The 143438-nt window shown below is 51.8% G+C and overlaps 2 protein-coding genes across 5 annotated transcripts; both read left to right on the forward strand.

The window, feature by feature from the left end:
* Window positions 1-2619: 2619 nt before the first annotated feature.
* LOC147666173 (uncharacterized) lies at window positions 2620-73093 on the forward strand. Of its 4 annotated transcripts, none has more exons than XM_086949236.1 (4): window positions 2620-2770; window positions 6393-6496; window positions 59906-60062; window positions 72755-73093. In XM_086949236.1, exons 2-4 carry the CDS (start codon window positions 6448-6450, stop codon window positions 72918-72920), a joined length of 372 nt encoding a protein of 123 aa, XP_086805362.1. In that variant the 5' UTR covers window positions 2620-2770; window positions 6393-6447; the 3' UTR covers window positions 72921-73093. The 4 variants fall into 4 exon arrangements, with proteins under 4 accessions (XP_086805362.1, XP_086805364.1, XP_086805363.1 ...); XM_086949238.1 differs by lacking the exons at window positions 59906-60062; window positions 72755-73093 and adding exons at window positions 13472-13625; window positions 17737-18082 and having other exon boundaries at window positions 2621-2770; XM_086949237.1 differs by having other exon boundaries at window positions 2645-2803.
* A 15949-nt stretch (window positions 73094-89042) lies between these two features.
* APOC2 (apolipoprotein C2) lies at window positions 89043-136564 on the forward strand. The gene is made up of 4 exons (XM_086949240.1): window positions 89043-89200; window positions 90283-90360; window positions 113917-114070; window positions 136350-136564. The coding sequence occupies exons 2-4, from the start codon at window positions 90309-90311 to the stop codon at window positions 136435-136437; spliced, it is 294 nt and encodes a 97-aa protein (XP_086805366.1). The 5' UTR covers window positions 89043-89200; window positions 90283-90308; the 3' UTR covers window positions 136438-136564.
* The last annotated feature ends 6874 nt before the right edge of the window (window positions 136565-143438 follow it).

Genomic DNA, 143438 nt, shown 5'->3' on the forward strand with positions numbered 1-143438 from the left:
ACCCCACCTCCAGGGGTGATCATGGTTGGTACACCCCACCTTCAGGCGCGATTAAGGTGGCAAACTCCATCCCTATGAGTCACTAGGATGGAAAAAGCCATCTCCAGGTCTGGTCAGGTGGGCATGCCTATGGTACATTCAGAGGCTTGAGGTTGAATGTGACTGTGTCACTGCTACATCATGGTGGAATGTTATCTCATGGGAATGTTATCATTCAATTTACAATCAGAACCTGAACCGAAAAGGACAGATGGGTGATTCTCTTGCAACCTGAATTGTAATAAACCTTCTTTTAACTAGTTCTCTCATCAACCCATTTTTTTCTCTCCTCCATTTTCTTCAACTTCCTCTCCTGTACTATCTCCTACTCATTCTTTTCCACACAGTAGACATTCGCCCATAAGACAACATCGAACTGTTAGGTTAACTCCTTCCGAACGGTTTGAATGGAGTTTTCCCAGTAACTGAAAGCGGAGTCAAGTAATACACTGCACATTTTCTGTGCACTTCTCTCTCCACTCCACTTTATTGCCTCTGGCTAAACTGATAGTCTCCTTCAGGTTCCTGTTGATGCGTTCGACTATACCGCTAGCCTCTGGGTGATATAATGCACATTTTTTGTGTTTGATCCCTTTCGCCAACAAAAACTCCTCCATTTCTCTTGATACCAATTTACCACATTTTGTGTAAGTAACACATTGGGAATTCCCTCCCTAAAGATCATTTCTTTGAGAAGTGCTACCATAGGTATGGTTTCCAATCCCTGGGTAAAACTTGAGTCACTTCCGGCCAGCTCGAGAATGTGACCATCGGGACCCTACCTTCGAGGGAATTGGCCCTATTATGTCGAGGGCAACTTCATCTCATGGTCCCCTCTGTAACTTCCTCACAACCACGGGTTGAACTCTGGGTTTAAGTACTTTGTCACTCGTCATGCATTGTATGCACTCTCTCCCTAACCTCTCTGCCTCCATGTCCATTCCTGGCCACCCATACACTGTCCTCAATTTCTCCTTTGGTTTTGAGACCCCTGGGTGCCCTTCATGTGCCAACTTCAATAATGAATTCTGCAAGACCACAGGCGGCACCATTCTCGTTGTTCGGAACAAAAGTCCCTGCTTTACTGATAGCTCTTCCCTTGCATTAAAAATATTTTGGCATTTTCACCTGTCGAAGTAATTCTTGCACAAATAACACCTTAACAGTTTAATCACAGCTGTATTATTTCATCCTCAACAGTCGCTTTTCTCCGCTCTTCTTCAGAAATGTCGTACCCTCCACGGCGCATACATTCGCCTCTTTGTCCAGTTTGCCGCCATCTCCACTCGACATTTCATCCTCACGTGCCACCAACCTACACAAACCATCCACCACAACATTCTTTGCTCCAGGGATGTATTCCACGTTGAAGTTACCCTCCCGTGACGCCACTATGCATCGAGTGATCCTCCTGAGACAGCATTGATGCCTTTCGTATGGAAACCCCCCTCAGAGGCTTCTGATCCGTCTTCACCTTGAACTCTCAGACCCACAGAAAGCCCTCATCTCCTCGCCGCCCAGGACATAGCTAGGGCTTCCCTCTCAATCACAGAATATCTTCTTTCTGGTTCCTTCACGTCCGCGACGCAAACATAATGGTCGTGTCATGATGCCCTCTCCTTGTATCAATACTATTCCCATCCCTGTCACTCTTGCATCCGTGATTAAGGTGGACGTCATGTTAGGGCCAAGACTTCTCTGGTTGGGGCTGCAGCTGGTTCATGTTTTTCAACTCAAACTTCCTCGCACACTCCTGGTCCCAATCCAAGTCTGACCCTTCTCACCGCCCCCTCACCTCCACACTCCTGAGTGAACACTTGGGTTTGAAGTTGCAATAATATTCAGCCGACCCTCAAAGTTTGAGTCGTCTCTCTGTTCTGCGGTTATACTAACCCACTGATCGCTCCAACCAAGCTAGACTTTGGTTAGTTTACGCTTCCAAGCTCCCGAGGACGGCTCTCGCGCTCTCATCATGTCCAAGGACGTCAGAGCCACAGATACATACATCATCCTGTATATCTTGACTCCCTCTGATCCTTTCAGAGCCCTCTCCCTCGCCTCTGAAACACCGAAGCTGCTGACGCCAGCCCGAAGGGCATTCTCTTATACCTCAAAGTGCCGAAACGTGCCACACAGCAGGAGGCCGGGCCCTGGGGTGGAGGAGGCCGGGTCCTGGGGTGGAGGAGGCCGGGCCCTGGGGGTGGATGAGGCCGGGCCCTGTGGGTGCAGGAGGCCGGGCCCTGGGGGTGGATGAGGCCGGGCCCTGGGGGTGGATGAGGCCGGGCCCTGTGGGTGCAGGAGGCCGGGCCCTGTGGGTGCAGGAGGCCGGGGCCCTGGGGGTGCAGGAGGCCGGGCCCTGAGGGTGGAGGAGGCCGGGGCCCTGTGGGTGCAGGAGGCCGGGGCCCTGGGGGTGGAGGAGGCCGGGGCCCTGTGGGTGCAGGAGGCCGGGGCCCTGGGGGTGCAGGAGGCAGGGGCCCTGGGGGTGGAGGAGGCCGGGGCCCTGGGGGTGCAGGAGGCAGGGGCCCTGTGGGTGGATGAGGCCGGGCCCTGAGGGTGAAGGAGGCCGGGCCCTGAGGGTGAAGGAGGGTGGGAGGGTGGAGGGATGACCGCACATGAATGCTCTGTTTGCTGAGTTGGGTCACAGAGGTGATTGACTCAAGGGCGGCCTCTAAGGCCCGGTCAGCCGGCTGGAGCCAGTGAGTCTGCCTTTAACCTCGACACAACACTGAAGGTGAGAGGGGTCTGTGCAGGGAGGTGTCTGCAGGTCTTGGGGTCTGTGCAGGGAGGTGTCTGCAGGTAAGAAGGGGGTCTGTACAAGGAGGTGTCTGCCGGTAAGGGGAGTCTGTGCAGGGACGTGTCTGCAGGTAAGAAGGGGGTCTGCGCAGGGAAGTGTCTGCAGGTAAGAGGGTGTCTGTGTAGGGAAGTGTCCGCAGGTAAGAGGGGGTCTGTGCAGGGAGGCGTCTGCAGGTAAGAGGGCGGTCTGTGCAGGGAGGTGTCTATAGGGAAGGGGGGCTGTGCAGGGAGGTGTCTGCAGGTAAGAAGGGGGTCTGTGCAGGGACTTGTCTGCAGGTAAGGCGGGGTCTGTGCAGGGATGTGTCTGCAGGTAAGGGGGGTCTGTGCATGGAGGTGTCTGCAGGTAAGAGGGGTCTGTGCAGGGACGTGTCTGCAGGTAAGAAGGGGGTCTGTGCAGGGACTTGTCTGCAGGTAAGGCGGGGTCTGTGCATGGAGGTGTCTGCAGGTAAGGGGGGTCTGTGCAGGGAGGTGTCTGCAGGTAAGAAGGGGGTCTGTGCAGGGATGTGTCTGCAAGTAAAGGGGGTCCGTGCAGGGACGTGTCTGCAGGTAAGAACGGAGTCTGTACAGGGAGGTGTCTGCACGGAAGGGGGGGTCTGTGCAGGGAGGTGTCTGCAAGTGAGAGGGGGTCTGTGCAGGGAGGTGTCTGCAGGTGAGAGGGGTCTGTGCAGGGACGTTTCTGCAGGTAAGGGGGGGGTTTGTGCAGGGACGTGTCTGCAGGTAAGGGGGGTCTGTGCAGGGAGGTATCTGCAGGTAAGGGGGTCTGTGCGGGGACGTGTCTGCAGGTGAGAGGGGGTCTGTGCAGGGCGGTGTCTGCAGGTAAGGGAAGGGGGTCTGTGCAGGTAAGGGGGGTCTGTGCAAGGACGTGTCTGCAGGTAAGGGGGGGGGGTCTGTGCAAGGACATGTCTGCAGGTAAGAGGGGGGTCTGTGCAGGGAGGTGTCTACAGGTAAGAGGGGGTCTGTGCAGGGACGTGTCTGTAAGTAAAAGGGGGGTCTGTGCACGGACTTGTCTGCAGGTAAGGGGGGGTCTGTGCAGGGAGGTTTCTGTAGGTAAGGGTGTCTGTGCAGGGACGTGTCTGCCGGTAAGGGGGGGTCTGTGCAGGGAGGTGTCTGCAGGTATGGGGGTCTGTGCAGGGAGGTGTCTGCAGGTAAGGGGGGTCTGTGCAGGGAGGTGTCTGCAGGTAAGAAGGGTCTGTGCAGGGACGTTTCTGCAGGTAAGGGGAGTCTGTGCAGGGAGGTGTCTGCAGGTAAGGGGGGGTTTGTGCAGGGACGTGTCTGCAGGTAAGGGGGGGTTTGTGCAGGGATGTATCTGCAGGTAAGGGGGTCTGTGCAGGGACGTGTCTGCAGGTAAGGGGTCGGTGCAGGGAGTCGTCTGCAGGTAGGAGGAGGGTCTGGACAGGGACTTCACTGCAGGTAAGAGTGGGGTCTGTGCAGGGACGTGTCTGCAGGTAAGAGGGGTGTCTGTGCAGGGACGTGTCTGCAGGTAAGAGGGGGTCTGTGCACGGAGGTGTCTACAGGTAAGAGGGGGGTCTGTGCAGGGAGGTGTCTGCAGGTGACAGGGGTCTGTGTAGGGACGTGTCTGCAGGTGAGAAGCGGGTCTGTGCAGGGACATCTCTGCAGGTATGGTGGGTCTGTGCAGGGAGGTGTCTGCAGGTGAGGGGGGTCTGTGCAGGGACATGTCAGCAGGTAAGGGGGGTCTGTGCATGGAGGTGTCTGCAGGTAAGAGGCGGTCTGTGCAGGGACGTGTCTGTAGGTAAAAGGGGGGTCTGTGCAGGGACGTGTCTGCAGGTAAGGGGGTCTGTGCAGGGAGGTTTCGGCAGGTAAGGGGGTCTGTGCAGGGACGTGTCTGCAGGTAAGGGGGGTCTGTGCAGGGAGGTGTCTGCAGGTAAGGGGGGTCAGTGATGGGAGGTGTCTGCAGGTGAGAGGGGTCTGTGCAGGGATGTGTCTGCAGGTAAGGGGATCTGTGCAGGGAGGAATCTGCAGGTAAGGGGTCTGTGCAGGAAGGTGTCTGCAGGTAAGAGGGGTCTGTGCAGGGAGGTGTCTGCAGGTAAGCGGGGGGTATTTGCAGGGAGGTGTCTGCAAGTAAGGGGGGCCTATGCAGGGAGCTGTCTGCAGGTAAGACGGGGGTCTGTGTAGGGCCGTGTTTGCAAGTAGGAGGGGGTCTGTGCAGGGAGGTGTCTGCAGGTAAGAGGGGGCTGTGCCGGGAGGTTTCTGCAGGTAAGGGGGTCTGTGTAGGGATGTGTCGGTAGGTAAGGGGATCTGTGCAGGGAGGTGTCTGCAGGTAAGGGGGTCTGTGCAGGGAGGTGTCTGAAGGTAAGGGGGTCTGTGCAGGGACGTATCTGCAGGTGAGAGGGGGGTCGGTGCAGGGAAGTGTCTGCAGGTAGGAGGGGGTCTGTGCGGGGACGTGTCTGCAGGTAAGAGGGGTCTGTGCAGGGAGGTGTCTGCAGGGAAAGGGGTCTGTGGAGGGAGGTGTCTGCAGGTGAGAGGGGGGTCTGCACAGGGACTTCACTGCAGGTAAGAGTGGGGTCTGTGGAGGGACGTGTCTGCAGGTAGGAGGGGGTCTTTGCAGGTAAGGAGGGGTATGTTCTCTTCTAGCCCTGGGCTGCAGGAACAGGTAAGTAAGGAGGGGTCTGCACTCCTCTAGCCCTGGGCTGCAGGAACAGGTAAGGAGGGGTCTGCACTCCTCTAGCCTTGGGCTGCAGGAACAGGTAAGGAGGGGTCTGCACTCCTATAACCATGGCTGCAGGAACAGGTAAGGAGGGGTCTGCACTCCTCTAGTCCTGGGCTGCAGGAACAGGTAAGGAGGGGTCTGCACTCCTCTAGCCTTGGGCTGCAGGAACAGGTAAGGAGGGGTCTGCTCTGCTCTAGCCCTGGCTGCAGGAACAGGTAAGGAGGGGTCTGCACTCCTCTAGCCCTGGGCTGCAGGAACAGGTAAGGAGGGGTCTGCACTCCTCTAGCCCTGGGCTGCAGGAACAGGTAAGGAGGGGTCTGCACTCCTATAACCATGGCTGCAGGAACAGGTAAGGAGAGGTCTGCACTCCTATAGCCCTGGGCTGCAGGAACAGGTAAGGAGGGGTCTGCACTCCTATAGCCCTGGGCTGCAGGAACAGGTAAGGAGGGGTCTGCACTCCTATAGCCCTGGGCTGCAGGAACAGGTAAGGAGGGGTCTGCACTCCTATAGCCCTGGGCTGCAGGAACAGGTAAGGAGGGGTCTGCACTCCTCTAGCCCTGGGCTGCAGGAACAGGTAAGGAGGGGTCTGCACTCCTCTAGCCCTGGGCTGCAGGAACAGGTAAGGAGGGGTCTGCACTCCTATAACCATGGCTGCAGGAACAGGTAAGGAGGGGTCTGCACTCCTATAACCATGGCTGCAGGAACAGGTAAGGAGGGGTCTGCACTCCTCTAGCCCTGGGCTGCAGGAACAGGTAAGGAGGGGTCTGCACTCCTCTAGCCTTGGGCTGCAGGAACAGGTAAGGAGGGGTCTGCACTCCTATAGCCCTCGCTGCAGGAACAAGAACAGCAAAGATAGGATAAGTGTCTGAACAAAGGTTCTGTTTCTCCGCAGGCTGAGTGGACACTTCTGCTGCTGAAGCTCCCCCCCCTTCACCTTTGACCCTGCAATGGAAGCCTGGAAACATCTGTGGGCCCTGATACTCACCATCTTCCTGGGTGAGGGCAACTGGAAAGTGTAGCATTATGCTATATTTATATATATTTGCACTTACGAGGAGTTTATATATCTGTGTATGTACATATCAGTGTGTGTATCTATGTATGTGCTTACTAGAAGTTTATGTATCTGTAAGAAATTGGATAACTGTGTGGGGTAGATCACTACCCAATGATCAATAATCACAACCCATGTCAGGGGGAACACACAGAGTCACTACACTAACCTCAGCTCAACCTCCTGCTAACTACGGCACTGAGCAGACAGGCTTAACCTTGGGCAATGGGTAAAGCACGTACCCAGTACCAAAACTGTCATAAAGTTGAAATGAAACGCAATAAAAATTCTAAACCGACTTAAAAACTAGAGTGTGTTTAATAAACAAGATGACAGGAACAATTATACCACTCCAGTAAAGGGAACTGGAGATTTGAATGTTAAAACTTTTAATTTGGAATAGTGCCGATGACACACAGTGCCAATGACTGGCAAGGGTTGCGGTAGAAGGCGACCTAGGTGCACATTTTCGCTTCTGGCTCGAATGGTCAGTCAAAATCCACAAGTGGAGTGCACTTCTAAAGGCCCCAGGACCTCAACGAATGCATTTAAAGACTCATGGGGTGTTGGACAGAGGCCAACAGCAGGGACCAGTCGAGATCCAGTTGTCACTAGTGAACTGGGCAGGTGCAGGAAAGGCCTCTTGCAGCTTGTTGTATCCCTGTGGGTTGAACATAAGATTGGCCTTACGACCCTTGAAGTTAACGTCTTTGCCCTGAGTACAAGCGAGTGGGGCCAGTGCTTTAGCACCCCTCTCAGGCCACAATAGCTGGTCTAGCCCTCTTCAGTTCTTCCCCAGGTCCAGGACTGTTCTGAAGGGAGTTCCTTCCGTTGCCACATTCATGCTTGGCACTTGCTAGTGGGTGGGAATGACACCTGTGCATGACCTAACTGAAGGGGTAAAAGATTCCAGGGCCACCCTACCCACTTTCAGGATTTCCTAGACGGTGAAGGTTTTTGGCCATACTCAACTCATGGGCGTATGTGTGGGGGTAGTATACTATGGTAATCCTAATGCCCTTTCACATCTAGCATTAAAATACAGTTTTAAAAGACAACCACTCTACTCACAATAAACCCAGAGACAGATGTCTGGTAGGACAATGCAGAGTTCATCAGCAACAGTGGATAGAAAAAAGAATTGTTGTGGCAAACTGTTCTTTTCCTTTCAAGTATCCCCCAAAGTGTTAGATGTGAAGCTGAGCAGACCGGTCAAGTGGGATATAACACTCTAACAAAGTTTGACATTGGAATGTAAAACAAAGAGGTCAACTGTGATTGGAGCCTGCCTGGCTGGGAGACAAAAGAATGACCCTGCCCAGGTTTCAGTTAACATTTGTCTGTGACAGGGAAAGCCTGTTTCAAGTTAATGCAATTGCTGGACCCAACCTCAATAGTCACCAAAGTCTTTGGTCTCTGCTTAGTGAACAGTTTTCATATGTTATCAAAGCGGAACTACTTGGGGCTGAAGCTAAAGGCTGATTAGCCTCCAGAGGTTTCAGGCAGTGACATGACTTGAACAGCAAAATGCATACTATTGGGGAAAGTATGTGTGTACACCCACCTACGGTCAACGGGTATAAATCACATTTATAGGGTGGAGATTTAGAAGAAAGAAATTGGTGAATAAAAATGATGAAAAGTGGATTTGTGTATCAAGAATAGTGCATTACTCATGAAACTCTCTGCAGAGGTGGGAAGAGCCTTTGCAGTGTTGGAGAAAGGAAAACAAGGTATAGTAGAGAATAAGGGCCACATGCATCAAAAGAAAAAACAGTTGCAAACCGGCAGATTCTCAGAATCTACCCCTTTGCGACCGGTATTTTTGCACTTGGGATGCATCAGCCCATATGCAAAAATCGAAATCTAATGAATCGCAACCCTTGCGATTGCATTTAAGGAATCACAAATTTCGATGCCACAAATGCAATGCATCATGCCATTGAAAATAGAGATTTCACTACTGGGGGACGCAAATTACCGTCAAATGAAACTTGACCGTAATTTGCAAAAACTTTGAAAAATGCACTAAAGTGCATTTTTCAAATTTCCTGGTTACACACACACATGCCCTTAGGGCATGTGTGTGTGCCACATGTGTTCACATTCCAATTTCAGGGGTGCAACAGGGTGTTCTTTTGACACCCTTGCACCTTTGAAATTACATTCACAATTTGCGAGTACCCATGAGTACTCGCAAATTGCGCATGCAATGCAAAGTCATTCCTGTGGGCCTATATGCCCATACCAATGAATCGGAAGCAATTCCTCAATTGCGACTCGCAATTAAGTAATTTGCAGGAATAGCAATCTTATTTGCGATTCCTACATGCCTATGCAATAGCGATTCTTCAATTGTTGCGAGTCCTTAAAAATCGCAATTAAAGAATCGCAATTGACTTCTTTGAAGCATGAGCACCTTAGTTCTTAAAAGGAGACCTATGCTACCTTGAGGCTGTGGGAATGTACCCAGTAAAGGTAACTTTTATAAGTAGTGGGATATATAGCTGTTGAATAAAATAGGACGAGAGTTTGATTACACACAGCTCTGAAGTGATTTAAGAATTCCCTCTACTTGAACCCCAGTTTTACCCATTGCCACGTATTGAGGGACTCGCCTACCTTGTACAAGTCTTGAGGCAGAAAGATTGTGAGCTTCTTTGTCCAAAAAATGAGAAAAGCAGAACTTGCGGATGAGCTCTTGGTAGATGAGAGAATTCCGCCCCACAGCCCGGCTTTCAGGCCAAGACTTCGGAAACCTTTGTTCCAGCAATCCTGACTCCTGTGGAGGTTGAGAATGACCTGAGGCTTAGTGTGTACTCTTTGGGACTAGCTAATCATGAGGTCATGACTGGGCTAGGACACATTCCTGAAGCCATGAAGGGGCCAGACAACACTCCTGAAGCCATGAAGGGACCAGCAACATTCCTGAAGCCTTGAAGGGACCAGGCAACATTCCTGAAGCCATGAAGGGATCAGGCAACATCCCCGAAGCCTTGAAGGGACCAGGCAACATCCCTGAAGCCATGAAGGGACCAGGCAACATTCCTGAAACCATGAAGGGACCAGGCAACATTCCTGAAGCCTTGAAGAGACCAGGTAACATTCCTGAAGCCATGAAGGGACCAGGTAACATTCCTGAAGCCATGAAGGGACCAGCAACATTCCTGAAGCCATGAAGGGACCAGGAAACATTCCTGAAGCCATGAAGGGACCAGGCAACATTCCTGAAGCCATGAAGGAACCAGGCAACATTCCTGAAGCCATGAAGGGATCAGGCAACATTCCTGAAGCCTTGAAGGGACCAGACAACATCCCTGAAGCCATGAAGGGACCAAGCAACATTCCTGAAACCATGAAGGGACCAGGCAACATTCCTGAAGCCATGAAGGGACCAGGCAACATCCCTGAAACCATGAAGGGACCAGGCAACATCCCTGAAGCCATGAAGGGACCAGGCAACATTCCTGAAACCATGAAGGGACCAGGCAACATTCCTGAAGCCTTGAAGGGATCAGGCAACATTCCTGAAGCCTTGAAGGGACCAGGCAACATCCCTGAAGCCATGAATGGACCAGGCAACATCCCTGAAGCCATGAAGGGACCAGGCAACATCCCTGAAGCCATGAAGGGACCAGGCAACATTCCTGAAACCATGAAGGGACCAGGCAACATTCCTGAAGCCATGAAGGGACCAAAAGATCATTTGGTACGGGCAGCACTACCTGCACCTGCAGAGATGACCACAATTGACACACTATGGGGTTTGCCGAAGCTCACTGGGCATGTAAAATGTGGTAACTGTTCAATGTGCGAGAGTACTATAGAAGGCAAAGAGTTTGTTTACAGTGATTTGAAATACGAACGTAGAGAATTCTCAAACTGTAATAGCTCCAATGCAATCTATGCTTTGTTTTGCCCATGCTCCATGATCTATATCGGACAAACTACACAAAAGGCACGAACAAGGATGTGCCAGCATCGAAGTAGGATACGATGCCGAACTGCGAATGCACCCCTGGTACAGCATTTCACAGAACAATCCCATACAGAAATGGATTTCAAATGGACTATCATCTGCCTGGTAAAACTCCCGAGCCGCGGGGGCAACCTGCAACAACTCATGAACAAAGAGGAATTGAGATGGATTCTGAAGACTAAAAGTCTTCACACAGGGCTGAATCGGACTGAGGATTGGACTTCCCTGATCTAACATTATCTGGTTTCTCCTCGCCACGGATTCGTCCGCAAGCCTGCAATACTATTGTAAAATATGGTTCTGAATAATTTCTTCACCTTTTCAATGTATACGTAAATGTAAAATATGTGAAATGTGCTGCAAATGCATTTAATATGGAACACTAGCTTTAGGGTATGTTCTGAATGTCTGTGACTCACGGCATGCCACTCTACATTCTCCACTCATATGTATTAACATCGGTGGGCACTCACCTAGCTATTATTCTATATACTACTTAATGGGCCGGGCACCACTCTAAGATGGCCGACACCCGTCCTGCACATCACAGCTCAGTCTCCCCTTGACTACCGTCGTCGCCACACCATGCTATAGTATTATTCACCCGACCTAAAATGGCCGCCAAGTTTGGGCGCAATCTGATTGGTCCGTCTTCTCATGTGACCTTCTGTATCCCTTCATCGCGTCCCGCACTGCACGGAGACGCCGCGCTGATTACCGGTGTTAGCAAGAACCCCCATTGTGGCCTTGCTCCCAGCTTTTCCAGGTAAGATCGGCCCCGGTCAATTTGCACCCGTGGTAGGATTTGAGCTCATGACACCATTGTCACTTATGCTGCCCTTGTCCTTTCTTTCCCATACTCTGGTACCGTGACTATCCCTTTCGGGTAAGATCTGACTTCCCGCAATTTTTGTTTACCAGGTTCATTTCGATCTGATTGCCATAGCCATTTACATGTTACCCTTCCCTCCACAGACCACAGTACTGAGGGCACTCATTTATGGTATGATTATTTTCTCAACACCACTTTAAATAGGGAAGCAATTTTGGCTATTATATTTTCAATAATTTTCTCCCCATTAGATTCACTATATAATTAAGCTACACTATCTAGCTTAAGGAATTTTCCTATCTGAGTGCGACACTATTGGTAAGCGCAATTTCGCATACGTGCACCCTCACTCTACACGGATTAGGTTTGAGTGCACTGAATGTTTAGCACGTCGGCCCGCCGCCACTTTACTACATCTGTGCCTGATTTTTGCACTAGCCATAGTTGATTTGACACTCGGCACCACCAGTCCTGTTCCTCGTTATTGTTCTCCACTGCCCATATCCTGCATGATTCACATCTCGTTACCGGCTGCACCTTGGCATGGTATGAGTCATGCAATCTATGTACGCAGTTGTGGCAATGTTTTAATGACATGTCTCTATCTTTTTTATGTCTCCTCTTCTTTTTACATGGTATTTATCCTACTACCAGTGAAACATTCGCAAATGTGTAACTTTAAGGCAATTACCCTCTGTCCTGAGGATGAACCTCTATTAAGTATGGTTCGAAACGTCGTCGACATATTACACTAAATGCAACGAATGCAGATACAATTTTTTCTTGCATATGTGTATATTTTAGATTGTCTGGTGTATGTCTTACTCTAATCAGATGTCTAGCTATTGCCTGTTATTTTGTATGTTGTATGTTCTTCCAGTGTGTTAGTCGGACACCGGACGGTGCCCCGTTTCTATCACACCCAGTGTTACATTTGTTATAGTACTTTTGTATTAGGGAATTAAACTGTCCTGCTGGACACTTCCCCAGAATATATTACCATTTGGTTTATATTTATTCTTTTTTGTATTGGTTTGTTGTTCTAAGGACCACTGTTCTTGATAATATATGAAGGGACCAGGCAACATCCCTGAAGCCATGAAGGGACCAGGCAACATTCCTGAAACCACGAAGGGACCAGGCAACATTCCTGAAGCCTTGAAGGGACCAGGTAACATTCCTGAAGCCATGAAGGTACCAGACAACATTCCTGAAGCCTTGAAGGGACCAGGCAACATTCCTGAAGCCTTGAAGGGACCAGGCTACATTACTTAAGTCTTGAAGTGACCGGGCTACATTCCTGAAGCCACAAAGGGACCAGGCAACAGGCCAAAGTCATGAAGAAGTCTCAGAAAGTATCTAGCCTAAGCTGCTCCTGCAATGCTAAGACCTCTAACCAGGAATGTAACTGCTGGAGAAATGTTAACATTTCCCCAGCAGTTACATTCCTGGTTAGAGGTCCTTAGAGGTTGTTGGTGAACCATTAAAGGCTAATGGGTACCCAAGGACATCAGGAAGGGGTGACCTGGCAACAAGGGATACCCTTTGAGTAGATGTTTGGTTTTCTGTCTCACAACAAATGGACCATCCTTCTCGTGGTCTCACTCTATGTTCTCTTAACTCTCATTCTCACCCATGCTGTCTTTAACATGCTGTGGTTGTCTTCACCTCTCTTCTTATAGTCTTGCATTTTTTGCTTTCCCCTCCCAATCTAGTGGCCTCTTGCTTACTGTCTCTCCCTCTCAAATGATATCCTCCCTTCTTTTTTCATTGCCATCTATATTTTCTGTCTCTTCTGCTTGCTGACTGTCTCTCACATTTTCTTGCTGTCTCTTTCTCTTTGTTGTATTCCTGTTTCTGCTTGTCTCTCTAACACACTCTATCTCTCCCTCAATCCCTTCTTTATTGTCAATAACCAGTTTTATGTCTCTTTCCCACTATTTCCCATCTCATCTGTCCTTATCTCAGTCACTCCCTGCCTCCCTCTGTGCACCTTTACTGTTCCCTCTCATAATCCCTCCCGCTACCCCTCTGTAATCTATACCTCTCTAGTGCTCTTTCACTCCCTTTCCCTCTCTCACCGTGTGCTTACCTCTTGTGCTCCAGTGTGCCCCACTTCTTCGATGCATCGTCAGGAGTACCAAGCAGACGACTGGAGCGCGTCCCATATACTGGAGGAGACACTGGACCAGTATGTGAAGCCGTACACAGCTGGCTTGGTGGACACCCTCACATCCTCGTGGATCTGGGGAGCCATGGGGTGAGTGTGTCAGAGATTCATCGAAAAAATGGACTCCCTACTATAAATAATGGTTTCTAGGACAAGGAAAATATCAGCATTGTTTTGCGCATGTCAAGGAGATGGGTTTATTTTGTCTGTAACCACACAGAGAGGAGGAGTGTGTAGGGTTTTCTTGAGAGGTGGCACGTACTCTGTGAAAAAATACTGCCCTCACTCACAAAATGGTGAAAACACACAAAGACTGAGGGCAGACTTGAAATAGTGTCCTAGAGTGGTGCACAGACATAATATCGAGTCCAAAATATCGATTGGACATAATATCGAGTTTTTAATATAGACTGGACAAACTATCGACAGGACAGAATATAGACAACAAAAATATCGTTTTTAAGGTAAGTGAAGTAATATCGACTGTTAAAAATATAGATAGTTAAAATATCGAAGTATATAATATAGATAGTTAAAAATATCGATTTTGTAATAATATATAATTTTTTATAGTGTATTTTTATGTTATAATATGTGTGAAAAGTGTGTATTTATGTTATAAATAAATTTATTTAATGAATTTTGTTTTTATAATTATTGCGTAATGTAATTCTGTAGCGGGTTGTGGGTTTATAGGGGAATAGGGTGGGAAGTAATTTAATTATAATTAATTAAATATGTACATTTATTTATTGATAGTAATTAGTAATTAATTGTTAATTATTTTATATTTGTTAATTATTTTAACTATAATTGTTAATTAATGTATATTAATTGATTAATTGGTAATTATGTAAATCTTACATTTTTAATTCTGTAGCGGCTTGTGGGTTTATAGGGGAATAGGGTGGGAAGTAATTTAATAATATTTAATTAAATATGTAAAATTATTTATTGATAGCACGTAGTAATTAATCGTTAATTAATTTATATTTGTTAAATAATTTAATTATAATTGTGAATTAATTTATATTAATTGATTAATTGGTAATTATGTAAATTTAACTAATTTAATTTCTGTAGCGGGTTGTGGGTTTATAGGGGCATAGGGTGGTAAATAATTTAGTAATAATTATTAAAATAATAAAATTAATTAAAAGTAATTTTTTGGGAAATAATTGTGAAATCATTTTAAATTATTAAATATTTAATTGTTAATGTTTAATTAATTTGTATTAATAGGTGATTAATTGAAATTATTATTGTTAATTAGTACATTTAAATTATTAATTATTATATTACATCACCATTTTTTTTAAATTATTATTTATTATTAGATATTCTTTTTTAGATTTTTGATTAATATATGAAATATTTAATTTCCCTACAGTTGCACCCACAGGAGTGGGAATAGTAATTTTAACCCCTACGCTATCCAACGCTTTCCCTACTGTTACATTCTTTGGAGTGGGAACAGTAATTTTAACCCCTACGCTATCCAACGCTTTGCCTACTGTTGCACTCACTGGAGTGGGAATAGTAATTTTAACCCCTACGCTATCCAACGCTTTCCCTACTGTTACACTCTTTGGAGTGGGAATAGTAATTTTAACCCCTACGCTATCCAACGCTTTCCCTACTTTTGCACCCACTGGAGTGCGAATAGTAATTTTAACCCCTACGCTGTCCAACGCTCTCCCTACTGTTGCACTCACTGGAGTTGGAATAGTAATTTTAACCCCTACGCTATCCAACGCTTTCTCTACTGTTGCACTCTTTGGAGTGGGAACAGTAATTCTAACCCCTACGCTATCCAACGCTTTCCCTACTTTTGCACCCACTGGAGTTGAAATAGTAATTTTAACCCATACGCTATTCAACGCTTTCCCTACTGTTGCACCCACTGGAGTGGGAATAGTAATTTTAACCCCTACGCTATCCAACGCTTTCCCTACTGTTGCACTCACTGGAGTGGGAATAGTAATTTTAACCCCTACGCTATCCAACGCTTTCCCTACTGTTGCACCCACTGGAGTGGGAATAGTAATTTTAACCCCTACGCTATCCAACGCTTTCCCTACTGTTGCACCCACTGGAGTGGGAATAGTAATTTTAACCCCTACTATGCTATCCAACGCTTTCCCTACTGTTGCACCCACTGGAGTGGGAATAGTAATTTTTACCCCTACGCTATCCAACGCTTTCCCTACTGTTGCACTCACTGGAGTGGGAATAGTAATTTTTACACTTTTGTTATTGTACGTTAATAATATTGGCTATTATTTAATTATATTTTGTTACTATATATATATGTTTTAAGAAATATGAATAAAAAAATGTATTTTTTAACTTTCATTAATTATTTAATTATTATAAGTTAATTTAAGTATTTTCAAGTATATTTTAGTAAATAATTGTTAATATTAATTTAATTTAACATTTTTTTAGTAAACTCGATATTTTTTAATACTATATAATTGTAAACGATATTTTAAACTCGATATTTTGGTACTTACCTGTTTGTAGATAGAAACTCGATATTTTGTCAGTCGATATTTTGTCCACAATATTCTTGCAGGTCGATATTTTGGTTCTCGATATTATTTCAGTAATCCTCCTAGAGTAGCAGTAGGTGCACAAAACCAGGGAGTACTCCCCCCTATACTCCCCACAAAGTAGGACTGACTCCCACAACAAATTGCAATACAAAGAGGTTTCAGCACTCTATACAATGATATTAATACATCATATCACAGTCCAAAAGTAAGTAGTACATTAAGAACAAATGTCCAAATCTGGGGTATGTATTTCCTGATGCAGTGTTCACTTTAATTTTCATAAATAAATTCTCTTTTCACAATTCTATTGATCTTAGCCATAGCCAACATGTTTCGTCTCCTGAGAGACTTCTTCAGGGATTCAACATATGGCACAAAGTTTGTCCCTCAAATAGTCGCAGTATTTCTAGTCCAGTAGCGATAAAGTGCTTGTAAGATTCAAAAGCTCGAGAACGGCCTGATAACCGGACGTGGCAAAGGTCAGTGTATCTTATTCACTCACAAAATGGTGACATGCTTCTTAGTTGAGCTTGCTTCAAAACACCCCTGTGCGGAACAACGCTTGGGGTGGAGCAAAAGGGAGGGACAGACAATACAATGCTTAAACTGATGAGGAAAACTAGGAAACCCTACATGGCGGGTACGGGACAAGAGGTCCGGCGGAGCACCACCCTTGAAGTAAGTGTGACTACAGGGGGTCTCCTCCTTTTACTCACCAGTTTAACCATGGGCACATGGAAACTCGATTAACTGAAATCTGTTACTGAGGGTATCCATCTCTCTGGGAACAACTGTTCCGGGTATTCCTAACTCAGGGTACGGAGGGAGCACAAGATACTGGGGTCTGAAAGGTCCTGATGAATGCTGTTGTGACCTAAAATTGTTGGCACGTGACACGCAGCAGAAACATGCCAACAATCTGGCAGTAAGGAGGGGTGAAGGAATACTTTCCTGTCACCACCATCCTTCATGTTTTTAATCCTAGTCAGTGGGTCTAGGAATACATTGTGTACAGAGAAACCACTGAACTGGCATGGCCAGACACTACATTATAACCCAGAAAAATGGCTCCTTTGTATCATGGTTCCATTTGCGCTCCCTTCAGTGTTGGCTGTAGTGTTGACACCGCAGTCAACACTGAGAGGAGCGGAAATTGTGCACTGCATGCACCATGATGCAAAGGAGCAAACTTTTCTGGGTTATGATGTAGTGTCCGACCACACCCTTTTCCCTGCCCACACTATTTTTCATGACCTCCTCTACCATTTATCACACATTCCTAATGTTTCTTTTTGTAAAAGTTGCATTCCAGCTCATTGATTACACTTTATCCAGCCTGAGGCGTAGATTACGGCTCGAGACGGAGAGTACGTCCCTAGCCGGAGAGCACGATCCGGGTGCAGAGATTTCGGCCTGATTGCAGACGTAAAGTTAGGAGTCGTAACTGATTTCTGTGAATACCAAAAACTCGTTAGTACCTTCTGTGAATACCGGAGTAGTAAGTTTAGGATTTTGTCTCAGATTAGTTCTGTGAATCAGCCCCACATTCTTTTGGGAAAGCACATCTATCAGGGGTCACAGCAATCTAGGAAGTGCTTGTCACAGTTAGGGTTAATAACGAAATTCTATTTCTTTCCTCTCAGGAAGACCTTGAATGGTGTCCAGGGAGCTGTAAATTATAGCACAGAGTATCTTTGGACCTACTACGAGGACCACCTTAGTGCTCCAGTCAAAGAAATCAAGGAACGGATTACAGCAAAAAACAGCACCGGTGGCCTCAAGGACTTTTTCAGGAAATTTTATTCTTAGAAAAGAAAAGACGGCAGTTGAAGTGACATCTATGAGAAGAGAATGTAACTGTCCATTCCACAACTCATTTCAGCTTCACTAGATCCTTTCCTGGCTCAATCGTTGAATCTCAGCCAGATTATGGACTGCTTCAATCTCCCTCCCCTCTGATAACCCAAATATAATGACCTTTTGGTAACACATCTGTGTCTTGCAATGGTCATTTATGCAAATATTGTGTGTTGGAGGGTGAATGGATGGTAGATTGACCTGATTGTATGATTGTGCGCTCTACAAATACGCTTAACATAACAGAGGTGTACAGGGCCTTGTGTGTCTGCCACACGTGGACAACGGTTCGGATCATTACTGAACAATGCCTGAAGGTTACAGACCACAGGTGGTCAGTAACTCAAGAATGGACTGGAGGGGCGTGGATTGCAACCGTAGGAAATGGCCACGGCTTAGAGGAGCTCCGGAGCGCGCCAGCACAGTCCTGGTAATCCTGGCACTAATCCTGAAGTTGAAGAGCAGAGGTGCAGGGTAATGACCACCGCGTCACCTCCGACACCCGCTTACAGAACCGCTGTGGCAAGACGCCCCCCGATATTGAGATAGACCGAGGGACGGGGATCAGGCCTAGACCCGAAAGAGCAGCTGGGAGCCACAGTAGACGCCGCGGCCGCACGTAGCTGTGACGCAGGCGGCACACTATCGGGAGAGCGCCCGGGCTGGAAAATCGTCCCGACTTGGACGACGAAGCAACGTGGACACAGCGTGAAACCCCGAAAGACAACGGCAGGAGGAACGGAGACCGGTCGGGAGACACTTCATGCCCTGCGGATGCCAGAATTGCACGATCGCCTGAGGTACAACTAGGTGGGCGGGGCGCGCAGGACTGGGCTCCCGATGTCCCACGCAGCCTAGAGGGAGAGCAGAGACATAAAGGGCGCCAGTGGGAGAGGTTCAGGCTCCCATACAGTAAGGCCCTGATGATCCGCAGAGACAGTCAATAGGGACAAGCAGAGTGGTGTATATTCCGGGGCCATGGTCCCATAGATAGGGCGTGATTGCTCAACAGAGGCCCAGGCCCTAGGTGAAGGAAGAGGGCCACGGCCAGTAGCAGATTATAGGATGCTTTGGGCACAAGAATAACGGGTCATGCTCTGGTCAGCTCGGGCACTTGACGGTTAAAATGCCGCGGATTGGTTGGGGTGGACACTGGGGCCCAGCCGCCTGGCCAGCAATAGACATGCAAAGCGATCCATGGAGTCATGAGTACCAGGGTGTTAGACCTCTCAGCCCTTTGGGTGGTCCCTCCTTTTATTTATTTATTTTTGTCCGCTTTTCTGCCCCTCAATCCTTTCATTTTTAATGTCCACTGGAATTTTTAGGTGTTGACCTGGGGGTTAGGTGCTCCTTGACCCCATGGTTCCTCACAGGCCCAGAATTCCCTCCTTTTCTGAGGGCCAGCTTAGTCACCTAAAATGGTGGCAAGCAACTGCCATAACGGTCACTTAAGAAAAGGGGCCCATAGGTTAATATAGAGATGCTCTAGAACCTTCTAGCTGGTTCTGGTAGACTGAGGCCAGCCTATAAAAAGGCCAGGTTAGGGCGGCCATTTTAGAACGATCTTTGAGGGCTAGCTGGAGTGCAGGCTAGGACATCAGGGAGGTGGAACACTGAGAGGATTGACTTCACCCTAGGGGATGCTCTCTCTCTCTTCTGTTATCGCCCCTGGCCTTAGATCTGACCCTGCTTAGGTACTCTATACCAGAAAACTGCCCAGTTATCTCCAGAGTAGAGGAACTGACCCTTCCACTGACCCATAATTGGTGACTGCCGGGGCTGGTGTTGAGCCAATAGCACTGCCCTTCTCCAACCCCAGTAGGAAGTGCAGTTTAACATCACTGTGAGACCCCCGTAAGTAAGGAACGGCGAGCCACTGTCCCCCTCTCTTTACCCCCCCTGTCGCCACCACAAGAACTTCATCTGCTAAAGGCTGTCTCCTCACCTGTGCTGCAGAGCATTGTCCAGCAGCTGCTTTGCCCCCATCCAGAGACGTGGTTTCCTGGGTTCTGGTGAGCAGTGGGGACCTCCCCCTAATCTGTGGTGTCGGGCTCGAGAGAAAGTCCTGGCGTGGTGGCGCCGTCGGAACTTCTGCTGAGCGTGTAGTGGCAGGCAGCCACTGACTTCCGCGCAGGCCCAGAAGCGCGGTGGTTCAGGGAAGTGCCTCAGAGAGCGAGAAGCCCGAGGAGAATTGCCTGTTGCGTGAGGCGGCGTCGTCTGTTTCCCGCGCAGGCCCAGAAGCGCGGTTCTTCAAGGAAGCGTCCCAGAGAGTAAGCAGCCTGTGTGGATTCACCTGATAGTGGCGCGGCAGCGTCTGGCTCCCGCGCAGGTCCTGTGGGAGAGTCAGCCCACCGGAAGAGGAAGCAAACAGCAGTAGAGGAGTGGCTGGAGGCGCAGTGGCGTCTCCGGGTGCTTATGTCGGCCGGGGCTGAACAGACATCGGCAATCCAATAAGTAAGCCGGGCACTGGTAGCTGGTGGGAGTGCTTGGGAATTGGGAGTTGACGCCACGGGTGTTGGTGGCTGGCCTTTCTAAATAAGCCTCAGAGGAACTTTTGAACTTACCAAGGGAGCTCGTCTTAACAAAGGCAGTAGAATCTACAAGAGAGGAATTTAGATTTGAAACTAACGATGGTTGGACAGAGAGGAGAAACAGGGGCTAATGTTTAATGAAATCCCAAATTCATCATATGAACCTAACTGAAGTATTTATCTGCTTTATTTGATCAGAGAAGAACAAAACAGGCAGTGCTGGGCAAGCACTTAACTTAACTTTATTGAATGAAATAACTAGACTGCACAATTATCAGGTTTCGCTAACTAAATGAAATGTGACATGTGACATGTGTTCTTTTCCTTGTGAATAACAACCTAAGTAACCAGAAATGCTTGATGTACAACCTCATGTGTTAATTTTACAAAGCAAGAAAACCTAAAGAACATTTATAAAACGAATCATATTTTTCTAAAACTGGTGTGGTGATATTGTTGAATGGATGGACGCTGAATTACTGGAGGGTGTGACGCAAGCTTAACATTATTGCCTCTAGGTTAGACCTTCCTACTCTGTGTCAAGCTACCCTATGTGGTCTGGTGACCCCAGGTCCATCAGGGGATCAAAGGCGGTCCAAAGCCACAGCATTGAAAAATACACTGTCATGAAGGATCAGCAGGGGTCCCACCATGGCGGACGGAGCCCCAAAAAACCAGCAGCAGGACACACCTAAGGAGGTGACCCTTAACCCCTTCGCTGCTGATGACGAGCTCAGCTCGTCATCAGCCACGGGTGGCGTGTGCTGATGACGAGCTGAGCTCGTCATGTAACGCGGTAAAATGAAAAAAAGCCGAACAGCGCAAAAAATCGCCGCAGCAGCGATGCGGTTAAAGATGTAATGGCTACCCGGCAGCAAATGCAGACATCTATCGCCTCAATCTACACTGAAGTAACACTACTCAGGGCGGATTTTTCTAAGTTGGGATCAAGAGTGACGGAAGTAGAGACCACAACTAAGGCCCTCTCGGCAGACACTGCCACACTGCAGAGACAAGTACACCAGCTGGAACTCGCGCACAAACAGCTCACAGAGAAACTTGAGAATCAAGAAGGGCGCTCTCGGCGCAATAACGTGTGCCTAGTTGGAGTTCCGGAAAGCTTCAGAGGTCCAGCTTTAGATCTGTTTGTAGAAGAGCTAGTACAGACACAGCTCTGCCCTCGTGGACTCTCTAAATTCTTCTCGGTGGAGAGGGCACATAGAGTTCCGGGCGGGCAGCCCAAGCCGGGAGCCCCCCCCTTCAACCTATCCTGGCAAGAATATTCAACTTCAGAGACAGGGACACGATCCTACAGGCGGCCAGGACTGGCCCGCCTCTCCGGGTGGACAATAGTGAGGTGACCCGATACCCAGATTACACAGCAGCCGTCTCTGCCCAATGACGCACCTTCACGGAGGTAAAATGAGAGCTCCGCAACAGAGAACTTAAGTGCGCAATGCTCTATTCTGCCAAGCTCATAGTGGAGGCAGAGGGAAAGACATGGGGCCCGATTCACAGAACTAACTTAAGACAAAATCCTAAATTTACTACTTTTGGTATTCACAGAAGTTAGGATTTTGCCTTAAGACAGACTTAAGACAAAATCCTATCTTAAGTCCGTCTTAAGTTTGTCTTAAGACAAACTTAAGACAAAATCCTAACTTATGTGAATACCAAAAGTAGTAAGTTTAGGATTTTGTCTGAAGTTAGTTCTGTGAATCGGGCCCTTGGTTCTTTGCAACACCGGGAGAGGCCGAGGACTGGTTGTAAGGCTGGAGGCCAGTGAGGGGGAGCCAAAGACAGAAAGCACGGCGGCAGAGACGTTCCACGCAAGGGGCCACAGACGAAACGGAGGAAACAGCGCAGGCTCTGCACGAAGAGTCGAGGAACGGTAGGGACGTTGAGTGAGTTTGAGGACAGAACTTTCCTGTACCGTAAGGAGTGACTGAATGCAACAATACCTTATAGAGATGTAACCCCCCCCCCTTTTTTTGCATCGTGGCGGGGGCAGGGATGACCTTCAGGTATGATGATGAAACGTTGGCAGGGCTCTACTCTACCAAACTCCATGGATTAATGGTGGTGGACGACATGTTCGAAGATGGAGAGACGCAACCCTAGAGCAGGGTCCACATTAAAAGGCGCACAGCACCTCTAAAGACGACAACAACAATAGGACAGCTCTCAGGGGCAGTGGTAAGGCGGGGACGGATTCCTCCCCCCATTTTGACGCAAGTACACGGTTATGGGACTAAAGCAATCTGCTAAGTTGGGGTGGCGGGTAGTTTTAAATCTGCTGGGCAGGGAAGCAGGGATGGGGTGTAGGGATGGGATCAGTTTGCAGGGGGCTTTTTAGTTGGGGTAGTACCCCCCTTTTGTGATGTTACAGTACAGTTGACGGCAGAGCTATGCATGACAAGAAACGCCCAGTTAAGTGGGTCCACATTCAACCTGAATGCCAGACATGCGCCAGGGTGACAGGGACACGGGTACACATGCTCACACCGCCCGGGGACAGACGTCTCAGCTGTCAGTAGTTTCCTGAAATGTAAATGGGCGGGGAGACAAAATTAAGCGGAGACTGGTGCTGCAGTACCTGAGACAGAAGAATCTGGCAGTGGCATTGTTCAAAGAGACACACCTGCAGGGAACGACTGTCAAAGCCCTGAACAGGTGGGGATTTCAGATGGCGGTACATTCCGAATTTACGTCAGGGTCTAGGGGAGTTCTCGTAAATAAACCCTTCCCCCTCATAGTCACCAACACTTATCACGATGACAAGGGGCGATTTGCGGCAATTTCAGGTCAATGGGACGGTAGACCCTACAATATAGTGTCGGTATATATACCGCCAACACTACATCAAACTGCTTTTGTAGACCTGGGGAACTTCCTGCTTGCACTCCCTTGTGAAGAACTGAATATTGGAGGCGACTTCAACGCTGTTATGGACTCAACAGTAGATAGACAACCCCCAAGAGACGCTAGTGGGCCGTCCTATAGACTACAAGACTTTGTGGAGGCGCTTGGACTGATAGATACATTGAGGACCAGCCACCCCCTGGACAGGCAATTTACATTTCACTCTGGGGTCCACAATAGTCTATCCAGAATTGACTACATATTCACGTTAGCCACAAGGACACAAAGCATGACAGACATGCGACACCTGCCTAGAGGCATATCCGACCACTCACCGGTCCTTATTACATATGCACCCTTTGCCCCACAGCCCCGTAGGATATTTCCAATCAGACCGGGATACCTCCAGGACCGTAAACTGCGCAGATCACTAATTCAGGTCACAAAGAATTATTTCACAGACAATCAGCACTCAGTCCCATCACAGACGACGGTATGAGAGGCATATAAGACAGTACTTCGTGGCAGTGCCATCTCCCTCATCACAGGCAAAAAAAGGAAACACCAGAAGCACACGGATGACCTAGAGGCGGAGGTGGCTCAGGCAAAACAGGCACATGCAGCTAGTCCCACAGAGGAGACGACCCATGCGTTGCATTTAGCGCAGCAGGCATACAAAGCGTACGCGCAGGCGGATGCCTCCAATAGATTGACCGCTACCCAAGATTTATGATCAGGGGGATAAGGCGGGCCGATTGTTAGCCTGGTTGGGTAAGAAGGGGGGGGGGGGCAAGTAATTAGATAACACAGATACGAACTAAAGATGGAGATTTAGTGACTGCACCACAACAAATCTCCGATGCATTAGCGCAGCACTACAAGACAGTATACACACCAGTAGCCACAGCAACGGTAGACGATAACCATGCATTCATACACGACATACGGTTGACCACACTCGAGACAGATGCAATAGCCGCTTTAGAAGAGGACCTCACGACAGAAGAGTTCACGCAGGCGATCAGGGCGCTGCACACTGGGAAGGCGCGCGGGCCAAACGGGATCCCAGTCGAATTCTACAAACATGGGCCAAACACCTGGTGCCCCACCTCCTGGCCATGTATACCGAAAATTTTACATAAAAAACGAAATGGTGGCAGTGGACTAATCAAAACAGCCAGCACCTCTGCTGTGTTTGCATTAAAGTCTGTTAGTACCTCTTTCTTTTAAAGCGTGCTCTATGTCTTATACCGTGCCACCCACAGTATCACCTAATACATAACGGACCTCTCTGAATATATAATCAACTTAGAAACATAGACAGAGCACAGCACCAAGTAAGTGGACAGCTGATTGTGCCCAACCAGCAAAATTATTTTAATACAAAATTCATTTGCGACAAGAAACGTTTTCTACTATGCCTTTTTTGATTCTTAATTACAAAAAAACTGACGTGTGCACGTGACTTACGCTATCAACCAATTAATTTTCTCATTCTGGACTACCGCATTCGGACCCCTTGCGTTTTGATCCGTCCGAATGGATGTGATATTTTGAACTCTGACTACAATTCAATAAAAGCCTTGAAAAAGTCGCGAATGGCGACGAAACACGTGTCGGCTGTAGCTGTATCAATGTTGTAACCACAGAACAACTGTTATGAAGATCGCTTGCTGAACAGAATCTCATCCATGAATTTTGTATTACAAAAATTTTGCTGGTTGGGCTCACTCAGCTGTCTACTTATTTGGTGCTGTGCTCTGTCTATCGGCCAGATTCATCAAGCCGAAAACAGCTCGCAAAGGGCCAGATTCTGAGAATCTGGCCCTTTGCGAACGCTATTTTTGCTTTTGGGATTTATCATCCCAAATGCAAAAATCGCATTTTTAGAAATCGCATATTTGGGAATAATTGCATTTAAGGAATCTCAATTAGAGATTCCTTAAATGCAATTCAAGAAGCATTTTAAAATTGCAAAATCGCTATTTTTGGCCGCTATTTACCACGAAGTCTGACTTCGTGGTAAATAGCAAAAACTGAGAAAAATGCACTTTTGTGCATTTTTCTCAGTTGTATGTTACACACACACACATGTCCTTTGGACATGTGTGTGCGCAACATCAGTCTACATTTTAATTTCAGGGGTGCTACAGGGTGTCCTTTGGACACCCCTGGCACCCTTGAAATCGCATCCTTATTTGCGATTAGCAATTTGATAATCGCAAATAAGGAATGTGTAGGAAACGCAATTTATTTAGCAATTCCTACATGAATCCCATTTTGCAAGTCCTTAATAGCGATTGCTTAATAATCGCTATTAAGGACTCGCAAAACGGGACAATGATGAATCTAGCTGTAAGTTTCTAAACCGAAAGTTTCACAGAGGGTATCCTGCCACGAGATCAGCGCCTTGCTATATAGTCCCAATCCATAAGGCTGGAAAGCCGGCGGAGAATGCACGTCATACAGACCGATTTCCCTCCTTCATGCAGAGGCAAAAATACTTGTGAAAAACCTGGCCACTAGGCTGCAGCCGCACCTATCTGACGTTATACGCGCAGATCAGTCGGGGTTTATGCCGAACCGCAACACGACTCAACCTGAGGCGGCTGTTCAGTGTACTAGAACGTAGATCAATCATAGCAGAAGACGCGGCCATACTTTCATTAGACGCGCGTATGGCGTTTGACCTGGTGGAGTGGCCTTTCCTCTTTGCGCTTCTGCAGCGCATGGGTTTCTGGCCACGGTTCTGTAAATGGGTCCGTTTACTTTACGCTCGACCAATCGCGCAAGTTGTAGTTAACAGATGTCTGTCACAAGAATTCCCACTGGGGAGGGGGACGAGACAGGGATGCCCACTGTCACCCCTACTTTTTCGCGATAGTACTGGAGCCGCTTGCTGCATGGATCAGGCAGGACCTCACGATATGGGGTATAAGATGAGAAATTGTCTGGGAAGATTGCATCTCGCTATATGCAGATGACATCCTTTTATACCTGACGTCTCCAGCCTGCTCCATTAACTGTTCATTAGATATATGTGCGGCATATGGGCGGATGTCTGGATACACCATTAACTGGGACAAGTCGTTGCTGTATGTTCTAAAGGGTCCCCTACCGCGACTACTGAGGAGATGCGAACTGCAGATAGTCACAACTGGGTTTAAGTACCTTGGGGTATTTATAACGCACGATCATGCGCATTTCATAGAACTAAATTTAACTCAACCCCTGACGCGCTTTAAAAAAGACGTTAAACATTGGCGCACGCTGCCCTTAACACTCCTGGGCCAAGCGGCACTCTTTAAAATGGTAGCGCCCCCAAGATTTCTGTACGCGCTACAAAATACGCCTTTCCCGGTCCCCCCAGCTTACTTTGGAGCGATAAATGCAGAGCTAACAGCACTACTATGGGACGGGAGGACACCGCGTATAGCACTTCAAAAACTCACTAGTAGCTGATACGATGGCGGGATTGCCCTAGCAGATGTTAAAGCATACTATTGGGCTTCCCAGTTAATTGCAATTAATTCCTGGTTACATGTTCCTCAAGAAGACCCGGCGTTTAGGCTTGACAGACATCTCCTGGCACAGGCAGGGATTATGAGCGCCTTATACAATAAAAAGCCGAAACAAACGATCACGGGACCGACACTGCACACAGTTCGTATATGGTTCACGGCACAGCAAGAACTAGGATGGGAGGGGGTGGTCACGAAGGCCATGCCACTGTGGGACACAAAGAAACTGGGGATGCTAGGCAATACGAAAGGGTTCCGTGACTGGGACTCTATAGGTATATTGACTGTCGGGGACCTGTGGCAGAAAGGAAGAGTGCTCACTTTCGCTCACCTGCAGGCAACGTATGATCTAGCAGAGACGGAAAAGTTCTGATATATACAGATTAAACATGCATTACAGTCACTAATACCGCCGGACATGAACCTGGAAGACTCCTTGCCACTGGAGGATAGACTCCTGACTGATCACCTACAGAAAAAAGCTATTTCGCTAACATACAAAAAAATAATAAACAATAGACCAGATCTTACAGAGACCCTGAAAGTTAAGTGCGAGCAAGAGGTAGGAGACATTGACAAGGCGGAATGGAGAGAGGCGCTTGCTTCCCCTAAGTAAGCAGCCATTCCTTCAAGGCTCCGATTAGTGCAGCTTAAAATTTTGCGCCGCGCGTATTATACAAGAGTACTCCTTCACAGGATAGGGAGGGCGGATGCGTCGTACTGTCTCAGAGAATGTGGGGAAAGGGGAACGTTCTACCATACCATATGGAGTTTCTCCAAGATAGTGGGCTACTGGATGGCAGTAATGAGGACGCTCTCCCAGGTGACGAGGATCACTGTGTTGCCAAGTCCGAGATGCTGCCTACTCTATATATGGGACCCAACAGATTTAAACACGACGGCCCAGGACTGGGTGACGTTAGGTATAACAATTGCAAAAAGGAACATCGCGCAGCGCTGGGGTTCTCGGATTGGGCCCAACCTCGCTCAGTGGTGTAGAGACATGGACCTAGCTATGGTTGCAGAGCGGTCAGTCTATATATATCGGAGATGTCCTAAAAAGTGGGAGAGGGTGTGGGGGGGATGAAACACCTACCGAGGAGGCATATGTGAACCCCAGCAACCTGAAGATTCAGATTCTGATATCAGTGTTTGAGCAAACTATGATGTACAGTCTTATGAAATGTGCCCCAGCGGGCGAGGGAGGGTTGGGAAGGGGAAATGTGGCAAAAGTGTGGTTTTCTATACACTATCGGAGGCTAGGCGGGATTCTGGCTATAATGTGTTTACAAGATCAGCAAAGTCTATTGTCATTGAAATGCTCTGACAACTGTTCAATAAAAATTGTAAAAAAAAAAAAAAAGAATGGACTGGAGACCATCGGTGCTGTGAAACCGTTATTACCACACGGTAGTTACCAGAACCCCTTTCACCGGGCACCGGGGCCAGGCTGGTGCTACTGGGCCCAGCACCAACGCTTTAAAAACATAACACAAGCAAGAAAATCACTGGATGATACACAATTTCCACCACTGAGTAATACCTTGTAGTAACAGAGTTTAAGTGAAAAATACCTGCAGATTCCTGAGTACGGCAGATCACAAGTGGCAATACTTATAGATTCTAGAGGAAAACAGATCACAAGTGATAATAGTTTCAGATACTAGAGCACTGTACAGCCCAAGTGAGCAATACCTGCAGATTCTAGAGCACAGCAGATCACAACTGAGCGACAGCTGGAGGACCTCGAAATGCTACTGGTAGTGTCTTTGCTAGGGCACCATATTCTTTCCAGTTGTGTGCAGTGGCGTTTTGCGGTTCTGAGGTCCTCAGTGTACCAGCCGTCCTGCATGGTGGTCCGCCCGTGTTTTTTGTTGCTGATGGGAGTGATGCTGTCCGCGTGGTTCATGAGCCAGGTGTTGAAACTCCTAACGTTCTGGTCCAGGTTGGTGGAGGAGTCGGGGTGGATGATGTTGATGGCTTCGATCCATTGAGTCTCAGAGACTTTCCCCAGCTGCAGGTGGGCTGCGGGGCAGCATGGGTGGGTCCATGGGCTGTGCTTTGAAGTGGACGATGGAGGGATCGGTCCATAGGTGTTCTGTATTTGACACAGTTGTTGGAGGGGAAGATGAGGTCCAATGTCTGTCTGGTGAAGTGCATGAGGTCATGGATGGGTTGGGTGAGACCGATGTTGTCCCTGATGTTGAGGAGGTTGGAGGTGTTGGTGTCATTGAGGTTGTCTCGGAGAAAGTTGAGATCTCTGAGAAATACGTAGTCACTGGAGTCTATAGAGAGAGAGGCGATGAAATCAGCGATTGTGTTGCAGAAGCTGGGGTGAGGTCCCGGGAGGCGGTAGGAAAAGGTAGTCCTGATGGTCGAGTTGCCGTTTATTTGGAGTCTGAAGTTAAGCTGTTCCCTGGACGGGGTGGAGGTGTCCATTGTGGTGGTCCACTTGATGGTCTCCTTATCAAGACAGCGATTCCTTCTCCGCACTTGTTATTGCGATGCCGGTGGATGACCTTGTATCCTTCGGGTGTTTCTGTGCAGCTATGGTGCTGTCAAGGCAGACGCAGGGTTGAGCCAGGTCCCGTGAGAAAGACAACATTGGGTTCAAGGATGACACAAAAGATCAAGACATAACAAATCAAGAGCACCACAGATCACAGATGAGCAATATCTGTACATTCAAGGGCACAACAGATCACAAGGGAGCAACCCTGCAGATTCTATACCACAACAGATCACAAGTGAGCAATGCCTGCAGATTCTATACCACAACAGATCACAAGTGAGCAATGCCTGCAGATTCTATACCACAACAGATCACAAGTGAGCAATACCAGCAGATTCTATACCACAACAGATCCCACGTGAGCAATGTCTGCAGTTTCTATACCACAACAGATCACAAGTGAGCAATGCCTGCAGATTCTATACCACAACAGATCACAAGTGAGCAATGCCTGCAGATTCTATACCACAACAGATCACAAGTGAGCAATACCAGCAGATTCTATACCACAACAGATCCCACGTGAGCAATGTCTGCAGTTTCTATACCACAACAGATCACAAGTAAGCAATGCATGCAGATTCTATACCACAACAGATCACAAGTAAGCAATGCATGCAGATTCTATACCACAACAGATCACAAGTGAGCAATGTCTGCAGTTTCTATACCACAACAGATCACAAGTGAGCAGTACATGCAGATTTTATACCACAACAGATCGCAAGTGAGTATTTAAGGGTGGGCGAAATTGATCCAGCGGTAATTTCACGGTAATTTCTCAATGCAAAAACTCATTTACCTCTATTTTCAAAACTAGTTAATTAGTCAAAGCATAAACTTAGAGTTTTAGCATCTAAATCTAACCTTTCTATCAGCTGTACTCTCTGCCCTGGTCTGTTCAATCTGCGACTCTGTGCTTCACAGAGAGAGAGACAGCCTGCCATTCACAAGACCGCAGAGGAATGTGACCTGCCTTGCCAAAAATATGACGTTCAAGGCCTTCTCTAAAAAATTATGAGCAAGAACCCCCACCTCCTTCTGTCTCTCCTCGGATGCAATCTCCTCCGAGGCTGCACCCGCGAAGTTCACGTACCTAACTCGTATGCTGTCTGGTCTCATCTCCTTCTTCTCCTCTCTTCCCTCTAAGGCTCTAAGGCTGACACACCCCCTATGGGGTCATCTTATATACTCTAATTCTTGGCTGGCTTTACTAATAATGTTGCAGTTTTCAGTAGAAACTCACATTGTGATTGGTTAGCATAGATGACATGAGGGTCTCACCATCCTGTTCTCACTGGCAAATCCAACCCATACCAGTTTTAACAAAGGAAGCGCTAATGCTTAATACAGTCTTATGTATCACCATCAATAATTATACAAATATGCAACATTAAGGCTGGAAAATGTATCAGTCCATTTCCTTCTTCCTTTCACATCACACGCAGGAATGATACTTTCCGCAAACACTGGTACATTGGCACGATACCAAGAGTGTAGAGTTCACTGTGGCCTTGACTCCTTTCTCCACTTGAGGCAAGCTGGTTCTGCGCATGCGTCTCTCATTTCAGCACAATTCTCAGCCACGCTGGATTCCCAGGCAGCCATTTTATGGTAGTCCAAAAATTACGAGCAACAGAGAATAGTTGGTGCTCCCATAAATGCTAGCAGGCAACTGTCAGCAAGATACACAAACACAGAACACTGTCCCAGCCAAGAATCTAAATGGATCATGGCTCTTAAAGTGCAAGAGACAAACTGAGCAATATGCAAATACAACACAAATCAAAGACAAAAGGGTATTATTTTTTAAATAAAACCCATTTATGTTTACCTCCCCAATACTAGTACCCTGTATTAGTTATTACCCAGCAAAAGCTATTAGTAGCAGTTTTTCTATCATTTGTGCACAACATGGAAAAATGTGCAATGTACAACATAGCATAAACATGCACCAGTTAAAATGTTCAAAGCGCAAAGTTAATACATACTCATAGCAACATGCTCTAATGTTTTAGACAGCTTTTCATGCAAAATGTGTTTTGCCCCGCATGTAGTGTAGGTTCATGGTTATTTAATACACATTATAAGAAGATGTGTTATGAACTGAATATTCATTGTCTAAATAGTCAACAAAGCCAAATTCTCAGCAATGACGTTGGATGCAACAAAAGCCTTTGACGGGGTTAATTGGAATTATCTGATGGCCGTACTCGAGAAATTTAATTTTAGGGCAAAATTTTGTCGAACTATCAATCTCATATACAGTGATCCTTCGGCAAGACTCGTGATCAACGGTAAATTGACTAGACCCTTCCAGATTAAGAGAGGAACCAGACAGGGCTGCCCCTTCTCCCCCATCCTTTTCGACCTGTACATAGAGCCATTTGCTCAGTGTGTTAGGGAGGAGTCAGCCATTTTACCATTTAAGAGCGGTATTGGGAGAGGAAGGTAGCCCTGTACGCTGGCGATATTCTTATTCTTTCGTCAGATTTAGAGTCATCCTTCCCTCAAGTCATTAGTTTAGCCAGGGAGTTTGGCCTAGTGTCTGGCTATGAAGTCAATGCTGAAAAAAACGACATCATGACCTGGAACCTGCCCAAGGGTCGACATCAAACCAGAGGAGATGCAGTATTTGGGAGTTAAAATCGTCCCTAATATAGAGAGGATTGCCAAGACGAATCTTTTGAACATTCTGAAAGAGAGCCAAAATCTAATGAAATCCTGGGCCCACCTTCCCCTGACTATCTTGGGTAGAGTCAATTTGATAAAGATGACAATTCTTCCAAAAGCAACATTCCTTTTAATTCCATCCCATTACACTTTGAGAAGCAAATAATTGATAGATTTCAACAATCTATCAATTCATTTGTGTGGGCCTATCAAGCAACTAGAATATCTTGGAAAACAGCTAAGACGGAGAAGAGAAAGAGGTTGTCTTGCACTCCCAGATATTCAGTATTACGCGTGGGCGTTTCAATTAACCCACTCAAGAATGTTGATAAAGTCTCCAGACTCTTCAAGTAGAGGGAAGATGTTATATGGCCATGTTAGAACAGGCGGGGCTTCCACAGGAAGGTTTTCTTTTCAAATATGGAGACAACAAATTAATTAGAAAGAAAGGCTGAAGGTTTTATTGGGTGTAGCTCAAATATGGGCGAGAATAAAAAAAGTAATGTGTCTAAAATACCATTCAAGGTTAGCTCCATTGTGGGATTGCCCGGGGGCACCATGTGAGAAGTTGGCCCGATATGCAACGTTCGCTATTCTAGCGACCGCTATGTATCGTTCCAACGACCCTTATGGTGTTTGGTTGTAAGTCAACCTATAGACCAGCTATCCTAGTAGCGTGGATACGAGCAGTCTAAGGCTAAAGACTCTAGAGGGCGCGTTAAGCCAGCTGTTTACCACACATGTACCCCTTGAACGCCCAGTGAAAGGACACCACACAAGTGTTATGAAAATAAACAGGATATTTATTAAGATTCACAACAGCCCTGGACTCTTTATGAGGACAGGGTACTAAGCACAAACCAAATCTCTTAGGAAAATACTTCAAGTGCACAATTAACAAGTGTCCGAGGACACGGAAAGTTTAAGGTCTCGGGCGGACCCGATAAGGCAAGTCGGAAGCGAGGGACTCGGGACCCTAGAGTAAAGAGGCTATGCAGGCACCGAAATGCCGAGTTACCTAGCCACGAGGGCTGCGGCTGCACAAGTCTTACAGGCGTCGGGGTCTTCGCTGACGAGCCAGGAGCCGGAAGAAAAGGAGTTGCTGGCCGGCGACCAGTGATGAATAGTTCGTAGAGATCCAAGCCTGGATCAGAGATTGTTGATACCTGAAAGCAGAGGGGACCAAGTTCGTACTACTAGCCAGTAGTCAGAGGGTACCAGGAGGGCACCGGTTGGCCGTCACCTCGACCAGGTGAGTGGGCGACGCTAGGCTCTGCAGTCTCACGGACCAGGAGGCGTTGTCGGCGACCACGGTGGAGGTGCGAGCTGTCCCACGAAGGAAGATGCTGTCGGCGTCGCTGGGCCCAGGATTGGGCAACAAGCCTTGGCAGATCTCAGGGCCACGTGGTGGGCCTAAGATGGCGTCTTGAGTGGACCAGGAGGGTCCGGGGTGCTTCTCGCAAAGATGGAAGCAAGGGCCAGTCTGGAGCAACCAGACCAGCAGAGTTGTTTGTCGGTCGTCGTCAAGGAAGGGCACAAGCCAGCGGCTAGTGACCAGACAACGTGCTGAGCAGCGAGCAGAAGGGCCCCACGCAGATCGTGGAGATGCTGGGGGACTGCACTTCGGTGCTGGAGCGGCTCAGGGTCGGGGCTTCTCGGACCCCAGAGCACTCACCAGGGAATTGCTTCGAAGGTCGTGCTGGTTAAGAGCGTGCAGGTTCTGATGATGGCCGATCCCTCGAGGTCTCGTCGCACCCACAGATCACAGCTGAGCTGATGACGTGGGTAGAGGTCAGAGGTGCCAGGGAAGCCGGTTCTCGTCGAGCTGGGCCGTCGGATTCCTTGAGGAAGGACTTACAGCAAACCGCAGAGTTCTTAGATGGTGCCCGCTGATGCAGGGTGACTACTCCTTAGTCACAAGGGAGAAATCTTGAGAAGAGTCTTGAGTGTCCTTTCGTAGAAAGTAGTTCTTGATTCAAAGATGATCTAATTTGGAAGGGTCCCCGCTCCGGCCTTTATTCTAAAGAAAGGGGTGGGTACATGACTAGGTCCTGCCCTAAGGGTGGGACCAGGAAGGGGGGTAGTTACACCCCTCTCCCCTGCCGGACTTTCCCCAGGCCAGGGCTGGTGCCCCTGGAACTGGTTCTAACCGGCAGATGCGTAGTGCGCACCGGGGTGCCACTCCGCAGTCACCTTCTCGCAAAAGCCCTACCTACCCAGAATACACAAACCCTGTCTGGGACGGTGCGAACACCGCCCTCGACAGGAAACCCTTTGTCCAAGCGCTCCTCGCTGGAAGGACTCCCAGCAGCAGGAGGTCAGACTCGTGTCTGTGGTGGCAGCATCCATTTTGTGGAGCTGAGGCTTTAGTTAACTTTAACCGGGGTTCACAGTTACGTACATGTCGTGTCCCTCTAGAAGGGCGGAATGCTAACCTCGTCGCCAGAGTTGGTGAGAGGGCAGCATCCCGATTCGTATGACCCCTTACTCGACATGTCTTGATAACGCGACACCGAAGTTACCGATGTGGTACGCGTTATCATGGAACAGCCATTGGGTCTTGATTCCGCAAGCTGCAACCGGGCTCGGCTCGGGCCAGAACCTAGTTCACATGAGCCCATGCACTCTGCCTTCAGGATTGTCAAGGCCTGCCATAGGAGTGACTGATAGGAACTCGAGTGTCCATTGTATGGTTAGATATAGGGCTACTATATCTAAAGCAAAGTGTGATTACACGACTTCGCCCCAGCTGTCATGCAGCCAGTTGTGTCACATTTAGGAGGCCAGCCAGGGGTGGCATAATACATGCTGCAGCCCCTGGCGGCCCTGGGTACACCTATGCCCTGAGTTACAGGGTCTGATAAGGTGGCCCAGTACCAATTGGTAAATGCACCTAGGGTACATGGAATCCATTTTAAAGAGAGAGCAGTAGGCCTGGGGTCCTGATTGGCAGGGTCCCAGGTCGACTATGTCCAAAACCAGCTAAAACACAGGGCAAAAAAAGTTGGGGGCAACCATAGTCAGGATGTACCTTCCTACACAACCCCCCCCCCCAAACGAAAGGAGATAAGGCTATCCTTGTCCAGGTAAGCCCCTATTACCTAAGTGGCCATATAAGGAAGGACCAGCTCTGGCTTGGTTTCCCCCTGTGTCATGGTCCACTAGGCAACCCCTCACCCTAAGGGTATCTGAGGGTCTCCACCATAGGGAATCTCTGTCTCTGGTGTGTCTTGGGAAAGAAGAAGGCTGATGCTGGGATGGAGTACTGAAGTGAGGCTCCTCTTCCTTTGGGCTCAACTTCCTCCAATCACCATTCATCATGTGTGCCTTCCTTTCTTTAGCTGAGATGCACTGAGCTCTCAGGGTCAGCCTCTGGCTACCTAAAGCGGGAGGCTGAGTCCCTCTGTTTGGCTTACTGGAGGGACAGGTCAGGTCTGGGGTTTTTAGGCCCCATGTTTGGCTGTGCCCAACAGTGTCCAGCTGTGGGAGTTCCCTAACTACTTTTAAGGGGGATCCCTCAGGAGTCTGTTCTATTTTCACTTGGCTAGGTTTACCAGCTTCAGTGATCCTAATCTGCTGATTAAGGGTAGGCGTGGGCGGAAAATCCGTTCCGCTCGCGGATTTTACGGATTTTCGGGAAATCCGCAATCCGCGAGATTTGCGAATTTCCCGCAAAATCCGCAAATCCGCGAGCAGCGGATTTTGCTCGCACTGCTCGCACTGTTCGCGTGAGTTCGCGCCCCGCGAATAAGTGCAAAATTGCAGAAATACGATCTTAGCAAAACTGAAAGTAACTACTTACCAGGTTCAAAAGTTCAGGCTCATCATTAGTAGCCATTTCCTGGAGTGCTTCCTGAGGGGCCCCTCCAGAGTTCAGTTGCCAGTTGAAACTATTATGTGACCCTGCTCTGAACCTCAGAATAGTTACACATATGCCACAAAGGTCCTGAATTACAGCTAAGGGAGACAAGCAGGAGCCAGGCTGGAAGTTAAAATCCATTAATCAGCCCCTAATTCATTATTGTCAGTTGGGGCAGGGCAGGTGTTGTAACTAATTTTGCAACAATGAAAGCACTTAGCAAGTGCAAAAGATCACTAATCAGGGCGCACTAAGGAAGCAGGTGCCAGCTAAAAAAATATTCTGTGACACATGAATCAGCCCCAAATTAATTCAGGTCACTTGAGGCAGGGAAGGTGTGCTTTGCTTTGCCGAAAATAATGTACACTGGACAACCAGAGGGTGTGGTGATGAAACAGAGGGTGGCATGGGTGGGCCAGAGGGTGGCATGAGTAGTCAGAGAGTGGCAGTGGTGACAGAGAGTGGCAGTGATGAAGAAGAGTGTCCCAAACAGGCTGGACACGTAGAAACAACAAGTTCGCGAAACTTGCGACCCGACAGGTAAGTTCGCAATTTGCGAAAGTGTACAAAACCCTCGCGAACTGGCAGAAACACGGGCGAACACAAAAAAAAAAAAATCCGCAAATTCGCGGGAATTCGCGGATTTTGCGGATTGCGAATCCGCAAATCCGCAAAATTCGCGAACGCGAGATCCGCAAAATTCGCTCATGCTTAATTAAGGGGTTCTTTTGGACAGGGGGCCCTTTTGGGTCCACCACTGGCCTCCCTAATCTCTTCAGCCCTGGGCTGACTGAGACAGGGTAGAGAGGTGCAGGTTACCTGCTCCAGACTGGGTCCCACCCGGGAAGGGTCCACTGTCATCAGGGGCTCTGCCAGGCTAGGCCTGACTACCTCTGGGGCAGTTCCTTCAACAGGGGTAGAGTCAGTTCCCTGAGGAGGCTGGCTCTCACCTAGTGTCTGGGAGGGGGAAGACTCTTCTTCCTCCTCAATGCTCTCTGTTTGAGTGGAGTGATCCATTGTTTCAGGCTTCACAACCTCACTATCTGTTTGAGTAGAGGCTGAGACCATTTCAACCTTGCCAACCTTTTCAGGAAGGCACTCAGTCTGTGTTTGGGCTGTGACTGTCACAGCTCTCCTATCCTGCTCTGGAAAGTCTGTCTGAGCCTGGGCAGTGGCTACCACTGCCCTTCCAACCTTTTCAGGGAGGAATGGTGCTTGGACTGGGGCTGTAGCTATTACTGCCCCACTAACCTGTCTGGATAGGCCTATCATTCTGGAGTGAGTCTCTTGCTCCACCTCAGCCCATGCTGAGAGTTCCAGGTCATTCCCCAGTAAGCAATCTACAGGTAGGTTATCTGTCACTGCCACTCTCATGGGCCCTGTGACATTACCCCAGCTGAGCTTGACTACTGCCATGGGATGCCTTCTCTTCATTCCATGAATGTCCGTCACTTGATAAGTAAAACCAGGGGTCAGTTGAGCAGAGGGGACCAGATGGTCACTCACCATGGTGAGGCTGGCCCCTGTGTCTCTGAATGCCTCAACTTTCTGACCATTCACTAAAACTTCTTGTCTATACTTGCCCAAAATGTGGGGTCCAGTAGTGAAGTTGGCAAACCCCATGCCAGTCTCACAGACAAGAGTGTGGTCAGGGAACCTGGCTAGGCCATAGTCCTCCTGATTGCCCAAAGTAATGCCCACCACATTCTTGGGGGCACTCCCACCACCTGGGGGATTACCACTAGTGGTAACAGGAGGTCTGGGAGTATTACTTGGGGGTATGTTTTCCTTATTGCTATTTTTAGGGCACTTGGCATCACTTTTGTAATGGCCCACCTGTTTACAGGTATGGCAATAAGGTTTCTTCTGTTCTGAAGGAGTGTTCTGGGACCCACCACCCTTGTTGGAGTTTTGGGGCCCTTGGGAAGTCTTCTCTGTGGATTTATCCCCACCCTTCTCTTGAGGCTTGGTTGATTCCTTTTTCTGGTCACCACCCTGGTTTTTAGGCCTAACCCTGGTTCTGACCCATTTGTCTGCCCTCTTACCCAATTCCTGTGGAGAGGTCAGATCAGAATCTACCAGGTGCTGGTGTAATAACTGGTTCTGACAATTATTTAAGATTTGCTCCCTTATAATTAGATTATACAATCCTTTAAAATCAGTAACCTTACTACCCAGTAGCCAGCCTTCAAAAGCCTTAGTGGCACAATCAACAAAGTCAGACCAATCTTGAGACTGCGTTTTCTGGGTATCCCTGAACAGCACCCTGTACTGCTCAGTGGTTAGGCCAAACCCTTCAACCAGTGTATTCTTCAAGACTTGGTAATTGTTAGCATCCTCTACCCTTGTGGTGAGGAGCTTGTCTCTACCTTTACCTTCAAAGGAGAGCCACAAGATAGCTGCCCACTGACTCTGGGGAACACCTTGCACAGTGCAGGCCCTCTCCAAAGCAGTAATCCATTTGTGGATGTCGTCCCCTTGTTTAAAGGGGGGCACTATCTTACCAAGGTGTTTCGTATCGAAACTCTTTTCCCTATTGCTAGGTACATTGCTGCCACCAGTGGGGACTACCCCACTTAACTGTTGCTCTCTCGCAAAGGCAAGCCTTTCTTTGGCCAGGGCAAGTTCTTCCCTTTCGATCCTCAGATTAGCTGCCCTTTCCTTAGCTTCGTACACTCTCCGCTGAGGGGACGTCATCCCTCTTTGCGAAGAGTTGCGAGAGCCATTGGTTTGAAGGGATCTGCCAGAGTCTCTTGACAGAGATCGGGCTCGTCCATTCCCAATGTTAAGCGGACCTGACAGTAGCGCCGGGGGTCCCCCAGTACCACTATCATGTTTGCTTAAGTTGGACCTGCTTAGTCTAACGACTTCTACCTGTCCCTTATCTGCCTCATCCCCAGAGGGATCCTCATCCTCATCATCCTCCACATCTTCGTTCTCAGTTGCGAGGTGGATGAGGTCAGGATCGTCTCTGGTTCCCTCGAGGGGAGGCATGTCTCCTTCTGGATTAGAAGAGCTAAGACGGGTCTCAGCTTTTCTGGCATCATAAGTCTCCAAGAGACCAATCAGAAAGGACGTGGTGGGGTTAGACCCCTGCTTGATCTTCCGGGAGTGACACACCTGTCTTAACTCCTTGAAGCTCAGCACAGTATATCTTGAAGGGATGACCTGTGGAGGGTCAACTGACACAAGGGGAGACTCAGAGTTTCCTCCTTTGTCCGACATACTGTTTCTAGTGTGGTGTAAGTGATGCACCTACCTACACTACGTGTTTACCTACTGTTCCCTTGCTAAGAGTTGCAGCCAAGGTGTGCTAAGCCTTGAGGAGCTACAACAGCTGGTTCAGTAGAACTCAGAGTATTCTAAGCTTTAGTTATATGTACTAATAGTACTTATGTGATCTTTCAACAAGATATTCTTAGGATACGTGTGGTAAAACAACAGCAAGCTCAAATCCCAACCGCTGCTCACCAAAGTGAGAAGTTGGCCCGATATGCAACGTTCGCTATTCTAGCGACCGCTATGTATCGTTCCAACGACCCTTATGGTGTTTGGTTGTAAGTCAACCTATAGACCAGCTATCCTAGTAGCGTGGATACGAGCAGTCTAAGGCTAAAGACTCTAGAGGGCGCGTTAAGCCAGCTGTTTACCACACATGTACCCCTTGAACGCCCAGTGAAAGGACACCACACAAGTGTTATGAAAATAAACAGGATATTTATTAAGATTCACAACAGCCCTGGACTCTTTATGAGGACAGGGTACTAAGCACAAACCAAATCTCTTAGGAAAATACTTCAAGTGCACAATTAACAAGTGTCCGAGGACACGGAAAGTTTAAGGTCTCGGGCGGACCCGATAAGGCAAGTCGGAAGCGAGGGACTCGGGACCCTAGAGTAAAGAGGCTATGCAGGCACCGAAATGCCGAGTTACCTATCCACGAGGGCTGCGGCTGCACAAGTCTTACAGGCGTCGGGGTCTTCGCTGACGAGCCAGGAGCCGGAAGAAAAGGAGTTGCTGGCCGGCGACCAGTGATGAATAGTTCGTAGAGATCCAAGCCTGGATCAGAGATTGTTGATACCTGAAAGCAGAGGGGACCAAGTTCGTACTACTAGCCAGTAGTCAGAGGGTACCAGGAGGGCACCGGTTGGCCGTCACCTCGACCAGGTGAGTGGGCGACGCTAGGCTCTGCAGTCTCACGGACCAGGAGGCGTTGACGGCGACCACGGTGGAGGTGCGAGCTGTCCCACGAAGGAAGATTCTGTCGGCGTCGCTGGGCCCAGGATGGGGCAACAAGCCTTGGCAGATCTCAGGGCCACGTGGTGGGCCTAAGATGGCGTCTTGAGTGGACCAGGAGGGTCCGGGGTGCTTCTCGCAAAGATGGAAGCAAGGGCCAGTCTGGAGCAACCAGACCAGCAGAGTTGTTTGTCGGTCGTCGTCAAGGAAGGGCACAAGCCAGCGGCTAGTGACCAGACAACGTGCTGAGCAGCGAGCAGAAGGGCCCCACGCAGATCGTGGAGATGCTGGGGGACTGCACTTCGGTGCTGGAGCGGCTCAGGGTCGGGGCTTCTCGGACCCCAGAGCACTCACCAGGGAATTGCTTCGAAGGTCGTGCTGGTTAAGAGCGTGCAGGTTCTGATGATGGCCGGTCCCTCGAGGTCTCGTCGCACCCACAGATCACAGCTGAGCTGATGACGTGGGTAGAGGTCAGAGGTGCCAGGGAAGCCGGTTCTCGTCGAGCTGGGCCGTCGGATTCCTTGAGGAAGGACTTACAGCAAACCGCAGAGTTCTTAGATGGTGCCCGCTGATGCAGGGTGACTACTCCTTAGTCACAAGGGAGAAATCTTGAGAAGAGTCTTGAGTGTCCTTTCGTAGAAAGTAGTTCTTGATTCAAAGATGATCTAATTTGGAAGGGTCCCCGCTCCGGCCTTTATTCTAAAGAAAGGGGTGGGTACATGACTAGGTCCTGCCCTAAGGGTGGGACCAGGAAGGGGGGTAGTTACACCCCTCTCCCCTGCCGGACTTTCCCCAGGCCAGGGCTGGTGCCCCTGGAACTGGTTCTAACCGGCAGATGCGTAGTGCGCACCGGGGTGCCACTCCGCAGTCACCTTCTCGCAAAAGCCCTACCTACCCAGAATACACAAACCCTGTCTGGGACGGTGCGAACATCGTCCTCGACAGGAAACCCTTTGTCCAAGCGCTCCTCGCTGGAAGGACTCCCAGCAGCAGGAGGTCAGACTCGTGTCTGTGGTGGCAGCATCCATTTTGTGGAGCTGAGGCTTTAGTTAACTTTAACCGGGGTTCACAGTTACGTACATGTCGTGTCCCTCTAGAAGGGCGGAATGCTAACCTCGTCGCCAGAGTTGGTGAGAGGGCAGCATCCCGATTCGTATGACACCTTACTCGACATGTCTTGATAACGCGACACCGAAGTTACCGATGTGGTACGCGTTATCATGGAACAGCCATTGGGTCTTGATTCCGCAAGCTGCAACCGGGCTCGGATCGGGCCAGAACCTAGTTCACATGAGCCCATGCACTCTGCCTTCAGGATTGTCAAGGCCTGCCATAGGAGTGACTGATAGGAACTCGAGTGTCCATTGTATGGTTAGATATAGGGCTACTATATCTAAAGCAAAGTGTGATTACACGACTTCGCCCCAGCTGTCATGCAGCCAGTTGTGTCACATTTAGGAGGCCAGCCAGGGGTGGCATAATACATGCTGCAGCCCCTGGCGGCCCTGGGTACACCTATGCCCTGCGTTACGGGGTCTGATAAGGTGGCCCAGTACCAATTGGTAAATGCACCTAGGGTACATGGAATCCATTTTAAAGAGAGAGCAGTAGGCCTGGGGTCCTGATTGGCAGGGTCCCAGGTCGACTATGTCCAAAACCAGCTAAAACACAGGGCAAAAAAAGTTGGGGGCAACCATAGTCAGGATGTACCTTCCTACACACCAAGTTGCATGAAAGATATGCTGGCTGTACCTTCAAAATCTGCAGGGTTAGCAATATGGGGAGATTTAGCAACTCTCTCCTACCTTGGGTACACTTAATGAAAAATTGAAAGAGGGCATGTCAAGAATTAAATATCTACAATTAAAGAGCTGGTCCCAGAATCTTAACAAACCAATTGGTCTGGGGAATACTTTAGAAGAACATCTGGTAAAAAAGCTATCAGGGAAGAAGGAGGTATCATTCTTCTACGGGGCAATTGAGGAGGCCATCGATGGGGCATTTAGACTAGCTGGTAATTTGGCGGAGGAATCCATTCCAGAGATAGATTGGGTGGAGTTATGGCAAACTTCCTACAACAACTTGTTCTCAGTTGTGAAGCCAGTCTGGCTGTGAAGAAACCATTACTTCATCACACATAGGGCCTTTCTGTTCCTGGCTAGACTTTCCAAGATGTCCAATGGATCCCCCTGCTAGTTGTAAAAAATGTGACATGCAAAACGCCCCCGATACACATATGTTTTGGGTCAGCCCTGCCATTGCGGAGTTCTGGGGAAAAGTTGGGAATACCTTAACGACTATTTTAGGACACACCGTGCACATTTCCCTGACTTTAATAATCTTTGGCATATTTGGTGATATCATAGGCCCCAATAGAGATTTTTTATTTTTGCCATATTGCTGGCCAGACGGGAGATATGCAAGAGATGGGTTGAGTCCTCACCTCCCACGCAGTCGGATTGGCTTTCTTCCTTGTACAGAACATCTAAGACTGAGTTGGCCAGATTAAAAAATAGCAAAAAGAGAGCCATTTGGGATTGCCTGTTAAATTGGTCCCCAGCCTAGACAGCCATTACTATTTTGTTTTTTGTTTCTGATCACATTTTTTTTTCTTCGTACTTTGCTTGTCCAATTATTAAGCCTCATAGGAAGCTCTCAGACTGTGCTGGTCCCCCTTATCACCAATGGGCCCCCAGGGTATTGGGATCTAAGATGGGCCTTCAGTAACAGTCTTCGGTTCTTGGGAATCAGTAGAGAGATCAACCACCCTCTCATTAACAACGAGAGGTCAGTAACAGGAAGAAAGTTGGTTTGATACTGGTAGGCGTATGACAGACAGGTGGGGTTTTACCCCCAAAACACCTATCTCTCATAAATGAGCAACAGTGGCGACCTTTGGATTTCCAGTTAGTTGTGGTTAGAGGCGAATGAGGAAGAAAAATAAAGCCCAAGTCTCTTAAGACAGGAAAAGGAAGTATAGATTACAAGGAAAACGAGCTGGGAAGAGAGAAAACATTCCATGATTATCTTCACAGCTAAAGAGGAAACTGCAATCACGAGTTGCTCTACATTGCAAAAGCACGTAAGTTCAGCACAAATATGTGCTACTTTAAAAGTTCAAAAAAACATTATCTTAATTAAATTGACATTCTATAGTGAGGTTAAATCTAAACGTAACACATTAAACATCCATGATTAATGAATTAAGCATGCTTTTAAATGAAAGCCTTCCAGACTGAAAGCATTTTGACCAGGCCTCATTTTTAGGTTTCATGTGCCATGTGTTTTCACTTGCACCAAAATCTGAGTGTCATTTTAACTGCAGTCTGTCTGAAACACAAAAATAAAGCAATGCCTGAATCCAGATGAAATCTGAGCTACATCAGAATTTGCGTAGTCGCGTTACGCAAATTCCGTGAAACTGTAAAAACTATGTGCAAGCTTCTCAGAATTCAGTGAGAAGGCGGAATTGCTTGTTCTGCCCGTTCGTGATGTGTTTTTCCTGTTCCGGGACGCTGTTTGCCCGCTCGGGGGGAAATATCTCGCAAACTTACCCGTCCTGTCTCCGATTGGCGCTGCCATCTTGTTTCACTTGTCCCGCCTGCTCGCAATGCGTGTTTCCTGTTCGCGAATGCGGATGTCCGCTGGCATGTCCGAATGACGTGTTCGCGGTCGCACACTCTCGCAGCACACGCGAACGGATTGGAAAACTCATTGGAGAATGCAGGGATCCTGGTAATTCGCTACCACGTGTGCAAATACGCATTTTCAAAGCGCGAACAAGGAAAAAAATTCAGCTACGCCGCAGATCGCAGACTTTTCTGCAATTCCATGTTCTCCACGGAACACAGAGTTGCCAAAATTCGGCAAATTCCGCAAGCATAGTGGAATTTACCACCCAGGGTAATTAAGCAGTACCCGCAGATTCTATACCACAACAGATCACAAGGGAGCAATACCTGCAGTTTATAGTGCATGAGTGGTCAGTAACTTTTGAACTAGGCCCTTTTTGCAGGGTCATCCCTGAACTTTTTGCCTTCTTCCTGTATTTTGATTGACCTGTTTTTGTTGGTTTTATGACTTTGGGTACTTTACCACTTCTGATCAGTGCTAAAGTACATATGCTCTATATGATAAATTGATGTATGGATTAGTGACTCCATGATTGGCTGGATTGGTTTTCTTGTCAGACCCTAGTACAGTGCACTGAGTGTGCCCAGGGCGTGTAAGACCATGGCTGCTGGTGGGCTTGCAGCACTGGTTATGCCACCCACAGAAGCAGCCTGTAAAAGTGTGTCTCAGGTCTGCCATTGCAGAGCCTATGTGCGCTCTGGTACTGCCATGTTGTCTGGGCAAGTGCACACACTTGCCAGTCCCTAAACCTTTCCTTTTCTGCATATTAGTCACCCCTATGGTAGGCCCAAGGGGAGGGTGCATTGTAGGTAAAAGGTATGACAGGCTCTGATGTGTGTAGCAGGTCCTGATAGTGAATTACAACCATATTCGTTTTTCACTATTGCAAGGCTACCTGCACCCCATAGGCCAGAATGGGCAATTTGATTATAAGATCTTATAATCGTAACTGACTCAGGGAGCTAGGTGAAAATTCGAGTTTAGTATTCCTGAACTCAGAATGATAAAATACATATTTTACATATTTCAAACTTCCTCACAACCACAGGTTGAACTCTGGGTTTAAGTTCTTTGGGACATTTTATCAATGGCCAGCGATAATTATCGCTGGCTGTACTTAGTGATAATTATATTATCGCAGGCTATTTCTGGTATTTATCGCCCTGGTAGCGTGTAATTAACAACTCGTTACTCCAGAACAATAAAAACTCCAGAGATAGCGAGGTTATCGCAGTTTTGCAGGGAAAATCGCTGGTTTTTCAGCAATGTTCCCTGCAAAACAGCGATAACCTTGCCATTATGACCCACAGGGTTGTATCAGCATAATCCACCCCCTATGTTAGGGATGGCTTAAGTCAGGATTTTAGCAGACGTTAGATTTTGGCGAAAACGTCTGTTTTCACTAAAATCTAATGTGTGCTAAAATGATGTGGGCTGCCTTAGAAATATTGCGATGTAAACATCAGTGATATTTGCAAGATAATCCATCCGGGGTACGCCCAGTGATGCCCACTTTGCATCTCATTAGAGATGCAAAGGGAGGCATTGGGAAAAAGGGTGCTAACATGCGATTATGCATGTTAGCACCCTCTTGTAAATAAGGCAATAGTTTTATCTCCATTTTTTTGGCTTTGTAAGCCAAGAAAGCGGAGATAAAACCCTTGTAAATATGCCCCCACGTCACTCGTCATGCATTGTATGCAGTCTCTCCCTAACCTCCCTGCCTCCATGTCCATTCCTGGCCACCCATACACTGTCCAAATTTCTCCTTTGGTTTTGAGACCCCTGGGTGCCCTTCATGTGCCAACTTCATTCATTAATTCTGCAAGACCACCGGCGGAACAAACCTCGTTCTTCGGAACAAAAGACCCTGCTTCACTGATAGCTCTTCCCTTACATTAAAAGTATTTTGCCATTTCCACCTGTCGAAGTAACACCAATAACACCTCAACAGTTTAATCACCGCTGTATTATTTCATCCTCAACAGTCGCTTTTCTCGGCTCTTCTTCAGAAATGTCGTACCCTCTACGGCTCACACATTCGCGTCTTCGTCCAGTTTGCCGCCATCTCCACTCGACATTTCATCCTCACGTGCCACCAACCTACACAAACCATCCACCACAACATTCCTTGCTCCTGGCATGTATTCCACGTTGAAGTTACCCTCCCGTGACGCCACTATGCATCGAGTGATCCTCCTGACACAGCATTGATGCCTTTCGTATGGAAATCCGCCTCAGAGGCTTCTGATCCGTCTTCACCTTGAGCTCTCAGACCCACAGAAAGCCCTCATCTCCTCGCCGCCCAGGACATAGCTAGGGCTTCCCTCTCAATCACAGAGTATCTTCTTTCTGGTTCCTTCAAGTCCGCGACGCGGTTGGTTGGGGCTGCAGCTGGTTCATGTTTTGTCAACTCAAACTTCTTTTCACAATCTTGGTCCCAATCCAAGTCTGATCCTTCTCACCGCCCCCTCACCTTCACACTCCTGAGTGAGCACTTGGGTTTGAATTTGCAATAATATTCAGCCAACCCTCAATGGTTGAGTTCTTCCTCTTTGTTTTGGGGTGATAATAACCCATTGTTCACTCCAACCTAACCAGCCTTTAGTTTTATAACTTTATCTGAAACTTCATGCCCAGATACTCACCATGTGATTGCCTGAATTAAAAATATTCACACTTTATGGTTACATTCTCGCTTCCAAGCTCCTGAGGATGGCTCATCATGTCCAGTGACGTCAGAGCCACAGATACATACATCATCCTGTATATCTTCACTCCCTCTGACCCTTTCAGAACCCTCTCCATTGCCCCATGAAACACCCAAGCTGCTGACGCCAGCCCGAACGGCATTCTTTGCTACTGCAAAGGTGCTGCACAGCAGGAGGCTGGGCCCTGGGGGTGGAGGAGGCCGGGACCCTGGGGGTGGAGGAAGCCGGGACCCTGGGGGTGGAGGTGGGTGGGAGGGTGGAGGAGGCCGGGGTCCTGGGGGTGGAGGTGGGTGGAATGGTGGAGGAGGCCAGGTCCCTGGGGTTGGAGGAGGCCAGGACCCTGGGGGTGGAGGTGGGTGCGACGGTGGAGAAGGCCGGGACCCGGGGGGTGAGGTGGGTGGGAGGGTGGAGGAGGCCAGGGCATGGGGGTGGAGGAGGCCGGGACCCTGGGGGTGGAGGTGGGTGGGCGGGTGGAGGAGGCCGGGCCCTGGGGGTGGAGGAGGCCGGGACCCTGGGGGGTGAGGTGGGTGGGAGGGTGGAGGAGGCCGGGGCCTGGGGGTGGAGGAGGCCGGGACCCTGGGGGTGGAGGAGGCCGGGACCCTGGGGTGGAGGAGGCAGGACCCTGGTGGTGGAGGTGGGTGGGAGGGTGGAGGAGGCCGGTGCCCTGGGGGCGGAGGAGGGCGGGACCCTAGGGGTGGAGGTGGGTGGGAGGGTGGAGGAGGCCGGTGCCCTGGGGGTGGAGGAGGCTGGGACCATTGGGGTGGAGGTGGGTGAGAGGGTGGAGGAGGCCGGGGCCTGGGGTGGAGGAGATCTGGACCCTGGGGGTGGAGGTGGGATGGGACGGTGGAGGAGGCCGGGGCCCTGAGTCTGGAGGAGGCCGGGACCCTGGGGTGGAGGAGGCAGGACCCTGGTGGTGGAGGTGGGGGGGAGGGTGGAGGAGGCCGGTGCCCTGGGGGCGGAGGAGGCCGGGACCCTAGGGGTGGAGGTGGGTGGGAGGGTGGAGGAGGCCGGTGCCCTGGGGGTGGAGGAGGCCGGGACCCTGGGGGTGGAGGAGGCCGGGACCCTCTTGGTGGAGGTGGGTGCGAGGGTGGAGGAGACCGGGGCCCTGGGGATGGAGGAGGCCAGGACCCTGGGGGTGGAGGTGGGTGGGAGGGTGGAGGAGGCCAGAGCCTGGGGGTGAAGGAGGCTGGGACCCGGGGGGTGAGGTGGGTGGGAGGGTGGAGGAGGCCAGGGCATGGGGGTGGAGGAGGCCGGGACCCTGGGGGTGGAGGTGGGTGGGCGGGTGGAGGAGGCCGGGCCCTGGGGGTGGAGGAGGCCGGGACCCTGGGGGGTGAGGTGGGTGGGAGGGTGGAGGAGGCCGGGGCCTGGGGGTGGAGGAGGCCGGGACCCTGGGGGTGGAGGAGGCCGGGACCCTGGGGTGGAGGAGGCAGGACCCTGGTGGTGGAGGTGGGTGGGAGGGTGGAGGAGGCCGGTGCCCTGGGGGCGGAGGAGGGCGGGACCCTAGGGGTGGAGGTGGGTGGGAGGGTGGAGGAGGCCGGTGCCCTGGGGGTGGAGGAGGCTGGGACCATTGGGGTGGAGGTGGGTGAGAGGGTGGAGGAGGCCGGGGCCTGGGGTGGAGGAGATCTGGACCCTGGGGGTGGAGGTGGGATGGGACGGTGGAGGAGGCCGGGGCCCTGAGTCTGGAGGAGGCCGGGACCCTGGGGTGGAGGAGGCAGGACCCTGGTGGTGGAGGTGGGTGGGAGGGTGGAGGAGGCCGGTGCCCTGGGGGCGGAGGAGGCCGGGACCCTAGGGGTGGAGGTGGGTGGGAGGGTGGAGGAGGCCGGTGCCCTGGGGGTGGAGGAGGCCGGGACCCTGGGGGTGGAGGAGGCCGGGACCCTCTTGGTGGAGGTGGGTGCGAGGGTGGAGGAGACCGGGGCCCTGGGGATGGAGGAGGCCAGGACCCTGGGGGTGGAGGTGGGTGGGAGGGTGGAGGAGGCCAGAGCCTGGGGGTGAAGGAGGCTGGGACCCTGGGGGTGGAGGTGGGTGGGAGGGTGGAGGAGGCCAGAGCCTGGGGGTGAAGGAGGCTGGGACCCTGGGGGTGGAGGTGGTTGGGAAGGTGGAGGAGGCCGGGGCCCTGGGTGTTGGAGGAGGCCGGCACCTGTGTGGTGGAGGTGGGTGGGAGGGTGGAGGAGGCCGGGACCCTGGGGGTGGAGGTTGGTGGGAGGGTGGAGGAGGGTGGAGGAGGCCGGGGCCCTGGGGGTGGAGGTGGGTGGGACAGTGGAGGAGGCCAGGCCCTGGGGGTGGAGGTGGGTTGGAGGGTGGAGGAGGCCAAGGCCCTGGGGGTGGAGGAGGCCGGGCCCTGGGGGTGGAGGTGGGTGGGAGGGTGGAGGAGGCTTGTGCCTGGGAGTGGAGGTGGGTGAGAGGGTGGAGGGGGCCGGGCCTGGGGTGGAGGAGGCAGGTGCCCTGGGGGTGGATGAGGCCGGGACCGTGGGGGTGGAGGTGGGTGGGACCCTGGGGGTGGAGGTGGGTACGAAGGTGGAGGAGGCCGGGGCCCTGTACGAACTAAATTACAAATTTCTTGTAAGTCTGCATCCTTACTCATATCATCTCTCCATTCAGTTTCCGGACAACCCCTTCAACAATTTCACACACCTTAAACTCGTCCACCTCCCATGAATCTTCAGAGAACAAAGAAGTCTGGGCATCATGCTCAGGTATCAACCTGGAAAGGCAGTCAGCCACTTTGTTATTGACGCCAGGTATATTCTTCACTTCAAACTCAAAATCCTGGAGAGCAATAACCCATTTACAAATACGAGAAGAAATGGCATCAAGGCTTTTTTTACAAAAGACATCTTTCAAAGGTTTGTGGTCCGTGTGAACCGTGAAAGGATTTCCCCATAGAATTTTTTTAAGCTTCTTGATGGCCCAAATAATGCACAAGGCCTCCTTCTCGATTACTGAATAAAGCAATTCAGGACCAATCAAAGACCTTGAGAGAAACAAGATGGTAACCTCTTTCCCATCCCTCATTTGTTTGAGAACAGCACCCAGGCCCCGAGAACTTGCATCAGTGACTAGTATTGAGCTAAAGGAAATATCAAAACTCTGTAGAGACGGAGCCAGATTGAGATCCTGCTTCACATGCTCATACTCTTTTGGCACTCTTGTGACCATGTAAATTATACTCCTTTTTTTAAAAGAGATCTCATGTTAACAGTTTTGCATGCAAAACGTGGTATAAATTTATTATAATATTCTGCCATACCTAAGAAGGTGACTAGCTATTCTCTAGACTTTGGTGTGGCAAGATTACATATCGTTTTTACCAACTTATCTTTAGGTTTAACTCCACCAGGTGTCAAACAGTGACCCAGAAAATCATTTTCAGTAAGGTTGAATCTACACTTGTTTTCTATGAGTGTCAAACCTCTGTCAGCAAAATGCTCAAGAACGGACCTAACCCTGAGATCCTGTTCTTTTTTAGACGATCCATACACCAGCACGTCATCTTGGTAAATCTTAACTCCCTCGATCCCCTTTATGACGTCCTCTATGACCCTTTGAAACACGGAGGCCGCAGAAATTAATCCAAAGTGTAAACGTGTGAATTTATATGTGCCAAAGGGAGTTATAAAGGATGTAAAATCCATGGACTTCTGATCAATCTTCACCTGATGATATGCTGCTCTGAGGTCCAGGGTAAAAAACATACAGGCATCACCAAGTTGAGTTAACATGGTGTTGATGTTGGGTAGAGGATACCTATCAGCTACAACCTCCCTGTTGAGAGCCCGAAGGTCCACACAAAAACGAATTTCACCTGAAGGCTTTCGTGCTAAAACAACTGGAGATACCCACTCACTCGCTTCAGTCTCGACAATGATACCCTCCTTCTTGAGTTTTTTCAATTCTAAGCGCATTGGTTCCTGCATGGCTAAAGGCACATTACGTACTTTGCATGCAATGGGTACCGCATCTGCTTTCAAAGTGATGTTGTGGACATAGCCTGAAAGACAACCCAGTTTATCACTAAAGACCTGTTTAAATTCAGCACGCCAATCCTGATGAGAATCTCCAGAAGTAACGGAGTTCAAGACGTTAGGATCAACAACTGAATCTTTGTTTGGTGAAAGGGAAGATGATAAAACTTCACCAGTTCGTACAGGTTGGCCTAATATTAGGAACTTGAATGAGAATGCTAAGAAATATTGGAATGTAAAAGATGAGCTTTCTGTGAGGGAGGATTTATTTTGGAGGGGCACCAGACTTGTTCCTCCTTCTCCTAATAGATTGAAGATTCTCCAGTTAGCTCATCAAGGACATCAGGACATATCGAAGATGAAAGAACGGGTGCGCTTACATTTCTGGTGGCCAGGCATAGATATCCTTGTTGAGCGTATGGTAAGAGATTGTGTTGAATCCAGTACTTCAGACAACGTTTGTAAGACTAGAATACAGCCTATGATTATTAGAGAAGCCCCTGTACAGTGTTGGCAAGATGTAGCGCTAGACAAAAGTGGTCAATTCTACATATTGGTCTTGATTGACATGTTCTCCAGATGGCCCAAGGTTAAAGTCACTCAAAACATCGAAACCAAGGATATTACCAAGTTTCTACAAGACATTTTCTGTAAGGAGGGTTTTCCTGAAACAATCCTTACAGATAATGGAGTCCAATTGGTGTCAAGGGAGATGGAGGACTTCCTAACCAATAAGGGCATCAAACATAAGCGTTGCTCTCTCTATCATCCGGAATGCAACGGAATGGTAGAGAGATTCAACTGGGTACTTAAGGAATCTATTCAAGTATTAAGAGATCAAGGCACTGATTGGAAAGCAAATTTGCTTGAAAGAGTTATGGTTTATAGAATCACACCGCATTCCACTACTGGTGAGATACCTTTTGTCTTATTTAGAGGTCGCACACCGAACACGTACATGTTCCAATCTTGGATGAGGAACCTAGGTGTTGAGACTAAGAACTCTGACAAAGGTTTGGGCTTGGTCAAACAACATTTTAAGTCTACAAATAGGAAAGTGAACTTTGACATCAGACATGCTGTTGCTCACACAAATGTTTCTGTTGGTGAACGGGTGAGGGTTCGTCTCCCTCTTAAGACCTCTGTGACAAAATTCTCCCCTCCTTTTCATGTTACTAAACTCTTTCGTAATGCTGTCAAACTAAATGATGGACGCATATGGAATTTGAATCGTGATGCTCCTGTTTCTGGTTTGACATTAAAAAAAGTCAATCGAAAAACACAAGCAATTCTCCTAATTCTTTCAACAACTGCGGTCAGACTGTAGTTCACACTCCTGTTAGGAAAAGTGCTTGTATGACTAGGGTTACTGCAGCTCTTCGTGATTATGTTTTGAAATAATCTTTTAGTTTCTTACAGTAATTCTGAACAGTTTTATGTTTATGATTTATTTTTATTTTTTTGGGTACCAGGGGAAGGTGTGTGGTATCCTTCTCTTCAATATAATAGTTGTAGTAGAATGTTAAGTGGTAGAATGTTATGATGCATGCTTGTGAATGTTCTAATGTAATCTTTGATGGAGACAGTTGATGCCTATGTTTGCTGTGGATGAGATCTTTCATTACCTGCATCCTAATAAACAACTTATCCTGCTCTACGTGGTCTGCATCATCTTCACAGAGGCCGGGACCCTGGGGGTGGAGGTGGGTGGAAGGGTAGAGGAGGCCGGGACCCTGGGGGTGGAGGAGGCCAGGACCCTGGCAGTGGAGGTGGGTGCGAGGGTGAAGGAGGCCGGGGCCCTTGGGGTGGAGGAGGCCAGAACCCTAGGGGAGGAGGTGGGTGGGAGGTGGAGGAGGCCAGGGTCCTGGGGTTGGAGGAGGCTGGGACCCTGGCGGTGGAGGTGGGTAGGAGGGTGGAGGAGGCCGGGGCCTGGGGTTGGAGGAGGCTGGGACCCTGGCGGTGGAGGTGGGTAGGAGGGTGGAGGAGGCCGGGGCCTCGGGGTAGAGGAGACCGGGACCCTGGGGTTGGAGGTGGGTGGGAGGGTTGAGTAGGCCGGGGCCTGGGATTGGAAGAGGCCGGGACCCTGGGAGTGGAGTAGGCCGGGGCCCTAGGGGGTGGAGGAGGCCGGGATCCTGGGGGTGGAGGAGGTCGGGCCCTAGGGGTGGAGGAGGCCGGGATCCTGAGGGTGGAGGTGGGTGGGAGGGTGGAGGAGGCCGGGGCCTGGGGGTGGAGGAGGCTGGGACCCTAGGGGTGGAGGAGGCCAGGATCCTGGGGTGGGGGAGGCCGGGACCCTGGGGGTTGAGGTGGGTGAGAAGGTGGAGGAGGCCGGGGCCTGGGGATGGAGGAGGCCGGGACCCTGGGGGTGGAGGTGGCTGGGACGGTGGAGAAGGCAGGGCCCTGGGGGTGGGGGAGGCCGGGACCCTGGGGGTGGAGGTAGGTGGGACGGTGGAGGAGGCGGTGGCCTAGAGTGGAGGAGGCCGGGACCCTGGGTGTGGAGGTGGGTGGAAGGGTGGAGGAGGCCGGGACCCTGGGGGTGGAGGTGGGTGAGACGCTGAAGGAGGCCGGGGCCCTGAGGGTGGAGGTGCCGGGACCCTGGGGGGGGGAGGTGGGTGGGAGGGTGAAGGAGGCCGGGCCCTGGGGGTGGAGGAGGCCGGGACCCTGGGGGTGGAGGTGGGTTGAAGGGTGGAGGAGGCCGGGCCCTGAGGGTGGAGGAGGCCGGGACCCTGGGGGTGGAGGTGGGTGCGAGGGTGGAGGAGGCTGGGCCCTGGGGGTGGAGGAGGCCAGGACCCTGGGGGTGGAGGTGGGTGGGAAGGTGGAGGAGGCCGGGGCCCTGGGTCTTGGAGGAAGCCGGGACCCTGGGGGTGGAGGTGGGTGCGAGGGTGGAGGAGGCTGGGCCCTGGTGGTGGAGAAGGTCGGGACCCTGGGGGTGGAGGTGGGTGGGAAGGTGGAGGAGGCCGGGGCCCTGGGTGTTGGAGGAAGCCGGGACCCTGGGGGTGGAGGTTGGTGGGAGGGTGGAGGAGGCCGGGCCCTGGGGTGGAGGAGGCCGGGACCCTGGGGGTGGAGGAGGCCGGGACCCTGGGGGTGGAGGTGGGTGGGAGGGTGGAGGAGGCCAGAGCCTGGGGGTGAAGGAGGCTGGGACCCTGGGGGTGGAGGTGGTTGGGAAGGTGGAGGAGGCCGGAACCCTGTGGGTGGAGGTTGGTGGGAGGGTGGAGGAGGCCGGGGCCCTGGGGGTGGAGGTTGGTGGGAGGGTGGAGGAGGCCAAGGCCCTGGGGGTGGAGGTGGGTTGGAGGGTGGAGGAGGCCAAGGCCCTGGGGGTGGAGGAGGCCGGGCCCTGGGGGTGGAGGTGGGTGGGAGGGTGGAGGAGGCTGGTGCCTGGGAGTGGAGGAGAGTGGGAGGGTGGAGGAGGCCGGGCCTGGGGTGGAGGAGGCCGGTGCCCTGGGGGTGGATGAGGCCGGGGCCCTGGGGGTGGAGGAGGCCGGGACCCTGGGGGTGGAGGTGGGTGGAAGGGTGGAGTAGGCCGGGACCCTCGGGTGGAGGAGGCCAGGACCCTGGTGGAGGAGATGGGTGGGAGGGTGGAGGAGGCCGGGACCCTGGTGGAGGAGGTGGGTGGGAGGGTGGAGGAGGCCGGGGCCTGGGGGTGGAGGTGGGTGGGAGGGTGGAGGAGGCTGGGACCCTGGGGGTGGAGGAGGCCGGGGCCTGGGGGTGGAGGTGGGTGGGAGGGTGTAGGAGGCCGGGCCCTGGGGGTGGAGGAGGCTGGGACCCTGGCGGTGGAGGTGGGTGGGAGGGTGGAGGAGGCCGGGGCCTCGGGGTAGAGGAGGCCGGGACCCTGGGGGTGGAGGTGCGTGGGAGGGTTGAGGAGGCTGGGGCCTTGGGGTGGAGGAGGCGGGACGGTGGAAGAGGCCGGGGCTCTGGATGTGGAGGAGGCCGGGACCCTTGGGGTGGAGTTGGGTGAGAGGGTGGAGGAGGACGGGACCCTGGGAGTGGAGGAGGCTGGGGCCCAGGGGTGGAGGAGGCCCGGATCCTGGGGGTGGAGGAGGCCGGGACCCTGGGGGTGGAGGTGGGTGAGAGGGTGGAGGAGGCCAGGGCCGGGGCCTGGGGGTGGAGGAGGCCGGGACCCTGGGGGAGGAGGAGGCCGGGACCCTGGGGGTGGAGGAGGCCGGAGCCCTAGGGGTGGAGGAGGCCGGGACCCTGGGGGTGGAGGTGGGTGAGAAGGTGGAGGAGGCAGGGCCCTGGGGGTGGGGGAGGTCGGGATCCTGGTAGTGGAGGTGGGTGGGAGGGTGGAGGAGGCAGGGACCCTGGGGGTGGAGGAGGCCGGGACCCTGGGGGTGGAGGAGGCAGGGACCCTGGGGGTGGAGGAGGCCGGGACCTTGGACCTGCTCTGTTTGCTGAGTTGGGTCACAGAAGTGATTGACTCGAGGGCGGCCTCTAAGGCCCGGTCAGGCGGGCTGGAGCCAGGCAGTCTGACTCTAACTTTGGCACAACGCTGAAGGTAAGAGGGGTCTTTGCAGGGAGGTGTCTGCAGGAGAGTGGGGTCTGTGCAGGGAGGTGTCTGCAGGTAAGGGGACCCTGTGCAGGGACATGTCTGCAGGTGAGAGGGGGTCTGTGCAGGGAGGTGTCTGCAGGTAAGGGGGGTCTGTGCAGGGAGGTGTCTGCAGGTAAGGGGGATCTGTGCAAGGAGGTGTCTGCAGGTAAGAAGGGGGTCTGTGGAGGGACTTGTCTGTAGGTAAGAAGGCGGTCTGTGCAGGGACATGTCTGCAGGTAAAGAGGGGTCTGCTCTCCTCTAGCCGTCGCTGCAGGAACAGGTAAGGAGTGGTCTGCACTTCTAGCCCTGGGCTGCAGGAACAGGTAAGGAGTGGTCTGCACTCCTCTAGCCTAGGGCTGCAGGAACAGGTAGGAGGTGTCTGCTCTCCTCTAGCCCTGGGCTGCAGGAACAGGTGAGGGGGGGTCTGCACTCATCTAGCCCTGGGCTGCAGGAACAGGCAGGAGAGGGTCTGCCCTCCTCTAGCCCTGGGCTGCAGGAACAGGTGAGGGGGGGTCTGCACTCAAGTAGCCCTGGGCTGCAGGAACAGGCAGGAGAGGGTCTGCCCTCCTCTAGCCCTGGGCTGCAGGAACTGGTAAGGAGGGGTCTGCACTTCTAGCCCTGGGCTGCAGGAACTGGTAAGGAGGGGTCTGCACTTCTAGCCCTGGGCTGCAGGAACTGGTAAGGAGGGGTCTGCTCTTCTAGCCCTGGGCTGCAGGAACTGGTAATGAGGGGTATGCTCTTCTAGCCCTGGCTGCAAGAACAGGTAAGGAGGGGTCTGCCCTCCTCTAGCCCTGGGCTGCAGGAACTGGTAAGGAGGGGTCTGCTCTCCTCTAGCCATGGCTGCGGGAACAGGTAAGGAGGGGTCTACACTCCTCTAGCCCTGGGCTGCAGGAACTGGTAAGGAGGGGTCTGCACTTCTAGCCCTGGGCTGCATGAACTGGTAAGGAGGGGTCTGCTCTTCTAGCCCTGGCTGCAGGAACTGGTAAGGAGGGGTCTGCTCTTCTAGCCCTGGGCTGCAGGAACTGGTAAGGAGGGGTCTGCTCTTCTAGCCCTGGCTGCAGGAACAGGTAAGGAGGAGTCTGCCCTCCTCTAGCCCTGAGCTGCAGGAACTGGTAAGGAGGGGTCTGCTCTCCTCTAGCCCTGGGCTGCAGGAACAGGTAAGGAGAGGGTCTGCTCTGCTCTATCCCTGGGCTGCAGGAACAGGTAAGAAGGGGTCTGCTCTGCTCTAGCCCTGGGCTGCAGGAACAGGTAAGGAGGGGTCTGCACTCCTCTAGCCCTGGGCTGCAGGAACAGGTAAGGAGGGGTCTGCACTGCTCTAGCCCTGGGCTGCAGGAACAGGTAAGGAGGGGTCTGCTCTCCTCTAGCCCTGGGCTGCAGGAACAGGTAAGGAGGGGTCTGCACTGCTCTAGCCCTGGGCAGCAGGAACAGGTAAGGAGGGGTCTGCACTCCTCTAGCCCTGGGCTGCAGGAACAGGTAAGGAGGTGTCTGCCCTCCTCTAGCCCTGGGCTGCAGGAACAAGAGCTGCACAGATAGGATAAGTGGCTAAACGAAGGTTCTGTTTCTCCGCAGGCTGAGTGGACACTTCTGCTGCTGAAGCTCCCCCCTTCACCTTTGACCCTGCGATAGAAGCCTGGAAAGGTCTAAGCGCCCTGATACTTACCATCTTCCTGGGTGAGGGCAACTGGAAAGTGTAGCATTATGCTATATTTATATATATTTGCACTTACGAGGAGTTTATATATCTGTGCATGTACATATAAGTGTGTGTATCTATGTATGTGCTTACTAGAAGTTATGTATCTGTAAGAAATTGGATAACTGTGTGGGGTAGATCACTACTCAATGAAGCAATAATCACAACCCATGTCAGGGGGAACACACAGAGTCACTGCACTAACCTCAGCTCAACCTCCCGCTAACTATGGCGCTGAGCAGACAGGCTTAACCTAGAGCAATGGGTAAAGTTGCACTTAAATCAGCAGTGATCGTACCGATCCTCAAAAAACCTGGAGCGGACCCTTCCGACCCTGCTAACTTCCGTCCAATTTCCCTCTTGCCTTTCCTGGCAAAGGTATTGGAACGACACGTTGTCAAAATATTGAGTGACTTCGTGGAAAGTCATGGGGTCTTGGCCCCAAGACAGGCTGGCTTCCGCCCAGCCCACTCAACTGAGTCCGTCATAACATCAGTTCTGGATAACCTCCGACAAGGAATGGACACCAATCAACATCAGGCCCTGATCCTCCTAGATCTTTCCGCCGCATTCGACACCGTGGAGCATACCATCTTACTTTCACGGGTCGAGGCGGCGGGAATTCGAGGAACAGCCCTACTATGGTTGTCCTCCTTCTTGAGCGGTCGGACTCAGGCGGTGCGTCTGGGAGAGTTCTCTGCGGAATCTTTACCCATCCAGTGCGGTGTCCCCCAGGGTTCCTCACTATCCCCCCTTTTCTTTAATCTCTACATCGCCCCCCTTATTTTTGCTTTACAGCAGCTGGAGGTCTCTGTGTACAACTATGCAGATGACCTCCAGCTCATCTTCCACCTGTCCTCTGCCCCAGAGTCCATGTCTAAGGTTCAGTCCATCATGACCTTTATCCAGGACTGGATGAATTTCAACCACCTGAAACTCAACCCCGATAAAACGGAGTTGGTGTTGACAGGTGGTTGCTCCAGTCCCTGGTCCCCCTCCTTCTGGCCCCCATCATTAGGTCCCCCACCCACTCCTGTATCCTCTGTCAAAACCCTTGGCTTCAAAATCAATAACCAACTTTCCTTACATTCCCAAGTCTCTGCTGTGGTGTCATCAGCCTTTCTTTCACTCAGGACTATCCGCAGAGTCTCACGATTTTTCGCCCCAGACGCGCTCAAACTAATTCTTCTGGCCATGGTGACATCTCGCCTAGATTATGGCAATGTCCTATACCATGGCATGCCTGACTACCTCATGAGGCGCCTCCAGCTGGTTCAAAACCAGGCCGCCCGGCTGGTTTTTAACCTTTCTAAATCACACCATGTTACTCCTCTTCTTCTTTCCCTCCATTGGCTCCCTGTCCGGCAGCGCGTCTTATTCAAGCTCGGCTGCACTATCTTTAAAGCCAGGACAGGTTCCGCCCCTTCCTTCATCAACTCAGCTATACATTCCTATACTCCGTCACGAGACCTCCGATCCTCCTCCCACCACCTTCTCGTGGTTCCCCGTTTCAAACGGAAGAAATGGGGTGGTTCCAAATTTGCTACCACGGGCCCAGCTTTCTGGAACTCTCTCCCACTGTCCCTCAGATCCTGCACTCAATACCCCCTCTTCCGCAGAGATCTCAAGACTTTCCTCTTTACCCAAGCCTTCCCATCCTGAATCTCTTCACCGTTCCCCTTTTCCGACCGACTGAGTAGCTGTTATCAGTGAGCGCCAAGAAACCGCCAGGTGTACGAGCGCTATACAAATCCCTTCAAATTCAAATTCAAATTCAAGTACGTACCCAGTACCAAAACTGTGATAAAGTTGAAATGAAACACAATAAAAATCCTAAACCGACTTAAAATCCTAGAGTGCGTTTAATAAACAAGATGACAGGAAGAATTATACCACTCCAGTAAAGGGAACTGGAGATTTGAATTTTAAAACTTTTAATTTGGAATAGTGCCAATAACACACAGTGCCAATGACAGGCAGGGCTGCGGTAGAAGACGAACTAGGTGGACATTTTACCTTCTGACTGGGAACGGTCGGTCCCAATCCACCACAGGAGTGCATTTCTAAAGCCTTCAGGACCTCAAGGGAAGCACTGAAAGACTCACAGGGTGTTGGACAGAGGCCAACAGTAGAGTCCAGTCCAGGTCCAGTTATCACTAGTGAACTGGGCAGGTGCAGGAAAGGCCTCTTGCAGCTTGTTGTATCCCTGTGGGTTGAACATATGGTCAGCCTTATGACCCTCGCAGTCAAATTCTTTGCTCTGGGTACAAGAGAGAGTGAGACCAGTGCTTTAGCACCCCTCTCAGGCCACAATAGCTGGTCTAGCCCTCTTCAGTTCTTCCCCAGGTCCGGGACTGTTCTGAAGGGAGTTCCTTCCGTTGCCACTTTCATGCTTGGCACTTACTAGTTGGTGGGAATGACACCTGGGCATGACCTAACTGATGGGGTAAATCTCCCAGGGCCACTCTACCCACTTTCAGGATTTTCTAGACGCGAAGCTCTTTGGCCATACGCAACTCATGCTCTGGGGAATGGGCGTGTGTGTGGGGGTAGTGTACTATGGTAATCCTAACGCCCTTTGACATCTAACATTAAAATACTGTTTCAAAAAAACAACCACTGTACTCACAATAAACCCAGAGACAGATGTCTGGTAGGACAAAGCAGGGTTCATCGAGCAGCAGTGGATAGAAAAAAGAATTGTTGTAGCAAACTGTTCTGTGCCTTTCAAGTGTCCCCCAAAGTGTTAGATGTGAAGCCCAGCAGACCGGTCAAGTGGGATTTAACACTCTAACAAGATTTGACATTGTAATGTAAAAGAAAGAGGTGTGATTCTTACGACCTTGCTTTTCTTGCTATCCCTCCCTCTCTGGGGCCTCTTGCTTCCTGTCTCCCCCTCTCAAATGATACCTTACCTTCTTTTTCATTGCCTTCTATATTTTCTGTCTCTTCTGCTTGCTGACTGTCTCTCACATTCTCTTGCTGTCTCTTTCTCTTTGTAGTATTCCTAATCCTGATTGTCTCTCTAACACACCCCATCTCTCCCTAAATCCCTTTTTCATTTCAATCACCACTTTTATGTCTCTTTCCCATCTCATCTGTCCTTATCTTACTCACTCCCTGCCTCCCTTGTGCACCTCTACTGTTCCCTCTCATGATCCCTCTCGATACATCCCTCTCCAGTGCTCTTTCCCTACCTCTCCCTCTCTCACTCCTGTGTGCTTCTCTCTTGTGCTCCAGTGTTCCCCACTTCTTCGCCCCATCCTTTGGAGCACCAATCAGATGACTGGAGAGAGACCCGCCTACTGGGGATGAAACTGTATGAACAGTATATGGAGCTCGGCCCAGGCCGCTTGGTGATGACCATCGCACTCTTGCCGGTCTATACAGCAGTGGGGTGAGTCTGCCTGAGATGCATCGAGGAAAAGGGACTCCCTGCTATACATATCGGTTCCAAGGCAAGGACAATATCACCATTTTGCGTATGTCAATGAGATAGGTTTATTTTATGTCTGGCTGGTGTTGGGACAGAAATCCCTGCTCCCTAATCCTCACCCTTAAATGTGTGTCCTTCCTTTGTTTCTGAGCTGAGGTGACACTTTTGTACTTCCAAATGTGTGTCCTTTCTTTAATTCTGAGCTGAGGTGACACTTTTGTACTCCTGAATGTGTGTCCTTCCTTTGTTTCTGAGCTGAGGTGACACTTTTGTACTCCTGAATGTATGTCCTTCCTTTGTTTCTGAGCTGAGGTGACACTTTTGTACTCCTGAATGTGTGTCCTTCTTTTGTTTCCGAGCTCAGGTGACAGATAACACTTTTGTACTCCTGAATGTGTGTCCTTCCTTTGTTTCTGAGCTGAGGTGACACTTTTGTACTCCTGAATGTGTGTCCTTACTTTGTTTCTGAGCTGAAGTGACACTATTGTACTTCCAAATGTGTGTCCTTTCTTTAATTCTGAGCTGTGGTGACACTTTTGTACTCCTAAATGTGTGTCCTTCCCTTGTTTCTGAGCTCAGGTGACAGATGACACTTTTGTACTCCTGAATGTGTGTCCTTCCTTTGTTTCTGAGCTGAGGTGACACTTTTGTACTCCTGAATGTGTGTCCTTACTTTGTTTCTGAGCTGAGGGGACACTTTTGTACTTCTAAATGTGTGTCCTTCTGTAGAAAAAGGGTAGGGCTGATGACCTTTTTCAGAGTTGCCCGGCGTTAACCGCCTCTATACCACTCTAGTTACCAAACAAAGAGGCAGGCGCTGGAGACTGGAAAGCAGGAAACAGAAGTTTTTATTCCGACGGAGCAGAACACATCAGATCAGACAACAAGGTATCGTCTCGAGGTGCTCTGCCAGCCTCTCTGAGGCCTGGCCTCTTATACCCTGGTTTATGACATGTGAGCATTCTTTATTGCATAAAAACTCTGTGAACTCATAAAAAACATCCCCGTAATCCTCGTGTCAGACCCACCCCCACATGTATCCACAATAGAGGTCCTCACCCTGATGATAATAAGAGGGGGCTATCGCGCAGCTGAGTGTTCTGCCGATTCTTAGGATGTGTGCGCCTGATCGTATCCCAGGGGGGTGGGGAGGCCAGGATCAATAGTGGGCCCTTTGAAGAGGAGCGACTCCATACAATAGGGGCAGTAAACTGTATCTCCCGGCTAGGCGATGGCCTCGGACCTGTGTGGACAATCGGACTCGGGGGAAGGGGTCATCAAAGGAGAGGTATTCATGCCGAGTGGACAATCAAGCGCGGACGGAGAGTTTACCAACAGAGGGGTATTTATGAAAGGAAAGGAGGTGTTGGTCAGGCGCAAGCGTGACTCCCAAGGACAGAGTCATGCAGAAGAAGAAGGTTTATGACCTGCCCATGTGAGGGAGGGGGGGGATAGCCAGGGTGCGCGGAGGATGCTCGCAGGGTCAAGGGAGCACGCTGGCGATCGATCGTGGACAGGGAGACCATGATACCTAAAATGGCTGTCGTGCATGTTGTACGTGGGTGACAAGCTGGCGCAGATGATGTTCAGCTCGCGTACTAAAATTCCACAGTCCTCCCTTTTAACATGTCTCGCCAACTTGTCAGTTCGGATTTATCCCCATAAGGCCACGTATTTCTACTTCATAGAGGGGACTCATGCGCTCATTTCTGAAGTCCAAAGTCTTTGGGCACATACAGTTAGTAGCGAGTGCACACAAGGATGGCAGGCATTGGATACTTAAGCAACACGCACATAGTATCACAATCGGTATCAATAAAAAGGAAAACAACCTCCAACCCCAGTCCTTCAAAGCGCCCCAAAACCAGCTCCCAAGCGACCATCCTTCTTGTTCTTGGTGAACCTCCGAGGAAAGTCTGTGGAGGTGTTCAATGGCTTTGTAGACTGAGGGCGAGTTATCTGGCACATAGGTGCAACAGCTAGATCCGATGATGCGGCATGCTCCTCCTCGATCGGCTAGAACCACATCTAGAACAAGGCGGTTTTGAAGGGCCACAAGGCGGACCGCCTGAAGCTCAGCCGTGTTGTTAGCGAGGATGCCAGCCGTGATGTTGATCGTTGTTTTTACTGCCTGGGTCAGGTGTCGGATAGCGCGACTGTTCACCGTTGGGCCCCACAGAGGAACAAGTCCCTTTGCTGCATCCAGGAACTGTGCTCCAGTGGAGTCGGCTTGTTCAATGTCATTTGCGCGCCTCTGCCGGTGATGGTTAGCAGGGGCTACATATGTGGGAGGGAGAACGAAGGCGATGTAGCAGGTACCCTTCCAACCTTTCGGGAGCCAGGTGTAAGCCTTGGTGCCACAAACAAAGTACATATTCGGAGAAGCAACAAAGGAAGGGGGATCAACTGAGTCCAATGTTCTGGTGATGCAGCAAGAACTGTGACCCACCAGCTGCGTTCCCCGTCCTTCGAGGCACACAAGACCGGTGACATTGATAACGGACAGGGCCACAGTCAGAGTGGCGGCAGTCCGTTTCTGCAGATTAGAGAAGGTGGGTCTAGCTGGATTGTGGAGCACTTGCACTTCAACACGTTCTTTGGCTGGGATGTTCATAAGGAAGGTGGCACCCGAGGGCACAGGACACAGGGGAGCAGAGGTCCTTCCGGTTTTGTTCAGCCAGAACCCATAGTAGAAGTGGGATACTGTTTGACCGGAAGTGGCGTTGTCCTTGTGGCTCTCTTGCATGAGGATCAGCCAGGCGAGGCAGGAGCCGTGAACTGAGAAAGGAGAAGGGATGAAGGGGATGGAGTGTCCAGTGGCATGCGGGAGCAATCCGCAGATCCAGCAGTTCGTGGCATTTGCAGCAAGGTTGTGTTGGTGCAACAGTTGCACGAAGGAATTGTTCCAGAATTCCCTGCCCTGCGCCTTTCTCGGAGCTGAGGCGACAGGGAGATCAGGTGATGCTCTTTCATGGGGGTCGGTTGTACAGTGGGCAGCAATGCCTGATGAGCGGGGGTGCTTTCCTCCAGAATCCAGAAGGAGGTCATGAGGAGGAGGCAGAAGAGGAAGACAATGAAGAGGGCGATTGTCTTTGGTTTGTGCAAATTGTCAGTCTTTGGGTTCCTGTAGTGGGTATTTCCTGTTGCTTCCATCATCTTCTTATCTGGCGCTTCCATCATCTTCTTATCTGGCGCTTCCATCATCTTCAAGGTGCTCGGTAGCGGGCAGAACCACAGACTCTGTTTAGCTTCTCTCCGGGTAACCCTTAGTTGTGTTTAGGTCACCGTTCTGAGATTTAACTTAATCCGTGGCCTGCTTAGCCGAAGCTCCCTCCTTTCGTCGCAGGAAATACCCTTCTCTGGATGGCACAGTGGGATCAGGGAATTTTGCAAGTTCAAGTGCCTCGGTGTCGGGATAACAGTTCAATGCTGGCCGGTCTTTGTTCAGGAGCTCTTCTTGGGTGTTGACGTTTTCTGTCGTGGCCAGGGTCGGGGAGACCTTCCTGCAGTGGTGTGCGTGCAGCCAGTGCCGTTTCCCCTCCACTCGAAGCGCCGTCCGGGTGGTGATCAGTACTTGCCAGGGGCCCGTCCACCGGGGTTCCAGACTCTTGGCCCGTTGAAAGTTCCGGACTAGTACATAGTCCCCCGTTTGGATGTCGTGACCCGGACCCCTGGAAGCATCGGGGATGGCCTGCTGCACCTGTTGATGAATGACAGACAACGTTTTAGTTAACTTGCCCAAATAATCAGACAGTAGGACGTCCGGGACGTCATGAATGGAGGTCGGTTTGGGGGCAGCCCAGAGGTTCATCGGTCGCCCGAATACAACCTCGTAGGGGGTCAAATGGTGTTTGGTGGGAGTGGAGCGCATCGATAGCAATGCCAGTGGGAGGGCATCTGGCCACTTAAGTCCAGTGGTGGCCACTATTTTTGACAGTTTCAGCTTCAATGTGGCATTATGTCGTTCCACCAAACCGGCGGATTGGGGGTGGAAGACTGCATGAAATCTCTGCTTCACCCCCAACCCTTTCAGGATTAGTTGGATGACCTCAGCTATGAAATGGGGGCCATTGTCGCTCCATAAAATTCGACAAAGGCCATAGCGAGGGAAGAACTCTTTCAGTAGTACTTTGGCAGTAGTCATGGCAGTGTTGTCACGGGTTGGATAGGCCTCTACCCATTTGCTGAAGGCACATACAATGACTAGTACATACTTCAAGCCTCGGCATCTCTCTAGCTGGATGTAATCCATCTGGAGGACCTCAAAGGGGTGATCGGGGATCCCAAACCCTCCCCGGGGCACCACAGTTCCTTTCCCGGGGTTGTGTTGCAAACAGATAAGGCACTGCTGGACCAGGCGTTTGGCTGAGTCGGGGATTTTGTCGTTGTACCAGACTTTGGAAATGAGTTCGATCATGGGTGCAGATCCTATGTGTGTGGGGGAATGTGCCATAGTCAGTATCGGGATCAGGTATGAGTCAGGCAGCAGCCATCTGTTTGCATCTTTTGTCCGCCAGCAGCCCTCATCGTCCTTCAAACCCACCCGTGCCCACTCGGTCAGTTCGTGAGGGGTGCTGGCCGACTGGATGTCTCTAATCATTTCCCTAGGGTCAGTCCATTTCTCTGCTTGTGACCTGGTCACATATATGCGTGTCACCGTCTTATTCTCAGCTGTGGTTCGTGCAGTGATGTCGGCCAGTGCGTTCCCTTGTCCGACTAAGTCTGTCACCTTCTTGTGTGCCTGGCATTTGATCACTGCTAATCGTTTGGGGAGGAGAACTGCTTCAATCAAAGCAGAAACCAGATCTCCGTGAAGGATGGGTATGCCGTGGGACGTCAGGAATCCCCTTTCCCTCCACAGGAGCCCAAAATGGTGAACCACCCCGAAGGCATACTGGCTGTCTGTGTATACGTTCGCGGTGGTTCCTGTTGCTATGATGCATGCTCGTGTGAGGGCTATCAGCTCTGCCGCCTGTGCAGATCGTTGTGTGATACAGGCTGTCTCAACTACTGTTCGGGCTGTCGTTACTGCATAAGCAGCTGAAGTGGTGCCATCTGAGAGTTTGATGCATGAGCCGTCTACCCATAGCTCTCCATCAGGGTTTGTAAAAGCAGTGTCTCGGAGGTCAACTCTACTCCTGGTCTGTTCGTCCGTGAGGGTCACACAGTCGTGTATGGGAGGCACGTTGGGGTCATTTTCAGGCAGGGGCAACAGTGTGGCAGGATTCAAAGTCGTGCATCTCTTTAGTGTGATGTGGGGGCAAGTAACGTCAATTCGTACCCTGTCAGTCGTGCGCTAGTCAGGTGTTGAGTCTTGGTTTGGTTCAAAAGGGTGTCGACTGCATGGGGTACTAACACGGTGAGGGAGTTTGAAAGTACGATTCCCTCGCTCTGACGGATAGAGACAGCAGCGGCAGCTACTGCTCGAAGGCAGGCAGGAAAAGCTCTGGCTACAGGGTCAAGAGTGGCAGAGAAGTAGGCACAAGGGCGCTGCTTAGGACCGATAGACTGTGTCAGGACAGACAATGTACACCCCTCCCTTTCGTGGGTGAAGAGGGAAAAGGGCTTGGAGTAATCCGGTGTTCCCAGGACGGGGGCTGAGCAAAGGGCATCCCGTAACTCCTTAAAGGATGCTTGGCACTCAGGGGTCCAAGGAAGCGGGAAGGGGGCATCTTTGGCCAGCAAAGCAAGTAGAGGTTTTACAATGAGGCTGACATTTGGTAACCATTGTCTGCAAAAAGAGGTAAGGCCAACCAAAGAGCGGACTTGCTTTTGTGTTTTTGGGATGGGGGTGTCTAGGATGGTTTGGATTCGATCGGGCGTAAGTTTCCTCCCTTCTTTGGACAGGAGATGGCCTAGGTATGTCACTTGTGGCTGGCAGAACTGTAATTTCTTTTTGGAGACTTTGTGGCCATTTTCTGCGAGAAAGTGTAGGAGTTGGACAGTGGCTGTGATTGCAAGTGGGGTGGTGTCAGCCGCCAAAAGGATATCATCGACATATTGGATCAACACCACTCCATCTGGTAGCTGGACGGCGTCCAGCTGTCTTTTGAGGGCCTGGCTGTAAATGCTGGGACTTTCAGTGTAGCCCTGGGGAGCTCTACAAAATCGGTACGAGCGGGATTTTAGAGTGAAGCCGAAGAGATAACGGCTGTCTGGATGGATGGGGATAGAGAAAAACGCATTTTTGAGATCAATAACAGTGAAGGTGGTGGCAGTGGACGGGATGAGGGTCAGAATGGTGGTGATGTCTGAGACTACGGGGTATTGGGGTACAACCACTTTGTTAATCTCTCGCAGGTCGATGATGAAGCGGTACGCTTTCTCATCTCCCTCGCCTTGCTTAACAATGGGTAGGATAGGGCTGTTGCAGACATTGCTAACCACTTCTTCGACCACTCCTGCATCTACCAGAGACTGAATGATCGCTACCAGTGCCTTCTCGCCCTCGGGCGATATCCGATACTGTGGGAGTTTCGGGAGCATGGCGTCCTGCCTTACAGTTATATGAATGGGGTCAATCATCATTCGTCCCACATCAGAGTCATTTTTGGCCCATAGGTACGGGGGCAGGGCGTCGAGCAAGGACAGATCACAGTCAGTCAGGGAGCACATGTGTCGTGTTGGGCAAGATTTAGGCACGCTCGGGTTGTTGTACAGGATGACTCGGACTCCATCTGGGGAACACCTGATAGTAGCTCGAAAATGTTTCAGCAAATCAATGCCCATAATGGCGTCAGGGGAGTTGGAGGAGAGCAAAAATGTTGTGGCAGTGGTGTTGTTATCTAGATCAAAGGAGATATGTACGGACAGGGGGTTAGTGGAGGGCGTCCCATCGAAACCTATCGATGTAATGTGTGAGCCAGACAAGGGTGCCCTTGGAATCAGTCGTTTCGATAACACACTACGTGTCGCCCCAGTGTCTACCAAAAATGGAGACTCTGTACCCAGGACCTTAGCAGTGACATAAGGACCTTTCTGGTCAACACAGAGCTCGACTGGATCCCTCCCTTGCCCCTGGCAGTCCTATGCAAAATCGGGGGCATTCTCACCATCGGACAGTTGATACTGGTTCTGTCGGGGACGGTCAAATGTGTTCGATCTCCCTGGTCTGTCATTGTTGGTGTCGTTTGTGTACCCTCGTCCTTGTCCCCTATTTCTCGGCCCACCCGCTACGTCCTTGGGGTCCCTATTTCTGTTCATCTCTAATAGAACCGGACACTGGGATTTCCAATGACCAAATCCTTTGCAGAAAGCACACTGGTCCCCGCTAATGTCTCTACGTCCAATGTGGGGTGTCGGGGTGTGGTCTTTGGGAGGTGGATTTCTAGGGGTGGTCGATTGGTAGTTTCCCCCATGGGGTTCCCGTCCGACCGCTATACCTTGTATCTGGGCTATCATCACCCTTTCTTTCAAATCTTTCTTCTTTTTCTCGGATGCCCTATCACTCTCATTCTTCTGGTGCTCGTAATACTGAGCCATCTGAAGGATAGCTGCGGGTTTGGAGGCCCCCCAACTACTCTCACTCGTCTGCAGCTTTTGGGAAACCTCTTGCGATAGACCCTTTACATAATTTTGCACAAACAGGTGTTGTCCGGTAGCGGTGGTCATGTCTTGGCCACTGTAGTCGGAGAACACTGTCTCGAATCGGGAGAAGTATTCTGATACATCTTCCTGGGGTTTCTGACGACAGGCCGTGACTATCGACCAATCTACCTTTTTCTCTGGGATCAGTGTTTTTAACTTCTGAACTAATTTGTCTGGGAGTTCTAATATGTCCTTTACTGGTTTCTTTCCGGGCTCTCGCTGTCTATCTAGCTCACTGAGTTGCTTCCAGGTATGTCCGAACAGATCCGTGTGGTCAGCCTTCCGGATTTGCTTCCACACGTCAGCTGGCAGGCATAACCCGAAAAACAAGTCAATGTCCGCTAAAGTCATTATCGTCGAACCCAAGGCTGTGCCTAATTCGGTATAGAATGCTGTCGGGTTCTTTCTTAAATCGGGCAGAGTTTGTCTAAAGGTTAAGATGTCTTGTCGGTCCCATGGTTGGTAAACCCAATTGTACACAACCCTCCCCTTTTCATCTTCATGGTTAATATCGTCGTTTGTTCCCTGACCACGCGGCGGAACCCAGTAAGGGTCCGCCTCTCTGATGGGCATCATAGAGTTGGCTACTCCTACTGAGGACTCGGTTGTTTCAGGGACTGTAACCTTGACTTCTGGTTTCTGTTCCGTGAGGTGGCAGAAGACCTCAAGCATTTGCATGAAGAGGTCCGTCGCATCACGTTCAGTCCCATCTCCAACATCAATCTTTCTATATAGCGCTGTCAGTTTAGCGGGGCCCTTACTCTGATATCTATCCTCATATGCGTTCAGGGTGTGGTAGCTGAATCGTAGAATGAAATGCCGTCTGTGGCTGTCGGCATGTGAATTATACATGTTCATTGTGTATTCTTCGCTCTCCTTCCGTTCTACTAGTGTCTTTGCTATTTTGTCAATCCCATCCCGCTCATCTTTACTCAACCTATTTGGTCTGGCTGGTGGTTGCTTGCTAGCCTCGGGGTCATCTGGTGGTGTTACTAATGCGGCTGGTGCGGAGGCCGTGAGGGCTGGTGCACTAGCGCTAAGGTCGCTCTCGTTCGCACTCAGGGCTTGCAGGTGTTGTTGGCAGGGGGCATATGGAGGGGGCATGTAGATGATTGGGGGACCTAGCAGTAACTCATCGTTCGCCCGTTGTTTGGAGGGAAATTCAGGGAAGAGCGTAGAAGGGGTCCTAACAGGACATTGACCTGTCAACTCTGATTCTTGTTTTTGTGTAGCTTCCTTTCTTTCTTTTATTTCTTCTTCTAGTTGCTTAGCGGCTAGGTGAGCTGCCTTTCGTAATTCTTTCCCTATTTTTGCTTCCTCTCTTTTTCTTCGTTGTTCCGTTTCTTTGCGCCACATGCCGATACTATCGAGCATAGTGGGTGTAGTCTTATTTTTCTGGAGCGCTATTTCTAATGTTTTTATTTTATGATCATCAAAGGAACCTATCAGTGGCCACTGACTTTCGGGGTTCTTCTTTGTGTATTTATGCCATAACTTGTTATAAGCTATAGCGACTAGTCCATGCTTGGTGAACATGTCCTTATTAGGGGTGCCCTCCAGCGGAGCTGGATGGTTCATCTCTAATAAGCGGTCCGGGCTAAACAGGCTACCAATCAGTGGGGAGAAGATAGGCATGACGGGTTACAACGGGGACAAAGGTCTGCACTACCTATCTTATCACGGCGTGCAAAGACTACACAGAATATTTCTATTCTCCGTTGTTTGCAGGTGGTGAATACCTCAAAAGAACCAATACCGAACACTTAATGTACGGTCAATCAAACAATCAGTGGGGAGAATAAGTGGGTACGACGGGTTAAAAGTTTGCGTTGCCTACTTTTTCTCTACCTGCAAAGAGAGACCTTGTTCTTCCCTGTTTGCAAACAGAGAATCTCCAGACAACAATCCTCGAACAGTAGTTCGGGAAAACAGTGGGGGAGGAAGATAGGCACGACGGATTACAACGGGGACAAAAGTCTGCGTTACCTATCCTTCACTGCTTGCAAAGGGAGAGCCTGTTGTTTCTCTGTTTGCAGACGGTGAATCTCCAGAGGAACCAACAAAAAAGTAATACTAGTATTATCAAAACCAAACAATCATTTCATATTTTTGTCGCATTTACACGACCTTACCCGGACCGCATGGACAGTTTCCTGTCTTCCGAATCCAGCGCCTGATCGTCCTCTATTCTTCGTCTGTTCGCGGCAATCCTGATGGTTCCCAGTCAGGACCGTAGATCACTCGAGAGAGGTCTGTTCAGAACTAGTGAAGTTCGGATGATCGGCTGTCAGACGAGGGTCTATCGGACAGGAGCTCTCCCGATCGTTGCAGTCGTTCACTCTGTCGTCGGGACCTCTCCCACTGGATCCACGTGTCGCTGATGGGCCCCACGCTTTGGGACGCCAATTGTAGAAAAAGGGTAGGGCTGATGACCTTTTTCAGAGTTGCCCGGCGTTAACCGCCTCTATACCACTCTAGTTTCCAAACAAAGAGGCAGGCGCTGGAGACTGGAAAGCAGGAAACAGAAGTTTTTATTCCGACGGAGCAGAACACATCAGATCAGACAACAAGGTATCGTCTCGAGGTGCTCTGCCAGCCTCTCTGAGGCCTGGCCTCTTATACCCTGGTTTATGACATGTGAGCATTCTTTATTGCATAAAAACTCTGTGAACTCATAAAAAACATCCCCGTAATCCTCGTGTCAGACCCACCCCCACATGTATCCACAATAGAGGTCCTCACCCTGATGATAATAAGAGGGGGCTATCGCGCAGCTGAGTGTTCCGCCGATTCTTAGAATGTGTGCGCCTGATCGTATCCCAGGGGGGTGGGGAGGCCAGGATCAATAGTGGGCCCTTTGAAGAGGAGCGACTCCATACAATAGGGGCAGTAAACTGTATCTCCCGGCTAGGCGATGGCCTCGGACCTGTGTGGACAATCGGACTCGGGGGAAGGGGTCATCAAAGGAGAGGTATTCATGCCGCGTGGACAATCAAGCGCGGACGGAGAGTTTACCAACAGAGGGGTATTCATGAAAGGAAAGGAGGTGTTGGTCAGGCGCGAGCGTGACTCCCAAGGACAGAGTCATGCAGAAGAAGAAGGTTTATGACCTGCCCATGTGAGGGGGGGGGGGGGATAGCCAGGGTGCGCGGAGGATGCTCGCAGGGTCAAGGGAGCACGCTGGCGATCGATCGTGGACAGGGAGACCATGATACCTAAAATGGCTGTCGTGCATGTTGTACGTGGGTGACAAGCTGGCGCAGATGATGTTCAGCTCGCGTACTAAAATTCCACACTTCCTTTGCTTTTGAGCTGAGATGACACCTATGTACTCCTAAATGTGTGTCCTTCCTGTGTTTCTGAGCTAAGGTGACACTTTTGTACCCCTAAATGTGTGGCCTTCCTTTGTTTCTGAGCTAAGGTGACAGATGGCACTTTTGTACTCCTGAGTGTGTGTCCTTCCTTTGTTTCTGAGCTAAGGTGACACTTTTGTACTCCTAAATGTGTGTCCTTCCTGTGTTTCTGAGCTGAGGTGACACTTTTGTACTCCTAAATGTGTGTCCTTCCTTTGTTTCCAAGCTCAGGTGACAGATGGCACTTTTGTACTCCTGAGTGTGTGTCCTTCCTTTGTTTCTGAGCTGAGGTGACACTTTTGTACTCCTGAATGTGTGTCCTTCCTTTGTTTCTGAGCTGAGGTGACACTTTGTACTCCTAAATGCGTGTCCTTCCTTTGTTTCTGAGCTGAGGTGACACTTTTGTACTCCTGAATGTGTGTCCTTCCCTTGTTTCTGAGCTCAGGTGACATATGACACTTTTGTACTCCTGAATGTGTGTCCTTCCTTTGTTTCTGAGCTGAGGTGACACTTTTGTACTCCTGAATGTGTGTCCTTACTATGTTTCTGAGCTGAGGGGACACTTTTGTACTCCTGAATGTGTGTCCTTCCTTTGTTTCCGAGCTCAGGTGACAAACTTTTTTACTCCTAAATGAGGTGACACTTTTGTACTCCTAAATGTTTGTCCTTCCTTTGTTTCCGAGCTCAGGTGACAGATGACACTTTTATATTCCTGAATGCGTGTCCTTCCTTTGTTTCTGAGCTGAGGTGACACTTTTGTACTCCTAAATGTGTGTCCTTCCTTTGTTTCCGAGCTCAGGTGACAGATAACACTTTTATATTCCTGAATGTGTGCCCTTCCTTTGTTTCTGAGCTGAGGTGACACGTGTGTACTTCTAAATGTGTGTCCTTCCTTTGTTTCTGAGCTGAGGTGACATTTTTGTACTTCTAAATGTGTGTCCTTCCTTTGTTTCTGAGCTGAGGTGACACTTTTGTTTCTGAGCTGAGGTGACACTTTTGTACCTCTAAATGTGTGTCCTTCCTTTGTTTCTGAGCTGAGGTGACACTTTTGTACTTCTAAATGTGTGTCCTTCCTTTGTTTCTGAGCTGAGGTGACACTTTTGTACTTCTAAATGTGTGTCCTTGCTTTTTTTCCGAGCTCAGGGTAGACCTTTGTACTTTTGCCTCACATTGAGCGGTTAGTTTCTGATGACCTAACCTTGAGGTCTCTTTGCATTGGATATATGTCTATTGACAGTGTAATAATTGCTCGGGCTCCAGAGCCTTCTGCAGGCCCCCTGCAGTGCGAGGGAAGCCTCTGCACACTCTTTGTCATGATCTTTGGAGACGCAGGTCCCCGATGGGTCTCACCTGGGCCCTGGTTCCAGTCCACAGACTGTCCGGACTTTAGGTGCCGGGGATGCCCCATTTAGTTCATTTAGACCTCAGTTAAGCCATTGACCCAAGGACAGTGGTCGCCAGAGGTGAGACACATCATTCGGGCTCTCAAGGGGTGTCATGATCATGGTAGACACGTAGGGTCAGATTTGCAAGCCCCTTGCAGCACTTTTGCGTCATTTTTCCCATGTTAAAAACAATGGAAAAGTGGCGCAAGGGGCTTGTAAATCTGCCCTGTATTCTTTAGGGCATGCGCATGTGTCAGGGGTCGCAGCGGTCTAGGGCGCGCTTGTCACAGTTATGGTTAATAACAACTTTCTATTTCTTCCATCGCAGGATAGCCTTGAATGGTGTCCAGGGGTTTGTAAAGAATGTCAGGAGTGTTTCTTGGAATTTGTACGAAGCCGACCTCAGAGCCCCAGTCGAAGAAATCAAGGCATGGATTGAAGCAAAAGACAGCACGGGTCGCGTCAAGGACTTCTTCAAGAAATTTGATTTCTAGAGAAGAAAAGCCTGCAGTTGAAGTGGCATCTATGAGAAGAGAACTTGAAGGTCCACTCCACGACTCATTTCAGCTTCACCAGATCCTTTCCCGGCTCCATCCTTGAATCTCAGCCAGATGATGGACTGCCCCGATCTCCCTCCCCACGCAAATATAATGACCTTTTGGTAACACGTCTGTGTCTTGCTATGGTCATTTATGCAAATATTGTGTGTTGGAGGGTGAATGGGTGGTCGATTGACCAGATCGTATGATTGTGCGCTCTACAAATACGCTTAACATAACAGAGGTGTACAGGGCCTTGCGCGTCTAGCCACACATGGCCAAGGGTACGGATCATAACTGGACAATGCCTGAAGGTTACAGACCACAGGTGGTCCGTAACTCAAGAATCGACACGAGACCATCGGTGCTGTGAAACCGTTATTACCACAAGGTAGTTGCCAGAACCCCTTTCACCGGTCACCGGGGCCAGGTTGGAGCTACTGGGCCCAGCACTGAGGGCCCGATTCACAGAACTAACTTAAGACAAAATCCTAAACTTACTACCATTTTGGTATTCACAGAAGGCACTTACACATTTCGGTATTCACAGAACTTAGGACTCCTAACTTTAGGACTCCTAAATGCCTTCTGTGAATAGCGAAAGTTAGGATGTTTCACAGTTTAGGAGTAGTAAAGTTAGGACTCCTAACTTTACTACTCCTAACCTGAGAAAAATCCTAACTTTAGGACTTTCGGTATTCACAGAAGGCATTTAGGAGTCCTAACTTTTGTGAATACCGGAATGAGTAAGTGCCTTCTGTGAATACCAAAATGGTAGTAAGTTTAGGATTTTGTCTTAAGTTAGTTCTGTGAATCAGGCCCTAACACTTTAAAAACATGACACAAGCAAGAACATCACTGGATGATACACAATTTCCATCACTGAGTAATACCTTGTAGTGTCAGAGCTTAGGTGAAAATACCTGCAGAGTCCAGAGTACGGCAGATCACGAGTGGCAACACTTATAGATTCTAGAGGAAAACAGATCACAAATTATAATGGTTTCAGATTCTAGTGCACAGTACAGCCCAAGTGAACAGCACCTGTAGACTCTAGAGCACAACAGTTAACAAGAGAGTAACATCTGCTGATTCTAGAGGGACCGTGACAGATCACAAGTGAGCAACTCCTGAAGATTCTAGACACAATAGATCACAAATGAGTAACACCTTCAGGGCCTAAAAATGCAACTGGTAGTGTCTTTGCTAGGGCACCATATTCTCTCCAGTTGTGTGCAGTGACATGTTGTGGTTCTGAGGTCCTCAGTGTACCAGCCGTCCTGCTTGGTGGTCCTCTCGTGTTTTTTGTTGCTGACGGGAGCGATGCTGTCCGTGTGGTTCATGAGCCAGGTGTTCAAACTCCTAACGTTCTGGTCCAGGTTGGTGGAGGAGTCGGGGTGGATGATGTTGATGGCTTCGATCCATTGAGTCTCAGAGACTTTCCCCAGCTGCAGTGGGGGTGCGGGGCAGCATGGGTGGGTTCATGGGCTGTGCTTTGAAGTGGACGATGGAGGGATCGGTCCATTTGAGTTCTCTATTTGACACAGTCGTTGGAGGTGAAGATGAGGTCCAATGTCTGTCTGGTGAAGTGCATGAGGTCATGGATGGGTTGGGTGAGACCGATGTTGTCCCTGATGTTGAGGAGGTTGGAGGTGTTGGTGTCATTGAGGTTGTCACGATGAAAGTTGAGATCTCTGAGAAATATGTAGTCATTGGAGTCTATAGAGAGAGAGACGATGAAATCAGCGATTATGTTGCAGAAGCTGGGGCAAGGTCCCGGGAGGCGGTAGGAAAAGGTAGTCCTGATGGTCGAGTTGCCGGTTATTTGGAGTCTGAAGTTAAGCTGTTCCCTGGACGGGGTGGAGGTGTCCATTGTGGTGGTCCACTTGATGGTCTCCTTGTCATGACAGCGATTCCTTCTCCGCACTTGTTATTGCGATGCCGGTGGATGACCTTGTATCCTTCGGTTGCATCTGTGCAGCTATGGTGCTGTCAAGGCAGACGCAGGGTTGAGCAGGTCCCGTGAGAAAGACAACATTGGGTTCGAGGATGACACAAAAGATCAAGACATAACAAATCAAGAGCACCACAGATCACAGATGAGCAATACCTGCAGATTCTAGAAAGCAACAGACCACAAGTGAGCAATATCTGTACATTCAAGGGCACAACAGATCACACGTGAGCAATACGCACAGATTATATACCACAACAGATCACAAGTGAGCAATACAAGCAGATTCTATACCACAACAGATCACAAGTAAGCAATGCATGCAGATTCTATACCACAACAGATCACAAGTGAGCAATACAAGCAGATTCTAGACCACAACAGATCACAAGTGAGCATTACCGGCAGATTCTATACCACAACAGATCACAAGTGAGCAATACAAGCAGATTCTATACCACAACAGATCACAAGTGAGCAATACAAGCAGATTCTATACCACAACAGATCACAAGAGAGCAGTACATGCAGATTCTATACCACAACAGATCACAAGAGAGCAGTACAAGCAGATTCTATACCACAACAGATCACAAGAAAGCAGTACATGCAGATTGTATACCACAACAGATCACAAGAGAGCAGTACATGCAGATTCTAGACCACAACAGATCACAAGTGAGCAATGCATGCAGATTCTAAAGCACAACAGATCACACTTGAGCAATACCTGCAGATTCTATACCACAACAGATCACAAGGGCGCAGTGTCTGCAGATTCTGTGCCACAACCAATCACAAGTGAGCAATACAAGCAGATTCTGTACCACAACAGATCACATGTGAGCAACACAAGTAGATTCTATACCACAACAGATCACAAGAGAGCAATACAAGCAGATTCTATACCACAACAGATCACAAGAGAGCAATACCCGCAGATTCTATACCACAACAGATCACAAGTGAGCAATACCCGCAGATTCTATACCACAACAGATCACAAGTGAGCAATACAAGCAGATTCTATACCACAACAGATCACAAGTGAGCAATACCCGCAGATTCTATACCACAACAGATCACAAGAGAGCAATACCCGCAGATTCTATACCACAACAGATCACAAGTGAGCAATACCCGCAGATTCTATACCACAACAGATCACAAGTGAGCAGTACCCGCAGATTCTATACCACAACAGATCACAAGTGAGCAATACAAGCAGATTCTATACCACAACAGATCACAAGTGAGCAGTACCCGCAGATTCTATACCACAACAGATCACAAGTGAGCAATACCCGCAGATTCTATACCACAACAGATCACAAGTGAGCAGTACCCGCAGATTCTATACCACAACAGATCACAAGTGAGCAATGCATGCAGATTCTATACCACAACAGATCACAAGTGAGCAATACAAGCAGATTCGATACCACAACAGATCACAAGTGAGCAATACAAGCAGATTCTATACCACAACAGATCACAAGAGAGCAGTACAAGCAGATTCTATACCACAACAGATCACAAGAGAGCAGTACATGCAGATTCTATACCACAACAGATCACAAGTGAGCAATGCAAGCAGATTCTATACCACAACAGATGACAAGTGAGCAATACAAGCAGATTCTAGACCACAACAGATCATAAGTGAGCAATGCATGCAGATTCTATACCACAACAGATCACAAGTGAGCAATACCCGCAGATTCTATACCACAACAGATCACAAGTGAGCAATACAAGCAGATTCTATACCACAACAGATCACAAGTGAGCAATACAAGCAGATTCTATCCCACAACAGATGACAAGTGAGCAATACAAGCAGATTCTAGACCACAACAGATCATAAGTGAGCAATGCATGCAGATTCTATACCACAACAGATCACAAGTGAGCAATACAAGCAGATTCTATACCACAACAGATCACAAGTGAGCAATACAAGCAGATTCTAGACCAAAACAGATCACAAGTGAGCAATACCCGCAGATTCTATACCACAACAGATCACAAGTGAGCAATACCCGCAGATTCTATACCACAACAGATCACAAGTGAGCAATACAAGCAGATTCTATACCACAACAGATCACAAGTGAGCAATACCCACAGATTCTATACCACAACAGATCACAAGTGAGAAATACCCGCAGATTCCAAACCACAACAGATCACAAGTGAGCAATGCATGCAGATTCTAAAGCACAACAGATCACAAGTGAGCAATACCCGCAGATTCTATACCACAACAGATCACAAGTGAGCAATATCCGCAGATTCTATACCACAACAGATCACAAGTGAGCAATACCCGCAGATTCTGTACCACAACAGATCACATGTGAGCAACACAAGTAGATTCTAAAGCACAACAGATCACAAGTGAGCAATACCCGCAGATTCTAAAGCACAACAGATCACAAGTGAGCAATACCCGCAGATTCTATACCACAACAGATCACATGTGAGCAATACCCGCAGATTCTAAAGCACAACAGATCACAAGTGAGCAATACCCGCAGATTCTAAAGCACAACAGATCACAAGTGAGCAATACAAGCAGATTCTATACCACAACAGATCACAAGGGAGCAATACCCATAGATTCTATACCACAACAGATCACAAGGGAGCAACCCTGCAGATTCTATAACACAACAGTTCACAAGTGAGAAATACGCACAGATTCTTTAAAAGAACAGATCACAAGTGAGTAGTCCCTGCAGATTCTGTATCGCAACAGATCACAAGTGAGTATTTAAGGGTGGGTGGAATTGATCCAGCGGTAATTTCACGGTAATTTCTCAATGCAAAACCTCGTTTACCTCTATTTTACCGCTGAAAAGGTGCCACTGTGTATCACCTTCAGGAGACTTTACATAAACATGGAATATCTAAATGCAAATACTATTTAAGCCAATAAAGAGAGTTGGGAACAATTTTTAAAGGGTTTTGTTTCCTAGTTAAAAGTTAAGTTTCTCTGCTCCTTTATTCATTAGTCAAATATTCAATCAGGTTACAGAATTGAAAATAGGAAAATAGAATTGATACAGAACATGTTACAGGTTGCATAGAAGGCATTCCATTAAAGAAGGGAAGGAAGCATCAAAAGTCAATTAGAATTCTTCAAAGAGTTCAGGAAAATATAAATCAAGATGAGTTTTGCATGGCTAATCAATAACTAATTGGCAAAAATCTCTCATAATGAGAAATAAATGCATAAGACAAATAAATCTTTTCAAAACTAGCTAATTAGTCAAAGCATAAACTTAGAGTTTTAGCATCTAAATCTAAACCTTTCTATCAGCTGCACTATCTGCCCTGGTCTGTTCAATCTGCCACTCTGTGCTTCACAGAGAGAGAAAGACAGCCCACCCTTCACAAGACCACAGAGGAATGTGACCTGCCTTGCCAAAAATATGACGTTCAAGGCCTTCTCTAAAAAATTATGAGCAAGAACCCCCACCTCCTTCTGTCTCTCCTCGGATGCAATCTCCTCCGAGGCTGCACCCGCGAAGTTCACGTACCTAACTCGTATGCTGTCTGGTCTCATCTCCTTCTTCTCCTCTCCTCCCTCTAAGGCTCTAAGACTGACAAGCCCCCTATGGGGTCATCTTATATACTCTAATTCTTGGCTGACTATACTAATAATGTTGAGTTTTCAGTAGAAACTCGCATTGTGATTGGTTAGCATAGATGACATGAGGGTCTCACCATCCTGTTCTCACTGGCAAATCTAACCCATACCAGTTTTAACAAAGGAAGCGCTAATGCTTAATACAGTCTTATGTATCACCATCAATAATTATACAAATATGCAACATTAAGGCAGGAAAATGTATCAGTCCATTTCCTTCTTCCTTTCACATCGTACGCAGGAATGATACTTTCCGCAAACACTGGTACATTGGCACGATAACAAGAGTGTAGAGTTCACTGTGGCCTTGACTCCTTTCCCCACTTGAGGCAAGCTGGTTCTGCGCCTGCGTCTCTCATTTCAGCACAATTCTCAGCCATGCTGGATTCCCAGGCAGCCATTTTATGGTAGTCCAAAAACAAATCAAAGACAAAAGAGTATTAATTTTTTTAATAAAACCCATTTATGTTTACCTCCCCCATACTAGTACCCTGAATTAGTTATTACCCAGCAAAAGCTATTAGTTTAAAGCAGTTTTTCTATCATTTGTGCACAACATGGAAAAATGTGCAATATACAACATAAAATAAACATGCACCAGTGCATATGTTCAATGCGCACAGTTAATACATACTCATTGCAACATGCTCTAATGTTTTAGATAGCTTGTCATGCAAAATGTGTTTTGCTCCGTGTTGGACTTGGCCCTTCTGGCAGGTTCACCCCTAAACTTTTAGCTTTTTAAATGTGACAGGGTGTTAGTATGTTTCTGGCTTCTGCGCCTTTTCACTGTGTCCCAGTGGAAAGTGCGTGCACACTCTGTGTGCCTGTGGTGAGATTGGCCTGCCCTCCCATAGGACTGTATGGGGAATGTATGTGTCCATGTTGTTCCTGATGTGTGGGGAGTGCAGGCTTGAGTTTTGTATGTGCGGACTCGTGTGATTATAGGCTGCGCGATTATGTGTGCGGCGTGAATGTGTCTAGTGTGGAAGGGTCACTTCTAGAAGTTGGCATGTCTGTGTAATTTAGGTGAAATGACTGGCTGGCTTGTGATTGGCTGGAGCTGGCTGGTGTGCCAGGCTCCAGGAGTCAGGATGGGTCTGCCCCAGTGGTGAATTGGAGATCTGCATGTTGATGGCTAGGGAGAGTGCACCTGGGCCCTGAATAGGGCTGGGCTTTCCCCACACAATGCTGGCTCCACCCCCTGTGGTGCGTCTAATTTCCCTAGCCTTTCCAGTGAATGGAAAGGGTGGCTGAGCATAACAAAGTGCTCCAAAACCAGTTGTTTCTGGTTTTACCTTCACCCTGCACCTAAGGACAAAGGAATCCTGTGTATAAGAAGGGGTTGTGACCCCATGTAAATTTTTCTCTTCTTGGATTCTTTCTTGAGGGTGCCTGCTGCTGCTGGGCGCCAGAAGGATCGCCACTGGGGACTGCCTCCCTGCCTGGAGGGCCCTGTGAGCTGGCCCCTGGGCCCAGCCTTGCCCCCCCTTTTCTTCCTAAAGAATTTTTGTTGTGCTATCCTTCCCATCGACTTTGGGGGATCCTAGCGCTTGGAAGCGCTTTATTTGCCCCTGCAGCGCTTGGCTGACTCGAGGAGGCAGTGAACCTGGCCCGAGGGATTCCCCTGTGTGGGGATCCCCCTTCTTGGGCTGATTGATGGCGCGGGAGCCTACCCCACTTATCTGCCAAGTTATTAAGTCCCCTGGCAGGTGTCCACCCGCCAGGGACCTTGCCGCTATTTTGTTATTTCCTTAAACGGAAGTGTACCCCGTATTTTCCCCTCGAAATTACCGCCAGCCGGCCCAGGACACCCCCGTGACGTCATTTCCCGGGCCGCTCTGTGATTGGCTGCCGGCCCGGGACACCCCCGTAACGTCATTCCACAGGCCGCGCTGTGATTGGTTGCCGGCTCGGTACCTTACCGGGAAGCAGGAAGAGGAGCATGGTGGGAGCTTCCCCGGGAGAGGAGAAGCTCCCGAGAGCAGCCGCCAGCGCCAGGGCCCAAGCCGTCCAAGGAGACCTGCCGGATGGGTCCTGCATCGCCGGGGAGTGGGGTCATTCTGGAAGAGGTGGGCGTCGGGGCCCATTGCCGGTGCCCGCCCCTCCAGCTGGTACTCGCCCCCCTGCCCCTTTGCCCGTGTTGGTATAGAGCCTGGGAGGATCGGGGCATTTGGTGTTTCGAGTCCTCAGAGGGGGGACTCCAACGGAATTGGGCCGCATTCCTGTCGAGCCGGAAAGGCTCCACACCTACGGGGGCATTTTGCAAATTCGAGTCCCCAAAGCGGGACTCCCAACTGTGGTTCCGTGGTTTGCGAACCGGGTTCGAGGGTTCCGAACCCGTTCACTAAAGATCGTCGGAAATGGACGATTTTGGTGTCAGCAGACCGCAAATGGCGAGTGTAGCGTGTCTGAGTGTTTTCGTATGAATCGATATAGGAGAACACTCTCTATTCATGGATTTAGTTTGAACCTTCGGGTTCCATTTTGTATATGGCAGCCATTTTGTGTGGTTGCCCTAACATAGGCTCGATGACTGTGGCCGAACGAGTCCTTGAGACACGTACGCCTTAGCTGACTTCTGGGTGACCTGGCCGAACTGACTCCTCACCCGAGGCTGACCTCGCTGAGCCAGTTCCTTGTTCAGCAGCTGGTCCGATAAAGATCAAAGAGTAGGACGTGCCCGAGTTTATGGTACACTGCTCCCACCTTTCTATCTCCTTTCCAATCTGTTTCTGCCTTTCCTTTACAACATAATCATTTATTTGGGTTGAAGGCTTTATGATGGGTTTGTACGGCCTGATCAAACAGGAAACTTGGGAATGTGCGTGGTCATTTCTGGTGGGCTGGACAACGGAAAGTGGGATTGTCTGGGATCATCGTCATACGCTACTTTTGAAATGTTACATTGTCATTGGTCAGTTTGTATGCACCGAATGTAAATTTGAAATGTTGCCTGAGGCTTGATTTTGGGCATAAAAGACCATGCTCCGCTTATTGAATTTGTGCAGTCTCTGACGAACCACCCGTGTGTGCTTCGTAGATCTCTGTTCCTGGTTGCAGCCAATAAACTTTGGTCTTTGACGTCATCAAGAAGTATCCCCTGTCTCTGTTTGCCAAGACAGGGGAACTCGAAGGTTTCAGGCGTTCTCCCTGACGCCGCTGGGTTCTAAAAACCCGGTCCTTCAGTTGGCGCCCAACGTCGGGCGACTTCAGCGGTACCGGTCCAAGCCAGAGGTTTGTGAGAAACTTTGTGTGAAAATTCTGGAGGAAGGCCAGCCACTTCATCGACCCCTGCATGTCGTTGTGGTCCGAAAGTCTTTGCTGCGAGGTTTCCCGCTTTCCGACGGCTACGAAGGACTGCTGCCCTGACTGTCGCCCTGTTTTGGAGCCTTAGACGTTTGTAGAGCGAGACGATTGACGGGTCTTCTGGTGACGCCATCGACATTTCAGTTAAGTATAAGCGGAGCGTCTCCTAGTCCTTAGTTTGTTTTGTATCCTTTAGTGGATAGCTTTGATTTGGTACCTGCAGGCCCCAAAGCCAAGGGATTCGTGTATTCACAAGATTATCATTTTTAGATTCCCCTTGTTGTTTGAAGCTGAACTAGTGAGCAAGATGCCTGGTTTTAGCAGTTTTAGAAACTTGTTTAGTTGTGGTATATCAAGGGACTCCCGGTTAGAGGATTTGTGTCCGGTTCCTCCGATCGGAACTCCTACATACGAGTTGTACGTGAAACATGGTGTGGGCCCTATTAGCTATAATGAGATCTGGGTATAATATACGAAGAGTGACGGTGTCCTACAATGGCCCCGTTACGGTAGTTTCGAAACTGAAATATTAGATAACCTTGAGGTGAAATTGTTCAAGAAGAAAGCCCGGCCGGCGATGTTTGACTCTTTCCGCATATGGCGCAAAGAAGCCAAACCGAAAGAAATAAAATTAGCGAAAAAGAATAAGCGAGAACGTGGTATGTCAATGGTGCAAGCTGCCATTGCATATAGAGATAATGAGGAAGAACAGGAAAGTGAACAAATGCTTAGAGTGAGGAAGTTGGCGGTAGATAGATGCTACCCAGTCTTGCCATCTAAAGAGCAGAAAGACGAGAAAGATCTTGCGAAAGATCCTTTAATGTCGCATCTGTTAAATTCACCGCCGCCTTATGCGCAGAATGCTACGGCACCACCGCCACCAGTGGTGGCCGTGCAATTGCCGGTTATTGTGCCTCCTGTAATTCCTCCACAGCCAGCTCTTCCGTTGGCTACTGTTCCTTTGGCGCAGCCTCCTCAGGGGCCGCCACCTTTGCCTTCCTCTCCGACTGTTACTTTTATGCCTATCCCTAATACTTCTTCAGTTCCGCCTTTGGATTCTTCTACTACTGTTTCGTCTCCCCTTATTCTTCCGACTATCCTTCTCCTAGGCAGCGGATGACTGCTGCCTTTTCTGGTTTTCTGACTCCTTGGTTGGGACAATTGGGTATGTCTCCATGTGAGTGAGCGTAGACAGTCGCGTAGTCAGTTGCCTGATACGGATGAACGTATGGTTTTGGATCATATGGCACATAGATGGGTAACGTACACGTCCCAGTACGATCTTGAGGGTATCATGGATGTTTTCCGGCAATGGGAAGCACCTAAGCAACGGTATGTTTTTGAGACCATGTGTGCGTTCCTCCATGATCAATGGATGGATGAGGTGGGTAAACCTCCTGAAGAGTTGTTTCGATTGCGTTCTGAGTTTGCAAAGGGAACGATTGTGAGTCTCCCCAACATCGAGAGAGCGGTGTTGACGTTATTGTCATTTCGACATAATGCTTCTTCTGAACGGCTGTTTGAGCCTGATTCATTAGGTGCGAGGAAAGCACGTCAGTATCCGATGCGAGAGGTTCCTCCGGTTTGGAGACCTGCTGATGCAAATGCTCATCCACCTGTTGTTGCGCACTTCCAGAGAGTGTGGGTACATGTTCCTTGAAAGCGTGCTAAAGTTCTAGCGCTTAAGCAGACTTTGCCTGATCCACGGAAAAATCCTGCGGGATATTATAAAGAACTTACGCAAACTGTGAGTTTGTGCGTCATGAATTTGGCAGACATAGATATGTTGTTTGGGAATGTTGTTTCACAGCCCATCTGGAATGTCATTCGACATACGGATCATGATAATGAATTGGGTTATTCGTGGGTTAATCTTGTTGCTGCGAATGATAGACAAGTTGGAGGTGCTAAGCCTGAAAATATTATTACAGAACTTCCTGGTAGGATTATTACTTTCATGAAGACTTTGATGCCCGAAGTACGTGTTAATTGGGATAAGTTGTCTGCATGTAAGCAGAAGAAAGATGAGACTGTGTCAGATTTTTTCACACGTTTTGAAGAAACTTCTGTTGATCATAGTGGGCAGGAGATGGCTACCGAAGGTGGCCAGAGATTGTTTGTCGACAAGTTTGTACACAATCTTCTTCCCGAGTTATGCACTAAGTTGAAGGATTCTGAGAGTGCTTGGCCTGTTTCTACATCAGCGCAGATTTTAGCTACGGCTCAGTAGTACGAGAATAGACGCAAGGATGAGTTAGAGAAAGCGGATAAGAAGACTAAGGAATTGAAGACTAAAGTTCTTCTACAACAAGCTTATCCACCCCGTGTTAATAATCAGCGTGATTATCAACAGCCTCAACAGTATTCGAGAAACTCGCAAAGAGACGAGCGTTCTCAACAGTGTTTTCCGTATGGCCCCAATCAGTGTGCATATTGTAAGGAAGAGGGTCATTATAAGAATAGTTGTCCGGTCTTGTCTGCCCTGTTCCCATGATGCACTGGGCCAGGGACAGACTAATTTACATATAGCCAGGTTCTGAGCTGGGATGGTGCAGTGAGCTAAATAACGGTGATGGATCAAGCCCTGATCTTTGGACTGGATAAGAGTGGTCTGCTTAATTCAGACACTCTGTTCATCACCACCCCTTTTTCTAAACAGTTTCTAAAAGTGGCATGTCTAAAACAGAAATGTTAAATCCAACTTTACCAGGAAAGAGGATTTATCATTACAATTCCAAAGATATAAACCACGATGCAGCTACTCTTTTCTAATCAGGAATTACAGCTTAACAGTCTTTTAAGGAATTCCCAATGCTATCCTATGAGAGGACCATACAGTAGTGAAAAACGAATGTAGCTGCTTGTCACAAGAAGAACATGTAAAACTTACAAGCAGGTGTCCTGCCTTTTACATAAACAGCACCCACCTCTTTGAGCTAAATAGGGCATACTTTAGGGGTAACATATGTGTAATAAAAAAGGAGTTTATGGCTTGGCGAAAGAGCATCTCCTTCATTCAACATTGAAAGAACATCTCCTTCATCCTCCCTTGAAAGAGCATCTCTTCCATCCGCCCTGAGAGAGCATCTCTTCCATCTGCCCTTGAGAGAGCATCTCTTCCATCATCCCTTGAGAGAGCATCTCTTCCATCATCCCTTGAGAGAGCATCTCTTCCATCATCCCTTGCGAGAGCATCTCTTCCATCCGCCCTTGAGAGACCATCTCTTCCATCATCCCTTGAGAGAGCATCTCTTCCATCCGCCCTTCAGAGAGCATCTCTTCCATCCGCCCTTGAGAGAGCATCTCTTCCATCCGCCCTTGAGAGAGCATCACTTTCATCCACCCTTGAGAGAGCATCTTTTCCATCCGCCCCTTAGAGAGAATCTCTTCCGTCCACCCTTGAGAGAGCATCTCTACCGTCCACCCTTGAGAGAGCATCTCTTCCGTCCGCCCTTGAGAGAGCATCTCTTCCATCCACTCTTGAGAGAGCATCTCTTCCATCCACCCTTGAGAGAGCATCTCTTCCATCCGCCCCTGAGAGAGCATCTCTTCCATCTGCCCCTGAGAGAGCATCTCTTCCATCATGCCTTGAAAGAGCATCTCTTCCATCATCCCTTGAGAGAGCATCTCTTCCATCCGCCCTTGAGAGAGCATCTCTTCCATCATCTCTTGAGAGAGCATCTCTTCCATCATCTCTTGAGAGAGCATCTCTTTCATCCGCCCTTGAGAGAGCATCTCTTCCATCATCCCCTGAGAGAGCATCTCTTCCATCCGCCCTTGAGAGAGCATCTCTTCCATCCGCCCTTGATGGAGCATCTCTTCCATCCACCCTTGAGAGAGCATCTCTTCCATCCGCCCTTGAGAGAGCATCTCTTCCATCATGCCTTGAGACAGCATCTCTTCCATCCACCCCTGAGAGAGCATCTCTTCCATCATGCCTTGGGGGAGCATCTCTTCCATCCACCCTTGAGAGAGCATCTCTTTCATCATACCCTGAGAGAGCATCTCTTCCATCATCCCCTGAGAGAGCATCTCTTCCATCCACCCTTGAGAGAGCATCTCTTCCATCCGCCCTTGAGAGAGCATCTCTTCCATCATACCCTGAGAGAGCATCTCTTCCATCATCCCTTGAGAGAGCATCTCTTCCATCCACCCTTGAGACAGCATCTCTTCCATCCGCCCTTGAGAGAGCATCTCTTCCATCCGCCCTTGAGAGAGCATCTCTTCCATCATCCCTTTAGTAAGCATCTCTTCCATCATCCTTTAAGAGAGCATCTCTTCCATCCGCCCTTGAGAGAGCATCTCTTCCATCATCCCTTGAGAGAGCATCTCTTCCATCCGCCCTTGAGAGAGCATCTCTTCCATCCACCCTTGAGAGAGCATCTCTTCCATCCCTTGAGAGAGCATCTCTTCCATCCACCCTTGAGAGAGCATCTCTTCCATCCCCTGAGAGAGCATCTCTTCCATCCGCCCTTGAGAGAGCATCTCTTCCATCATCCCTTGAGAGAGTATCTCTTCCATCATCCCTTGAGAGAACATCTCTTCCATCCGCCCTTGAGAGAGCATCTCTTCAATCATCCCTTGAGAGAGCATCTCTTCCATCATCCCTTGAGAGAGCATCTCTTCCATCCGCCCTTGAGAGAGCATCTCTTCCATCATCCCTTGAGAGAGCATCTCTTCCATCCGCCCTTGAGAGAGCATCTCTTCCATCCACCCTTGAGAGAGCATCTCTTCCATCCCTTGAGAGAGCATCTCTTCCATCCACCCTTGAGAGAGCATCTCTTCCATCCCCTGAGAGAGCATCTCTTCCATCCGCCCTTGAGAGAGCATCTCTTCCATCATCCCTTGAGAGAGCATCTCTTCCATCCACCCTTGAGAGAGCATCTCTTCCATCCACCCTTGAGAGAGCATCTCTTCCATCCCTTGAGAGAGCATCTCTTCCATCATCCTTTGAGAGAGCATCTCTTCCATCATCCCTTGAGAGAGCATCTCTTCCATCCCCTGAGAGAGCATCTCTTCCATCCGCCCTTGAGAGAGCATCTCTTCCATCATCCCTTGAGAGAGCATCTCTTCCATCCACTCTTGAGAGAGCATCTCTTCCATCCCTTGAGAGAGCATCTCTTCCATCATCCCTTGAGAGACCATCTCTTCCATCATCCCTTGAGAGAGCATCTCTTCCATCCCCCCTTGAGAGAGCATCTCTTCCATCCACACTTGAGAGAGCATCTCTTCCATCCGCCCTTGAGAGAGCATCTCTTCCATCATCCCTTGAGAGAGCATCTCTCCCATCCCCCCTTGAGAGAGCATCTCTTCCATCCACACTTGAGAGAGCATCTCTTCCATCCGCCCTTGAGAGAGCATCTCTTCCATCCCTTGAGAGAGCATCTCTTCCATCATCCCGAGTGAGCATCTCTTCCATCCGCCCTTGAGAGAGCATCTCTTCCATCCGCCCTTGAGAGAGCATCTCTTCCATCATCCCGAGTGAGCATCTCTTCCATCCCCCCTTGAGAGAGCATCTCTTCCATCCACACTTGAGAGAGCATCTCTTCCATCCGCCCTTGAGAGAGCATCTCTTCCATCCCTTGAGAGAGCATCTCTTCCATCATCCCGAGTGAGCATCTCTTCCATCCGCCCTTGCTTGAGAGAGCATCTCTTCCATCCGCCCTTGAGAGAGCATTTCTTCCATACACCCTTGAGAGAGCATCTCTTCCATCCCTTGAGAGAGCATCTCTTCCATCATCCCGAGTGAGCATCTCTTCCATCCCCCCTTGAGAGAGCATCTCTTCCATCCACACTTGAGAGAGCATCTCTTCCATCCGCCCTTGAGAGAGTATCTCTTCCATCCCTTGAGAGAGCATCTCTTCCATCATCCCGAGTGAGCATCTCTTCCATCCGCCCTTGAGAGAGCATCTCTTCCATCCGCCCTTGAGAGAGCATCTCTTCCATCATCCCTTGAGAGAGCATCTCTTCCATCATCCCTCGAGAGAGCATCTCTTCCATCCGCCCTTGAGAGAGCATCTCTTCCATCCGCCCTTGAGAGAGCATCTCTTCCATCCGCCCTTGAGAGAGCATCTCTTCCATCATCCCTCGAGAGAGCATCTCTTCCATCCGCCCTTGAGAGAGCATCTCTTCCATCCGTCCTTGAGAGAGCATCTCTTCCATCTGCCCTTGAGAGAGCATCTCTTCCATCCGCCATTGGCTGCTGGTCTCTGCTTGTTTCCAGTCCTTGGGACCTGTGTTCACTCCCTGGGCCTCATCTACAGTTCCTGGCCCCCGTGTCCAGTCCCTGGCTGTGTGTCCAGTCCCAGGGCCCCGTTTCCCGTCCCTGGGCCCTGTATCCAGTCCCAGGGCCCCGTGTCCAGTTCCCAGGATGCGTTTCAGTTCCTGGATGTGTGTCCAGTCCCCGGGCCCCGCGTCCACTCCCCGGGCCCCGCGTCCACTCCCCGGGCCCCCTGTCCAGTCCTCAGGCCTCGTGTCCACTTCACTTCCCGGGCCCTGTGTCCAGTCCCCCTGCCCCGTGTCCAGTCCCCGGGCCCCATGTCCAGTCTCCGGGCAATGTGTCCAGGCCTTGGACCCCATGTCTAGCCCCCGGGCACCGTGTCCACTCCTGGGGCCCCGTGTCCACTCCCCTGGTCCTGTGTCCTCTCCCCGGGCCCCGTGTCCAGTCCCCGGACCCCATGTCCACTCCCCGGGCCCCATGTCCAGTCCCTGGGCCCCATGTCCAGTCCCCTGGCCCCCGTGTCCAGTCCCCGGGCCACGTGTCCAGGCCTTGGACCCTGTGTCCATCCCCGGGCCTTGTGTCCAGTCCCCGGGCCCAGTGTCCAGTCTTTGGGCCCCGAGTCCAGTCCCCAGGCCCAGTGTCCAGTCCCCAGGCCCAGTGTCCAGTCCTCAGGTCTGTGTCCATTCCCCGGGCCCCGTGTCCAGTCCTTGGGCCCCGTGTCCACTTCCTGGGCCCCTTGTCCACTCCCCATTCCCGTGTCCACTCCAGGGGCCCCGTGTCCTCTCCCCAGGCCCCGTGTCCAGTCCCAGGACCCCGTGTCCACTCCCCGGGTCCCGTTTCAGGCCCTTTGCCCTCCATGCCAGCCCCCTCGCCTTCTGCCCCCTGCGCTGACGTCTGTGTACACAGGGCCCTGGCCGCCCTGTTGGTTTGGACTCTGACCCTGTGCCAGGGGTCAGTGTCCGGCGCTCGACGCTTCTCTTCACTTCTGGAACCGCAGGGACGAGCGAGAGGCCGAGGACTGAGGAGTGCGAGACCGAGAGAGCGCCTGGAAGCGAGACCGAGAGAGCGCCTGGAGGCGAGAGAAGAAGCGACAACCGGTAGGAACCGTGGAGGCGGAGCTGAAGGCCAGGAGGGGGTGGGGGGGGGGGGGTATTGGTGGAGGGGGCAGGCTAGAGAGGGGGAGGCCAGAGAGTGAGGACTCCGAGGACCGAGGAGCGCCTGGAGGCGAGACACGAGGCGCCTAGAAGCGGCTCATCCTTTTCTCCCAGTGTCAGAGAGCAGAATACTCACTGCTCCTCTTTTTCTCCCAGCGTCAGAGTTCAGATACTGACTGCTCCTCCTTTTCTCCTAGTGTCAGAGTTCAGATACTGACTGCTGCTCCTTTTCTCCCAGTGTCAGAGTTCAGATACTGCCGGCTCCTCCTTTTCTCCCAGTGTCAGAGTTCATAATATTCACTGCTCGTCCTTTTCTCCCAGTGTCAGAGTGCAGAATACTGACTGCTCCTCCTTTTCTCCCAGCGTCAGAGTTCAGATACTGACTGCTCCCCTTTTCTCCCAGTGTCAGGGTGCAGAATAGCGACTGCTCCTCCTCTTCTCCCAGTGTCAGAGTTCATAATATTCACTGCTCCTCCTTTTCTCCCAGTGTCAGAGTTCAGATACTGACTGCTCCTCCTTTTCTCCTAGTGTCAGAGTTCAGATACTGACTGCTGCTCCTTTTCTCCCAGTGTCAGAGTTCAGATACTGCCGGCTCCTCCTTTTCTCCCAGTGTCAGAGTTCATAATATTCACTGCTCGTCCTTTTCTCCCAGTGTCAGAGTGCAGAATACTGACTGCTCCTCCTTTTCTCCCAGCGTCAGAGTTCAGATACTGACTGCTCCTCCTTTTCTCCTAGTGTCAGAGTTCAGATACTGACTGCTCCCCTTTTCTCCCAGTGTCAGGGTGCAGAATAGCGACTGCTCCTCCTTTTCTCCCAGTGTCAGAGTTCATAATATTCACTGCTCCTCCTTTTCTCCCAGTGTCAGAGTTCAGATACTGACTGCTGCTCCTTTTCTCCCAGTGTCAGAGTTCAGATACTGCCTGCTCCTCCTTTTCTCCCAGTGTCAGAGTTCATAATACTCACTGCTCCTCCTTTTCTCCCAGTGTCAGAGTTCATAATACTCACTGCTCTCCCTTTTCTTCCAGCATCCCCGGTCGGACTCGGAGTGACCATGCGCCCTTGTGTGGCCGCCGCTGTGCTCCTGCTCCTTGGCGTCTGCTCAGGTAACTGCAGGTTTATAAAGGATTCTCCCACTCAGCTGCTTCCGTGTCCCCATCCTGCAGACGGCCACGTGTCATCTCATAGTCCCTCTCACCTCTGTCTCCTTTGTATCCCTCCCTTGATTCACTCCTCTCTCAGTGCCTTGCCCCAGGCATGCAGGGTTCAGTGGGGCCAGGGTCTAAAACATGAGATGGGCCCTGCGTAGCAAGAACATCTAGTCTGAAATGTAAATAAATGTCCTACAGGGAAGGTGAGTCCTGGCAGCTCCAGGGCCTGTAACAGGAGGGAGAGGAGCCTTTTTGGCGTCTTGCATCATGACCAGTCAGGGCAGGCTTGGCTCCATCATGACCAGTCAGGGCAGGCTTGGCCTCACTGTGACCAGTCAGGGCAGGCTTGGCCTCACCATGACCAGTCAGGGCAGGCTTGGCCTCACCGTGACCAGTCAGGGCAGGATTGGCTCCATCATGACTAGTCAGGGCAGGCTTGGCGTCACCATGACCAGTCAGGGCAGGCTGGGCCTCACCATGACCAGTCAGGGCAGGCTTGGCTTCGCCGTGACCAGTCAGGGCAGGCTTGGCCTCACCGTGACCAGTCAAGGCAGGCTTGGCCTCACCGTGACCAGTCAGGGCAGGCTTGGCCTCACCGTGACCAGTCAGGGCAGGCTTGGCCTCACCGTGACCAGTCAGGGCAGGCTTGGCCTCACCGTGACCAGTCAGGGCAGGCTTGGCCTCACTATGATCAGTCAGGGCAGGCGTGGCTCCATCATGACCAGTCAGGACAGGCGTGGCTCCACTATGACCAGTCAGGGCAGGCTTGGCTCCATCATGACCAGTCAGGGCAGGCTTGGCCTCACCGTGACCAGTCAGGGCAGGCTTGGCCTCACCGTGACCAGTCAGGGCAGGCTTGGCCTCACCGTGACCAGTCAGGGCAGGCTTGGCTTCGCCGTGACCAGTCAGGGCAGGCTTGGCCTCACCGTGACCAGTCAAGGCAGGCTTGGCCTCACCGTGACCAGTCAGGGCAGGCTTGGCCTCACTATGATCAGTCAGGGCAGGCGTGGCTCCATCATGACCAGTCAGGACAGGCGTGGCTCCACTATGACCAGTCAGGGCAGGCTTGGCTCCATCATGACCAGTCAGGGCAGGCTTGGCCTCACCGTGACCAGTCAGGGCAGGCTGGGGCTCACCATGACCAGTTAGGGCAGGCTTGGCCTCATCGTGACCAGTCAGGGCAGGCGTGGCTCCACTATTACCAGTCAGGGCAGGCTTGGCCTCACCGTGACCAGTCAGGGCAGGATTGGCTCCATCATGACTAGTCAGGGCAGGCTTGGCCTCACCGTGACCAGTCAGGGCAGGCTTGGCTCCATCATGACCAGTCAGGGCAGGCTTGGCCTCACCGTGGCCAGTCAGGGCAGGCTTGGCCTCACCGTGACCAGTCAGGGCAGGCTTGGCCTCACCGTGACCAGTCAGGGCAGGCTTGGCTTCGCCATGACCAGTCAGGGCAGGCTTGGCCTCACCGTGACCAGTCAAGGCAGGCTTGGCCTCACCGTGACCAGTCAGGGCAGGCTTGGCCTCACTGTGATCAGTCAGGGCAGGCGTGGCTCCATCATGACCAGTCAGGACAGGCGTGGCTCCACTATGACCAGTCAGGGCAGGCTTGGCCTCACCGTGACCAGTCAGGGCAGGCTGGGGCTCACCATGACCAGTCAGGGCAGGCTTGGCCTCATCGTGACCAGTCAGGGCAGGCGTGGCTCCACTATGACCAGTCAGGGCAGGCTTGGCCTCACCGTGGCCAGTCAGGGCAGGCTTGGCCTCACCGTGGCCAGTCAGAGCAGGCTTGGCCTCGCCATGACCAGTCAGGGCAGGCTTGGCTCCTTCATGACCAGTCAGGGCAGGCTTGGCCTCATTGTGACCAGTCAGGGCAGGCTTGGCCTCACCGTGACCAGTCAGGGCAGGCTTGGCCTCACCGTAACCAGTCAGGGCAGGCTTGGCCTCACCGTGACCAGTCAGGGCAGGCTTGGCCTCACCGTGACCCGTCAGGGCAGGCTTGGCCTCACCATGACCAGTCAGGGCAGGCTTGGCCTCACCATGACCAGTCAGGGCAGGCTTGGCCTCATCGTGACCAGTCAAGGCAGGCTTGGCCTCACCGTGACCAGTCAGGGCAGGCTTGGCCTCACCGTGACCAGTCAGGGCAGGCTTGGCCTCACCGTGACCAGTCAGGGCAGGCTTGGCCTCATCGTGACCAGTCAAGGCAGGCTTGGCCTCACCGTGACCAGTCAGGGCAGGCTTGGCCTCACCGTGACCAGTCAGGGCAGGCTTAGCCTCATTGTGACCAGTCAAGGCAGGCTTGGCCTCACCGTGACCAGTCAGGGCAGGCTTGGCCTCATCGTGACCAGTCAAGGCAGGCTTGGCCTCACCGTGACCAGTCAGGGCAGGCTTGGCCTCACCGTGACCAGTCAGGGCAGGCTTGGCCTCACTGTGACCAGTCAGGGCAGGCTTGGCCTCACCGTGACCAGTCAGGGCAGGCTTGGCCTCACTGTGACCAGTCAGAGCAGGCTTGGCCTCACCGTGACCAGTCAGGGCAGGCTTGGCCTCACCGTGACCAGTCAGGGCAGGCTTGGCCTCATCGTGACCAGTCAAGGCAGGCTTGGCCTCACCGTGACCAGTCAGGGCAGGCTTGGCCTCACCGTGACCAGTCAGGGCAGGCTTGGCCTCACCGTGACCAGTCAGGGCAGGCTTGGCTCAATCATGACCAGTCAGGGCAGGCTTGGCCTCACCGTGACCAGTCAGGGCAGGCTTGGTTCCATCATGACCAGTCAGGGCAGGCTTGGCTCCATCATGACCAGTCAGGGCAGGCTTGGCCTCACTGTGACCAGTCAGGGCAGGCTGGGCCTCACCGTGGCCAGTCAGGGCAGGCTTGGCCTCACCATGACCAGTCAGGGCAGGCTTGGCCTCACTGTGACCAGTCAGGGCAGGCTTGGTCTCACCGGGACCCGTCAGGGCATGCTTGGCCTCACCTTGACCAGTCAGGGTAGGCATGGCCTCACTGTGACCAGTCAGAGCAGGCTTGGCTCACCTTGACCAGTCAGGGCAGGCTTGTCCTCACCGTGACCAGTCAGGGCAGGCTTGGCTCCATCATGACCAGTCAGGGTAGGCTTGGCCTCACCGTGACCAGTAAGGGCAGGCTTGGCTCCATCATGACCAGTCAGGGCAGGCTTGGCCTCACCCTGACCAGTCAGGGCAGGCTTGGCCACACCGTGACCAGTCAGGGCAGGCTTGGCCTCACCGTGACCAGTCAGGGCAGGCTTGGCTCCATCATGACCAGTCAGGGCAGGCTTGGCCTCACCGTGACCAGTCAGGGCAGGCTTGGCCTCACCGTGACCAGTCAGGGCAGGCTTGGCTCCATCATGACCAGTCAGGGCAGGCTTGGCCTCACCTTGACCAGTCAGGGTAGGCATGGCCTCACTGTGACCAGTCAGAGCAGGCATGGCTCACCTTGACCAGTCAGGGCATGCTTGGCCTCACTGTGACCAGTCAGGGCAGGCTTGGCCTCATTGTGACCAGTCAGGGCAGGCTTGGCCTCACCGTGACCAGTCAGGGCAGGCTTGTCCTCACCGTGACCAGTCAGGGCAGGCTTGGCTCCATCATGACCAGTCAGGGTAGGCTTGGCCTCACCGTGACCAGTAAGGGCAGGCTTGGCTCCATCATGACCAGTCAGGGCAGGCTTGGCCTCACCCTGACACGTCAGGGCAGGCTTGGCCTCACCGTGACCAGTCAGGGCAGGCTTGTCTCCATCATGACCAGTCAGGGCAGGCTTGGCTCCATCATGACCAGTCAGGGCAGGCTTGGCCTCACCGTGACCAGTCAGGGCAGGCTTGGCTCCATCATGACCAGTTAGAGCAGGCTTGGCCTCAGCGTGACCAGTCAGGGCAGGCTTGGCCTCACCGTGACCAGTCAGGGCAGGCTTGGCTCCATCATAACCAGTCAGGGCAGGCTTGGCTCCATCATGACCAGTCAGGGCAGGCTTGGCCTCACCGTGACCAGTCAGGCCAGGCTTGGCCTCACCGTGACCAGTCAGGGCAGGCTTGGCCTCACCGTGACCAGTCAGGGCAGGGTTGGCCTCATTGTGACCAGTCAGGGCAGGCTTGGCCTCATTGTGACCAGTCAGGGCAGGCTTGGCCTCACCGTGACCAGTCAGGGCAAGCTTGGCCTCACAGTGGCCAGTCAGGGCAGGCGTGGCCTCATTGTGAGCAGTAAGGGCAGGTTTGGTCTCACTGTGACCTGTCAGGGCAGACTTGGTCTCACCGTGACCAGTCAGGGCAGGCTTGGTTCCATCATGACCAGTCAGGGCAGGCTTGGCCTCACCGTGACCAGTCAGGGCAGGCTTGGCTTCACCGTGACCAGTCAGGGCAAGCTTGGCCTCACCGTGGCCAGTCAGGGCAGGCGTGGCCTCATTGTGACCAGTCAGGGCAGGCTTGGCCCCACCGTGACCAGTCAGGGCAGGCTTGGCCTCACCGTGACCAGTAAGGGCAGCTTTGGTCTCACTGTGACCTGTCAGGGCAGACTTGGTCTCACCGTGACCAGTCAGGGCAGGCTTGGTTCCATCATGACCAGTCAGGGCAGGCTTGGCCTCACCGTGACCAGTCAGGGCAGGCTTGGCTTCACCGTGACCAGTCAGGGCAGGCTTGGCCTCACCGTGACCAGTCAGGGCAGGCTTGGCCTCACCGTGACCAGTCAGGGCAGGGTTGGCCTCACCGTGACCAGTCAGGGCAGGCTTGGCCTCATCGTGACCAGTCAGGGCAGGCTTGGCCTCATTGTGACCAGTCAGGGCAGGCTTGGCTTCACCGTGACCAGTCAGGGCAAGCTTGGCCTCACCGTGACCACTCAGGGCAGGCGTGGCCTCATTGTGACCAGTCAGGGCAGGCTTGGCCTCACCGTGACCAGTCAGGCCAGGCTTGGCCTCACCGTGACCAGTAAGGGCAGGTTTGGTCTCACTGTGACCTGTCAGGGCAGGCTTGGTCTCACCGTGACCAGTCAGGGCAGGCTTGGTTCCATCATGACCAGTCAGGGCAGGCTTGGCCTCACCGTGACCAGTCAGGGCAGGCTTGGCTTCACTGTGACCAGTCAGGGCAGGCTTGGCCTCATTGTGACCAGTCAGGGCAGGCTTGGCCTCACCGTGACCAGTCAGGGCAGGCTTGGCCTCACCGTGACCAGTCAGGGCAGGCTTGGCCTCATTGTGACCAGTCAGGGCAGTCCTGGCTCCATCATGACCAGTCAGGACAGGCTTGGCTCCATCGTGACCAGTCAGGGCAGGCTTGGCCTCACCGTGACCAGTCAGGGCAGGCTTGGCCTCACCGTGACCAGTCAGGGCAGGCTTGGCCTCACCGTGACCAGTCAGGGCAGGCTTGGCTCCATCATGACCAGTCAGGGCAGGCTTAGCTCCATCAAGACCAGCCAGGGCAGGCTTGGCCTCACTGTGACCAGTCAGGGCAGGCTTGGCCTCATTGTGACCAGTCAGGGCAGGCTTGGCCTCACCGTGACCAGTCAGGGCAGCCTTGGCTCCATCATGACCAGTCAGGGCAGGCTTGGCCTCACCGTGATCAGTCAGGGCAAGCTTGGCCTCACCGTGACCAGTCAGGGCAGGTGTGGCCTCATTGTGACCAGTCAGGGCAGGCTTGGCCTCACTGTGACCAGTCAGGCCAGGCTTGGCCTCACCGTGACCAGTAAGGGCAGGTTTGGTCTCACCGTGACCAGTCGGACCAGGCTTGGTTCCATCATGACCAGTCAGGGCAGGCTTGGCCTCACTGTGACCAGTCAGGGCAGGCTTGGCTCCATCATGACCAGTCAGGGCAGGCTTGGCCTCACTGTGACCAGTCAGGGCAGGCTTTGCTCCACCATGACCTGTCAGGGCAGGCTTGGCTCCATCGTGACCAGTCAGGGCAGGCTTGGCCTCACCGTGACCAGTCAGGGCAGGCTTGGCCTCATTGTGACCAGTCAGGGCAGGCTTGGCCTCACCGTGACCAGTCAGGGCAGGCTTGGCCTCACCGTGACCAGTCAGGGCAGGCTTGGCTCCATCATGACCAGTCAGGGCAGGCTTGGCCTCACCGTGACCAGTCAGGGCAGGCTTGGCCTCACCGTGATCAGTCAGGGCAGGCTTGGCTCCATCATGACCAGTCAGGGCATGCTTGGCCTCACCGTGACTAGTCAGGGCAGGCTTGGCCTCACTGTGACCAGTCAGGGCAGGCTTGGCCTCACCGTGACCAGTCAGGGCATGCTTAGCCTCATTGTGACCAGTCAGGGCAGGCTTGGCCTCACCGTGACTAGTCAGGGCAGGCTTGGCCTCACTGTGACCAGTCAGGGCAGGCTTGGCCTCACCGTGACCAGTCAGGGCATGCTTAGCCTCATTGTGACCAGTCAGAGCAGGCTTGGCCTCACCGTGACCAGTCAGGGCATGCTTGGCCTCACTGTGACTAGTCAGGTCAGGCTTGGCCTCACCATGACCAGTCAGGGCAGGCTTGGCCTCACCGTGACCAGTCTGGGCAGGCTTGGCCTCACTGTGACCAGTCAGGGCAGGCTTGGCTTCATCATGACCAGTCAGGGCAGGCTTGGCTCCATCATGACCAGTTAGGGCAGGCTTGGCCTCACCGTGACCACTCAGGGCAGGCTTGGCTCCATCATGACCAGTTAGGGCAGGCTTGGCCTCACCGTGACCAGTCAGGGCAGGCTTAGCCTCATTGTGACCAGTCAGGGCAGGCTTAGCCTCACCGTGACCAGTCAGGGCAGGCTTGGCTCCTTCATGACCAGTCAGGGAAGGCTTGGCCTCACCGTGACCAGTCAGGGCAGGCTTGGCCTCACCGTGACCAGTCAGGGCAGGCTTGGCTCCATCATGACCAATCAGGGCAGGTTGGGCCTCACTGTAACCAGTCAGGGCAGGCTTGGCCTCACCGTGACCAGTCAGGGCAGGCTTGGTCTCACCGTGACCAGTCTGGGCAGGCTTGGCTCCATCATGACCAGTCAGGGCAGGCTTGGCTCCATCAAGACCAGTCAGGGCAGGCTTGGCCTCACCGTGACCAGTCTGGGCAGGCTTGGCCTCACTGTGACCAGTCAGGGCAGGCTTGGCCTCACCATGACCAGTCTGGGCAGACTTGGCCTCACTGTGACCAGTCAGGGCAGGCTTGGCCTCATTGTGACCAGTCAGGGCAGGCTTGGCCTCACCGTGACCAGTCTGGGCAGGCTTGGCCTAACAGTGACCAGTCAGGGCAGGCTTGGCCTCACCGTGACCAGTCAGGGCAGGCTTGGCCTCACCGTGACCAGTCAGGGCAGGCTTGGCCTCACCGTGACCAGTCAGGGCAGGCTTGGCCTCACGGTGACCAGTCAGGGCAGGCTTGGCCTCACCGTGACCAGTCAGGGCAGGCTTGGTCTCATAGTGACCAGTCTGGGCAGGCTTGGCTCCATCGTGACCAGTCAGGGCAGGCTTGGCTCCATCATGACCAGTCAGGGCAGGCTGGGCCTCACCGTGACCAGTCAGGGCAGGCTTGGCCTCACCGTGACCAGTCAGGGCAGGCTTGGCCTCACTGTGACCAGTCAGGGCAGGCTTGGCTCCATCATGACCAGTCAGGGCAGGCTTGGCCTCACTGTGACCAGTCAGGGCAGGCTGGGCCTCACCATGACCAGTCAGGGCAGGCTTGGCCTCACCGTGACCAGTCTGGGCAGGCTTGGCCTCACTGTGACCAGTCAGGGCAGGCTTGGCTTCATCATGACCAGTCAGGGCAGGATTGGCTCCATCATGACCAGTTTCGGCAGGCTTGGCCTCACCGTGACCAGTCAGGGCAGGCTTGGCTCCATCATGACCAGTCAGGGCAGGCTTGGCCTCACCATGACCTGTCAGGGCAGGCTTGTCCTAACCGTGACCAGTCAGGGCAGGCTTGGCCTCATTGTGACCAGTCAGGGCAGGCTTGGCCTCACCATGGCCAGTCAGGGCAGGCTTGGCCTCACCGTGGCCAGTCAGGGCAGGCTTGGCCTCACTGTGGCCAGTCAGAGCAGGCTTCGCCTCGCCATGACCAGTCAGGGCAGGCTTGGCCTCACCATGACCAGTCAGGGCAGGCTTGGCCTCACCGTGACCAGTCAGGGCAGGCTTGGCCTCGCCATGATCAGTCAGGGCAGGCTTGGCCTCACCGTGACCAGTCAGGGCAGGCTTGGCCTCACCATGACCAGTCAGGGCAGGCTTGGCCTCACTGTGATCAGTCAGGGCAGGCTTAGCCTCACTGAGACCAGTCAGGGAAGGCTTAGCCTCACCGTGACCAGTCAGGGCAGGCTTGGCTCCTTCATGACCAGTCAGGGCAAGCTTGGCCTCACCGTGACCAGTCAGGGCAGGCTTGGCCTCACTGTCACCAGTCAGGGCAGGCTTGGCTCCATCATGACCAGTCAGGGCAGGCTTGGCCTCACCATGACCAGTGAGGACAGGCTTGGCTCCATCATGACCAGTCAGGGCAGGCTTGGCCTCACTGTGACCAGTCAGGGCAGGCTTGGCTCCATCATGACCAATCAGGGCAGGCTTGGCCTCACCGTGACCAGTCAGGACAGGCTTGGCTCCATCATGACCAGTCAGGGCAGTCTTGGCCTCACCGTGACCAGTCAGGGCAGGCTTGGCTCCATCATGACCAGTCAGTGCAGGCTTGGCCTCACCGTGACCAGTCAGGGCAGGCTTGGCCGCACTGTGACCAGTCAGGGCAGGCTTGGCTCCATCATGACCAGTCAGGGCAGGCTTGGCCTCACCGTGACCAGTCAGGGCAGGCTTGGCGTCACCGTGACCAGTCAGGGCAGGCTTGGTCTCACCGTGACCAGTCAGGGCAGGCTTGGCCTCATTGTGACCAGTCAGGGCAGTCCTGGCTCCATCATGACCAGTCAGGACAGGCTTGGCTCCATCGTGACCAGTCAGGGCAGGCTTGGCCTCACCGTGACCAGTCAGGGCAGGCTTGGCCTCACCGTGACCAGTCAGGGCAGGCTTGGCCTCACCGTGACCAGTCAGGGCAGGCTTGGCTCCATCATGACCAGTCAGGGCAGGCTTAGCTCCATCAAGACCAGCCAGGGCAGGCTTGGCCTCACTGTGACCAGTCAGGGCAGGCTTGGCCTCATTGTGACCAGTCAGGGCAGGCTTGGCCTCACCGTGACCAGTCAGGGCAGGCTTGGCTCCATCATGACCAGTCAGGGCAGGCTTGGCCTCACCGTGATCAGTCAGGGCAAGCTTGGCCTCACCGTGACCAGTCAGGGCAGGTGTGGCCTCATTGTGACCAGTCAGGGCAGGCTTGGCCTCACTGTGACCAGTCAGGCCAGGCTTGGCCTCACCGTGACCAGTAAGGGCAGGTTTGGTCTCACCGTGACCAGTCAGGACAGGCTTGGTTCCATCATGACCAGTCAGGGCAGGCTTGGCCTCACTGTGACCAGTCAGGGCAGGCTTGGCTCCATCATGACCAGTCAGGGCAGGCTTGGCCTCACTGTGACCAGTCAGGGCTGGCTTGGCTCATCATGACCAGTCAGGGCAGGCTTGGCTCCATCGTGACCAGTCAGGGCAGGCTTGGCCTCACCGTGACCAGTCAGGGCAGGCTTGGCCTCATTGTGACCAGTCAGGGCAGGCTTGGCCTCACCGTGGCCATTCAGAGCAGGCTTGGCCTCGCCATGACCAGTCAGGGCAGGCTTGGCCTCACCGTGACCAGTCAGGGCAGGCTTGGCCTCGCCATGACCAGTCAGGGCAGGCTTGGCCTCACTGTGATCAGTCAGGGCAGGCTTAGCCTCACTGAGACCAGTCAGGGCAGGCTTAGCCTCACCGTGACCAGTCAGGGCAGGCTTGGCTCCTTCATGACCAGTCAGGGCAAGCTTGGCCTCACCGTGACCAGTCAGGGCAGGCTTGGCCTCACTGTCACCAGTCAGGGCAGGCTTGGCTCCATCATGACCAGTCAGGACAGGCTTGGCCTCACCGTGACCCGTCAGGGCAGGCTTGGCCTCACCATGACCAGCGAGGACAGGCTTGGCTCCATCATGACCAGTCAGGGCAGGCTTGGCCTCACTGTGACCAGTCAGGGCAGGCTTGGCTCCATCATGACCAGTCAGGGCAGGCTTGGATCCATCATGACCAGTCAGGGCAGGCTTTGCCTCACCGTGACCAGTCAGGGCAGGCTTGGCTCCATCATGACCAATCAGGGCAGGCTTGGCCTCACCGTGACCAGTCAGGACAGGCTTGGCTCCATCATGACCAGTCAGTGCAGTCTTGGCCTCACCGTGACCAGTCAGGGCAGGCTTGGCTCCATCATGACCAGTCAGTGCAGGCTTGGCCTCACCGTGACCAGTCAGGGCAGGCTTGGCCGCACTGTGACCAGTCAGGGCAGGCTTGGCTCCATCATGACCAGTCAGGGCAGGCTTGGCCTCACCGTGACCAGTCAGGGCAGGCTTGGCGTCACCGTGACCAGTCAGGGCAGGCTTGGTCTCACCGTGACCAGTCAGGGCAGGCTTGGCCTCATTGTGACCAGTCAGGGCAGTCCTGGCTCCATCATGACCAGTCAGGACAGGCTTGGCTCCATCGTGACCAGTCAGGGCAGGCTTGGCCTCACCGTGACCAGTCAGGGCAGGCTTGGCCTCACCGTGACCAGTCAGGGCAGGTTTGGCCTCACCGTGACCAGTCAGGGCAGGCTTGGCTCCATCATGACCAGTCAGGGCAGGCTTAGCTCCATCAAGACCAGCCAGGGCAGGCTTGGCCTCACTGTGACCAGTCAGGGCAGGCTTGGCCTCACCGTGACCAGTCAGGGCAGGCTTGGCACCATCATGACCAGTCAGGGCAGGCTTGGCCTCACCGTGATCAGTCAGGGCAAGCTTGGCCTCACCGTGACCAGTCAGGGCAGGTGTGGCCTCATTGTGACCAGTCAGGGCAGGCTTGGCCTCACTGTGACCAGTCAGGCCAGGCTTGGCCTCACCGTGACCAGTAAGGGCAGGTTTGGTCTCACCGTGACCAGTCAGGACAGGCTTGGTTCCATCATGACCAGTCAGGGCAGGCTTGGCCTCACTGTGACCAGTCAGGGCAGGCTTGGCTCCATCATGACCAGTCAGGGCAGGCTTGGCCTCACTGTGACCAGTCAGGGCAGGCTTGGCTCCATCATGACCAGTCAGGGCAGGCTTGGCTCCATCGTGACCAGTCAGGGCAGGCTTGGCCTCACCGTGACCAGTCAGGGCAGGCTTGGCCTCATTGTGACCAGTCAGGGCAGGCTTGGCCTCACCGTGACCAGTCAGGGCAGGCTTGGCCTCACCGTGACCAGTCAGGGCAGGCTTGGCTCCATCATGACCAGTCAGGGCAGGCTTGGCCTCACCGTGATCAGTCAGGGCAGGCTTGGCTCCATCATGACCAGTCAGGGCAGGCTTGGCCTCACCGTGACTAGTCAGGGCAGGCTTGGCCTCACTGTGACCAGTCAGGGCAGGCTTGGCCTCACTGTGACCAGTCAGGGCATGCTTAGCCTCATTGTGACCAGTCAGGGCAGGCTTGGCCTCACCGTGACCAGTCAGGGCAGGCTTGGCCTCATTGTGACCAGTCAGAGCAGGCTTGGCCTCACCGTGACCAGTCAGGGCATGCTTGGCCTCACTGTGACTAGTCAGGTCAGGCTTGGCCTCACCATGACCAGTCAGGGCAGGCTTGGCCTCACCGTGACCAGTCTGGGCAGGCTTGGCCTCACTGTGACCAGTCAGGGCAGGCTTGGCTTCATCATGACCAGTCAGGGCAGGCTTGGCTCCATCATGACATGTTAGGGCAGGCTTGGCCTCACTGTGACCACTCAGGGCAGGCTTGGCTCCATCATGACCAGTTAGGGCAGGCTTGGCCTCACCGTGACCATTCAGGGCAGGCTTAGCCTCATTGTGACCAGTCAGGGCAGGCTTAGCCTCACCGTGACCAGTCAAGGCAGGCTTGGCTCCTTCATGACCAGTCAGGGCAGGCTTGGCCTCACCGTGACCAGTCAGGGCAGGCTTGGCTCCATCATGACCAATCAGGGCAGGTTGGGCCTCACTGTAACCAGTCAGGGCAGGCTTGGCCTCACCGTGACCAGTCAGGGCAGGCTTGGTCTCACCGTGACCAGTCTGGGCAGGCTTGGCTCCATCATGACCAGTCAGGGCAGGCTTGGCTCCATCAAGACCAGTCAGGGCAGGCTTGGCTCCATCATGACCAGTCAGGGCAGGCTTGGCTCCATCATGACCAGTCAGGGCAGGCTTGGCCTCACCGTGACCAGTCTGGGCAGGCTTGGCCTCACTGTGACCAGTCAGGGCAGGCTTGGCCTCACCATGACCAGTCTGGGCAGACTTGGCCTCACTGTGACCAGTCAGGGCAGGCTTGGCCTCATTGTGACCAGTCAGGGCAGGCTTGGCCTCACCGTGACCAGTCTGGGCAGGCTTGGCCTAACATTGACCAGTCAGGGCAGGCTTGGCCTCACCGTGACCAGTCAGGGCAGGCTTGGCCTCACCGTGACCAGTCAGGGCAGGCTTGGCCTCACCGTGACCAGTCAGGGCAGGCTTGGCCTCACCGTGACCAGTCAGGGCAGGCTTGGCCTCACCGTGACCAGTCAGGGCAGGCTTGGTCTCACCGTGACCAGTCTGGGCAGGCTTGGCTCCATCATGACCAGTCAGGGCAGGCTTGGCTCCATCATGACCAGTCAGGGCAGGCTGGGCCTAACCGTGACCAGTCAGGGCAGTCTTGGCCTCACCGTGACCAGTCAGGGCAGGCTTGGCCTCACTGTGACCAGTCAGGGCAGGCTTGGCTCCATCATGACCAGTCAGGGCAGGCTTGGCCTCACTGTGACCAGTCAGGGCAGGCTGGGCCTCACCATGACCAGTCAGGGCAGGCTTGGCCTCACCGTGACCAGTCTGGGCAGGCTTGGCCTCACTGTGACCAGTCAGGGCAGGCTTGGCTTCATCATGACCAGTCAGGGCAGGCTTGGCTCCATCATGACCAGTTACGGCAGGCTTGGCCTCACCGTGACCAGTCAGGGCAGGCTTGGCTTCATCATGACCAGTCAGGGCAGGCTTGGCCTCACCATGACCTGTCAGGGCAGGCTTTTCCTAACCGTGACCAGTCAGGGCAGGCTTGGCCTCATTGTGACCAGTCAGGGCAGGCTTGGCCTCACCATGGCCAGTCAGGGCAGGCTTGGCCTCACCGTGGCCAGTCAGGGCAGGCTTGGCCTCACCGTGGCCAGTCAGAGCAGGCTTGGCCTCGCCATGACCAGTCAGGGCAGGCTTGGCCTCACTGTGATCAGTCAGGGCAGGCTTAGCCTCACTGAGACCAGTCAGGGCAGGCTTAGCCTCACCATGACCAGTCAGGGCAGGCTTGGCTCCTTCATGACCAGTCAGGGCAAGCTTGGCCTCACCGTGACCCGTCAGGGCAGGCTTGGCTCCATCATGACCAGTCAGGGCAGGCTTGGATCCATCATGACCAGTCAGGGCAGGCTTGGCCTCACCGTGACCAGTCAGGGCAGGCTTGGCTCCATCATGACCAATCAGGGCAGGCTTGGCCTCACCGTGACCAGTCAGTACAGGCTTGGCTCCATCATGACCAGTCAGGGCAGTCTTGGCCTCACCGTGACCAGTCAGGGCAGGCTTGGCTCCATCATGACCAGTCAGGGCAGGCTTGGCCTCACCGTGACCAGTCAGGGCAGGCTTGGCGTCACCGTGACCAGTCAGGGCAGGCTTGGTCTCACCGTGACCAGTCAGGGCAGGCTTGGCCTCGCTGTGACCAGTCAGGGCAGGCTTGGCCTCGCTGTGACCAGTCAGGGCAGGCTTGGCCTCGCTGTGACCAGTCAGGGCAGGCTTGGCCTCACCGTGACCAGTCAGGGCAGGCTTGGCTCCATCATGACCAGTCAGAGCAGGCTTGGCCTCAGCGTGACCAGTCAGGGCAGGCTTGGCGTCACCGTGACCAGTCAGGGCAGGCTTGGTCTCACCGTGACCAGTCTGGGCAGGCTTGGCTCCATCATGACCAGTCAGAGCAGGCTTGGCCTCAGCGTGACCAGTCAGGGCAGGCTTGGCCTCGCTGTGACCAGTCAGGGCAGGCTTGGCCTCGCTGTGACCAGTCAGGGCAGGCTTGGCCTAACAGTGACGGGTCAGGGCAGGCTTGGCCTCACCGTGACCAGTCAGGGCAGGCTTGACCTCACCGTGACCAGTCAGGGCAGGCTTGGCTCCATCATGACCAGTCAGAGCAGGCTTGGCCTCAGCGTGACCAGTCAGGGCAGGCTTGGCCTCACCGTGACCAGTCAGGGCAGGCTTGGCCTCACCGTGACCAGTCAGGGCAGGCTTGGCTCCATCATGACCAGTCAGAGCAGGCTTGGCCTCAGCGTGACCAGTCAGGGCAGGCTTGGCCTCACCGTGACCAGTCAGGGCAGGCTTGGATCCATCATGACCAGTCAGGGTAGGCTTGGCCTCACCATGACCAGTCAGGGCAGGCTGGGCCTCACCGTGACCAGTCAGGACAGGCTTGCATCAATCGTCTCTGTAACTTTTAACGCATGTGTGGGCACTTGAAAAGGGGTGGGTCCGAGGGAATACCGTCCCTGGCAGCCGTTGCCCAAGTGATTCTGGGCCTTGTAGCTGGTGGTGTTCGTGTTCATTGCCACGGGCTGGTAACCCATGGTGCCAGGGTGTGTGCTTGGCGCATGTCAGGAGCACAGTGGGTGACAGCGCAGCGGACACCCTTATACTCATGAAGCTGTTCTGCTGCCTCCCTTTCACGCAACGCAGCTCAGTGGGTGACAGCGCAGCGGACATCCTTATACTTATGAAGCTGTTCTGCTGCCTCCCTTTCACTCAACGCAGCTCAGTGGGTGACAGCGCAGCGGACACCCTTATACTTGTGAAGCTGTTCTTCTGCCTCCCTTTCACTCAACGCAGCTCAGTGGGTGACAGCGCAGCGGATACCCTTATACTCGTGAAGCTGTTCTTCTGCCTCCCTTTCACTCCATGCAGCTCAGTGGGTGACAGCGCAGCTGACACCCTTATACTCATGAAGCTGTTCTGCTGCTGCCTCCCTTTCACTCCATGCAGCTCAGTGGGTGACAGCGCAGCGGACACCCTTATACTCGTGAAGCTGTTCTGCTGCCTCCCTTTCACTCAACGCAGCTCAGTGGGTGACAGCGCAGCGGACATCCTTATACTCATGAAGCTGTTCTGCTGCCTCCCTTTCACTCAACGCAGCTCAGTGGGTGACAGCGCAGCTGACATCCTTATACTCATGAAGCTGTTCTGCTGCCTCCCTTTCACTCAACGCAGCTCAGTGGGTGACAGCGCAGCGAACACTCTTACACTCATGAAGCTGTTCTGCTGCCTCCCTTTCACTCAACGCAGCTCAGTGGGTGACAGTGCAGCGGACACCCTTATACTCATGAAGCTGTTTTGCTGCCTCCCTTTCACTCAACGCAGCTCAGTGGGTGACAGCGCAGAGGATACCCTTATACTCATGAAGCTGTTTTGCTGCCTCCCTTTCACTCAACGCAGCTCAGTGGGTGACAGCGCAGCGGACACCCTTATACTCGTGAAGCTGTTCTTCTGCCTCCCTTTCACTCAACGCAGCTCAGTGGGTGACAGCGCAGCGGACACCCTTATACTTGTGAAGCTGTTCTGCTGCCTCCCTTTCACTCAACGCAGCTCAGTGGGTGACAGCGCAGCGGACACCCTTATACTTGTGCCCTTATACTCGTGAAGCTGTTCTGCTGCCTCCCTTTCACTCAACGCAGCTCAGTGGGTGACAGCGCAGCGGACACCCTTATACTCGTGAAGCTGTTCTTCTGCCTCCCTTTCACTCAACGCAGCTCAGTGGGTGACAGCGCAGCGGACACCGTTATACTCGTGAAGCTGTTCTGCTGCCTCCCTTTCACTCAACGCAGCTCAGTGGGTGACAGCGCAGCAGACACCCTCATACTCATGCCCTTATACTCGTGAAGCTGTTCTTCTGCCTCCCTTTCACTCAACGCAGCTCAGTGGGTGACAGTGCAGCTGACATCCTTATACTCATGAAGCTGTTCTGCTGCCTCCCTTTCACTCAACGCAGCTCAGTGGGTGACAGCGCAGCGGACACCCTTATACTTGTGCCCTTATACTCGTGAAGCTGTTCTGCTGCCTCCCTTTCACTCAACGCAGCTCAGTGGGTGACAGCGCAGCGGATACCCTTATACTCGTGAAGCTGTTCTGCTGTCTCCCTTTCACTCAACGTTGCTCAATGGGTGACAGCGCAGCGGACACCCTTATACTTGTGCCCTTATACTCGTGAAGCTGTTCTGCTGCCTCCCTTTCACTCAACGCAGCTCAGTGGGTGACAGCGCAGCGGACACCCTTATACTCGTGAAGCTGTTCTTCTGCCTCCCTTTCACTCAACGCAGCTCAGTGGGTGACAGCGCAGCGGACACCCTTATACTCGTGCCCTTATACTTGTGAAGCTGTTCTGCTGCCTCCCTTTCACTCAACGCAGCTCAGTGGGTGACAGTGCAGTGGACACCCTTATACTCATGAAGCTGTTTTGCTGCCTCCCTTTCACTCAACGCAGCTCAGTGGGTGACAGTGCAGTGGACACCCTTATACTCATGAAGCTGTTTTGCTGCCTCCCTTTCACTCAACGCAGCTCAGTGGGTGACAGCGCAGAGGATACCCTTATACTCATGAAGCTGTTTTGCTGCCTCCCTTTCACTCAACGCAGCTCAGTGGGTGACAGCGCAGCGGACACCCTTATACTCGTGAAGCTGTTCTTCTGCCTCCCTTTCACTCAACGCAGCTCAGTGGGTGACAGCGCAGCTGACATCCTTATACTCATGAAGCTGTTCTGCTGCCTCCCTTTCACTCAACGCAGCTCAGTGGGTGACAGCGCAGCGGACACCCTTATACTTGTGCCCTTATACTCGTGAAGCTGTTCTGCTGCCTCCCTTTCACTCAACGCAGCTCAGTGGGTGACAGTGCAGCGGACACCCTTATACTCATGAAGCTGTTTTGCTGCCTCCCTTTCACTCAACGCAGCTCAGTGGGTGACAGTGCAGCGGACACCCTTATACTCATGAAGCTGTTTTGCTGCCTCCCTTTCACTCAACGCAGCTCAGTGGGTGACAGCGCAGAGGATACCCTTATACTCATGAAGCTGTTTTGCTGCCTCCCTTTCACTCAACGCAGCTCAGTGGGTGACAGCGCAGCGGACACCCTTATACTCGTGAAGCTGTTCTTCTGCCTCCCTTTCACTCAACGCAGCTCAGTGGGTGACAGCGCAGCTGACATCCTTATACTCATGAAGCTGTTCTGCTGCCTCCCTTTCACTCAACGCAGCTCAGTGGGTGACAGTCCAGCGGACACCCTTATACTCATGAAGCTGTTTTGCTGCCTCCCTTTCACTCAACGCAGCTCAGTGGGTGACAGTGCAGCGGACACCCTTATACTCATGAAGCTGTTTTGCTGCCTCCCTTTCACTCAACGCAGCTCAGTGGGTGACAGCGCAGAGGATACCCTTATACTCATGAAGCTGTTTTGCTGCCTCCCTTTCACTCAACGCAGCTCAGTGGGTGACAGCGCAGCGGACACCCTTATACTCGTGAAGCTGTTCTTCTGCCTCCCTTTCACTCAACGCAGCTCAGTGGGTGACAGCGCAGCTGACATCCTTATACTCATGAAGCTGTTCTGCTGCCTCCCTTTCACTCAACGCAGCTCAGTGGGTGACAGTGCAGCTTACACCCTTATACTCATGAAGCTGTTTTGCTGCCTCCCTTTCACTCAACGCAGCTCAGTGGGTGACAGTGCAGCGGACACCCTTATACTCATGAAGCTGTTTTGCTGCCTCCCTTTCACTCAACGCAGCTCAGTGGGTGACAGCGCAGAGGATACCCTTATACTCATGAAGCTGTTTTGCTGCCTCCCTTTCACTCAACGCAGCTCAGTGGGTGACAGCGCAGCGGACACCCTTATACTCGTGAAGCTGTTCTTCTGCCTCCCTTTCACTCAACGCAGCTCAGTGGGTGACAGCGCAGCTGACATCCTTATACTCACGAAGCTGTTCTGCTGCCTCCCTTTCACTCAACGCAGCTCAGTGGGTGACAGCGCAGCGGACACCCTTTTACTTGTGCCCTTATACTCGTGAAGCTGTTCTGCTGCCTCCCTTTCACTCAACGCAGCTCAGTGGGTGACAGCCCAGCGGACACTCTTACACTCATGAAGCTGTTCTGCTGCCTCCCTTTCACTCAACGCAGCTCAGTGGGTGACAGTGCAGCGGACACCCTTATACTCATGAAGCTGTTTTGCTGCCTCCCTTTCACTCAACGCAGCTCAGTGGGTGACAGCGCAGCGGACACCCTTATACTCATGAAGCTGTTTTGCTGCCTCCCTTTCACTCAACGCAGCTCAGTGGGTGACAGTGCAGCGGACACCCTTATACTCATGAAGCTGTTTTGCTGCCTCCCTTTCACTCAACGCAGCTCAGTGGGTGACAGTGCAGCGGACACCCTTATACTCATGAAGCTGTTTTGCTGCCTCCCTTTCACTCAACGCAGCTCAGTGGGTGACAGCGCAGCGGACATCCTTATACTCATGAAGCTGTTCTGCTGCCTCCCTTTCACTCATCGCAGCTCACTGATTGCCAGCGCAGCGGACACCCTTATACTCATGAAGCTGTTCTGCTGCCTCCCTTTCACTCATCGCAGCTCAGTGATTGACAGCGCAGCGGACACCCTTATACTTGTGAAACTGTTCTGCTGCCTCCCTTTCCCTCAATGCAGCTCAGTGGGTGACAGCGCAGCGGACACCCTTATACTTGTGAAGCTGTTCTGCTGCCACCCTTTCACTCATCGCTGCCCAGTGATTGACAGCGCAGAGGATACCCTTATACTCGTGAAGCTGTTCTGCTGCCTCCCTTTCCCTCAACGCAGCTCAGTGGGTGACAGCGCAGCGGACACCCTTATACTTGTGAAGCTGTTCTGCTGCCTCCCTTTCACTCATCGCAGCTCAGTGATTGACAGCGCAGCGGACACCCTTATACTCGTGAAGCTGTTCTGCTGCCTCCCTTTCACTCAACGCAGCTCAGTGGGTGACAGTGCAGTGGACACCCTTATACTCGTGAAGCTGTTCTGCTGCCTCCCTTTCACTCAACGCAGCTCAGTGGGTGACAGCGCAGCGGACACCGTTATACTCGTGAAGCTGTTCTGCTGTCCCCCTTTCACTCAACGCAGCTCAGTGGGTGATAGCGCAGCGGACACCCTTATACTCGTGAAGCTGTTCTGCTGCCTCCCTTTTGCTTCCTCCCTTTCTTCTGGGGCCGCAGTACTGGTGGTCCCACCCCAGGGCCCCCTCACCAAGGCCATGCACGCTGCCAACACAGGCTGCATGTCTTGTGTAGGAAAATCCGAAGACGTACAATAGGTGAAGGGAAACCAACAACTGGTTAAGTAAGAACCCTCACTCACCACCTAGTGGTGACATGCTTCATCACTGGGTTCCCACTGGAAAGACCTAGCGTCTTTCAAGTGTGCTACTACGCCTGTATACAGCAGAGCTGGTTCTTGTTAGTGTTGAGGGTGCATACAAAACCGAATTGTGCTAAGTGAGTGCAAAGAAGAGAAAAATTAAAAAGTGCGTAGGTGTGACAGTAAACTATTTTATTCAGAGTCCAACCAGCACTGGTTAAAAACAATTTAGAGTGGAAACATAGGGAGGGTCTCGGTAATTAAAGACACCTAGTCCACAAAGTGAAATAATTAGGTCAACCTAATTCTTTACTTTGTGGACTAGGTGTCTTTAATTACCGAGACCCTCCCTATGTTTCCACTTTTTAATTTCTCTTCTTTGCACTCACTTAGCACAATTCGGTTTTGTTTGCACCCTCAACACTCACAAGAACCAGCTCCGCTGTATACAGGCGTAGTAGCACACTGGAAAGACGCTAGGTCTTTCCAGTGGGAACCCAGTGATGAAGCATGTCACCACTAGGTGGTGAGTGAGGGTTCTTACTTAACCAGTTGTTGGTTTCCCTTCACCTATTGTATGTTTTCTACCACATCAAGATTCCTCTTGTAAAAGTGGAATTTCGTTATCTTCACTCTTCAGTTGTTTATAACAATATTCTTTAGGGGTAAGAGAGTGAACTATCATACCCTTACTCTCCCTTTGTTTATTTGTGGAAAATCCGAAGAGTCAAGGCAGGGCTGTGTGCCATGCCCCTCAGGCAGTGTATAAGATATAGATAAGTCACCCCTACTGTAGGCCTTGAGCCCTAAGTCAGGGTGCACTATATCCTAATTGTGGGCATGTCAGCATAAGCAGATATGCCCCTCCAATGTCCAGTCCATTCTGTGACGTTGTAAGAGAACAGGGAAGCCATAGAGAGTGCAAGGGCTGGATACTTGTAAACATGACTTTACCAGCTCCATGATGGCGTCTCAGAATTCTAAAATGTTTGGTGCCAAACATCTTGGGCCTGATTCACAAAGGTAAAGTTAGATCAAAAGGCTAAGTTTAGACCTAAATCTAACTTAGACCAAAAGTCTAACTTTAGTGGTAGTAAACTTAGTCTTCAGGTCTAAACTTAGACGTTTGGTCCACGTTTACCTTTGTGAATCCGGCCCCTTGTCTTAATTAATGCTCACTGATGCCAGTGATGGATTTATTGATAAATTCACATCAGAGACCCGTTTAAGAGGGTCCCTGAAAGCCTACTAAGCACTGGCGAGGTCCTGGACTGGTATTCGTCAGCCGGCCACCACCAGGCATGGTTCTGACCGCATGGGGTGAGGGCCAGCACTCTCAGAGGACAGAGACAAAGCCTACGCCGGGCGGGGGTCTTTCACACCTCCTCCAGGATGGGATGGCCTTCCTGGGAGTGAAACCTCAAATGCAACGCCGCCTTTGAAATCCAAAATAGGAACCCCCAGGCAGTAGGGGTGGCCAGGCCCCCTCTCCTGCTCCAGCTAAGCCCCCTTTCCTGCTCCACGTTCGACAGGAGGAAAGGCGACAAAATTAGGTAGATAAGGAGAAGGGTCCTCCCTTAGCCTGTACCACCCCCAGGGTTGGGGAAGGCGAGGTGAACCCCTCTCTTATAATTCCACTATCTTGAAATGGTAAAAAAAACCTCATATCAGGGTTAGGGTAGGGCCTCTTCACACAGGAAGTGGTCACTAGATTGTGTAGACACCCTAAAGGTTAGTAGCCCTTTGAGTATTTAGGTGGCCCCCGGAGCCTTGAACACCAGATTCATCGGACTAAAGAAGATGAGGATGAAGAAGACCCGCTGTACGAGAACTGAAGCCCTGCAGCCGAAGAAAAAGGTGCCAAACCCTGCCAGCTGCTCCAAGGACTCGTCCATTGCTGCCTTCTGGGCCTTTCTGAACCAGCAAAGGAATCGAAGAACCCCGGAGCGCCTACAGCCTTTGAGAAATCACAGAGAAGCTGCCTTGGAGTGAAGGTATCACCCCCTGCACACCGCAGGCACCAGTTTGTCAACTTGCTGCTTGCCAACGACGTCGACGCAGCACTGACGCAAGAAGAAGTAGAACGGCTACGGACAGTCACATCTGCCTCTCCATCAAGTTTGGAAGCACCAGAACCTACAGAAGCCACGGTGTACCAATACCCGGGGTACTGGACCCCCAACGGGGAACACCAAGAAGAAGACTCCACTCCGGGCTCCCAGGGCACCAGAAGCAAGCACCTGTTGGGGGACATCAAGGCCCCCGAGATCTACTTCCTGAATGGCCCAGCTGTCCTGAGATCGCGTTTTCAAGTTGCCTGCTCCTGACCGCGAGGACCCTGAAGACGAACAATGCCCCTGCTGGCCTCTGCTCTGCACAAAGCCCAACTGGCCCTAGCACCGACTAATCAATTGTGCTCTAATGGTCCCCAGGCCCTTGGAACCTCCCCCTCTAAGGAGACCCACCGAACGTACCTGTAAGACTCCCTCTGCAGTGCTTTTTTAAGTGTCACCCTTCGTCTTTGTGCACTATCTTCCAAGACCTCAGCACTCTGCTCCCCGCCGATTCCAGATGCTCCTGAACTTCTCCGGCTGGAACTTTGGACCTGGTCCCGACATCGACCAAAAACGAGAAGATGAACTTCATGAAAGAGTTGCCTGATTTTACATGCATTTTTCTTCTTTTTCCCCGTTGTTTTAACCGATGGGTAATTGCGTTCAAAAGTGATATTTTTCAGAACTTAAAAAAGTTGTACTCAGAAAGTACTTTTATTTTTTGGCAGAGTTTTATATAGCGCAAACTTGATCCAAATCTGGTATCAGAGCGCTTTACAAAGCACCAGTAGTGTTACATGAGGACAGAAATTCATTTTTACCTTACCTTAGAAGTATGTTCTTGGTCTTAAAAAATATGTTAAAATTGACTTTCATTTTATAAAATGTTCGCGAGTTTATTCTGGATTGTTTTCCTCATTTATTGCCGCTGTGAGTATAACAAGTGCTTAGCACTACCCTCCGATAAGCCTTACTGCTCCCCCACGCTACCACAAAAAAGAGCGTGAGACTCATCTGCTTTCACCTCTGCTCACCCCTTCGGTTTCACTGGAGTCTGCACAGTGCACCTCACTTTAGGGCACATAGAGAGCCGGCTTCCTACCGTCGCTCATCCCTCTATGTTCCCTCCACTCTCTTGCCGGCTGCAAACACGCGCACAATGCTGATCACAAAGTCCATTTAATGTAAATTGATCAGTTACCGCTTTTGTCAGAGAGATCCTTTTGTTACTTGCAGTTTATAAGTTTAAATCCTAATATAGAGCCGTGAGTTATTAACCGTCATCAAAGAGCTGCATGCAAACTGCAAGGTATATGTTAGAGTGTTATATGATTTTTTCCCCAGTCTTTCACTATCCTAATGTTTCAAAAAGGGTTGATTTTGATAGATATCAAATCTTATCATTAATCCCAACCATGGTGCTACGTTTTAAATTCTGAGTGTGTGCCTCTCCAGACCGAGCACTTTTAAACTATCTGCTACCAGGAGCGGTGACGTGCAACCCCTCCACCTTGTAGTCCTCTGTCCTATATATGGGTTTGGTTCACGTACACTGATTCACATGCCTAGGATTGACTGTCTCTGTGTAACTTGTGTGTAATGTGAAGTGCTCTGACGTCCTACACTGGTATGAGTGGCACTATAAATCTTGTTAATCGTATCTGAGAGAGAGAGTGGTTATGGAGACTTCGGGGCACTGTCAAAGGGGGGTAGTTTGCACCCGCATGGCTAGAGCCGGCCCTGGCATCTCTTCTCCTTTCTCCCTCTCCCTCCTGCACTCTCTTTCTCCCCTATCAGCCTACACCCCTCTTCTTTCCGCTCTCTCTTTCTCTCCCTCTCAGTATACATCCCTCTCCTGTGAGACCCTCTTGATGAGAGTGGTCTCAGGGCATCTCTCCCGCATCCCTCCTAAGGTGTGTGCCACTCAGTCCCCCTCTCCTCCTCCCTCCCCTATGCCCCCCTCCGGTGTGTGCCACTCATTCCGCCTCTCCTACTCTCCCCTCAGGGTGCACCCCCACCCTCTGGTGTGTGTCACTCACTCCCCCTCTCCTCCTCTCTCTTTCCAGGGACAGAGGGGCGCCGCCTCCAGAAGAGGGAGGAGCCTGCCGGGTACCTGGAGCAGGTGCAGGGGATGCTCAGCTCCTCCCAGGAGACCATCAGCTCCTGGGCCCAGCACCTAATGGACAAGGTCAAAGAGGTCGGCGTGGAGCAGCGGCTGATGTGAGTACAACCCGGATCTACCCTCACCCCCTCACAGACTGGCCTAGCTCCACCCTCACCCCCTCACAGACTGGCTCTACCCTTACCCCCTCACAGACTGGCTCTACCCTCACCTCCTCACAGACCGTCTCTACCCTCACCCCCTCACAGACTGGCTCTACCCTCACCCCCTCACAGACCGTCTGCACCCTCACCCCCTCACAGACCGTCTCTACCCTCACCTCCCTCACAGACTGACCTGACTCTACCCTCACCCCCTCACAGACTGGCTCTACCCTCCCCCTCACAGACTGACCTGTCTCTACCCTCACCCCCTCACATATCGGCTCTACCCTCACCCCCTCACAGACCGTCTCTACCCTCACCCCCTCACAGACTGGCTCTACCCTCACCCCCTCACAGACCGTCTCTACCCTCACCCCCTCACAGACCGTCTCTACCCTCACCTCCCTCACAGACTGACCTGTCTCTACCCTCACCCCCTCACAGACTGGCTCTACCCTCACCCCCTCGCAGACCGTCTCTACCCTCACCCCCTCACAGACCGTCTCTACCCTCACCTCCCTCACAGACTGACCTGTCTCTACCCTCACCCCCTCACAGATCGGCTCTACCCTCACCCCCTCACAGACTGGCTCTACCCTCCCCCTCACAGACTGACCTGTCTCTACCCTCACCCCCTCACAGATCGGCTCTACCCTCACCCCCTCACAGACCGTCTCTACCCTCACCCCCTCACAGACTGGCTCTACCCTCACCCCCTCACAGACCGTCTCTACCCTCACCCCCTCACAGACCGTCTCTACCCTCACCTCCCTCACAGACTGACCTGTCTCTACCCTCACCCCCTCACAGACTGGCTCTACCCTCCCCCTCACAGACTCACCTGTCTCTACCCTCACCCCCTCACAGATCGGCTCTACCCTCACCCCCTCACAGACTGGCTCTACCCTCACCCCCTCACAGACCGTCTCTACCCTCACCCCCTCACAGACCGTCTCTACCCTCACCTCCCCCACAGACTGACCTGTCTCTACCCTCACCCCCTCACAGATCGGCTCTACCCTCACCCCCTCACAGACCGGCTCTACCCTTACCCCCTCACAGACTGACCTTGCTCTACCCTCATCTCCCTCACAGACTGGCTCTACCCTCACCCCCTCACAGACTGGCTCTACCCTCACCCCCCCTCACAGACTGGCTCAACCCTCACCCCCTCACAGACTGGCTCTACCCTCACCCCCTCACAGACTGACCTGGCTCCACCCTCACCCCTCACAGACTGGCTCAACCCTCACCCCCTCACAGACTGGCTCAACCCTCACCCCCTCACAGACTGGCTCTACCCTCACCCCCTCACAGACTGACCTGGCTCCACCCTCACCCCTCACAGATCGGCTCTACCCTCACCCCCTCACAGACTGGCTCTACCCTCCCCCTCACAGACTGACCTGTCTCTACCCTCACCCCCTCACAGATCGGCTCTACCCTCACCCCCTCACAGACCGTCTCTAGCCTCACCCCCTCACAGACTGGCTCTACCCTCACCCCCTCACAGACCGTCTCTACCCTCACCCCCTCACAGACCGTCTCTACCCTCACCTCCCTCATAGACTGACCTGTCCCTACCCTCACCCCCTCACAGACTGGCTCTACGCTCCCCCTCACAGACTGACCTGTCTCTACCCTCACCCCCTCACAGATCGGCTCTACCCTCACCCCCTCACAGACAGTCTCTACCCTCACCCCCTCACAGACTGGCTCTACCCTCACCCCCCTCACAGACTGGCTCAACCCTCACCCCCTCACAGACCGTCTCTAGCCTCACCCCCTCACAGACTGGCTCTACCCTCACCCCCTCACAGACCGTCTCTACCCTCACCCCCTCACAGACCGTCTCTACCCTCACCTCCCTCATAGACTGACCTGTCTCTACCCTCACCCCCTCACAGATCGGCTCTACCCTCACCCCCTCACAGACCGGCTCTACCCTTACCCCCTCACAGACTGACCTGGCTCTACCCTCATCTCCCTCACAGACTGGCTCTACCCTCACCCCCTCACAGACTGGCTCTACCCTCACCCCCCTCACAGACTGGCTCAACCCTCACCCCCTCACAGACTGGCTCAACCCTCACCCCCCCCTCACAGACTGGCTCTACCCTCACCCCCTCACAGACTGACCTGGCTCTACCCTCACCCCCCTCACAGACTGGCTCAACCCTCACCCCCTCACAGACTGGCTCTACCCTCACCCCCTCACAGACTGACCTGGCTCCACCCTCACCCCTCACAGACTGACCTGGCTCTACCCTCACCCCCTCGCAGGCTGGCTCCACCCTCACCTCCCTTATAGACCGGCTCTACCCTCACCCCCCTCACAGACTGGCTCTATCCTCACCCCCCTCACAGACTGGCTTTGCTCTCACCCCCTTCACAGACTGGCCTGGCTCCACCCTCACCCCATCACAGACTGACCTGGCTCTACCCTCACCCCCTCACAGACTGGCTCTACCCTCACCACCTTTCACAGACTGGCCTGGCTCTACCCTCACCTCCCTCAAAGACTGACTTGGCTCTACCCTCACCCCCTCACAGACTGGCCTGGCTTTACCCTCACCTCCCTCACAGACTGGCTCTTCCCTCACCTCCCTCAAAGACAGGCCTGGCTTCACCCTCACCTCCCTCACAGAGTAGCCTGCTACTGTCCTGGCTACCTGGCTGGGGAGGTTGAGCCCCGTGTGTGGCATGATTCATTTACATACTACCAGGCTGGGGTGGTCGAGCTCCGTGTGTGTTGTGATTAAAAAAAAAATCAAAACAAGATTTATTCGGTATAAAAAATATCCATAAAAGCATTCTACACAATAAAACTTGATTCAGGGCAGAAACATAGCGATAAAGAAAAACATTTCTTCATATTATAATCCCCTTTGCCCCCTCATAAAATGATTTATTAAAAAAGATACGTATTTCATTATTAACATACAGACACCATGCTAATCAATAACATTTCATGGGGTGCAAAAAAATACAACAAGCTTTAAAAAAGGTACCGGAAATAGAGGCAAACATCTCAACCAATCAGTCTCATAGACAAGTGATTCCAAGTATGAAAGCATTTTCCTTCCTTTAATTGCTAATTGAGTGAAGGAAATTACCCCATTACAGATCGTAACATGATCTAATTGACGTATAAAGAAGAAGGCGGTTTTATGGGAATATAACTTATTGGAAATAAAAAGTGGACGCAGAATTGATTTCCTGAGATCCCTGTAAAAATTACAGAACAAGATAAAGTGCATGTGCTTTGGGCAGATTTGCCATCGCAGGGGCACATGGGAAGGTTTGCACTCCAGTCACCCATCTTAGGAAATGCGGTCTGAAAATGCAAGGTTTGGAGCCTGTTGGACAGGCCACATGAAGGGCCGCTCTCCCCCGGCCCAACCCGGCCCGAGCCCGGTCACACAGGTACCATACACCACCATTGCACGTCCTCCGTCCCCTCAGGGACCCCTGCCTTCGAACATATCGACCTCGTGGACCCGATCCACTGCTGGCCCGCGCGCCCATCCTGGGCGCCATCTTGGACACTCCACCACGAGGCCGCCTGGCCCCCGATCGACCTCAACCCTGGGCCTGGCCAGGCCTCAGACATCCCGGCACCACCATCCACCCAGGAGGTGAGCGGGCTACTTGGCAAGTCAATGGGAGAAAGAGGTGTCGATGGCTCTCCCCGCCAAGTGCCGCTCGCCCATCGCCTCCCCGGGCGCTGGCCCCACCCCCCTGCTGGGTGTCTGGACTCCCCCATCCCGGACCTCCCGACCTCCAAGTGCGAGGGTCCGGACATCAAAGAACACCAGCCCTATAACTGGGGCAGCTCCAGAGCAGGAAGGCAGTTGTATCTTGGAGTCGAGAGACGTAAAGAAGAACTCATCCTTGACGGACTACTGGCGCTGCCGTAGCTCTGCCTTGTGCACCATCGCCCTGCCTGCTGGTGCTGCCGCAACCTTCGTAACCTTCGTAATCCTTCATCGTCGTCGGGACCTGCTGGCATGGCCGCGGACCGTTTGCAACCATCATCTTCATCGGGACCTGCTGGCTCCGCCGCGGACCGTCGCTTCCTTCGTCCATCTCGGGACCTGCTGGCTCCGCCGCGGCCCGATCATCTAGAACGCCGAGCTCGAGGATTGAGAGCTATTTCCATCTTTTGGTAACCAAGACTGTCCCGCTACCCTTTCCCCAAACCAGAGACCAGAATCGAGGGGACCCCGGAGTCCAGACCTCCTTGTACCATTTTATCGTACTTTAAGAATCGCCTATAAAATCTCGTTGAACCTTACCCTTGTGTGGTGTCCGTCTGTGGGGGGGAAGTTACTTGTCTGTACGGTCACTGGAGTCGGCTCTCCCTGGAGACCGCTCCCCTTATCCTCGGCCGACCCTCCCGGTCCGTCTAACATTGGTGGCAGCGGTGGGATCCGAATCACCGCATAATCGTACAGACAGTAGCTCACCCCACGACGAAATCAAGATGACAACTAAAGAAAGCGGATCCACCGAGAAATTCCAGATGGAGAAATTGGACGAGTACAACCATCGTGAACTAAAACAATTCTGCATCGAACTAGGTATCGCTACCACCGGACTAAGTACCAAAGACGATTTCAAGCATGCCCTAGAGTCTTGGGCAGAGACCGGGGTCGCCGGAACCCCCGATCGAAGCATCGCAGCAAAAACCACCATGGCTCCTGAAGAGCAAAGAACGGGTCTCTCGCAAGACGAGATCCAGGAACGAGAAAAAACCCGACTACACGAGCTAGAAATGGCTCGGCTCAAAATGGACGTTGAACTTAAGTTGGCCGAACAGAAAATAAACTTAGAGCACCTGCGTCTCCGAGAAGAAAGAGAGGAGAAACAGAGACAAAGGGAGCTCGAGGAAAAGAAACTGGCATATGAACACGAGCGACGACTAGCTGAGATTGATTTACGCAAGCAGAATAAAGAAATAGGGGTGTCCGAGCAACCCCACACCCCAGGGACAACGGAGAAAAAGGTACACATCCCCAAGGATGTCGTTCGAGAATACTTCCGAGAGGACGACATCCAGCAATGGTTTAAAGCCTACGAAATCGCTATGACTGCACACCGGATCGATAGAAACGACTGGGGAGCCGGCCTATGGGGGAGATTCCTCAATGAGGGCCGCGACACCCTGCTACAGCTCCCGGACCACCAGATGACCTCCTATGACCATATGAAAGCTGCCCTCCTCACCCGCTATGGCCTCACACCCGAAATGTACCGTCAGAGGTTCCGAGACTGCACCCGCATCCCGGGTACAACTTGGGTGGACTATGTAACCTACTTTAGCCGAGCCTTCGAGGGCTGGATCAAAGGAAGCAAGGTTACAACCTACGAACAACTGTTCAATCTCATGGTATGGGAGCACCTATCGAACAATTGCTTTATTGAACTCCGCCAGCACCTCCTCGACAGCAAGTTAACCGATCCCCGGCAGCTCGCAGCCGAAGCTGACCGATGGGAAATCACCAGAGTGGGCCGGAATGGGTCCTACGAACAGAACCGGAACAACAATGGTCAGCACCGTCCCCGAGGAGGAGGAGGAGGCCAAGGACGCGGAAGAGACAACGCTCCGGTCGCCCCCGCGGTCAGCACCACCCCCCCGGCCAACCGGGGCAGCGCCCCGGCGCGACCGGGATACCGAGCCAATGTTACGTGCCATCGATGCCAACGAGTCGGCCACTATGCCAACGATCCAAATTGCCCACAGTACCAGAGCCCAAGACCCCGCCAGGTGGCTGCTGCTGCCCTGGGGGAAGAACAGATCTCCGAGGAGCAAGAAGAATATGAGCAAGAGCATCAGGAATGGGAGCCAGCCGCCATGGCTCTAGCCTGCTTAGGGGGGAAAGACATGGTCCCGCGGGTCCCCCTACCCGCTAACACCCAGAAGTACAGCCAATGGGTGAGCATCAATGGACGCCGGGCTGAAGCCCTTCGTGACACTGGGGCCAGTGTAACAGCCGTCCGCTGTCACCTGGTGACCCCGGAACAGTATCTACCGAACATTCTCTGCCCTGTACGTTCAGCCGATAACTCGGAAAGTCTGTGTCGGATGGCCTGCGTCCCTTTCGAATGGGGGGGGTCTCCGGCATGTTGAAAGTCACGGTCCGAGACGATGCCCCCGTAGACTGCCTCCTGGGGAATGACCTTGAAAGCTCCCCGTGGGCCGCCGTAGAACGAAGAGAACACCTGGGGATGTTAGGCGTCCCGGACTGGGCGTGCGTCACCACCCGGTCCATGGCCGCCCGTGCCAGCCCCCGCCCAGAGGAACCCGAATGGCCGGCGCCACCGCCTCCGGTCGCCCCAGCCGAAACCACCGACCGTGACGTCCCCCCAGAACAAGCTCAACCTCCAGACCTCACTAACCTCGACCAGTGGCCTCAAGAGGGGGGGCCCACGCAAGAACAATTTCGCCAAGAACAGAAGACCTGTCCCTCCCTCGAGGGACTCCGCCAGCAAGCGCTCGCCCAAGGCGCAGGGGATACCTCCGGCACTCACTGGGTCTACTGGGACAATGACCTGCTGTACAGTGAGCAAAGAATCGCGGAGCTGGGGGCCAGCCGAGTACTGGTGGTGCCCCTCCGTTTTAGAGACTTTCTGCTAAACCTGGCCCACGATGTCCCCCTGGCGGGACACCTGGGTCAAGATAAAACCTACAGTCGTCTGGTGACCCACTTCTTCTGGCCCAAAATGAGGAACGATGTACACCAGCATTGCCGATCTTGCCCCACGTGCCAAGCCAGTGGAAAGAGCGGCCGCAAACTAAAAGCCCCCCTGCAACCTTTTCCCGTGGTCACCACCCCGTTCGAGAGGGTCGGGATAGACATCGTGGGGCCCCTGGACCCGCGCACAAAACAAGGTCATCGGTTCATCCTGGTGCTAGTGGACCACGCCACCCGCTACCCCGAGGCTGTTCCCCTGCGAACTGTGACAGCCCCGGTAGTCGGCCGGGCTCTAATGGGGATCTTCTCCCGTGTGGGCTTCCCCCGAGAAGTCGTCAGCGACAGAGGCACGAACTTTATTTCTAAATATATGAAGTCCCTCTGGCAACAGTGCGGGGTTACCTACCGATTCACGACCCCCTATCACCCTCAAGGAAACGGACTCGTTGAGCGGTTCAACCGCACGCTCAAAGGGATGATCGGGGGGTTGGAAGAACCCCTCCGTCGCCAGAAGGATGTACTGCTGCCGTGCCTCCTCTTCGCATATCGAGAGGTTCCCCAGAAGTCCCTGGGCTTCAGCCCGTTTGAACTGCTATATGGACATCCAGTGCGGGGGCCGCTCAGCCTAGTCAAAGAGGGCTGGGAGATGCCCCCTCTAAAGAACCCACCAGATGTCTTCCGGTACCTCCTAACACTCCGCAACCAGACCCGGCGGTTCAGAGAGCTGGCAAAAGCCAACCTAGAGGCCAGTCAAGAGGACATGAAAAAGTGGTATGACCGGAATGCCTCCTCCATCGAATTTGAACCTGGGCAACAGGTATGGGTGATGTCCCCCACCGAACCCTGCGCCCTGCAAGACAAGTGGACGGGGCCCTTCAAAGTAGTCGAGCGCAAGGGTCCTGCCACCTATCTCATCGACATGGAATCTTCCCGGAACCCCCTCCGGGTCCTCCACGCTAACAGACTGAAACCCCACTTTGTGCGCTCCGAACTCGGCCTCCTGATGGCCACCGACAATGGGGTTGAAGAAGACTCCGAGCCCCTCCCTGACCTCCTACGGACTCAGGAGAAAGACGGCTCCGTGGATGGGGTCCGACTCTCGGAGGCCCTCGCCCGAGAGCAACACCAGGAGTGTCGAGTCCTCCTGTCACAGTTCGCCAACCTGTTCTCCCTCACCCCAGGGGTCACTTCCTGGTGTGTGCACGATGTGGACACGGGGGACAGCCCCCCTATCCGCCACCGGGCCTACCGCGTGCCAGATCGGGTACGGGCCTGCATCCAGGAAGAGGTAGCCAGAATGCTCACACTCGGGGTCATCAAGCCCTCAGACAGCCCCTGGGCCAGTCCTGTAGTACTGGTCCCCAAAGCGGCCGCCCCTGGCACCCCACCGGAACTCCGGTTCTGCGTCGACTACCGGGGCTTGAATGCGGTCACCAGAACAGACGCACATCCCATCCCCCGGGCGGATGAACTAATCGACCGCATGGGAGCTGCCCGCTACCTCAGCATTTTCGACCTGACGGCGGGCTACTGGCAAATCGGCCTCACACCCCGGGCCCAAGAACGTTCTGCCTTTTCCACCCCCGATGGGCATTACCATTTCAAGGTCATGCCCTTCGGCATGAAAAATGCCCCAGCAACATTTCAGCGGCTCGTCAATCAGGTCCTGGCGGGGCTCGAAGGGTTCAGTGCCGCCTACCTAGACGACATCGCTGTATACAGCCACCATTGGTCCGAGCACCTCCACCACCTCCGAGCAGTGCTACAAGCCCTTCAGCGAGCTGGCCTCACGATCAAGGCCAGCAAATGTCAAATTGGGCAAGGATCTGTGACCTACCTCGGGCACCAGGTGGGAAGCGGCCTGGTGGCCCCTCTGCAGCTCAAAATTGCCGCCATCCAGTCCTGGCAGCCACCCATCACCCAGACCGAGGTACGAGCCTTCCTGGGCCTCACGGGCTATTACCGAAGGTTCGTGAAAGACTATGGTACTATCGTGGGGCCCCTCACAGAACTCACGTCAAAAAATCAACCCAAAAAAGTCAACTGGACCCCGGAGTGCCAAACAGCATTCGAACAATTGAAAGCCGCCATGTGTTCCGCCCCGGTGCTCCAGGCCCCCGACTACAACCGGGAGTTCGTCGTCCAGACGGATGCCTCCGACCATGGCATTGGGGCAGTCCTGTCTCAAGTGAACACCGAAGGCCTTGATCAGCCAGTGGCCTTCATCAGCAGGCGCCTCCTACCACGGGAACAACGCTGGAGCACCATAGAGAGGGAGGCCTTCGCTGTGGTATGGGCCCTCAAGAAGCTCCGGCCCTACCTCTTTGGCACACACTTTCGGGTGCAGACCGATCACCGACCCCTGCAGTGGCTGATGCAGATGCGGGGGGAAAACCCGAAGTTACTACGTTGGTCCATCTCCCTACAAGGGATGGACTTCACAGTTGAACACCGGCCTGGGCCGGATCACGCCAACGCAGATGGCCTGTCCCGGTTCTTCCGCCTCGACGAGGAGAGTCCCCAAGAGGATGGGTAACTCTCCCCGCCTTCAGCTGGGGGGGACGCATGTTGGACAGGCCACATGAAGGGCCGCTCTCCCCCGGCCCAACCCGGCCCGAGCCCGGTCACACAGGTACCACACACCACCATTGCACGTCCTCCGTCCCCTCAGGGACCCCTGCCTTCGAACATATCGACCTCGTGGACCCGATCCACTGCTGGCCCGCGCGCCCATCCTGGGCGCCATCTTGGACACTCCACCACGAGGCCGCCTGGCCCCCGATCGACCTCAACCCTGGGCCTGGCCAGGCCTCAGACATCCCGGCACCACCATCCACCCAGGAGGTGAGCGGGCTACTTGGCAAGTCAATGGGAGAAAGAGGTGTCGATGGCTCTCCCCGCCAAGTGCCGCTCGCCCATCGCCTCCCCGGGCGCTGGCCCCACCCCCCTGCTGGGTGTCTGGACTCCCCCATCCCGGACCTCCCGACCTCCAAGTGCGAGGGTCCGGACATCAAAGAACACCAGCCCTATAACTGGGGCAGCTCCAGAGCAGGAAGGCAGTTGTATCTTGGAGTCGAGAGACGTAAAGAAGAACTCATCCTTGACGGACTACTGGCGCTGCCGTAGCTCTGCCTTGTGCACCATCGCCCTGCCTGCTGGTGCTGCCGCAACCTTCGTAACCTTCGTAATCCTTCATCGTCGTCGGGACCTGCTGGCGTGGCCGCGGACCGTTTGCAACCATCATCTTCATCGGGACCTGCTGGCTCCGCCGCGGACCGTCGCTTCCTTCGTCCATCTCGGGACCTGCTGGCTCCGCCGCGGCCCGATCATCTAGAACGCCGAGCTCGAGGATTGAGAGCTATTTCCATCTTTTGGTAACCAAGACTGTCCCGCTACCCTTTCCCCAAACCAGAGACCAGAATCGAGGGGACCCCGGAGTCCAGACCTCCTTGTACCATTTTATCGTACTTTAAGAATCGCCTATAAAATCTCGTTGAACCTTACCCTTGTGTGGTGTCCGTCTGTGGGGGGGAAGTTACTTGTCTGTACGGTCACTGGAGTCGGCTCTCCCTGGAGACCGCTCCCCTTATCCTCGGCCGACCCTCCCGGTCCGTCTAACAGAGCCTTAGTCTAGTCAGATAAAATCTGTGTTGGGTATTCCTAATGAATATAAGATAAGGTTGAGTGCCTAATCAAAAGGGCCCTTCGCTAAATGATCTAACATTAGGTTTAGTGCATAGCCCTGCCTCCCTTTTTATCTTCCTAGACCCAAGGAGTTTCTTTTTAAGCTCCCCTTACTATAGTTCTCCATGGTCGGTGGGTCTTTAAAAACAACTTTCACATCGCACTCGATCAGAAGATCATGGACATATTTTAACCATGGTATCTTCTTCGAGTGATCCAGTCTGAGACAATCATATATTATTTCCTTGGTAAAATAAGTTTCTTCCTTTGTCCAAATTTGATGCCATAAGTTGATGGTCAATACACTAATCAAATCGCTTATAAAGGGGACATCTGTACCTCTATGGACAGTATAGGTAGCAGTAGAATTAGGGACCGACAACACCCTATGCAAAAATATATTTCCCATTATTTGCAATATGGAGGTATCTGCCATTCCCCAAAGGGCGCACCATAGCATACCCCAGAAACACATTTGCTCCCATAAAGTTTTAAAATCTCTCTCACAGGCTTATTACCTATATTTTGTGAGAATCTAAATATAGCCTCACTTGTCCTTAAAAATTTCAATTTGCTTAGGTTAATATGTGCATTCCAGGTACCTTTACAGTAAAAAGTAATCCTAAATATAAAAAGGTAGTGGTCCTCTCAATGGGTGCACCATTTATGAAGTGGGTACTCTGTTTAGTTTTACATTTCCCACAAGTCATAACCAGAGTTTTAGATCGATTAATTGCTAGGTCTTTATCAGTCATAAACTTGGTAAAATCATCAATCAGAAGCTGAAGACCGTCTGCAGTCCTGAAAATCAGGACTACATCGTCTGCGTAAAATAAAATAGTTGTTACGCGTTTACCTACAATAGGGGCATCAGCGGTAACACCCTGTAGCAAAGAATCAACTCCATTAATATGTAATGAACATAAAAGTGGTGCGAGAACGCAATCTTGTCTAATCCCTCTTGTAACTTTAAAGCGCGTTGTGCATTCCCCTGTTGGTCCATATCGTATCTTAGATGTTAAATGGACATAAATTTGAGACAAGAGACGAATGATATTAGTTGGAGCGCCCATCCCTTCCAGCGTTTGCCATAACATAGTATGGTTCACTGAATCAAACGCGCTGGAAAGATCGACAAAGCATAGGTGGAGGGAACCCTCCTTTGCACGGGTATATTTTCCTATGATAAACTCCAAATTTATACATTGTTCAACCGTTCTGATTCCTTTTCTGAAGCCATATTGGGTTTCAGTTAATATGTTTCCCTCCATCACCCAACACTCCAGCCTGGCAAGTAAGATTCTGCCCATAAGTTTGAACGTGCAGTCGAGCAGGGAATCGTTCGGTAACATTTGGCCATCGCTCTGTTGCCCTTTTTGAAAATTGGGATAATCACACTTTCAACCCTTGTTGCGGGCAACGGCCCATTAGTAACAGCGTTTAAAAATGTTAATAAAATGGGGCACCAAAAATAAGTGTTGCATTTAAAAATATCTATCGAGACCCCGTCTGGGCCGGCCGCCTTCGCCCTTGCACTATCTTGAAGGGCAGTTCTATTCTCCTCAACAGTGATTATATCAATCTTTCCAAAAGTTAACAAGATGACATTTCCATCCTTGCCCTTGTTAATACAACATTCAGTGGGGTTAAAAATTCCCTCAAAGTATAAGAACCAATCCTCTGGAGACACCACAGTATCGATTCCGACCGAATAATCATCTTTAAAAAGGGGTTGATCTATGGTTTTCCAGAAGAGGGTAGAATGTTTGATTTCGGCTGACTTGACCAGGTTTACCCAAGCATCTCTCTTATCTCTATTTTCCTGGCCTGTAAAGCTTGTTTGTAACTTTTTTCAAGGTTTCTAATCTTTTCACCATTTCTAGGTTTAACTTTCAGTTCATCCTTCAGGGCTCTATTCAATTTCGAACATTCCTGGTTAAACCATCGTGGACAGAAAACCTTATTATTCCTTTGTCTCTTAATTCTTGATCTCAATGTTTTATCTATACCCATTGTGATAATATTAAAAGCAGTAATGATTTCGACATTACCAGAAGATTCATTTAAACAGATTTTAATGTCGCAGTCGCTTTTCCCAATCAAATTTTCCATAAAAAGAACAGGATTAACGCCTGCCCATTTAATAGAAGTCCCATTTTCGCCATGAGCTCGTATGTTAGCAGCCACTGTGCATTGTTCTTCCGTGAGGTATAAACTTGATTTTAATGTTAACCATATAGGGTGGTGATCGCTTAATAAGCTATGTTCAATAGAACAATCGTTCACAAAACGCCTACTATTTCTAGATATCAAAAAGTGATCAATACAAGATGAAGATCTAGCCCCCTCATAAGTGTATATGTCATTAACTCCTTCATTGTCACCCAACTTCATTGCTTCCAGCCCATATTTATACATCACATAATTATTTGATTCACCATAGGGGTATGTAAAAAATGGGTAATTTGATCCCCTTAGTCATCCATGTGGCCACATTGATCCATTATCGGCGCATTAGAGTATTCTGTATTAAAATCTCCGCCCCATATCCAAACATAGTCACCCACCAGCCTATTCAAAAAAATATCAAGTTCCTCTTCAAGCAAGGTTGTTATTATACCTGCTCTAGTGTTTTTAAAAATGTTGTTGTAGAAGTTGACCACTACAATGTTTTTCTTTCCATTTACACTAAATATTAAAAACTGGAAATATTGTGAGTTGGTAAAACTTTTCTTTCGGGTCAAAGGGGACGTTACAGAGAGCAGTATAGCCAAACCTCCGCTGGCTCTTTCAGCCTTAGATGGAATTGCTTTAGTAAAGAAGGTTTTAAAACCATTTTCATGGAACGGTTTTGTAAGCCAAGTTTTCTGAATCAAAATCAAATTTCAATTATGTATGCTATTTAACCACAATGGTTCAGATAATTTACTTTTGATCCCTGCTACATTCCACGAAAGGAATTGTAACAATCCCAGTGATTGACAATCTACCTTATTGTCTCGGAAGCAATTACTAGACGAGACAGGTACCTTATTAGTGCCAAATAATATATTTTCGGTCACTATCGCAACTTCTGTGCTCGGAAGGTGGAGGGAGAGGTTACGTTCAACTGACATATTCTTAAGACTAGTGGGGGGAGGAGATTTCTTTTCTTCCAGGCGAAGTACATCTAAGGACGGTAGTACCGCTGTGCCTTCCAAGATTCTTACAGGCGACTGAGGCTCATCAAATGGTATGGAATTTAAAGGTAGTCAGTCTACCCCACTACAACATCGTAGAGGTTCAAATCTATTTGTCATGAGTGGGATTATATCATTGTCAGTGCAATATCGTGCCCTGTAGGATTCTGGGTATCGCTCTGTGTTAGGTCTATAGAAATAGCCGAGGGATACTGCAAGAATTGTTTTATGTACATTTTCTCTAGACCATCTTTGTTTCATAGCAATCTCATCTAACAAGCGAGCCACCAGCTCCGGAAGTCGAAAATTTACTACAATACAATCACCCTCGCGACTTTTTTCTGTACTACCCACCCGACCCACTCTCCTAAGCATTGTTATTTCCCGAGATAGAAATCCAGTGTTACAATGGGTATTAACAGAAAACCAATGAACCACACGGTTTTTCAAAGATCCCCATACTCCAGTGCAATTTTCGGCTAGTCGAGGAACATCTTCTAAAACCGTGACATAGGGGGTGGCCTGTGGGGGTGAATTCAAAGTAACCCCCGGGGACTTCTTTGGCTGGCGATACATTTCTGAACCGGGATCATTGATAAGACTTGTTTAAGGATACCTTTTTGTCCCTTTACCATTTATACTCTGGCTAGATAAACCTGGCGACCCCACCTCATAGTTCACAGGGTGTTTTTCAGAGAACATCTTCCCTGTTTCATTGTCAGTTGCTTTACTTATGGCCGCTGTTGCTTGTTTAACAACATCTCTTGTTGGCACAGCTTCTAAGCATGGTCTGCTGATGTTTTGTTTCTTAAAGTCTATGATCAGTTCAGTAAGGTGGCAAAGATCCTTTTGTACTGTTTAAATTTCAGACATAATGCGCCGTTCTATTGAATACATTTTCCCATGCAGTTTCCTAATAAGGGTATCAATACCAGACATATTTTGTGATTTGTCCAAAACTCTAGCCCCAGTCCCGGTACCCCTTTTTTCAAGATTTACATTTTTTCCTCTTTTAGGTTTAGATTTCTTGGGGTTAGGCTTAGGGCTGGTCTTTGCCAAAATAGAGTGTTGTTTGCTCTTTTTAGCCGGTGGTGATGAGTGATCGGGTACATCAGACACTGTGGAAATTTCCAATGAGGAGTATAGTACACGTGGGCCTGCAACTTTCCGAGTATTAGCTTTAACGCTATTGTGCCGTCACTTTGCTTATTATAATTTCCTTGCTCGTGATCTTGAACTCCATCCTCAATGTTCTCTGGGCCAGAGTTATCATCCTGAACATGATCCTCCAGTATCATTTTCAATCCCCTTTCTGCAACATTTAAAGCTGTTTTAGTTGCCGCCAGTTCTTCTTCTACTTGAACTATCTCGTCATTTAAAGTTCCCATAGCTCTTTTAAGATAGTTTGTAATGGACGCTGTTTTCCCCGCAGACTTCACTTTGTTCAAAGCTAATTTTCTCTTTCCCATTTTTTTTTTAAGCGGAACTTTGAACAGACATTTGTTACAGTGGGTTTTTGTTCTTACCAATATTGGAGATCCTGGGCAGAAAGGCCAAGAGATGTTGCCCAGCCCGGCCTTGTCAGGTATCGGACGGGCTCAGATGGGCCCGCCCTTGGCCCGGGCTTCGGCCACGCGCGTCCCGCGCTGCGTGAGCCCCGATCCGGTTATGAACGCGCCCCCTGGCACTGAAGGAGTGACGCTCGCGTCAGGCGCCTCGAGGGGACTCTGGGAAGTGGAGTCCCCCAGTCGTTATGCGGTCGGTGCAGCGCCCGGGCTGCACAGTTACAGGTTTGGCAAGGCGGCGGTAGGATGTGAGCAAAAGCAAAAGCGAATCAAGGCTGATGTGATTCATTTACATGCTAACAGGCTGGGGAGGTCAAGCTCTGTGTGTTCAGAAAAGGGGGTGGTGATGGACAGAGTATCTGAATTAAACAGAGTACTCCTACCCAGTCAACAGATAAGGGCTTGATCCATCACCGTTTTTTAGCTTACTGCACCATCCCAGCTCAGAACCTGGCTACATGCAAATTAGTCTGTCCCTGGCCCAGTGCACCATGGGAACAGGGCAGACCAAACTACCAAGCCAATTCTTATACTGGAAAGGAAACAAGCTTCCGGGGACCGGTTTCTGGCATTACAGCCGTCTTCGGCTCGGCTTGCTTGAATCCTGATGGTGCAATGAGCAAGGGACTCACATCTGAGCATACCCTTCCACGCTTATGGTGGACAAAACGATTCAGAAAAGGGGGTGGTGGGCGCACTGGGCCAGGGACAGACTAATTTGCATGTAGCCAGGTTCTGAGCTGGGATGGTGCAGTGAGCTAAAAAACAGTGATGGATCAAGCCCTGATCTGTTGACTGGGTAGGAGTACTCTGCTTAATTCAGATACTCTGTCCATCACCACCCACTTTTCTGAATCGTTTTGTCCACCATAAGCGTGGAAGGGTATGCTCAGACATGATGAGGTGGCATGCTTCCTCAGGGGTTCTGAACCCTCACCCGAGGGTGGCATGCTTCATCATGGGTTCAGAACCCTCACTCGAGGGTGGCATGCTTCATCAGGGGTTCTGAACCCTCACCCGAGGGTGGCATGCTTCATCAGGGGTTCTGAACTCTCACCCGAGGGTGGCATGTTTCATCATGGGGTCTGAACCCTCACCCGATGGTGGCATGCTTCATCAGGGGTTCTGAACCCTCACCCGAGGGTGGCATGCTTCATCAGGGGTTCTGAACCCTCACCGAGGGTGGCATGCTTCATCTTGGGTTCAGAACCCTCACTTCAGGGTGGCATGCTTCATCAGGGGTTCTGAACCCTCACTTCAGGGTGGCATGCTTCATCAGGGGTTCTGAACCCTCACCCGAGGGTGACATGCTTCATCAGGGGTTCAGAACCCTCACCCGAGGGTGGCATGCTTCCTCAGGGGTTCTGAACCCTCACCCAAGGGTGGCATGCTTCATCATGGGTTCAGAACCCTCACCCGAGGGTGGCATGCTTCATCAGGGGTTCAGAACCCTCACCCGAGGGTGGCATGCTTCATCATGAGTTCTGAACCCTCACCCGAGGGTGGCATGCTTCATCAGGGCTTCTGAACCCGCACCCAAGGGTGGCATGCTTCATCATGGGTTCATAACCCTCACCCGAGGGTGGCAAGCTTCATCAGGGGTTCTGAACCCACACCAGAGGGTGGCATGCTTCATCAGGGGTTCTGAACCCTCACCCGAGGATGGCATGCTTCATCAGGTTTTCTGAACCCTCAACCGAGGGTGGCATGCTTCATCATGGGTTCAGAACCCTCACCCGAGGGTGGCATGCTTCATCAGGGGTTCTGAACCCTCACCCGAGGGTGGCAAGCTTCATCAGGGGTTCTGAACCCACACCCGAGGGTGGCATGCTTCATCATGGGTTCATAACCCTCACCCGAGGGTGGCAAGCTTTATCAGGGGTTCTGAACCCGCACCCGAGGGTGGCATGCTTCATCATGGGTTCATAACCCTCACCTGAGGGTGGCATGCTTCATCATAGGTTCAGAACCCTCACCCGCGGGTGGCATGCTTCATCATGGGTTCAGAACCCTCACCCAAGGGTGGCATGCTTCATCAGGGGTTCTGAACCCTCACCCGAGGGTGGCATGCTTCATCAGGGGTTCTGAACCCTCACTCGAGGGTGGCATGCTTCATCATGGGTTCAGAACCCTCACCCGAGGGTGGCATGCTTCCTCAGGGGTTCTGAACCCTCACCCAAGGGTGGCATGCTTCATCATGGGTTCAGAACTCTCACCCGAGGGTGGCATGCTTCATCAGGGGTTCAGAACCCTCACCCGAGGGTGGCATGCTTCATCAGGGGTTCTGAACCCTCCCCCGAGGGTGGCATGCTTCATCAGGGGTTCTGAACCCTCATTTGAAGGTGGCATGCTTCATCCTGGGTTCAGAACCCTCACCCGAGGGTGCCAAGCTTCATCATGGGTTCTGAACCCTCACCCGAGGGTGGCATGCTTCATCAGGGGTTTTGAACCCTCACCTGAGGATGGCATGCTTCATCAGGTTTTCTGAACCCTCAACCGAGGGTGGCATGCTTCATCATGGGTTCAGAACCCTCACCCGAGGGTGGCATGCTTCATCAGGGGTTCTGAACCCTCACCCGAGGGTGGCAAGCTTCATCAGGGGTTCTGAACCCACACCCGAGGGTGGCATGCTTCATCATGGGTTCATAACCCTCACCCGAGGGTGGCAAGCTTTATCAGGGGTTCTGAACCCGCACCCGAGGGTGACATGCTTCATCATGGGTTCATAACCCTCACCCGAGGGTGGCATGCTTCATCAGGGGTTCAGAACCCTCACCCGAGGGTGGCATGCTTCATCAGGGGTTCAGAACCCTCACCCGAGGGTGGCAAGCTTCATCATGGGTTCTGAACCCTCACCCGAGGGTGGCATGCTTCATCCTGGGTTCAGAACCCTCACCCGAGGGTGGCATGCTTCATCATGGGTTCATAACCCTCACCCGAGGGTGGCATGCTTCATCAGGGGTTCAGAACCCTCACCCGAGGGTGGCATGCTTCATCATGGGTTCTGAACCCTCACCCGAGGGTGGCATGCTTCATCAGGGGTTCAGAACCCTCACCCAAGGGTGGCATGCTTCATCATGGGTTCAGAACCCTCACCCGAGGGTGGCATGCTTCATCAGGAGTTCTGAACCCTCACCCGAGGGTGGCATGCTTCATCATGGGTTCTGAACCCTCACCCGAGGGTGGCATGCTTCATCAGGGGTTCAGAACCCTCACCCAAGGGTGGCATGCTTCATCATGGGTTCTGAACCCTCACCCGAGGGTGGCATGCTTCATCAGGGGTTCAGAACCCTCACCCAAGGGTGGCATGCTTCATCATGGGTTCAGAACCCTCACCCGAGGGTGGCATGCTTCATCAGGGGTTCTGAACCCTCACCCGAGGGTGGCATGCTTCATCAGGAGTTCTGAACCCTCACCCGAGGGTGGCATGCTTCATCAGGGGTTCTGAACCCTCACCCGAGGGTGGCATGCTTCATCATGAGTTCTGAACCCTCACCCGAGGGTGGCATGCTTCATCAGGGGTTCTGAACCCTCACCCGAGGGTGGCATGCTTCATCAGGGGTTCAGAACCCTCACCCAAGGGTGGCATGCTTCATCATGGGTTCAGAACCCTCACCCGAGGGTGGCATGCTTCATCAGGAGTTCTGAACCCTCACCCGAGGGTGGCATGCTTCATCATGGGTTCTGAACCCTCACCCGAGGGTGGCATGCTTCATCAGGGGTTCAGAACCCTCACCCAAGGGTGGCATGCTTCATCATGGGTTCTGAACCCTCACCCGAGGGTGGCATGCTTCATCAGGGGTTCAGAACCCTCACCCAAGGGTGGCATGCTTCATCATGGGTTCAGAACCCTCACCCGAGGGTGGCATGCTTCATCAGGGGTTCTGAACCCTCACCCGAGGGTGGCATGCTTCATCAGGAGTTCTGAACCCTCACCCGAGGGTGGCATGCTTCATCAGGGGTTCTGAACCCTCACCCGAGGGTGGCATGCTTCATCATGAGTTCTGAACCCTCACCCGAGGGTGGCATGCTTCATCAGGGGTTCTGAACCCTCACCGACAGTGGCATGCTTCATCAGGAGTTCTGAACCTTCACCTGAGGGTGGCATGCTTCATCAGGGGTTCTGAACCCTCACCCGAGGGTGGCATGCTTCATCAGGGGTTCAGAACCCTCACCCGAGGGTGGCATGCTTCATCATTTGGTGCCCTCTCACACCAACGCCACAGGGTCCTTGGGGTGGTCTGCCCTTCCCCTAAGAGAGGGGCGGGGCTGAGGTGTCCATCATGAAAAGAAGAGTCCACATGGGTGACACCACTATCGCACATCTGAAGGGGTCAGTGCGGTGGTCGGCGGTGCCTCTGATCGACCGATGGTGGACCCACAACATATCCGGGCCGTCGACGTATCAGGCATTCTGCCCTTCACTCGCTCTTCACTAGTGCTCTCAGTTTCCCAAACACACCTCAGCCCCTACTCCGGGGAGCGGCAGCCCGCATCGAGGACCCTGCGGCCTCGGGGCGAGGAGGGACCAATGATGGAGCGAGTGAGGGGCGAGGAGGGACCAATGATGGAGCGAGTGAGGGGCGAGGAGGGACCAATGATGGAGCGAGTGAGGGGCGAGGAGGGACCAATGATGGAGCGAGTGAGGGGTGAGGAGGGGCCAATGATGGAGCGAGTGAGGGGTGAGGAGGGACCAATGATGGAGCGAGTGAGGGGTGAGGAGGGACCAATGATGGAGCGAGTGAGGGGTGAGGAGGGACCAATAGGGACCAATGATGGAGCGATGGAGCGAGTGAGGGGTGAGGAGGGACCAATGATGGAGCGAGTGAGGGGTGAGGAGGGACCAATGATGGAGCGAGTGAGGGGTGAGGAGGGACCAATGATGGAGCGATGGAGCGAGTGAGGGGTGAGGAGGGACCAATGATGGAGCGAGTGAGGGGTGAGGAGGGACCAATGATGGAGCGAGTGAGGGGTGAGGAGGGAACCCATGATGAAGCGAGTGAGGGGTGAGGAGGGAACCCATGATGAAGCGAGTGAGGGGTGAGGAGGGACCAATGATGGAGCGAGTGAGGGGTGAGGAGGGACCAATGATGAAGCGAGTGAGGGGTGAGGAGGGACCAATGATGGAGCGAGTGAGGGGTGAGGAGGGGCCAATGATGGAGCGAGTGAGGGGTGAGGAGGGACCAATGATGGAGCGAGTGAGGGGCGAGGAGAGACCAATGATGGAGCGAGTGAGGGGTGAGGAGGGACCAATGATGAAGCGAGTGAGGGGTGAGGAGGGACCAATGATGAAGCGAGTGAGGGGTGAGGAGGGACCAATGATGGAGCGAGTGAGGGGTGAGTGAGGGTCTCGTCCATCAAGAGTTCTCTCCCGACAGCTAGATACACCCTGCCCCACACAGAGCCACACATGTATGTGCAGCTCGCTTCTTACCTTTATGGACCAGGCGCATGTTTTGTAAGGTTCAGGTCAGACAGGGGGTAGAACGTCACCGGCTGGGCCCCTCCCCTCGATTCCTTGTGTGTTTATGACCCCACACCACCGTCCCACCATCTTGCACCACAAACACCACAACACCTTCCTTCCATAACACTTTTTTCGGTTTTTACAAGGAAAAAGACAATAGTCAAAAACACACATTAAAAAATCTATATCAAGCACAGGGAAGTCCAAGTTGCGGAAGAGACCTCGTTGGGGCTCCATAAATACAGAATGAATCGTGGGAACTATATCAGGTGCTATAAAAACGTCCATCACAATCTCAAAAGATACAAAATTGTTGCTGCGAACCCCATTGAAACCGAATCCCTATTACCGCGGTGTCAGGGAGTTGGCCCTGAGGGTTCATCACAGCTGGATTAATGGCAGCCCTTGACAAGCTAAGAGCATGCAACACCGAAAGGCTAGAAAGCAGTTGTAAAGAAATAAAAGCAGGTCTAACTAGACTAAAACTGTTTTTTTTAAAGACGAGAAGTGATAAACGACTTTCTGGGAACCTCATAAAAACGACAGAACATTAAAAAATGCATCATATCCTGTGGAGACCTTCGGTCGCAGACACAGGGTAGAGGCAGTGCCCTCTGCAAACCCCTCGAGGATGGCCCGGAGGAAACGGATAAGATGCTATCAAAATCGAGTCAATAAAAAACAGTCATGGATACTTTCAATCCATGCAAGACAGGGTTCGATTGATGGCCCAGCTTTCAACAAATGGTACCTACATACGAATGTATGACAATACAATGCTTAGATATACAATGCATGCCTTTACAATGCAGTTTTTAATTCGCAACATCCTTTACAACGCACTCCATTACATTGCATGCCACTACAACGCAATTTTAGAAACTACCATTACAACGCATACCATTACATTGCGTTTAAGGTAAGTATTGGATAGTGTAGGGGTAAAAATTACTATTCTAACTCCAGGGGGTGCAACAGTAGGGTATGTGCTGGATAGTGTATGGGTACTATGCATTGTAATGGTATGTTTTGTAATGACATGCAATGTAATGACTGCGTTGTAGTGAAATGCGTTGTAATGACATGCGTTGTAGTGACATGCGTTGTAAAGAATGTTGCGATGTAATAACTGCATTGTAAATGTAGTGCGATGTAATGACTGCGTTGTAAAGGTTGTTTACCCCTACATACACTAGTCTTCCTCAGCTCCACTTCTGCTCGCCTACACACACTTCGTAAGAAGGTTCTCCTTCACCCAGCTCATATCCCTACTACAAACTTCCTCTGGGTTCTCAAATAAATCTGCCCTTCCCAGGCTGGAGAGGCGTTCTCAAATGTTCTTAAACAAATACGATTCACCTGATCGAGGGAGACAATCCCCTAAAACTTCCTTACTAAGGGCATTTTCCTTCTTGTTCCAGATGTTCACCTATTGCGATAGGGGGAAAATGCCACCACTTCTGAGAGGAAGACCATTCCTAGCTCTTCATGTGCTACAAACAATGGGGTACCCTGCACCGCACCACTTTTAAAGTGTTTTTGTGTTGGGGATTTCTACGGTGTCACCTGCGGGCAATGCTGCCTCTGTGCTTCTTGCGGTGCGGTAATGCTGTATAATGTTTCCGCTCTCTTTCCTTGCAGGGAGATGTACAATAAAGGAAGCACTGCTGTGGGGACCTACACCAACATCCTGTCCGACCAGATTTACCACATGTGGCAGGGGGCGTGACGTGTGAGACGGGCAGCTGCCAGCTGGGGGCGCCACCCAGCACCGCCCCATTCACCTACTGCTTGAGAGATGTCCATATGTTTCTGAGCCCCCTTGTCTAAAACAAATAAAGAGAATTCTTTTATCAGATGTGTGTGTGTGTTTGTGGGGGTCAGGGCCAGTGAGGTACCTGGCACTGAGGAACCAGGGGAACTCCAGACGCATGCTGAAAATAACACTGAGGGACTTCACTCACACAGCAACACTGAGGATGACTTCACTCACACAGCAACACTGAGGAGAACTTCACTCACACAGCAACACTGAGGGACTTCACTCACACAGCAGCACTGAGGATGACTTCTCTCACACAGCAACACTGAGGGACTTCACTCACACAGCAACACTGAGGATGACTTCACTCACACAGCAGCACTGAGGACGACTTCACTCACACAGCAGCACTGAGGACGACTTCACTCACACAGCAACACTGAGGAGAACTTCACTCACACAGCAACACTGAGGGACTTCACTCACACAGCAGCACTGAGGATGACTTCTCTCACACAGCAACACTGAGGGACTTCACTCACACAGCAACACTGAGGATGATTTCACTCACACAGCAGCACTGAGGACGACTTCACTCACACAGCATCACTGAGGACGACTTCACTTACACAGCAACACTGAAGATGACATCACTCACACAGCAGCACTGAGGGACTTCACTCACACAGCGACACTGAGGACAACTTCACTCACACAGCAACACTGAGGATGACTTCACTCACACAGCAATACTGAGGGACTTCACTCACACAGCAGCACTGAGGACGACTTCACTCACACAGCAACACTGAGGATGACTTCACTCACACAGCAACACTGAGGAACTTCATTCACACAGCAACACTGAGGATGACTTCACTCACACAGCAACACTGAGGGACTTCACTCACACAGCAGCACTGAGGACGACTTCACTCACACAGCAACACTGAGGACAACTTCACTCACACAGCAACACTGAGGATGACTTCACTCACACAGCAACACTGAGGGACTTTACTCACAAAGCAACACTGGGGCTGACTTCACTCACACAGCATCACTGAGGACGACTTCACTCACACAGAAACACTGAAGACGACATCACTCACACAGCAGCACTGAGGGACTTCACTCACACAGCAACACTGAGGACGACTTCACTCACACAGCAACACTGAGGGACTTTATTCACAAAGCAACACTGGAGCTGACTTCACTCACACAGCATCACTGAGGACGACTTCACTCACACAGCAACACTCAAGACGACATCACTCACACAGCAGCACTGAGGGACTTCACTCACACAGCAACACTGAGGACGACCTCACTCACACAGCAACACTGAGGACGACTTCACTCACACAGCAGCACTGAGGACTCCACTCACACAGCAACACTGAGGATGACTTCACTCACACAGCAACACTGAGGATGACTTCACTCACACAGCAACACTGAGGACGACTTCACTCACACAGCAGCACTGAGGACTCCACTCACACAGCAACACTGAGGACAACTTCACTCACACAGCAACACTGAGGACGACTTCAATCACACAGCAACACTGAGGACGACCTCACTCACACAGCAACACTGAGGACGACTTCACTCACACAGCGAGAAAATTACAAAAAACAATTTGATGGACACAATGTAGATCAATGTCTTACATTCACCCCAGTACAAGGATCTGGGCCAAAATCCATCGTTTTTGCACTCCACACCACCCTGGGTCAGATAATGGCTTTATGCAAATCAGCTCTGACCCTGTGCCCCATGGGACCAGTCCAGTCCGAACTACAACAGCCATATCTTTCCCAGACCGGAATCAAGCATCCGAGGACCGGACCGGTTTCGAGGTAACACCTCTCATCAGCCCGGCTAGCTTGACTCCAGTGGTGTGGAGGCTCTGGGACCCACGTCTGAGCTACCCCAGTACACTCAGGGAGAAAATTACAAAAAACAATTTGATGGACAGAATGTAGATCAATGTCTTACATTCACCCCAGTACAAGGATCTGGGCCTAAATCCATCATTTTTTGCACTCCACACCACCCTGGGTCAGATAATGGCTTTATGCAAATCAGCTCTGACCCTGTGCCCCATGGGAACAGTCCAGTCCGAACTACAACAGCCATATCTTTCCCAGACCGGTATCAAGCATCCGAGGACCGGACCGGTTTCGAGGTAACACCTCTCATCAGCCCGGCTAGCTTGACTCCAGTGGTGTGGAGGCTCTGGGACCCACGTCTGAGCTACCCCAGTACACTCAGGGAGAAAATTACAAAAAACAATTTGATGGACAGAATGTAGATCAATGTCTTACATTCACCCCAGTACAAGGATCTGGGCCTAAATCCATCGTTTTTTGCACTCCACACCACCCTGGGTCAGATAATGGTTTTATGCAAATCAGCTCTGACCCTGTGCCCCATGGGAACAGTCCAGTCCGAACTACAACAGCCATATCTTTCCCAGACCGGAATCAAGCATCCGAGGACCGGACCGGTTTCGAGGTAACACCTCTCATCAGCCCGGCTAGCTTGACTCCAGTGGTGTGGAGGCTCTGGGACCCACGTCTATGCTACCCCAGTACACTCGGGGAGAAAATTACAAAAAACAATTTGATGGACAGAATGTAGATCAATGTCTTACATTCACCCCAGTACAAGGATCTGGGCCTAAATCCATCGTTTTTTGCACTCCACACCACCCTGGGTCAGATAATGGCTTTATGCAAATCAGCTCTGACCCTGTGCCCCATGGGAACAGTCCAGTCCGAACTACAACAGCCATATCTTTCCCAGACCGGAATCAAGCATCCGAGGACCGGACCGGTTTCGAGGTAACACCTCTCATCAGCCCGGCTAGCTTGACTCCAGTGGTGTGGAGGCTCTGGGACCCACGTCTGAGCTACCCCAGTACACTCAGGGAGAAAATTACAAAAAACTAATTTGATGGACAGAATGTAGATCAATGTCTTACATTCACCCCAGTACAAGGATCTGGGCCTAAATCCATCGTTTTTTGCACTCCACACCACCCTGGGTCAGATAATGGCTTTATGCAAATCAGCTCTGACCCTGTGCCCCATGGGAACAGTCCAGTCCGAACTACAACAGCCATATCTTTCCCAGACCGGAATCAAGCATCCGAGGACCGGACCGGTTTCGAGGTAACACCTCTCATCAGCCCGGCTAGCTTGACTCCAGTGGTGTGGAGGCTCTGGGACCCACGTCTGAGCTACCCCAGTACACTCAGGGAGAAAATTACAAAAAACAATTTGATGGACAGAATGTAGATCAATGTCTTACATTCACCCCAGTACAAGGATCTGGGCCTAAATCCATCGTTTTTTGCACTCCACACCACCCTGGGTCAGATAATGGCTTTATGCAAATCAGCTCTGACCCTGTGCCCCATGGGAACAGTCCAGTCCGAACTACAACAGCCATATCTTTCCCAGACCGGAATCAAGCATCCGAGGACCGGACCGGTTTCGAGGTAACACCTCTCATCAGCCCGGCTAGCTTGACTCCAGTGGTGTGGAGGCTCTGGGACCCACGTCTGAGCTACCCCAGTACACTCAGGGAGAAAATTACAAAAAACAATTTGATGGACAGAATGTAGATCAATGTCTTACATTCACCCCAGTACAAGGATCTGGGCCTAAATCCATCGTTTTTTGCACTCCACACCACCCTGGGTCAGATAATGGCTTTATGCAAATCAGCTCTGACCCTGTGCCCCATGGGAACAGTCCAGTCCGAACTACAACAGCCATACCTTTCCCAGACCGAAATCAAGCATCCGAGGACCGGACCGGTTTCGAGGTGTTACCTCGAAACCAGTCCGGTCCTCGGATGCTTGATTCCGTTCTGGGAAGGACATGGCTTTTGTAGTTCGGACTGGACTGTTCCCATGGGGCAACAGGGTCAAAGCTGATTTGCATATCGCCATTGTCTAACCCAGGGTGGTGTGGAGTGCAAAAAAACGATGGATTTGGGCCCAGATCTTTTGACTGGGGGAGTGTGTGACATTGATCCACATTCAGTCCATCACTTGTTGTTTTTGCAATTGCCGCCCTAAGTGCGCTGGGGATGCCCAGACGTGGGTCCCAGGCACTCCACTCCACTTGGAGTCAAGCTAGCCGGGCTGATGAGAGGTGTTACCTCGAAACCGGTCCGGTCCTCGGATGCTTGATTCCGTTCTGGGAAGGACATGGCTTTTGTAGTTCGAACTGGACTGTTCCCATGGGGCAACAGGGTCAGAGCTGATTTGCATATCGCCATTGTCTAACCCAGGGTGGTGTGGAGTGCAAAAAAACGATGGATTTGGGCCCAGATCTTTTGACTGGGGGAGTGTGTGACATTGATCCACATTCAGTCCATCACTTGTTGTTTTTGCAATTGCCGCCCTAAGTGCGCTGGGGATGCCCAGACGTGGGTCCCAGGCACTCCACACCACTTGGAGTCAAGCTAGCCGGGCTGATGAGAGGTGTTACCTCGAAACCGGTCCGGTCCTCGGATGCTTGATTCCGTTCTGGGAAGGACATGGCTTTTGTAGTTCGGACTGGACTGTTCCCATGGGGCAACAGGGTCAGAGCTGATTTGCATATCGCCATTGTCTAACCCAGGGTGGTGTGGAGTGCAAAAAAACGATGGATTTGGGCCCAGATCTTTTGACTGGGGGAGTGTGTGACATTGATCCACATTCAGTCCATCACCTGTTGTTTTTGCAATTCACTCACACAGCAGCACTGAGGACTCCACTCACACAGCAACACTGAGGATGACTTCATTCACACAGCAACACTGAGGACGACTTCACTCACACAGCAACACTGAGAACGACTTCACTCACACTGCAGCACTGAGGACTCCACTCACACAGCAACACTGAGGACGACTTCACTCACACAGCAACACTGAGGACGACTTCACTCGCACAGCAACACTGAGGATTACTTCACTCACACAGCAACACTGGGGGACTTCAATCACACAGCAGCACTGAGGAACTTCACTCACACAGCAACACTGAGGGACTTTACTCACAAAGCAACACTGGGGCTGACTTCACTCACACAGCATCACTGAGGACGACTTCACTCACACATCAGCACTGAGGACGACTTCACTCACACAGCAACACTGAGGGACTTCACTCACACAGCAACACAACTCCTGAGTGAGATTGATCATCATCAGAATCATCCTCGGGGGCAGAGGGAAAAGTATATGGAGGCGGAGATCGATCTAACAAAATTGAATCGTCCTGTCGTTTATTAAGTAGAGGATAGAGAGGACACCAGACAGGGATTTGAGTATTTACCTGTATACAACACTCCGTCTCCTATTTCTCTTTTATTTCCTTCATTTCTTTACTTTTCATTTCCTGCGCTTTCATATAGATATTTTTGCGCTGTTCTTTGTCTGCTAAAGCTTGCTCTTGTCTCACTCTCTCATGCGCTTCTTTCTCCCACATTCGTACACAGTCAAACCTAGCTTGTCTACTTCTGGACTCAAACACACATTGTTCCACATACTGAATCTTTCTAAGATCAAATGACCCATTTATTGGCCATCGTAAATCAGGATCCCTTTTAGTCTGTTTGTTCCACAGTGCACTTAACATTATGGAAGAAATACAGTTTTTAATATACCTATACCTATGTGGTGTTCCCTCAGGGGGAGCCGGCTGACTTCATTCTAAATCCATTTTGGTACCTCCAAGAAAGCAACACATCCTACGCAACGTGCTAGTGGCAGGCATGTCGTAAATATTACTGTAAATAATATTATAACAAAATAGTACTTATCACAAATACAGTACAGTTCATAGAGTCAAAAGTTAGAGAAAAATCTTCTCATTGCCTATCTATGTATGTCGCAACACACATGTTACCGAAACCAAAGCAGAATTTTGGCCAAAAATCAAGAATGCCGCTTTAGCGGCCTTACCGAGCAAAAATCTCCAGCCTCCAACTGCCAAGCTCTGAATCGACCTAATGGTCACTGTAAGACAAACGCCAAAGGGATATCAGTCAGGGACCGGTCTCCTCCTGGAGGGTCAAATCGGGAAAATCGGAAAAGCACTTTGGTCTGCAAAGACAAGGGTCTCCTTCATGCAGCGTACATCCTTAGCGAGATTTCAAACCTTTGTCAAGACCACTCCATCGGGCAGCGGTGTCTCCGATGAGCCCCACGTAAAGGGCGCCAATGTGTGGGAGCAAGCCTTTCCAAGGGCCCACTGGTGCAGGGGTTCACCCTTCTTTGTCCTCAAGTTCTTAGACCAACGAAATAGAGATTGGCACGGAAGCTGTAACAGTAAACAAATATTTTTTTATCAACACTCATGAGTGGGGACTACATTGATACATAACCCTCAGGCAATTTATGAGGCAGCACATGGAGTACAGAAACCATGGGCCTTATATACTCTGCTAGTTGCGGTGTAAGCGTTGAGGTTCAAAAAGAGGCAGTGCAAGTGTGCACACAAATAGCTGTTCACATATCAGGGTACATGAGAATCACTTAGTCAACAGAGTGGGAGGAGTTACAGAGTTGCTGACATCAGTTAAAATAGTCTGACCGTTAGGTCTGTAACAGGTGCATTCGAGCAGCTACAGGTCTCTCTGAGCATGCGCAGTGCTCGGGCTCAGCGCTGCAGGAGCTAAATATAGATGATGGCTCCAGCGTCATTGACAAGCAGGCAACAGCGAAGATGGAGAAGCACATGGCAAACACGTGGCTAACTAAAATGGATTTTTAACAAAGGAGGGAGGTAGAGTACAACGTAGGATTCCTACTCCACGGGCACTGATAAATAAACAAGAAGAATCCTACTACCAGTGTGAAACAGAAAGGGGAGCACTCAGTGTTGTGTAAAATACCCCTCACACACCAACAGGCCCCTTGGTGTCATGCTTCATCATCGGGGTCTTCGCACCCCGCTA

This window comes from Lissotriton vulgaris, unplaced genomic scaffold (assembly GCF_964263255.1).
Source record: "Lissotriton vulgaris unplaced genomic scaffold, aLisVul1.2 SCAFFOLD_848, whole genome shotgun sequence".
Taxonomy (NCBI): domain Eukaryota; kingdom Metazoa; phylum Chordata; class Amphibia; order Caudata; family Salamandridae; genus Lissotriton; species Lissotriton vulgaris.

Coding starts and splice junctions, on each gene's coding strand:
- LOC147666173 (XM_086949236.1), top strand. CDS start 6,448: ATGGAAGCCTGGAAACATCTGTGGGCCCTGATACTCACCATCTTCCTG. Junction 6,497..59,905: donor GATACTCACCATCTTCCTGG/GTGAGGGCAACT, acceptor CTTGTGCTCCAG/TGTTCCCCACTTCTTCGCCC. Junction 60,063..72,754: donor CCGGTCTATACAGCAGTGGG/GTGAGTCTGCCT, acceptor CTTCCATCGCAG/GATAGCCTTGAATGGTGTCC.
- APOC2 (XM_086949240.1), top strand. CDS start 90,309: ATGCGCCCTTGTGTGGCCGCCGCTGTGCTCCTGCTCCTTGGCGTCTGC. Junction 90,361..113,916: donor GCTCCTTGGCGTCTGCTCAG/GTAACTGCAGGT, acceptor CTCTCTTTCCAG/GGACAGAGGGGCGCCGCCTC. Junction 114,071..136,349: donor GGCGTGGAGCAGCGGCTGAT/GTGAGTACAACC, acceptor CTTTCCTTGCAG/GGAGATGTACAATAAAGGAA.